The sequence below is a fragment of the Motacilla alba genome, chromosome 5 (assembly GCF_015832195.1).
Source record: "Motacilla alba alba isolate MOTALB_02 chromosome 5, Motacilla_alba_V1.0_pri, whole genome shotgun sequence".
Taxonomy (NCBI): domain Eukaryota; kingdom Metazoa; phylum Chordata; class Aves; order Passeriformes; family Motacillidae; genus Motacilla; species Motacilla alba.
In genome coordinates, this window is record NC_052020.1 from 51561346 (window position 1) to 51698961 (window position 137616).

The 137616-nt window shown below is 45.2% G+C and overlaps 1 protein-coding gene across 2 annotated transcripts; it reads left to right on the forward strand.

The window, feature by feature from the left end:
- Positions 1–18916: 18916 nt before the first annotated feature.
- Positions 18917–101200, forward strand: RCOR1 (REST corepressor 1). 2 transcript variants are annotated; one of them, XM_038137589.1, is made up of 13 exons: positions 18917–19051; positions 19368–19547; positions 19643–19702; positions 59920–60003; positions 77431–77483; positions 81492–81653; positions 84272–84390; positions 87771–87849; positions 92386–92580; positions 93571–93648; positions 93814–93871; positions 94415–94644; positions 96777–101200. In XM_038137589.1, the coding sequence occupies exons 1-13, from the start codon at positions 19003–19005 to the stop codon at positions 96816–96818; spliced, it is 1389 nt and encodes a 462-aa protein (XP_037993517.1). In that variant the 5' UTR covers positions 18917–19002; the 3' UTR covers positions 96819–101200. The 2 variants fall into 2 exon arrangements, with proteins under 2 accessions (XP_037993517.1, XP_037993518.1); XM_038137590.1 differs by lacking the exon at positions 18917–19051 and having other exon boundaries at positions 19305–19547; positions 96777–97113.
- The last annotated feature ends 36416 nt before the right edge of the window (positions 101201–137616 follow it).

The window sequence follows — 137616 nt, forward strand, 5'->3', positions numbered from 1 at the left end:
AAGGACTGTGCTGAACTGCAGTGATTTGGTGGCCCTTTGTTGGTGTTCACCAGCACTGGATCTGGCAGCTGGCAGGCAGTGAGAGCACTTGCATGTCCTTTTGCCTGCTGTCACCAACTCATGCTCCCTGTGCTTGTGCTGCCTCACTCTCTGGCAAAGACACAGGTCTCTGTATATGAAGATATGTATGTGTATATATATATATTTATCATAATGTGTGACAGAAGCAAGATTAGGTTTACCTTTGGGTATCTGTGGTTTTTCTGGCACTGTGATAATTTGACCTCTCCCAGCTCTGCAAGGAGAGGAAGCTGACTGAGCGTTTATTACATTTGTAGATTACGTACGCCCATCTACAGCATATGTTTACAACAAATTTATAGACCCCTATAAAGGGGCTAACAGGCATTATATTTAATTAATGTGGCAGAAATTATATCATTGTAATAACTGCCTGGCCTTTGGAGGTAAAACTTAGTGCCAGGGATTCCCAGATGAATCATCTCTGATAAGAACCAGAAATGACATAGGCCATATATTGTATGGTGAATTTGTTTGGATTGGTACCTTTAGGGTATTCAGCCTTGCCAAGTCTCTGTGGTGCTGACACAGTTTATTACACATTTTCATTTATTAAGAGATTATTTGACTGCAGTTTGTTGTTTTATTGTACAGCAGGTGATAATTTTACACTAAATTAACTGTAACATCTCTGTTAGGAACAGGCCGAAGAGGCTTCTTGCTATGATGCTAAATACTAAGTAATGGCTTTTATTCATCAAGGGAGTAATTTACTGCCATGTGCAAGGCTTGAATAAGACTTTCCACTTACCTGTTATTACTCTGTGCATGTTCAGGTTAGGGTTAATGGTCTTGTGCCAACACAGGCTCCCTCTTAAAAACAGATATCTCTGCTAAAATTTCACACTTTTCTACTTTCAGATTTGACTAAAAAATGATTTGAGGTTACGAAATCTACACACAGGCAGAGAAATGACTACTGAGGTCTGGAGATGGGTGATGCTTGTTATGTGAGTCCATGAGCTGGGATTTTAGCATCAGAAGAGGTTACAGATGGGCAGGCAAGAAGTGAAAGCTCCTTGCACAGTTTGACTCTTCAGTAAAATAAGAAGATGTTGTTTCCACCCCTGGCTTAAATATTTGTTATTTCAACCAAATAAATAATTCAACCAGAAAATAATTTTCAAACCCTTTATGAAAACAAAGGAAAAAATAAGGAACAATAACCATGCCTCTATTTCCCCACAGAAATTAATAACTTTTGAAGGAAAAATATTTATTCAAAGCCCTTTTTTTTTCCCATTTAAAATAGATTACAGATGAATATAATTTGCCTATCCCTTAATGAAATCCATTATACCAGACTAGTTTCATAGTCTGTCTCACACAGATACCATTGAGTTAAGCTTTGTGCTGGGAGATGGGAATTCCACACCAAATTGAATTGGAGACTGAAGCAGGAACAATTATGGCTGCAAATTATTAAAGCTTTGCTATATTGGAAATTCACAGCGTGCTTATAGCAGTAACTTACTATTTAGAAGAACCATACTACAAAGCTAAAAAACAGAGGAAAAAATCAGAACCATATTGCTTTGATCACAAGTCCATGTTTAAAGAAACCAATCATTGGCAAAATAATCCCCTTCCCAACTGCGCCGTGGATTAGCTTTGGTTAATGCTAACACTGCCTTTATACGGAGCACATCAAGGGAAAAATTATCAAATAAAATCTGGGGCTGCCGAAGTAATTCACAGTAAATAATGTGCTGGAGGGAAGCCCCTGACACACACGCTCACTCACTCTTGCTCTCACTCAGGAGTTTTCTGAGGCAGTTCTGCCTCTGAGTGCAGGGTGAGTGACAACTTCCGAGCGGGCGGCTCTGAGTCACACACATCTGCTCTGAGTGGACAAGCACATCGAGTGTTATATTTCCAGCTACTGAAAGGATGATCAGAGCTCCTAAATTAGCTGTCCACTGTGAAGTTTTTTATGATTAGTTATTCCAAGTTGTCTTCTGGGGAATATTTTCTGGGCCTTCTTTTAAAATTTGCTGCTCAGATTGCTCTGCAGCAAGCTTGTTAGCAGGAGTGCTCATGGAGAGTTGCTCCCAGAGCAATGCACATCCATATGCTGAGGATATGAAATAATATTCCTAACTCCTTTTTTGCAGTATTCCCCAGATCTACTAAATGGGTATGCCTCTTTTATTTATTTGGGGGTGTTACTGATTTTAGATGAGGGAATGTGAGACTATATAAATGGATGTTGTCTTGTTGCCTTTTGGGAATGACATTTGATTTCCACCCCCCTTCCCCAATTTTTTTGGAGTCTCTGTTTTCTGCAAAGGGAACGTACAGAAAATTTCAAGCTCATCCTTAATGTGGGATTTGTTGTTGTTTTGGTTTTTTGGTGGTTTTTTTTGTTGTTTTTTGGTTGTTTTATTTTAAGAGCTGGAACAATACCAGCCTACGAAACAAAACTCTGAATTAAACTTTGAATTAAGTGTTGGTGAGGGGGAGGCTCTACCCATGCATCCCAGCTTAGGTGTGAACATTTGAGGAAAAAACCTGCACATTTGAGAGTGGAGGAGGTGCATGGCACTCTATGGACACCACGGGCACAGCTGCATATAAGGGGCACTTGAGAATGAATCTTTTGCTGGACAGCTACAAAAGCTGCTGCTCCCAAAGCCAGCAATGCAAAAAAAGATGGGCAAATCTGGGAATAAATTGAGATTCAGACAAATCTTTTGTGTATATTCAACACATTTTTTGGGAGCATAGGTGAGATTTTAAATGCATTCAATCCTTCAGAGGGAGTTTCAGTCACTGTGTTTTTAGAGGGATGTGGTCTTCTGCCTGTCCTGCGTCAGCACTAGCCCAGTGCTGTCCATCCCTGTGGATTTTAGGCAGCATACACAGCTCAGTGTGAGCTTGTCAAGCCCTGAGAGATCCCTGAGTGAGGGCTGTTCCACAAGGACCCATGGAGATTACAAATCCCGTTGTGTTCAGGTAGGATTGCAAACACTGAGGTGAGCTGGCATGAGTGACATGAACATCAACCAGATCATGCCTATTTTTAACATCCAGCAGAATTATTAGAACCAGTACTGTTATCATCTCTAGGGCTAAACCCCCCCTAAAAGGAGAAGGTATTGTGGGACACCCCACAAAGTGATGCTTGGAGGTTACACCACAGTATATGCTATTGCCTTACAGTTCTATCCATCTACCATCCCTGTGGCCTGTTCAAACAACTGTAAGTAAAAGCTGAGCTGCTGATAACCACTTTACAAATGAAAACCTTGATTTTATTTGATGGTGTAAGACTTGTGAAGAAAATGAGGGAAGAACATAGAACAGAATAAATTTTATTAGTCGAGTAGATGTGGCAGAATAATTACAGTTTCTGGGAGAGTGTGGAGAACAGTGTAAGAAGGCTGGAAAAGAAACAGCAGCTTAAAATGTGATTGTCTGTTTGGGGTGATAGTAAAGTCAAAAGTGCCATTTCCAGTCTAAAATCCCTATATCCAATACTAAAGAGCATTAGAGCCTAAATAAGGATTTGAATACAAATGTCTTCAACTCCAGCTCACCACAAAATTAAAGGATCTGTTCCAGGAAATACAGTGTCTGCATGAAGAGACACCCCCCCCCACATACCCCCCCCCAGATCTCTGCCTTTGAAGCTTAAGTTTTAATTTGGGATTAAAAAAAAAAAAAAAGTTGCACAGGTCCCTGCAGGAATCTGACACAGTATCCTGGAAGAGATCCTGTGCTGCTGAGGGCTTGAGCAGAGCAGGACTGGGGGTCTTGCCACTTGCCTGCCATGGAGAAGGAACATTGCCCATGGTGATGCTGCTGATGCAAGAGTGATTCAGCTGTGAACATGGAGAGAAATGCTGAATATGAGAGAGAAGCAGGGAATCCAGGGCAGGCAGGATGGCACACAGGCTGGCTGAGTCCTGCTGATGCTGGTTTTAAACCAAACACACATGGTTTGAATTAAGGCTGGCCTCCCTCTGTCCAAATGCATTGCAGATTATGGATGATGTGGGTTTTGCATGGGTAATTTTTTCTTTTTCATCTCAGTATAAGGCAGCCCAGGAGACACCATCATGTATGATGTGAGCATTTTTCTTGTGCTCTGTGTTTGATTTAATCAAAAGAGCTTTCTTAGCAGCCTGGATACACTGGGTGACCACTTCTACTATTCTCAGCATTTTGCAACATGATTATTTTACCAGTCCTCTTTTATGTGCAGGCTTGAGTGCACTCAGAAGCATCAGGCACAGTTCATTGATTTAGGGTCATCTGATCTGGGATAAAATAAGGCAGTGGGCAGCTTTTACCATTGTGTCTTCACCTCCTGGTGTAGACAGGGCTGGAAGCAGGGCTGCCTTCAGCAGGAGCCCACGGGTGCCCGTGTCAAACAAGACCCCTCAGTGCTGCAGCGCTGTGTCCCAGCAGCAGCAGTGGCAGTCCCTGGATGCAGGACATTCCTTAGCTAGACTGCTGGGAGCTGAGGCTGGCCCACGATTCCAGTGGTGTCTCACTGTCATGGTTTGTGGCCTCTCTGGTGTCACATACCCAGCAGCACCAGGAGGCTGTGCCTCAGGGTGACAGTGGGGATTTGCTGCCCTGCCTCACAGATGCTCTGCCAGCTGCCCAGTTGCTCTGCAAGCAATCCTGAGATTGAGGTTTGTTTTTATTTATTCCATCACATAAAATATTCAAATTTGGAAAAAAAAAACCCTAAACCAACCCACACCAACATCAGGAAAGCCCCCATTACCCAAAGGTGTTTCCAGAGAAGGATATTTCCCATTTGCTCCTGCTGGGCAGGGTTGCTGTCCCTTTGTCCTGTGGTGAAGTGCTTTCCATTTTGAGGTCTGATATTCTAGGGTCAGACCTGGATGCAGGAGCCTGTCCAAATTAGGGGCCTGCTAAGCCTGGCTCATGGACCACTTGCAAGCCCCCTCCAAAGTGAGTATATGCAAATTCACTGATTGTATTCCATGCCTTTCTGGAGCTTGTTGTGCAACTCAAGATTGGTTTCTGAGTCATCCCGCTTTGAGTCCCAAGTCCTGCAGGGAGATGTGCCAGTATGAGCCATGTTAGTGAAAAGATCGAGTAAAGGGGTCGGTGACTTCATTTCAGCCAGTGGGAGGATTTGTGCAATGCAGCTCAGCTTGGGCTCTGGGGACAAGGAACCTTTGGTGAGGGGCAGCTGAGAGCAGACAAGGGTTAATTTTTTCACCTGAAAAGCTGCATTTTCCTGAAGAGGGGAGAGCCTCTGAATCTCTCCTGTGAGCTCTGGAAAACATTTTGAAAATTTTTTTCTTCTTCAAATAAAGAATTCATTAAGTTTTCTGTTCCTCTGAGTCCCTGTGCTTCCTATTCCCAGAGGCATAATATTGAGCCTAATCACCAACTTGAACAACTGAGGCCTTTATTTTGGTGTAAAGCTGCATGAAAAAAGAAAGTCCCCTGTGTATGCAGCTGTAACACTTGCATAATTTTAAGAAATATGGAGAAACTCACGACTGATTTCCAAATCTGCGTCTTCCTTTTTCCTATAATGAGTGTGATGCATAATTTACACAGGCAAGAAAATGTAGGAAGCTGATTATTTTTTTTCTTTGTGTTTATTTTCATTCAGTTACAGAAGGGCTGGAACTGCAGAAAGCTGAGATAAGAGCCCTACCCCTTCCTTGGTGCCGTGAGCACCAGATGAAGGATGAAGAGGAACTCAAGGTACAACCACCAGGACTTAGTTGGGTCTTTCCAGCAGTTATCAAAAACAAATATGTCTCGTCTGTTTCCTGTCTTGAAAAGGAGGAGCATGAGAGCTGTGGAGTGAAATACTCAGTGAATTTGGGAGCAGTTACAGCCTCAGCCACTGAGATACCTGGCCACACCCACAGCTCTGGCAATAAAATGCTGACTACAAGGAATATTATAAAAATTCCTCCCTGGATGCCACAGACATGTCGATGGTTTTGCATATGTTGAAAACTCCCTGGCTAATGACATATTTCCTCTTTGGGCTGACTCATGAGCTGCTTCTCCTTGTTGCTATGAAAGTTGGAAGCACTTCAATGCTGTGTGCTGCAAGAACATTTCATGAAAGGAGAGGAAAATCTCAGTATTACTTCTGGATTCACAGATTTGACCCTTTCACTTTTGCAGTCGGTGAGCTCTGCCACTTTGACATTTATTAAATAGCTTGTTAGTGGCAGAAGGAATGGCAATAAAATTTGTGTGTATAATTTAAAGCAAACAATCTCCACTCTTAATCCGGCCTTCAAGGCCTGGAGTAAACAACCGCGTTTCAAGGGAACGCTGCTGAGAAAAGGAAAGGTCTGGTGGGCGCTACTTGCTTTTAAGCATTGAGACAAAGTGTTTAACAGCCTAAAAGCCCTAAGCCCTGCTTGTTCTGGGGAGATAACAGCTCCATTAATTAGATGATCAAATATTACTTTATTGGTAAATTCTTGCATTGGCCTGGAATGGCTTGTTATGAGATATGTAACTTGCTTATGAGATATGTAACTCAATTCTTTTGATCATTTATTATATTCTGTAATATAATATAGGTTATTTAATGTAATTGCCACAATTCTCTAATTTAAGTAATATTTTCATCAATGTTTTGTGTTGATTATGACCTGGACCAGGGTATTTATCTGTGCTGATTTTCAGCAGCTCTCAGGGAAAAAAATAAAAGGTCTTTTCATGATGTGCAAGATTGACAGAATGTGAAACGTTGTTTTCTGTCCCTCAGCGGGACAGGTGAGACTCGTGGGTTTGTGTACATGAGCTCAGTTTGAGTTAGCACCAGCACATGAGCAGAGGGAAATGCGAGAGAAAAGAGGCCGGATAAAGCCCTAAGGGCTGCTGACACAGAGACCAGGAGCCGACCTGGCTCCACTGCATCTGACTCCTGAGCAGGGCAGTCTATATGGAGATGGACACACCTTCCTCTGTGTCTGTTTGCCCTGGTGCACTGGAGGTCAAACCACCTATGAGCTGCTGATGGCCAGAGGTTACAGCCTCGGGGCTTAAGGGAAACTAAAATCACTGTTAATTCACCTTGAAAAGTGGGCTGTAGGCAGAGTGCTCAGGGCTGTAACAAGAGCCAGGGTGCGGAGCTGGGGGCACACACAGTTGCAGAGTTCTGCCAGCAGAAGTCACTTGGCCCTCGAGCCAGCACCAGGCTGTCTTGCAGGGACGTGGGCTGCACAGACTGGAATCGCTAGTGGATTTAAATCAGTCCCAGCATTTCACAACCTCTCCCTGCAGCTCCCTATGCAGGGCCCCTATACATTTGTATACCATACAGCTCCTTCACAGACTGCAGTACTTGTAACACATAATATACATGTTTATCTCAAAGCAGGATAGACACCAATTAACACTGCTCGTTAATGAGGGCACAATCAACTTGCATAACCTTGAACCACTGAATGCACACAGTGATGTATGAATGAGAGGTTAACTGCAGATGACAGCTCATTTCTTTTTGCTCTTCTGCCCAGAACATCCTGCCAATACACACATTATAAATAACATGTTCTCGTGATGGTAATGGGGGGGCATTTCAGAACCAAGCATTGCTTTTTTTTTAGGAGTGATTACATGACATTAGGGGGTTCAGCTTTAATACCATCTGTTACCTTGGCTGCTGGGATCAGCTGTTTCCGCTGCAGGATCTTCACTGCTGGTACCCTTGACCACAGCCCAGTTCTCCGTTTGGAATTAGAGAGTTAAATGTGAAACAAATTCACATAAAACCTACAGAAAAGGGCAAGTTGCATTTTTGATGTGCCTGAGACACCGGTGCCCATGTGACTCACAGTTCACGACTCGCAGAGCAGTGTCATTCGTAATTCGTGTGAGCGCTCACTTGCTCACCCACACCCCCGTGTTCTATCCTGCTTTTCCATGCACAGCACTCAGCCAGCCACACAGCCCAGCTAGCAGCACGCTGTCTCTGCTCTCACACGCTGCCACACCAGCGTTCCTTCTGTGGGGAATAGATTTACTTGCTGTAAGGAGCCATCTAGTGAGGGTTTACTGCACATAAAATTAAAGTAACTGCTTCTTTACTGTTTGCCGGCAATACTGAAAGAAAACACGCTTATTTCTTCCCCTCTTCCCCCCCACCACGTTCTCCTTGCCACACTTAAGGTGCAGCAAAAGCAAACGTCTTGAGCAGGTGAGGCTGTGCAGGACGGGACGCTGATTCCCCTGTGTCCCTGTACAAAGCACGGGAGCACATGTGCTCCGTGTGCTCACCCTGGCTCCGCTCTGCTCTCTCACATGTGCTCACCCTGGCTCCGCTCTGCTCTCCGGGGACCCTACTGAGCCAGCACAGTCCCCAAGGACCTGCCCTGGGCGCTGGCAAGAGCGCAAGCCAAGAGTGTGGGTGGAGAGCACAGGGAAGGGCCGGGCTCGGCAGAAAGGGAAGGCCGTAAACCCGGTCCCGCTGCAGAGCCAGCCGGGGAAGTGCCCGTGGTCACGCAGGCAGCGATGGCATAGCTGGGAGCTTAATTTAATTGGCAGAAGGCTGAGCCAGAGCCTCCTTCAGCACACAGATAAAAGAGAGCAGCGTTCGAATGGTGGGCACTTCTTGTGAGTTGGCTTTTTAGGTTTGTTTCGTTCTTTCAAGAATGATGAGCTCGTGCAGATGGAGATGTGAGAGTGGAGTTGAGAGTGTCTGTGCGCTGCAGAAAGCTGAAGTTACTGCTCCTGGAGCATCAAAAGCACAGCTACAGTGCAAATTCATATTGACAGGAACTGTGCAGTCCGCAAAGGGACTAAGCACGCCGAGTTAAATATTAAGCCCTCACTCAGGGAAATGACAGCAGCTTTGCCACGGGTTAGAAGTAAGGTTTTGTGTTGTGCTCTGAAATTTTCCCCAGTGAGCGCGGCTGGGTGCAGGGACAGGGCGGAGGGGCAGCACCGCCTGTTTCAGGTGTGCGGGAACAGGCTCTAGACTGAAACTTAGCAGGCACTGGGGTCTCCATGGAGGTGTGCCCATGGAGGTGTGCCCAGGTGCTCCACAGCAGGCCATGTGCTGGAGCCTCCATCGTGACAGTCACTGAGGGGGCTCCTCTGGTGCCTGCCAGCCTCCTGGGAGGGAGTTTGCAAGCAGGCGAGCAGCTGCACAGCACTTGGAGCAGCCTCATGCTGTGCTGGCACTGGAGTAATCCTCCCCATCTCCTGCCGGCCTGTTTGCAGCACTGGCTCTTAGCAGGCAGCTCTTCTGCTCCTCGATAGCTCAGCTCTTGCTCTCCCAACGTTGTTCTCAGCTCAGTTCCCTTAGGCACAACTGGCCAGCCCTCAATGGGAGAGCTCCAGCTCCGTGGAACACTGGAGGAAAGAGACACTGAGACGTTTGACACTGTGATACACAGTAAACAGGACAGTCATTTTTCATAGCTACGATGCATATCAGGATAGGCAAAGTAATCCAACTTTTATAAACAAGCCTGTATTCTACAAGACCCAGACACTCTCTCATGCACAAGAAAATGCCCTGAATTATGAATGTCTGCCATTTTACAATAACTATCCCTTGCTTTTAATTTTTTCCTTGAAAATGCAATCAATTATTATATTTTCTTTTTTTTTCTTTTTTTTTTTTTTTTTTTTTTTTTTACAGTGAGAAAATCCCCATTTTTAGTTGGTGGAAATTATTTGACTACATCAATGATTAATAGGTTTAATGTAATAGCTGCAACGGAAATTTAGAAAGCAAACAAGCCAAACAGAGCTGAATGGATTTGGTATAATGATTTCATTAGGGATTTTTAAAAGTTTGCTTTATACTTGCAGTTTGTTGTCAGAAAGAATTGGCTGAATTCAGTCAAAATGGTTTGTTCTTTGTCTGTCCGTGGTCACCATAGCTACCATTTCAATCTGTTAACATATGTGGTATTATTTTGTTCCTTTCTCTTAAACTCTGTTCACAGATGCTGTCAAGATTTCCCTTTGTACATATCTGATCAGTTCATGCCAGGTTTGGCTCCGTGCCTTGCCAGGGGAGAGCCTCTACCATCAGGACATCAGGTGGTTCAGCACTCAGTGCAGCAATGGAGACAGGATTAGAAGCTGGGCTGGGGATGGCTCCTACCCCACAAAGGCACGGGATCTGTGAGAAATACCTTGGGAAGACATTGTCAGAGGTGTACCTTTTTCTGGAGAGGTGGGTATTGCCTGGATGTGCTGTGGCAGCTCCTTGGCTGCCATAAATCAGTATAAATGCATTCGTTTTAGTGGAGGTGTTGTGTCTGCTGGTAGTCAGGCCCTGTGATGTTGCTCATTACACAGGTTTTGGGTAAGGCGCCAACAGATGAAGGGAGGCACGGCTACAACATTTTAAATAAATAAGTAATAAGGCTGTACAGCCTCTGTTCTTTCGCTTTTTCCAGTCTTAGAAAAGGTTCAGGTTGCCACTGAGGATGTAGGTATATCCACTCTGTGCTATGGAGGGGATTGGAATATTTAGTGGAGATCAGATTATCCACATTGCGCATTTTAATTGGCATTGAGTGAGGAAAAGAAATCAGGTTTCTCTGTTGCTGAATGTGAAGGTGATTGAGATGGCTTCATTTTCTTTCCAGCTGTGAAGCAGGCAGGTGAATATATTGATGTATGGATGAAGTACAGTTTATAGTGAAGCTGTAAGAGAAATCAGTCTGGAAAACACACAATTTCCTTTCAACAAAGCACTCACAGCAGAGAGTAAAGTTAAGGTGAGTCTGTATATTTATATTTTTAAGAGCATAAAAGCATTTGTTTAAAGCTCTGTGGCTCTGATTTTTCAGAGCCACTGAGCACCCTGCTCTCTGGTTTCTTTTAACTGGAGATGTAGGTTTTCAGCATTTCTGGCAGGCAGGCCCCCTTTACTAATGCCTGCAGAGAGTAGCTGGAGAAAGTGTGAGAAACATTATTGTAATGAGGGGCTAATTCTGCCTCTCCTTCCTGCCTCAGTGCAGATGAAAGAGCGCCTGCAAGTCCTGTTATGTGCACAGGAAAAGGGAATTCTGATTACTGGCTCTGGCTCCCCAGGGGCAGGGATGATCTCCTAGCACAACTCACAGTAAGTCACATCTGCATTTCCAGTATAAGGCCCCTTTTTAAGGACTCCTAGTTTAGCTATAAAAATTCACTTAGCATGCATGAATAGAAACCAAATTGACAAGATAGACCATAACTGCTCTGAAAGGGCCATTAGTTCCTGTCGTATGAAAAATCCACATTTTTAAAAAGCAAGTATTATTCACATTTGCACAACAGGCTGTAACTGTTCCTTCTAAGTCATTATAGACTGTATGGAAATAATAATTTTCAAAATCACTATTGATACCACAGGCACAGAAACAGCAGGAGACAGATGCCTTTGCTTGATAGTAATCCAGAGCCTTCCAGTGCCACTGAACAGGTCGGGATCAGTTTAAATCTTTGATTTACACCAATGTAACTGAGAAGAGGAAGACCACAGAATAAAGATTTGATCTGATATCTGAGTTTGGTGCAAGGTTTCTGGTGTCGTCAGAGGAATCCCAGAGGGCCAGTGGCTCTAAGAGGGTACCAATGAAAGACCATCCATCTCCTGTGCTCAGTGCTGCTGGGCAGGGGAAATGAATCTGTATTTGGTGTGTTCCATGTTTAATAAGGGGAAAGCTTGAGGCAGATAGGAATGTAGCTTTTATTTGTTTTGTTGTTTGTTTTTTTTTAAATTGTGATTTTAAGAGGTACTAGGTCATGGCTTTTTAGAAAATTGTTTCTTTTGGCTCATGATTAGCACCTCACTTGACACCAAACAGAGGTTCCGCTGATTTTTTAAAATTTCTTTCCTGGGTTTTCATGTGTTGAGGGTTTTCTTTAGACAAATACCAGTAAGGAACTAACCTGTTTTTCTCTCTCCTCCCTCTGAGATCACTAGCATTTGACATTTGCAGATTATATTTAGGCTGAATGAAGAGAAAGTGTACAATCAAAAGCTGGCACTAGAGTCCTTTTGAGCTGTGCTGCCTTAGGGATGTGTTCACAGAAGCTGGGCCTGAGCCTTCCACTGGTTTTACAACAAAGGGAATTTCCGGAGATTTCAGCAGAGCAATCCCCACATACGTCAGAAGGACTTGAATAAGATGATTTTCTTCACTCTCACGTGCATGTATGGACATACCAACCTGTACATTCTTACTCTGTTACAACAGTTTGCTTGGACCTATGAGTTTTGAAGGAAGTTTCAGATTAATTCTAATAGTTCCCTTTCCCCTGGGAATGGCAGTGCTCAAAGGCCCTGTAGGACAGCCCTGGCTGCATTTTCCTAGGATCCCCTGTGTCATGGGATGAGATTGGCTGAGTTGAGGGAGCTGTGTTGGCAGAAAGCCAATGCAGGGATTTTTTGGTATGATTTCAGGAGTAAGCAGCTGCTTCTCAGCTGGACTTCTCTTCCCCATTGCTGGGATTACCAGGATAGCAGCAAGACAGCAAGACACATGGAGGACTCCCAGGGAGGCAGGAGACCACCTGGCTGAGGCACTTTGCTGTGCTCAGAGCCCTGGGCACCAGCACCTCCGTGGGAGGGTGCAGGAAGGGGCTGCCTGACATGGTGCAAAGGTGGGACACCTCTCTCTGGGCAGTCTTTTCTTCTCCCACCGTGCACTGCAGTGACATGGGCCACTGGAAAGCTGCCACCATGGAGGGGCTGGCATAGAGGAGTTTTCCTGCTGGATCTGGGTGGTGTTTCTCATAGTTCTCATAGTTCTCATCCTTGACATAGCAGAGTCCTTCAAAGGTAATGCCACAGTACTGCACGAGCTCACTCAATTAAAAAAAAAAAAAAAAAGTAAGGAAAAAAAAAAGTTGATTTAAACACTGAAATGGAAGGGATTGTATTCATTGCAAAGCTCTTACAATGGGTATCTGCTGTTAAACCTCAATCCTTGTCCCACTAGGTCTTGCAACAGAGCGTTCTCCGAAGGAATTGTGTGCATTTCTTGTTCAAAATCTCCTGTGAGAAGAATCATGTTATTTGACTCTCAGACACCCTAAAAATGATGGCAGCTGTCCCCTGCAATTCCATCTCCCTTCTCAGACTAGCACTGCTCACTGGCTGCCCCAGAGACAAGTGAAATGGAAGTCTATAAAAAGAGAGTGGTATATTCCCAGGTTAAGTGCTGTGTTAACTGCAATCATCCCTACGATTAAGTGGCTCCCTAAAAGGAAATTTTTTCCCCCATATGTTTTTTTAAGGAGTGATGAATCTCTTCATACAGTGTGTTTCTCATCAGATATGGAGATTAACTTAAACACAGAACTGAGTGAAGCAAACCCATCAGCTGTCTGAGGCTTTCTACTCTGATTTTGCTGCATGCCTCTTCCTCATCCTCAGGGAGGGGAAGGTGCCTGTCCCACCTCACTCAAGGTTTGTTTTTTGGGAGAAGGCACCAGCTATGGAGGGGTTAATACCACCAGAGCCTGTCTCACCTCCCCTCACTGCTGTGATTTCCCATTTTCCTCCTGAGCTCTTCCCCAGGGCTGATCAGAGGTGCAGGATGGGGGACAGAGAGGGGCTGCCCGCTCTGGGTGCTGCCTGCCAAGGGTGCCCAGCCCTGGAGCACTGCTGGCTGGGCAGTGGGGGAGCGGAGGGACAACAGGGCTCCTCAACAGCTTCAAGTTTAATTTGCTGAGAGCAGCTCCCAGGAGGAAAGGGAGGTAGTGGAGTCCTGTGAGGGCAACATAAGGTGGCAGGGAAAGCTGTATGCCCCTGCCAAAAAGGAGCCAAAACTCTGCAAAGGGGGTGGTCACAGTAGCATGTACAGATGGGTGACTGCTGTTCCCATCAGCTTCACAAGCTGTGAAATATCTCCTAGCACAAATGCTGAAACAAACCCACTGGGGGCTGCGTCCACGCTTTGCTGGGGACACACAGGGTGTTCTCTGCAGCTCTGCCCACAAGATTGTCGTGTGCTCTCGTCCCACTGCTCTCCCTGGCATCGCCAGCCTCTGCCTGTGCAGGATTTCAGTCTCATCCTCTCCTTCCTCCCAGGGTCATCTCTTAGTGGCTCCCCTCTGGGTCAGCAGAGTTTCCTCAGCTGCAGTGGCTCCCCTGGTCCTGCCATGCTCACCCTGCAGCTGCCAGCAGCCCTTTTCCTGCCTCCCACTGCCGATCCAGCCCCAGCTCTGCACCCTCTCACTCCCACCACAGCTCCCCCCCTCGATTTTTTCCATTGGCCTCCTACTCACAACAGGATATGAGCCATTCTCTCCAGTGGGAAATAAAAGTTTGGATTAAAATTTACTATATAATTCCTTCTCTAAAAGCAACTTTTAGGCTGAAAGGCGCTCCAAGGACAAATTTCCAAAGGCCCACAAGAGATTTCGGGACAGATTTTAAGTCTTTTAGTCACATTAAAATGAAATTAGATTCCCCTTGGGTTTTTTTTCAGCAAAAGGAGGTGCTTTTGAAATTTACACATCATGCCTGTTTATGTCTTTTAGGCGCATAAATGCTTCCAGAGATTTGAGGGTTGAACACCCAAGTCTCCTTGAAACCTAAGAGAGCCTGGCAGCATCTCATGTGCATTCCTTCCAAATTCCAGCCAAAATTGTTGTCAAACTTGGAGCACCAAGTTCTAAAGTAAGAGATAATAAACCCGATTTCCTCTCTGCATTTGCAGGCAGCTTAGCACCAGGGGAAAGAAAACAACCCATAGTGTTGACTCTATAAACATCTTGTTCAAAGGGTAACATTTTCCTGATTAATAGCCTTTCAGTATTAAAAACAGTCAGTCTAGAGCATGATTAATTGTCCTTTTACTACTGGTAACCAGCTATATGTATATACATACATACATACATATATACTTGTGTAAACACACAGGAACGTTCTCACTGGGCTAAGCATTTTTAGTGCATCTGTTTTCAAGGAAAATACATTATGAAGGAGGTGAGAGAGCTGCTCCCTACAACTCCAGCTAATGGGAAGGGTTTTAACTCTCATAACCCTTTGTTGCAAGAGCTAGCAGCCCCGAGGATGCATGTTGCTGTCCTGGGAAAATGCTTGAAACACTCACCTGGCCAGGAAGGAGGCCAAAAAAGAGGCAGAAGACACCCTTCTTTTCATCCAGGGAATAAAAGTTGCTGAGTTGTTTGGCATTCTGGCTGCATTTCTACTTAATCTGTATTTTATTTCTTGGACTCACAGGGTTAATGACAATAAGAAAAGTTTTCATTTAAAAATTGGCAAGGAGAGGTGCTTTTCCCTTAACAAAGAAAAACAAATTTCAAGAAATTTTTTAATAGACAGTCCTGGCTGGTCCAACCTGTTAGGCCACAGTATATGCACAACAGTGACACCATCTTCATAAGGAAGAGACTTTTTTTTCCACTCTTTTTGCTCTAATATCTAAAGAGGTGAGCAGGTTAACCACTACATTACAGTATTGTCCAGAAGTTGCAGCCAAGCTCAGGTGCAAGGAAGATACCATCCCTGCTTTACATAACTGAGTCTGCTGCAGATCATACATGAAATTCCTCTTGAGGAGCCTGAGCAGGACATACAGGTGTGTGCAGTCATGTGTGGGATCCTGGCCTGATGTGTCTAAATGAACTTTTGGTCCAGGTAAACAAGACCCTGTACCTACCAGAAGCTCTCTCAGTGCTCAGAGGGTTTCCTCCCCATCTGTCCCACTTTACAGAACTTAAAAATAATTATCCTCTGGCTCACAGCACTTTTCCAGAGAAAACCTGTTGACAGAGGTTTTCTCCAGAGCAAGTGCTGTGAGCCAGAGGATAATTTTTTGCTCTTTTGGCATTAGAGGCTGCATAAAGTGTATTCACTGTTGCTGCTAAAAAATAAAACACAATTCTGTATTTTCTGCACAGTGTCTGTGTACACACTTGCCTACACTCTTCAAAGAGTTTTCTTCATGGCCAGAAAACAATTTTTCAAAGTTTCCTTCAAGAACAACGCCAAGATCTGTTGTGCTGTTTTGGGACTCTCACAAAAATTCAGGCTTTTAGCTTAAGCATAAAGAAACCAAACACCACTGTTCAGAAAGCAGAAACAAACAGGAAGAATTTTCTCAATGGTTAGAAACAAAAAGCTCCATCAGCATCAGAGATGTTATATTCAGGGCTCATGAATTTCTGCAGAAAAGCTGGAAAATGAAGAGCAGCCCTGCTGTGGATGAAGAGGGTGTTGTTGGCCTGGGACAACAGCTGTGACAGGTGCAAACGGGCTGTGACGGTGACAAGGCTGAGACTTCCTGCTCTGGGGACACACACACACACATGCACAGGGCACACGCACGCAGCCCTTGGCAGCCAAGGGAGAAGGCACGGAGCCGCTGCTGCTCCCGGGCACCTGCTTATCCTCTGCTGGGGCCAAGGAGCAGCCTGGCAGGAGGGCAGGAGGGGCAGAGTGCCCGGCTGACCTGGGGCACGGCTCAGGCAGGGCTGGCATCCCTCGTGGGCCTGCCAAGAGCTGGGGAGCAGGGAATGTGCTGCCTCCCCAGCCCACTGTGACGGGATGGAGCTGCTCAGCCCCACTCCGGGAGGGGCTGCGGGCGGGCTCGGGGCAGGCACACGGCGGCGAAGGGCCGGCAGTAAATGGTGTCTCAACAGTTCAAGTGGGGAAAACTGTGTTATACATAATTGAGATGACTGACTTCAGATTTTAATTCTGGGGCCTAAGTGGGTAATGGCCATGAAGAGAGGAGGAGGGAGGAAGAGGAAGTGAAGGAAGACCAAAATTAGGCCCAGATTTGTGAAACTGTGCACACACGTGTGTCTCAGCCTAAGCTGTACACACGTTTCCAAATGTCATCTGTGGTCTCAGGTTCAAGTTCAGGTTCAGGTTTGTTTCAGCCTAAGTCTTGGGTGAGCCTTTTTTTTTTCCCCTTCAGTAGTGGGACCTTCAAAGCTCATTTTCAAATGAAAGATCAGATGTTCCCTTCCGGCCCTTGCATTTCAGGAGTAGAAATCCTCGAATACAGAGGAGAAGGATAATGAACACTCAGCCATGTTTGCATTCCTGTCTATCATGACAATGTATTCTCTGCTACAGAACTAATACACTTTGCAACGGGAAATATTTGTGGCTGTCAGTGCTGGGGTTTGAGAGCATCACTAATTATTCCCCTAATTTAGAATTGGTATTTTCAAAGAATGTGGGATCTAGAGCCACCATAATAAATTTTAGTTTTGCGAGCTAGAAGAAGTTTTTTTTATCTATATGTACTTATTTTTATGTAGTGAAAATAAGCTTATTTTTTCAGTGGTAAATAACTGGGGTGAAAAAATACTCACAGGTACGTGCACGTGTAAACAAAGGAAACTGACTACATATCAGTATGTACACACAACACACATACCGAGTGAAGATGGGAGATACTGTAAAGACCACAGCATGCTGAAGCAAACTACCACACACCTCAACAAGGTATTTCTTTTCTTAATTTTAATGGAGAAAAATAGTGCTTGAATATTAAGAACCCTTTCCAAACTACTCCCTGAAAGTGAAATAATTTTGATAATCTTAGGCACAAGATAGAGAAGGAAGGGTAAGGCCAGGGCTGGAGACGATGGCTCTCCTCCGGCAGCTCTTTCCCCCTCCCCCTGTGCAAATTCTCTTGGATTAAAATGGCAGAGGGAGGCGGGAGTGGCTGGGGACAGTTTGGCTGATACGAGATAACCGCTGCTAGTCAAATGGCACTTTTAATTGCTCGGGCCAATAAAAAAAAAAAAAAAAAAAAAACCACAAAAAAACCCCAAAAAAACAAAAAAAACCAACTTGCTACAGAACTTAATTTGAATGAAAATAGCAGACACACCCCACAAGCTGCTTTCCATGACCGTGCATTGTGCTGCCCGAGCCTGATGTACAGCTCGAGTCGCAAATAACAGCGTGCGGTCTGGATACACTTTGGTTGCCCATTTTAGCTACGGCGGGGCTGGACGCCCCCTTTTTCCCCCCGCAGTTCTGCCCCACGCCGTGCGGGATTTCCCGACAGGAGCCTCGCGTGCCGAGGGAAGGGAACGCGGCGCCGCCGCCGCTTTTGTTCCCCACCTCGCCCCGCTGCCGGGTCACGCCGGGGAAGGCACGGAGCGTGGGACGCGGCCGCCCCGCCGGGAGGGCTCCGCGCCGGCTCCGCCCGAGGCCGCGTGGGGAGCGGAATCCGCTGCCCGGCCGGGCCCTGAGCGCGGACCCCGGCTCGACACCGGAGGCCGAGGGGGAACCACGGAGTTTTGGGCGGACCCGAGGCGGCGCCCGGGGCGAGGGCGACGGCGGCTCCCTGGGCACCGCGCGGTGCTCCTGATGGGCGGCTCTGCCCCGGGGGCAGCCGGCAGCGCCCTGCTGACGGGGCAGCGCCGCAGACCCGTCCGTGCGGGGCCGCTTCCCGGCCGGCTGCTGCCGCTGCCCCGGCTCTCTCCGAGCCCGGTGCAGTCCCGCACTCTCGGCGCCGCTTCGGTCGGGCCGCCCCCCCTGCTCTCCTCTGGCTTCTCTGGCCGCCGGGACCCCCATCCCCTCGTGGGACTCTCGCCGCTGCTGCCGGCGGGAGCCGTCCCGGGCAGACCGAGCACAGACCCCCAGCCCTGCCGGGCTCGGCTCCCGCGGGCAACTGAGCTTTCCATGGAATCTCATTCAAACTACGCCGTAACCTTCCGCCACGGGGGAGGCGGTGGGGGGGGCAAAGTAGTCCCTCGCCACGCTCCTCCCGGGTCCGAGTTCCCGGCGGGGCTGCGGAACCGGGGCCGAGCCGGGGGAGCGGCCGGGGAGGGGCTCCCCGGTGGGGGGTGCGGCCCCGCCTCCCGCCCGCTCCGCTCGCAGCCGAGGAGCGCGGAGCAGAGGTATCGCTGGGCGGAGAGAGCGCGGAGAGATCGCGGAGCCCGCACACACACGGCCCGCGGTCCGCCTCCACCGCGCCCAGCGAACGGAAGCGCCGGGCCGCCGCGATGGACAGGCGGCGCCGGCCAATGGGCGGGCGGGATGGCCTCCCAAAATGTAGGTTTGGCCAATGGGAAGGGGCAGGAGCGGGGGGAGGCGGGGCTGGCCGCGGGCAGCAGCGCAGGTTGAGCGGAGTCCCAGCGCAGGGCTGGGATGAGCCTCAAAGTTCGGGGCGATCGCGGTGGGGGATGTAGCAGCGCCGCCACCGCCGCACACCGGCCCGGTCCGCCCCGGCTCCCGCCCGCCCTTGGCGCCTCCCACAGCCCCCCCCCCCCGCAGTTTTTAAACTCTGATCTTCTTCCCCCCCCCCCCCCCCCCCCCCCCCCCCCCTTCTTCTCCACACCCCCCCTCCCCTTCCTCCCCTAAATGCCAGCCATGATCGAGAAGGGCCCGGAGGTCTCGGGGAAACGGCGGGGCAGGAACCAGAACGCCGCCGGGGCGAATAATAACAACAACGGCGGCAGCAAAAGTTTATCCGCCGCCCCCAACGGCAACAGCAGCGCGAACTCCTGGGAGGAGGGGAGCTCGGGGTCGTCCAGCGATGAGGAGCACGGTGAGGAGCGGGTGCGGGGTGCGTTTCTTTTGGGGGGTGGTTACAGGGGCCGCTCGGGCCCACGCGGGTAACGCTTCTCCCTCTGCCTCCCTCAGCTGGCGGCGGAATGAGGGTCGGGCCGCAGTACCAGGCGGTGGTCCCTGATTTCGACCCCGGTAAGTCTTTATTATGTTTTAAGGGGGGGGCAACTCCTCCCCCTCATCCAGTGCTTTGGACCCTGGTGCGACCCCTCCCCCCCTCCCCCCCCGGTTCCGCTCGTCGGGTCCAAAAATAATCTCCCCCTAATTCCACTCTCAAACACCCAGAGCAAGAACAAGGACCCCCCCTTCCTCCCCCTTTCCCCAGCGCACACGGTTGATAAAAGAAGTCTCGATGCTTTCCAGAGGGCGCTTTGCAGGCAGGGAGGAACAGGGAAGCTGGCAGGGCTGGAGGAGGCAGGAGATGGCAGTTGGGTGGATTTTTTTTCTTCTTCTTGTTCTTCTTCTTTCTTTCTTTTTCCTTTTTTTTTCTTTTGTTCGGGTTTTTATTTTGTTTGTTTTATTTCTTTCTTTTTTTTTTTGTTCCATCCTCTCATGAACTCGTGTTTCTGTGGGTTCAGTGATAGGGGTGGAACTAGAAGACATCAAGTTATAATTACAATTTTTTTCGAAGGTATTTAGAAGTGACTTAGGTCTGCATTTTAATTTTATCTCTTCTTAAGAAGCTGTTTGCCTCTGTCCTCCAAAAAAAAAATGTTTCACGTTCTGGCTATTCTGCTTCGGTTCTTTGTAAGCTAATTTAAAGTGGTATGGAAGCAAATTTTGAGCAAACAAAGGAATTGGGGCTGTGCTGAAAGGCAGGTGCTGGAAGCACGGTGGTACTGATGTATCTCCGTGTATTGAAAGACAGGCTGTTAACCTCTTTAGTTTGAAATCTAACCTTTTTTTTTTTTTTTTTTTTTTTTTTTTTTTGGGTATTGTTCCTTTGTAAGTGGAGGTTGTAGCTAGTGAAAACCCTCCTTCTGTCTGGAGATCCTAGCGTTTGGAGTTGTCCCTTTGCCCAGCCCAAACTTAATTGAATCCTCCGCACCTCTCGCACTAAAACAAAAAGAATGGTGTGGAAAGCCACAGTGTCTCCTTATCGAATAATCCTGAGAGTTACTGTGTGTGGACTCAGGAAGAAGATTTATCGTGGGTCATCCTCAGACCGTGCGTTAATGTTGGATGCCTTTTTTATTATTAAATATATATGTCCGTTCCTAACTGTTACGATCTCAGGGTGGGGGGAGGGCAAAGAGGATTTTTTTTTCCTTAAGTTCACTATTACTTGTATTCATTTACAGAATAATTTTCCCCCACTCCTTCTCCCCTTCGTTTTCTTGACAAAATAAGATACAAGGGAGGTCCATTTCTTGGTTGACCAGGAGGAAAAAGGGGAGGAGGGGGAGGAGGAGGGGGGAGCTGTTAGCTAGGCAGCAGTTGACACTGGTTTTCAATCTGTAGGTCAAACGCAGCGTTTCTGTAGCACACAACGTGCATCACACTGACTTATCAGCCACATATCACAACAATACTTGGGCTTTACGGTCACCCTGGTGAATTATGCTCTTTGAAAAATTCATTTCTTGAGCATAATAGGTGGGGGGGAATAATATTGTGAGCTGCTTCCTCTCTGTTGTGTACTCAGATGTATATTGTTCTGGTTTAAACTTACAGACATACAGTGACCTATACAAAGGTTATTGCTTTCTGTGCTGTGTGGAGTGGAAGGGAGGGGGAAGTGTGTGATCTGAAGAAACAATTTTTTTTTTCTGAGTAATCTGTACCTTAAGATGGGATCAGCAGGTGATTGTATTTGATAATTTACTTTGGGTGAACCTACTATGAGCTTGCTGTACACCATGAGCTCAGTCTTCTGATGACCTGAATGGGCATCAGATCCTTTACTGGCCTCTGGGTGTTTTTTTTCTGTTTCTGAAAAGTAAACCTTTTAGTTATGAAGTTTGGAGTGAACTTTTATCTGCTTGTGTATGGAAGAGTTTGTTTCCTGTGTTATGGAATTACCCAGGAATCATTTTGCAATGCCACGTTGTTGCCTGATTTTTGTCATCTCTGCTTGGTCCTAAAGGCTAAAAGCTACATTAAGTTCATTTGTCATGTCTCTTTTGTTTCCCTCTTTAAGAAAGAAAACCCTAAATAAGCCTAACATGCTGCACTTAGACGTTTTGACTAAAACTGTTAAGTTGTCCTGTCTCGGTGGTAGTGTCAAAAGTTAAATTTATGAAATAGTGTTATCAGAGTGCACAGATGCTGTGTCTGTTTCTCAATAAAAAGTTTTAGTGATTGGTTGACCAAAAGATCCTAAAGCTTGAAAGTTGTTGTTGGGTTGTGGAGGCTTTCACCTTCAAGTTAGGTGGCTGGGAAAATTCAGAGTACGGGTGCTGCTCTGACTGTGACTGAGGGGAAAATCACACAGACCCGGCCTTGTGTGTATTTCTTTTTTTATACTTAATGTTCAGTTATACCTTTGGCTGAGGTATATCTGTAACTGCTTATTCTTACATCAGCATTTTATGTGGGAGTTCCTCTGTCCCCATGCAGAGGGGCAGAGAAAGCATTTCATTTTGTTTCACTTCTCAGCCACGTGGGAGCTGCTGCAAAGAGCAGTGAAATTAGGAAAGCTTTGAAAGATCTGAAATCCTTTTCTGTGCAGCTGCAGGAGAAAAGAGAGCTAGAACAAGGCAGTGGTGGGTTAATCTGGGTATCATGAGTTAAATAGAGGAAAAAACTGCTGCGTGGTATGGTCTGTAGGTAAAGAGAGTGTTCTCAGTGGTTGCCCAAGTTTAGGAAGTGAAGGGAGTTTATCATTTTGTTGGCCTGGGGAAGGGTAGAAAGTTCTTGTCTTTCCCTTGCTTTACTGTGAGGAAAAGGTTAAGGATTGTGCTGCTGCTTTGTTTTTCCTTCATCCTTGAAAGAAAATGACAGTTTCAGAAACCAGAAAATGACAAGTTCACAATCTGAATTAAAATACCTTGGTGTAAGTTTAAAATATTCCTTGTGGCTAAAACTTGCTGTGGCAGTGGCCAAGGAAGGCCTGATGTGATTCTTTGTAGAAATGCTTGTGGCTGGAATCCTCTGTAGGAGGTGGTTCTTACTCACAGTTCCTTTAGTAAGTCTCTTTACAGTGGCAAGGCCTATTTCATCAGCTGGCAGAGCCTGTAGGTTCTTTGCTGAAGTTAATGTTGCCATCCTTTTTACCTATCCCAATCTCCCCATGTTTTGGAAAAGTATGTTCTCACTACGTTGATCCTGCTTCTTTTATTATCTCAAAAACTTACAGCTTTATTATTGTTATTGTACTTACACCTTTATTGTTATTTGTATAATAAGAGTAGCTGTACAGTAGAGGCAAGGCTTTTGCAGAGGCAGTGGGTATTGAACAAGCCAATTCAGCTTGGGAATAGAATAGGTGAAACTTCTTGGGCTGAAAATCCTGTGCCAGAGCTCACTAGACTCAGTAAAACTTGCACTTCACCTATGCTTCATTGTTCAGCCTTGAGTTCACAGATATGATGTGAAAAATTGCACAACTGCTATTGTGTCTGCTATTTCTTCTCTTATTAGAGCTCAGAAGCAATTATTTGCCAGCCCAAAATTCTGTGTGTTAAACAAAGGCTGATATTAGTAGGTCAGCATTTCTTGCGAGTTCTGAAACAGACACGGAAGAGTTTGAAGAGGCAAACTATTATGGTTCTTTTAATCCATACAAATGAAACCCACATGTCCTGTTAATGGAAAAATTCAGTGGAAGGAAACATTGCATATCCTAAAGCTAAATAAAAATCTTTCATATGGGGAAGCACTGATATTGTACTTGACTGTTTTATTTGTTGCTTATTAATTTATGCTATTGGAACACTGAAAATAGGAGGTAGAAAGCATTAGTGAGCACTTTAACACAGCCAGTGAATTTCACTAATGATTAAAGCTTCCATAATTTTGAGGAGTGTCTAATAACTCCCTGAAGAGAACAGTTACTCCCAAATTTTGACTGGTATTGAAGGCAGATGAACTTTTTTTTTTGTCCTTTGTAGCATTACAACTTTAGATTTCCTTAATTTGTTGCAATGGCAGTAAAAATACAAGCCACATCTTGTATCTTTGGACATTGGTTGTGCTGGTCATCTCCAGAAAGCAGCTTCTGGGGCTCTTTCCAATAGAAATAGATGAGGAAAAGCAGGTTTGACTCAACAGCGTCTTGTGGAAATGCAAGTTTGGGATGCATGTCAGCTGTGAAACTTCAGTCCCTTGCTTGCAGAGTTGCTGTCTTCCCAGTTTTTTGGTTTTGTACTGTAACAGTGAAAATGGTGGAAGGAAATGCACCTGTAGTGCTTCCACCCCTCAGTTCAGAAAAGCCTACTGGAAGGTGCTTAGTGCCAGAAAGTCACTAATCCTTGAGGAGTTTGTTCTCTGGTCCACACTGTTAGCTGCACTCTGTGTGCTCCTGCACAAACAGTTGGGATTCCCAGGCCTTCTTTTGTGACTGTTGTTTCAGCATTGCCAAGAAATGAAGGGGGGGAAAAAAAAGAGACCGGACACTTTTTTCACTATAGTGAGAAACCTTATCAGTGTAGTTGTGTCTAAGAGTTTAAAAAAAAAACCCAACCAAGGTAGTCACTGCTGTCATATATCTGGGGTGCCTGATCACTGTGTGGAAGTGGTGGCATGGCCATGTCCTCGGGGAGGAAGCTAATACATCCATCCAACTCTGGCTGTTAAAATGTGCCTACTCTCTGCCTACTTAGATTCAGAGATTGAAAGTATAATATTGGGACAGCCCCTGGGTGTCTGATTCCCCTAGAACTGCTGTATTTCTCTGGTGGTTGTAAAGGCCGTGTTTTATTAGGTTGGAGCATCAGCTGCTTCATGGGGTTCTGAGTAGAGGCACCTATTGACCTGCACTGGCTGGACTGTAACCTTTTAACAAGAGGTTATTTTAAGCCCTTTATGACTTACACTTGACAAATCCAACTTCCAGCCTACTTTTTCTGGTTCCTTCTTTGCAGCTAGTCCTGTGCCTCACAGTCTTAATAGTTTGCAAGTAGTGTGAGTACCCGGTGCGTGTGGAAAAAATGGTGTTTTGCTGAATGGACTCATCAGAAAAGGGATGAGAAAAAGAGTGCTTTTTAGGTGAGACTTTGGGAGCTCCATCTAAGCAAGTGGAAAATTCAAAACCAAACTCCTGAAACTGGAAATACTGGTATGCTGGAGAGCTATCTCATCTCTTGAAATGACTGTGCCTTAAACTCAACAGGCAGGAACTCAGCACAACAGTCCCTTTGGAAAAGAAGGAAGAGTTAAGAGGGTGTTTGATCTAATCAGAAATACCAAACCATCATGTACTAATGCACAGGGTGTTTGGGCTGACAGAGGCTGCCTGGTGTCTCGGTAAACCACACACACCTTGGGTCTTTCGCTGTTGTTTGAGGAGATGTACATCATGCCCCACAAGAGTATGTTTTCAGAATTAGGTGGTGGAAAATTTAGGTACTGGAGAACTTAAACTCTGGTGGGAGAAGAGGAGCTTTTCCCCCTAGTTGTAGTCTGCTCAGTGCCATACTTCCTCATGGGCTATATTTGTCTTGCCCTCCTTCTCAGAGGTCACAGCCTCTGTGAATGTGCTGTAGTGCAGAGCAGATGAAAAGGTCCTCGGCTTCGAGCTGTTCCACCAGAAACTGTTGCCAAACCCTTGGGTTTTTGTTTCAGCACTGCAGGAATTTAGGTACAGTCAGAGGGTCAGATTGGTGTCCAGCAGCCCTGGGGAAGGGGGAAGTTGACTCCTGCTGTCTCCTTAGTGGGCTGGCAACTCTGCTGGTGTGTGGGTGAGCCTGTCTCATCTTTTTCTGTCAGTGGTATGTACTGCTGGTCCAACCTCCAGGGCAGAGAAGGCTGCAGTCCTGCTACTACAGAGTGAAGCTGACTTGCACATGCTGACAATTTAGCTTATCCTCTGTAGCTAAAATCCACCCTGGGGAAAAAGGTGAGCAGTGCTCATGTTGGAAACTTTGTCATCATCCATACCTCTGGTACCTCAGCAGGAGTACAGCTGTTGATTTGGTGCCGTATCTTTGCCACCTGTGGGCTGCTTGCCTGAGGAGAGGCTGGTTTTGAGCCCACGTTGCCCAATAGTCAGCTTTCACCCAGCCTGTTCACTCGTCCTGTGAAGGGGTGCAGAGTCTCTCGAGGTGAGCACAGCTCCCACTCAAACATGTTTCGAGGCATGGCTTTGGAGCTTTCTCATTATTCAAACAGCACCGAGAACATCCTTCTCAAACCTTAATGCCGTTGTAAACAAACAGATCTCAGTGTAGCCAAAGCCTGTGGCTTCCTTCCCTGCCTGGCACATGCAGTGTTTGTATGGGGAGGTAATAGCTGTCTCATGTACTGACAAATGTATTAATGGCTGGACTGGAATTAATACTAGGTAGAGTGACTGCTTTGTTCTTCATAGCTGGTTCCTGCTGCTTAATGAGGTGCTCTTAAAACTCTTGTTTTCAGTCCTAGTTAGGTCTGTGACTTGGCCAAGTGAAGGCTTAGAGCTCCCTGTGATTAGTCATTATAATTAGCTCGGAAATCTTTGCCTCTGTGATCAAGGCGCGCTCTGTAATGCGGCTTACAGTGGGGCTCTAGCCCTGTCACATACCTGCAGAGGAGTATGGATGACAGTGCTCTGCTGAACATATGCATGTATTTAGCTGTGTTGTAACTTTAATGTGCAATTCCTAAGATGTGCCAGGAAGGTAAATCTGAAGTAACTGCCTCCTCAGAAACTTGTGCTTAGTGCTAGTACCTGCTTCCCTCGGACAGGTCAATTTCTGGTTGTGGTTCTGGTTGCCTTACCCATACCAAGTGTAAGGTAAGATTGAGACATGGTGACTAGCAGCTGAGTATAGAGAGCAAATAAAAAATGAGAACTTTGGGCTAGGTAGAGTATGCCCCTTTTCTAGGAAGTCTGTACCTCTTTCTGCACTGGGTGACCTTGTCTTTTGAGCCTTAGGCTTGGCAGTGTAATAAGATGAGCAATCCCACATTAGGTGTTTAAACTTGAAAGAGCAGTTTGAAGTTCAGTTCTTGAAAATACAAAGCTGATTTGTAAGCTAAACTTGATCTTAAAAAGCATTTTTTAAGGAATGCTTGATTAGGTGTCTGTTTCTTTAAAATTTTCAAGCCTTTAATTTATTGTTCCATATGAAAGTTTTGATGACTTTGTGCTTTCTGAAAGTGCAAGAGGATGTGTTCAGCCTTAGTGAAGGCAGTGAAAGTTTCTCCAGCATACTGGAGAATTGGGATGCTTTTGTGCTCCTCACATTGTTTTGAAACGCAGCTGATTGTGATGAGCACTGGCTTTAAGTATTGTAGGTGTCAAACTCAGTAAATTTTCTGTACTTCTCATGTAAGATTTTGGGATTAAACCAGAGAGTTTAACCTACCTTTCCAAGTATCTTCAAAAATTCAGCTTTATGCAGCAGCTTGCTCTTTTAACTTCATAAAGGAAGTATTGGTACATGTTGCCTCTCTGGGGGGAGGAGGCTGCAGTAGTATGATAAAATTACAAAAATCCCCTCTCGTGAAGCAATTCTAGTCTACTCTCCTCCCTTCAGCCCTGTCCCTCTATCGTGCAGGTATGTTTAGGGGACGTCAGTAGGGTCTCATAGGTATTCTGTGTGTGTGTGTGTGACCAGATGTGTCTCTGGAAAAATATCCCCGCCCTTTTAGGGGCAGGAGTTTAAGGTTGTGAGTTTTTGCCCTTAAAGTTGTTTAATCTTTCTTGCCCTCTCCCCTAACTCTGTGCTCTTCACCTGGATGGATTTCACAAATACTAACTTGAGAGAGCTTGCTTTTGCAGTGCAGTTGTCTTATTGGGGGAGTCTAGCCACGTGCCTGTCTATTGCAGCTTTTCAGTTCTGCTCTCTGTAGGTATCTGGGATAACCTGCCATGATAGCTTGTGCATATACTTTCAGATGACTGGATGTTTTATCAGGTTGGTTTATCAGGTTTTACTTCATAGAGAGACTTTGATTTGAAAGTTTGGTATTGAGAATAATTACTAGCGTACATGACCTTGAATTGGTGTCCTTCTCGACTTTGTAACCCTAATGTGAAAGCACAACATAGCAAATGTGTAATCGTGGTTGTGGCTTCTGGGTTCAGAAATCCCTAAGGAATTTGGATAAACAAGGCTTGCATGCAGGGGTACAGTGACTGTTGGTCCCTGGAGAGGGTACAGAGAGATTCTAGTTCTACACGGGGCTTGGGGATGGATAAAGACTAAGAAAAACCTCCCTTGAGTAGGAAATCACCTTCTGTCTGGAAGAACTGAGTTGACAGGACTGGGAAGATTTGGTCCATGTAACAGGATTGTTTTTGTAGCAGTTCTTTACATGCAGCTTGCATTGAAATGCAAGGAGTTTTTTTCTCTTTCCTCTGACTTCCCACCTTCTTTGGGTGTTTAACTCATCAGTAACATTAGTTTGAGTTTGGGTCCTGTGTAAATGGTGATGGGGGGATTTTTTTCTCCTCCCACCCTGTGTTGAGAGCCCACTGCCCCATGTAGCAGGCGCTGTTGGCTGGAGTTGTGCACAGTTCTGCATTTAGGTTGTTAACAGCTGTGTGAGAAGCTAAAAGCGTTGCATCTGAACCCAAGCTTTTTTGTTCTAAAGAATGTAAAATGTTCAGTGATACCAGTGTGTGCATCCGTTCCTTTGGCTGACATCTCTCCATCCTTAGGAGGGAGCTGTTGTAGGTGCTTCTGGGAGGAGTAAAGAACTGTGAAGGCAGGCAGGCATACCAGGTGTAGCATTTGTACTTTCTCAGTATTGTTTTCTGTCTGGGAATCTTAAAGATGTCCCTCCTGGGACCCTTGTGCTGATTTGTGCAGCTGCTACCACACTGTTCATGACAGTAGCCATGGGAACACAAGTAGGATGATACAAGTTTAAAACTCTAACTTGTTGCTAGGCAGACCCAGCTCAGTGTGTGGATTAAGTAGTCTTAACAGCAACAAAAAAAACCCCACTCCAGATATTCTGCCACTTCTGTGGGGGAAGATAACTGGGCTTACCCCTAACTTTGGGTCTTTGTTTAGGCTGGCAGAATGAATCCAGCCCCAGAAGAGTCCCCTGACACCAGGCAGCCTTGGGGGAAACCCCTCTTTTACATCTGAATCATGTAGGTGGTGGCTGGGGGGGGTGGCAGTTTCAGCAGGTAGGTTTTGACACAGCCTTTTGTGAAAAACCAAGTGCTGTGAAGTAAAGCCATGTGCCTCCCAATGCAAAACCTTTGTGCCACTCAGTCTAAAAGTTTTAGCCTGCATTAAAATAGGTACTGCTACAAGTGACATACAGTCTAAACAAAGGTCATGGGCTTAAAATATCACAAGATCACTTTTAAACTCTGGCTGTAAAAAATTAAAATTACGACTAAGGCAAGGTAAACACCTTCAAAAATTGCACTGCTTTTGCACACTGCACACATAGATGCTCTGTGTGCTGCATGTGCTGCTTTAAACCTGTTGATAAGTTGTTCTGTCCCAAGCTTGTGTTTTGGCATATTATGTTCAAGAAACAAGGGCAGCCTGTTTCCTCAAGTTATTTTCGTTGTCAACGTGTGACAAAGGATGTATGGCACATTATGGGGCCCAGAGGGAACTGGGGACCCAAACTTTCAGAGAGTGATAGCCCCTATATGCTACTTGAGGGCTGAGCTCCAGCATTCCTTTGTCCCTGCAGCTGTTGGCTTCCTCTATCACAGCAGTAATTAGTTATGCTCTGGCCACTGGTTTAAATGGATCTTTTTTATTTTATAAGCATTTGCTCTGAAGTAACTGTCATTCCTCTTGGAATAAGGCCATTTATAGAGATGCTCCCAATTACCACCTGCTCTTTTTCTTTCTGAGCAAAATACACTCTTACCTAATTTAACCTCCCACGGCAATTGCTTTGAAGTTGTTTTCTCATTGCATCTTGGCTCACTGCTATGCCTTTTCTTACTGACCACCCTAACAAACTGCAGTCGTCCTTGTTTGTCCTTTCATAAATTACCTGCTTCTGGGAGGTAATCTAGGAGGGAGCCTATCTGCTTGGTTTGCCCCAAACACTTCTGTAGTCAAGTCTTACAAGAAAAGATTTCTTTCCTTTAGTATGTGTCAGCCCTTTTTTTTTTTGTTTCCTAAGTGCTATTTGTGGTTCTCCAACTTTCATTAGAGTTTTACTACAGTTTACAGATTCTCTCCACCCGCTTACTGACCCAGCCCTGCTTGGATTTCTGTGCTCTTCTCTGTGCTCCTGAGTTCTCTTTCTTGGTACTTTGTTCATCCAGGAGAGACGGCCAGGTCTGATCTTCATTGTAGTTGTGTTGTTCCCTCAGGCTGGAAAAAAGTGGTCATGATTTTTACTTTATTATAATTTTGCTCTATAAGACAGGAAAATATACCAGAAATCTGTCCCTTAACCTCTTTTATATCTTGCATGCCTCTCTAGACATAGTATCTGCCTGCTTTTCAAGCATTTGTGTAGCAGTGACGTTTTTGCCTTTTCAGGCTCCTTAAGGCTTTTGTTTCATCACAGAAGAATTTCTGCCTCAACTTCTCCTGTGGAAGCCACTTGTTCTTGCAGGAGCAAATGCTACTCCCCGCTTTAGCTGGTGGAGTATTTGTCACTTTGGCCAGTCATGTCACTCTTCTGAACTGCTGGTGCTATGAGCAAACAGGTGTGTGAGAAGGTGAGAGAGCTGATCTTTGCTTCAGCCAGGCCTGCCCTGGGAACTGGCTGAGTGCTTGTCTGGAGCCTTTAGCTGGCCCCTGCCTGCTGAGCACTGAGAGTGAATTGCTGAGAGTAGCTCTGAAGTCTGTCCTATGAACTTGGAGGCAGAGGGGGGGTCTCCTTGCCTGTTCTGTGAATAAAGCAAACCTTGAGGTTGCTGGCTGACTCAAATCTTTAAGCAGCGAGGACACGCGAGAGCTTTTCTCTTGGCTGTAGTCTCAGGCTCAGGCTCATCGTTGTGTGTGCTGGGGGGGAGGCTTGGAGGGTACAGCTGGATCTCATCTGAAGTTCTCATCACCTCTCTTCTCCTGTTCAGCTTTATGCAAGTATCAGATAACTTGGAAGAGAGGCTTGCTGGTGGGAACTTGGTGGTGGAAGGATGATTTTTCAGAGCCGTCCTCTGGATTTCAGCCCAAGAGCTGAGTTGCTTGGCAGATCATTTCTTCCTGTGTGTACTGGCTCTGAGAAGTGGGTCTGCTCTCTGGGAAACTGCTGCATTGTGCTCTAGCTCTTTCTATATTTTGGGTGGCTTTTTAGTCCTCTTGGTTTGGTTTTTAAGACAGTTTTTCCCGAAGATTTGCCTGGGATTGTGAGTGCATGGGATCAGTTTCTTTTCTTGGGCAGTTTCAGGTGAAGCAGCAAGCTGTCCACCACACACAAGTCAGGTGCAGTCCTTGTGGTGCAAACAGGGCAGGCACAAATCCAGCCATTCTGCCAGCAGGCTGAAAATTTGGCAAGGGTTTAGGAGTGTATTTGTAGATTTGGGTGAAAAATTACTTTTTCTACTGGAGCAGATGCAGAGATTATTGGAGTTGGGAGGTCTTGCAGTTTTGGAGATGTGGTGCAGCTAGTGACTAGGAAACATCAATGTACTGGTGCAGAGTGGAGATGGCGATCTTAAACTGACCACTGCTGGTTTGAAAGGATGGATGGAGTTTGAGAAAACATTTATAAATGCTAAAGCTGCTTAAAGTGTGTGTGTGAGTAGTTATGTTAGGCAGATTCATGTTGTTTATTGTACTCATCTTGCTGAAGTTATTTTGAAGGATGGAGGAAAAATAAAGGCAGAACCTCTTGAAACCCCTAATAATATTTTTAGAGATCATAAAAGCAAATAAATGAGCTTTTGGAAAGTTAGACCTAGATGCAGTCTTTGTTGCTCAGACACTTGCTGGGCAAGGGTCTGTTTGATGCCCTCTTACCTGAACCCTTGTGAAGGAGGCTCTGGGAGCCCACGCTGGCTCCTCTTGGAGCAGCCATCTCCAGCTCCGTTTGGTGGAATGCTGTCCTGTCTGCTTATCGCTCGCTCCGCTGTGTTGCCCACAGCAGTACCTCTGTAGCAGCAGCCACATCCTTCAGCTGGAGAGAAGGAAACCACTGGGTGCAGGAGTGTTGCTTGTGAAATGATTTCAGTGTCTGCTGGGCGAGGGGTGCGAGATGTGATGGGGTAGGAGAAATCGTTTGTATATTCATATAGGCAGTGGATTTAATTCATGCAGCCAGGACTTGGACGAAGCTTAGAGCAGGTGCACACCCAGAGCTTCCTTAAGTTGGATAGATGCCTGCTGAAATGTTTGTCAAACACGAGAATAAAAGGGAAAAGGTTGTATTTAACCTTTTTTTTTTTTTTTTGATGATGCATTTTAAAAATAGCTTATGTTTCTAAAGTCAGCAGCAGTTACAACCAGGGTTTGAAAAATGGACTTGGCACTTGCAAGCCACAGTGGGAAACACCTGTGCTGCAATATGCCCTGCAGCAGGAAGGGCTACCAGGGTCGGGTGCTGCTTGCTTACCCTGGTGCTTGCTGGCTCTTGCAGCAGTGTTCTCCTTGTGTGCTGGGATTGTCTTTGCACTCTTACTGCTGCTCTGCTCCTAGTTGTTCATCAGTAGATATAATTTGGCTTGATATCTGTATTTCACTGCTGTAAAAGTGATTCTCAGCCTCTGGAGTAGAAGAGAATGAGTCTAGTTACTCTTGGCTCAGTTTTACCCCGGTAAAACTACGGCATGCAGTTGAGGCACTGAAGCTGCATCCAAACTAAGGAAGACACTACTGCACTAATGTGCTAATTTTATACTCTTACTTGGCAGGTTGCCTTTGTAATCAAAGGGCTGGAAATTTTTCAGTTTGAACAAAATGTTCTAAGTAGCTGTGCTCTAGGTGGAAACAGATTTGATATGGGATACTGCCTTCAAAAGAAATCCATCTTTCCATATCTTCCTGGGCATAATCGTTCTAACTAAAATTCACTTCTGTGCCTAAGTGAAGCTGTGGCCAAGATCTGAGTAAGGCTTACCTCTGGAGTTTCCTTTGCAGAGGTGTATTTCATCAATCTTTGCATATCATGGGAATGGAGGGCAGGGGATGTTTTCAGGAAGTACCTGGAAACTTTAGGAATGACAGTTGTAGTGAATTTTGGCAAAACAATTCTATTGCAAGTCATTTTTCTCCCTGTTTGATTAATAACTGTTGTATGGGCTTGGAGGAGAACTTGGTCAAAATATAAAAGCATTTTTAACCAAGTTTGAAAGAGAACATCCTGGTGAGTTGTACAGTCCCCAGCACATAGAGATTATGTAGTAGGGAGTAAATACCTGATTCTCATCAATAGTATAAAAGTAATTAAAAGCATATTTTGATGCTCTTGGGTTTTTTGCCCTTTGTTGTAGGGTATCAGTGACCACTGACTCGAGAACGTATGTATCCAAGTTTACCTTTTCCAACAAAAATGTCCACAAGAACAGCAATCACAGAGCAGTCACATATTTCTAAAGTGGTTTGAAATGAAATGCTAACTCAAAGGCCGTGTTTGTGTTACTGTAAAGCTTAAAACAAATGGCAGAATTGCTTTCAGGCTGTATGAAATGTGTCTTTCTGTTGCCTTTGATTTTTTTTTTTAAAGTAACTTCCAGTGTTCATGAATCTCATACAGAAATTTCAATTCACTGTTTTCTAATGAGCCTAAAATTTCTCCTCCTGCAATACTGTAATGAGAGCTGACTGCTAAACTTCATTGCTTTGAGTTTGAGATGAAACAAAACTCTGTGTGCCATATGTTAAAAGGACAAGCTGACTTGACAACAACAATGTGTTTTATCTTCTGCATTTTGGCAAGATTTTGTAGTCCTGGAGGGCAACTGTAGGGAGAGAGAAGTCGGTGAAGATTCAAGAATGATATGAGAAGGACTTGTGAGGTCAGCAGAGCTGGAAACTGAAGTGTCTAAGATGGGAGGTGGGTAATAAAAAGAAGGAGGAAAACCAAGATCAGCTGGAAAGTGATACTGGGCAGAATAGAAATTCAAAAATCTCACGTTTTTAGTGTCCTCTTCTGAAGATACTTGGCTATACTTCCTGTTGTTTTGTGATTTGGTAGATTAAACACAGTTTTCAGTTCAGGTGAGTGCAAATCCACTTTCCTAAACTTCAGAGAAGATGGCCTTGAATTGAATTTTTGATATCGGAAGACCGCCACGGCTAGTGGGGTGGTGCTAGAAGGGAAGCTACATTTATGACGATCTTGAACTAGCCAGAGGCTACTGTCTGATGGCCTGAAACCTCCACATTGAGCTGAGCTTCTGCTTCTGCCTGCAGCAGGTCTTCTTGTCTGTGTTAGAGGCTTATGTACGTGGCTGGGTACTGCTCTGGCATCCTGAGCAAATAGGCAGCTTGCCTGGTGATGGAGAGCCAGGCCTGTCCTTGCTTTCTCTCCTCCCAGGCAAGGGGACCTGTGTCTTTCTCTGCTCACATGCCCTCTGCCACACCTGCAGCTGCTCTGGCCATTCAGCTGGAGGTCTTCGTTGCTGTGACTTCTGTTTTACCTTTTCCAGAAGCAGTGTGCTTAGAAGTTGAGGACTTACGTAGTGGGGTACATGTTGTGTTTGGCACCTGCTGTTGTTGCTGTCACTTGTGATTTCCCGTGACCATCAGCAAAGTGTGATGTCCTCCACAGCACTATTTATGTGGCCCTGCTGTGCTGGGCTTGGTCACCATGGAGCTCACGACTTGCTTGCCATAGCCTGTGAAAAGGTGTGTGAGGGATTGCAACTGTGTGTTTCTGCTGCCCTGCCAGTGTATTTTACTCTCCTGTTGGTTGTCCTGCCTGTCCTTTGAAGCCGGGCAGCCTCCCTTTGTACTGCTGTCAGGGCATGGGCACCTCATGTATGATTACCTGGATTGTGGCAGGCTGCTGGAAGTGTGAGTGAGCCAGATGAACTGCTGGCTCCGGGGAATGTGTGCCCGAGCCAGATGCAGGAAGAGCCAAACACTGTCAGTCACCATGCAGGCCAGCTCTTGGCACAGTATTCAGCTGAGTAAAGTTGCAGGACATGTGCTTTGCAGGCTCTTGAGTCTGGATTCAGCTCTGAGTGCATTTTCTGAAGTCTTGTTACTTCTGTTCAGGCTTGAGTTTTACAGTAGAGGTCCTTTTCTTCCACCTCTGTGTTTTACTCCGTGTAAGTTCTCGGCTAAATACATGTTTGGGTTAAGGAGCCCTTACAGCTTTCTCTCTTTCCACCTCTAACCTCCCATCTTTACAGACATCTTGCTTCATCCCTGAGCAGCACAAATCAATGTAACTTTTTTGGTGATACGATGGAAATATTTGGTGGAAATATTGTTATTATCCACATTTCTGGACCTCTAAGAGTCTGGGACAGGCCTTGTCTAACTCAGATCTTGTGAGTCATGTCAGTTCCTGTTCCTTGTGCTATTTGACAGATCTGCCCCTTCTGGAAAACAAGCAATCAGTCATTTGTGCACTGTCCCCATGGCACATGTTCAGACCAGGACCCTCCTTTGCCATTTTGCCATTGGGGTGTCCTTGATGCAGCAGGTGGTCGCTCTGGTGTGAATTTCATCAGATGTGCCCAGAACCCTGTTCAATGAGAGCAGGCACTTAATGCCATTGCTATACAGGTATGAGACAGGCATGAGACCCCTGTTGTACTTGGATTTTGGTACAGTTACACCCTGTTGTTTCACAGATGCATTCATGTCACACAGCTGTAGGATGACAAAGCTTTCCTTGTCAAAACAGATGTTTAAGTGGCTATTTAACTTGCATTGTAGTGAGCTACCTCCATGCAACTACAGCTGAGTGGAGTAGGACCATGGGCTAGCCCTGAGGGAAGCGGTGGGAATAATGCCTCCAAATGGCCATAAATAAATAGTCTTTGGTCGTGGCCAAGCACAGCTAGAGTGTTAGTGAAACAAGGGAGAGAATGAAGTAATGATCCTGGACAGAGCCTGGAATGAACTGGACAGGAGAAGCTGTCAGCACACCAAAAATGGCCCTTCTGTATAGATGTCTGACTAATTGGCAGTGATGGGGGAAAGCGCACGTAGGATGCTGGGATGTGAGACAAGCCTCTCGAGGGCTCTTGGGCACATCTGACCACTGCCAGTGGCTTGACTGATAAGTGAAGCTGACTGATGGGTTCCTTCCAGGGCTTAGATGTGTAGGAGCAAGAGGTGGGCAGTGGCAAGGGAAGAAGAATAACCTGTTCCCTTCTTTCAGTCATTTGGATTGTCAGAGTATAAGCTTGTGCTGGGATTGGGGAAAATAAATGCTCTTGCCTGCAGCATTTATGGCTCTTGGTACTTACTTCAGTCCACATAGAGGAGCTTGGGACATTTGTGTGCCACAGGAAAAGTAGGAACTGTTCCTATTCAGGACAGAATTTTCCGAGTACAGTTAATCTGGGTAGGAAGATGAGTAATTAGCACCTCTCCTCTGCATGTGTGTTCTCCACAGCTAAGCATTCATCAGGTTCTTAAGTTTTGCACTCTCTTAGCCTCCACCTGGGTCACCGTTCTTTGTACAATGGAGGTTGGACTTGAATGAATGAGAAATCATTTGGGAAGTGAGCCAGTGTGGTATACAGATAATGTGATGGTGTTTCTTCCTCTTCCTCCTCCTTTTGGCCCAGTGCTTTAAAACCTTGTTCTGAAAAAATATCCTCCAGTTGATTTTTCAAATGGGACAACAAACAAGTCTTCCCTTAATAAGAGAAGGTAAACTTTGTTTTGAGTACTCTGCCCTGCAGCAAAGAACACTGCCATCTGAAAGTAAGAGGTGGTGGCAGGGAGAGCACTCCAAGAAGAGCTTGGTTTCATTAAGCAAAGTCACCTGCAATCCTGACACGTGAGACTCATTGCCACTTGGTGGAAATGATGACAGGTGTTTCACCATAGGAAACTCATTGCTTGACTTCCAGTGTGACCTTGGGCAGAAAGCTGAACTTTTTAGCTTTCTCCGTTTTATGTTAAAACCACCTGTGTTGTTTAGTATGGGGATGAGAGTGGAGTGGACAAATGTGTGTGAATGTAGAAACATCAGAGAAGAAAACAGCAGCCTGGGAAGAGTTTGTACTTCATGAGGCAGGGCTGGAATTCCCCATCTGATTTGGTGACAAGTAAGATGGGAAGAGAAGATGCCAGTGTTTGTGGTCTGTCTGAAGAACAGAACTGATGCATCTGAGGTCTGGTCCGACCACAACAGACTTAATTCACGTTCTGGAGGTAGAACAGAAAGAATTGTTCCTTTATAATCTGTCTTCCAAAAGTCAGAAGTGTTTCTGGCTGCAGGCTAACTAAGGTGCAGTAACTATTCCACTGTGGATTCCTTATGGAGACAGTGTGCTTTGTCTGGCTTTATTGCTAAGCAAAGCAGGTGCAGCCAGTGCTTGGCTTGCCTGCCTACCTCTGGGAGGAGCCTGCATTTGTGCACTGGGCGAGAGGGAGAGATGTCTCTAACAGGGGAAGCAGAGGCTAAATTTACACATTTCTCCTTCAGGCTGCCCCTGCCTGTAATGGAGTGATGAGGGACCAGATTTCCTGCACTGTCCAGTGCTGCTCATGTATGGGCACATTTCTCTGGGTTACCTTAACTTCGCAGTTCATGGTGCTGCCTCTTTTGCTTGTTCACGAGAAAAAAACTGCTCCCAGGGACCTCTGAAGTTGGGGGAGTTCTCTGGTGCTGCTTTGGTGTTGTCTCTCTTTCTGAATGTCACTTCTGTGGGTGCAGCCTGGCATCGTAGAGCAGTCACAACCCTGGAGCCAGGGTGTTTCACAAATTAAGGAGAAACCCTCTTACCCCTTACACAAAAGTTTTGGTGGGTGTTTCTTGACAATTTGTGTTCCATGTTTTTTGTTTGTGAAAGTCACAGAAAAGGGTTTCTGAAAATCTGGAGACCTGTGCCCTGAAAATCTGTGAGGGGAATACAAGGTACCAGAGAAGGCAGGGAAACTCTTCAGGTAAGTGTTCTGGCAGACTGGATTCAAGCAAGTGCCTAAAGCCCAGAATTTCCAGCACTCAAAGGCCTGATTTACTGCAAAAGCTGGAAAAGGAATGGAAAAGGAATGTCAAGTGATGCTAATAGAAGAATGTTCAGTTCTTCCAGATTTCTGTCTAGCTGCTTGCCTAAATAAACACCCTCTGCATCAGTCACACCGTTTATTGTCTTATGCCTCTGAGCTATGCTGATTTTCCCCACGATGGTTTAAACAGGAAATTAATTCAGAACCTTCATTGAGTGACAACTACAGAACTATCCCCTACAAAGTGATGAGAGGACAGCTGGTCTACAGAGACACCACAGCATTTGTCACTCGGCCATGTGCAGGGTAGCCAGAGGGTGCTGGGTGCGTGCCATGTTCATCAGAAGTCCTTGGTAGCGCATCTCAGGTTTGTTCCAGCCCACTCTGTGCAAGGTGTGTCTGCACAACACGCCTGTTACTTGCAAACTTTAACAGAACTCGTGTTCAGTTGGCTCTTGGAAGGGAAAGATTAAAAGCAGGTCCTGAATGTGTCTGCTGTGGTCTGTGAAAACCGCGGTCTATTGGATAGTGAAATTATCTTCCTGGGTTCAGTTATAATGGAGCCTTAGGGCATCCTGAGGGGAATAAGCTCTTGTTACTCTGATGCAGAAGCATAATTTAAGGAGGCCCCTCTCAGGGTTCAAGGCCTCCTGGTGACCTACTTTACCATGAGGAGATGCTGTCGTGACATGGACAAGCAGGAGTGCTCCAAGGCTATGACCAATTACATCAGGCAGTAGTTTGACGTGTGTTCTGACAGATGGGCGTGCAGGTGAGCCAAGAAGAGGGCAAGAGGTCAGAGTAGCTGGAACAGCTTCTCCTAGATCCTGTAGCCAAGCAGACATTGTCCTAATCAGTACCTTGTGGGAATGGCTTGCGGAGAGAAGAATGGAACAAACACTGGCTCATCAACCTGCTCGCTAGTATGCACCTAAGGGTTCTGGCAAATGTATTTCTGTAAGGTGCATTCCTAGTTATGCAGGGCATTTAGTGTATCAGACAGATTGGTCTGCAGCTGTTCCTTGGTTATCTGAAGACTTTTTACAGGGTGTGTTTAGCATGCTAACAAAAGTTATGCATCCATCTAGTGACAAATTATTCCTGGAAACTTGCTTTTGAATTGTCAGAGTGTGAACACTGGTGGGCTCAGCAGCAAGTCTGAAGTGTGTTGTGCTGGCTTGGTCCCTGCTTAGCACAGTGTGTGCAGAGGATCCCGGATGGAGCCTCCGGGTGCAGGAGCAGTAGCTGGAAGTCTGGCTGCCTGCTGCTTGCATCTTCTCCACTCCGTGAAATTCTGTGCTTTTAAGTGAATGATCTTTCTCAGTAATTGGTCTAGGGCCTTGGAAGAGAGAGGTGTGCAGCACCATGTTCTGCTGTAGAGATGCTTACAGGGAAGCAGGGAGCAATGTTGCTGGTATTTTGAGAGCAGTCCTTGAGGCACATCATTCTTAAGTGACACTGTGACTGATTCTGTCACCATGCAAAAGTCTTTCCTCATGGCTTTATCAATTACAGCTTTAAAAATGTTTGGAGTCACTGGCTGTGTGCGTGCTTGTGATGGTGGGATACGCTGTTAGTTCATTGAGGTAGAGGTATGGGTCATGTGCTGGCAATCAGAAGTCCCCCATGTAGGTGCTGTGTGACCAGTAAACCACACCCTTCTCCAGCAGAACTTGCTGGGAGGTGATTCACTATAACTGTACAAAGCACAGCTCTGCCAATATGGCAGGGTACGTAATGGGAACGCTCCGGGGATGCTTTTGTACTTAACTGCTATGGAGTGAATCCATGAACTTGAGAGTGTAAATGCCATGACCCAGAGCCCAGCTAGGTCAGTGGAACAAGTCCCTGTGGGTTGGAGGACTGCAGTCTGGGCCTTGTATTGCCATTTATCCTCTTTTTCCAATTTATGATGTGAAAGAATTGTGGTTTTTATCCCCATCCTATCATTTTTATGTAGCTAGTTTTAATCCATAGTATTGTCTTATCCTATCACCTGTGATTCTCCACAATCCTAAGCTGGCAAGAGACTTGATTAAAGCTTAGTGATATGTTAAAATGTTTTTTAGTAGTCTAAGAGCTTTTATGATGATAACAAAAGGATTCCTAGAACCTAAATGTCATGTCTTCATTTGTTTAGTTTTTTGCTTCAATAGCAAAATAGCAGATCTTTTTCAGGCAGCTCACCTGGTGTGGAGGTAAGGCTGTTCTGAACTTTTCAGAATCATTTCTGCCCACTTGCCTCCCAAAGGTGTTCTGCACTTGGAACTGCAGAGTGGCAGTGCCTGGTTGGAATAAACTGATGTTTCTTCAGGCACATGGAAGGATGGACAGGGGAAGCAGGGGAGGAGAACTGTACCTGAAACTCCAAAGGCAGAGATAGTCTCCTTTGTTATGACTAGTACCTTGCTCTTCTTTCTACTTCATTACTTCATTACTTTTTTGCTAATTCTTTTGCCTGTGCATTAGTTTTTGAAATAGTGCTAGAAAAGGAGAGGCATAGATGCAGTTTCCTCTATTCTGAAGTCTTAACAGGGATAGATCATTAGCTTCTCTGTAACTAACTTATCACCCTTAACTACTGCTCTTTGTTCCTGGATTTTCCAGAAGATCTTGCTGACTTGCATCAAAACAGGAAGTCTGCAATGCTGTAAATAACTGGGTGGTTCAGTCTGATTTTTTTCCATCTGACACTTTACCGGACAGAGTTAAATTCCTTTTCCATCAGTCATCCTGAGCTAGGGCTAGACTTTCTCTTGGCATATAATAATTTATCAAGTTCATTATGGAGAAATATGGGATTTGAGGGAGGGTGGGATTGGTCCTGCCTTGTCCTTCTGTTGTACTTTGGCAGTATTCCCTCCAAAGATACCATATGTAAAGACATTGCAGAATGTCAGAGCATCTTTGGACTCAGCCTGAAGGTTGCTGTCTGTTTTAACCTGATTGTAGGAAAGGAAGGTAGAGTTCAGCAGCCTCTGAGGAGCACACCCAAAGGACACAGAGGATTTTGGCTTACTGGTGAAGTTCTGCTGCTGAATTGATACAATCATGCCAGTATAACCATGGAGCGACCTCCCTGCAGTGCTAGAGTGGGAATAATGTGATGAGGCTCCTTTTTCACCAGTAACTGCTCAGTTTAACTTGCTCTCCTGTATGTGTACAAAGATTTGAGTTATGTCATAACTGTCCTAGCTTGGCTTAGCAGGTAAGTTAACTGTACTCTGCAGTGAGATTGCTGTGTGTAAGAATTTCATGAACTCCTGTTGGTAACTCAGATATATGGGCATCATTGTCCTGCTCTATTCTTGTAGTAGGTTAAGTAAAGCTTGAGCTGTGTAGCACATCCCTGGCTACAGATCTGCATGTGGTTCTAACTCTTGGTCTATACTAGAAAGCTTTTCCTGTGTGAGCTGAACTAGGCTGTGAATTTAATCTGTTGTAGTTAAGGCTTTATAACCCTTACAGAGGAAGTCCAGTCACTTTTGAATAGCTTGCTTTTGTCTTCCTTCCTTTTCCTTTCCTATGGGCTCTCCTATGTAGAAGGGAGTTTTGTGAAACCTTAAATAATATTTGAGAAGCTGTGGACTCTCCTAGGTAGTCAAGGCTTCTCATTTCTTACTAGACTCCATTCTGAGGCGGTGAGTCCAAGGACACCTTTCTTTTGTCTGGCTGGAGTGAATGGTTTTTGGTTTTGCTTTGCCCCCTCTGGCCAGGAGCCATTTTATGATATGTGGGTCCCTGGAAAGGCCTTTGTCTGAAGCAAAAGCAACAAAGCTTCCAAGAGACTTGCCTAGTTCCCAGTTAACTGGCCTGACCCTGGTGTCTGCTCTCATTAGCACTGGAACCAGATATGCAACTACTGGTGGTGTCTGTACTGGAAAAATTAGACATAACTGGGGATGTGACCTCAAAGCACAATAGCTCTCCTGCAGGATCCCATCTTTTTTTTGTTGTTTTTTTTCCTTTCACCTCAGAAAAGACATTTTTGTAGTTGAGTCTACTGTGGAAGTTGTTCTTCAGCAGACACAGTGATCCGCCTGTGTTGGTGGCTGTTAACAGTGGGTGATTCATTCTTTGGGTGTGATGGATCCTGTGGCCACCAGGAGGTAATGGGAATTGACTTTCTGTGGTCTTCTCACTTTGAACTGCATTGGGAGAAATTCCCCCAAGATCACTCCTTGCCTGGCTGGTGGAAGTGCAGGAATTCTTTTTGCCCTGGAGTGTGGAATGTCCTGATCATGGCCCTTAGGCTTTCTAGCCCTCTGCATGTACCTCTGCAAAGTGCTGAGTATCATCCGTGTTGAAGGCAGGAGCAAATTGAGGCACTGAGGTAAAATGACTTACTTCTGCTCCAGGGAACAAAACATGGTTTTCCAATAGCATCCTACTTCCATGCTCAATCACTTTCTATGGTAGTCAGAAATAAATCCATTTTAATACAGCTTTTTCTTCAGAACTGCACTGCATAAGCATTCTAGCAGGTGATCTAAGCTTTTGTTGTAGTGCTGCTTCAGAGGAGAAAACATGGGGCTTCTGGCCACAAAGCAACTTAGCAGGGTAGGTCTTCATGAATCAGTAATGAAATGCTGAGAGTCCCATTCCAAGGATCAGATCTTTTAGGTCTGTGAGAAGAAAATAATACCCTTGGGTTCATTGTTTGTTTTAATAAATGAATAAAATGGTTTTATGGGTGTCTTGTGAACTCTGGGCTCAAAGTCAGAAGGTCAGACTAACACATATCCTTATAACTGGAAGACACCAAGGACTGATTAATGGATTGTGGCATTGTGTTTCATGAAGGCCAGATACTTCTCTAGGCAAGATTCAGTACATGAAATACCTCTTAATCTCAGTGGAAAAGTCATGGATGTTACGTACTTCATGTGAGGACCTGACAGGGAAAGAGAGTAATTTATAAGCTCCGAGTCCACTTTCCTCTCACCATGTCCATTGTGGAAAAATCAGAAGACATACTCTTGAGATATATTTAGGATTAAAAGTGAAAAGCTTTAAATGGAAATTACTTCTGAAATTAAGTTATTCAGAATATTTTCTGTCACTAATGAATTTGAATGTATGTTTCATTTAAAAAAAAGAAAATTGGTACATAAGAATTTAATTAGTGATAACACGGGATCAGATTTACTTTTTGTCCTTGATGTTTTCATGTCACAATGAAGGACGCTTCCATGCGGACTGGGATGTTGTACTCGTTTCTTTATGTTTGCATTATGACACTAGGTCTTTATTTATGTACCATTTCAGAGCCCCCAGGATATTTAACCTTCTGTTTGAGTTAACAATATTGATACTTCCTATTTCTGACACTTTTCATCCCTCCTTTGTCTCATTTTAGAGATTCACCAACTGGCAACAAATACATTTATTACTGCAGTGTGCTGTGATGTTCAAGTCTCACCTTTGAACAGTGACAAATGTACCCTGTATTAAAGAGCTTTATTTGAAAGCATACCTCGTAGAAATTTATAAGCTAACTCAAATAAGCATGACATGTTTCTCATTCGTAAATGAGACAGTGAAGTTCCAAGTTCTTACAGCTGACTCCTTTAAAAACTTCTGGGAAAGGTAGAAAGAAAAAAATAGTTTTCACTCCCCATGTTTCCAAACTTCCAGAAATAATTACACCTCTAGATGACACATGAGGGGAACAAGACTGATTGTCTTTACATCATGATGTAAGGAGACAGCGCGTGCCCAAACCATTCCTTCTATCCTCTATGTGTGTACATTGTTCTGCCAGAATTTAGGTGGCTAGAAAAGTTCCACTTTCAGATCACAAGTGCTACTTTTAGTGGCAGTGCTGAGAATGTTACTGAAATATCAGCCAAACGAAAGAAATGGGAGGAACGAGGGAATCTCACAATGTTTTTTAGCAACAGCAGAAGTGGTAGGAATGTGCCATAGTTTCAAGAGTTTTATGCACGACAGCCAAGAAGCCTGGAAGATTGTTAGGACAGCTAAATGGCAAAACTAGGGAGGATAATTGCTGCTTCTATTAAAAAAAAAAAAAAAAAAGGATTTCTTCCCCTTGTGGCAAGGTTTTAGTGGCCAAAATTGATGGTTCTGTAGGAGCGGCAGAGGAATTGCATCTGGAAGCACAAAAATCTGCTTTCCTACTGGTATTGGTAGCACGTCCTTGGCTGATACAATTGAACTGAGTCCTCTGTTCAGGAAGGTGCCAGCATCACAGGGCACAGTTGGACGTGACAGATCATAAACTTGACGAGGGAGCAACAACTGACCACCCAGCACGTGTGCACTGGGCAGTATTCTGTCGGGAGATGGCTGTGAGAGACAAATGTTTACATTTTGTTTCTACATACCGAGCCTGGTGTGTTTCCTGTGCCTTTTGTCTCTGCCCTGCTCCTGCAGGGGAAATGTTTCCTTGCAGGGGGGTGAGCAGCAGAGCAAAGGCATGGTGCCCTTGCCTTACACAGAGCCTGAGCTGCAGGGCACTCGCTGAGCCTGCTGCCACATGATGTTCAGCTTTAGGGATTGAGAAGCAAAGTAGAAGCTTGTTGTGAAATCTTTAACTTTTCGGTAGCATGAACTGAGCAAAGTGGGGCTTGGTGAAAAAAAGTGTGGTTCCTCTGTTCCTGTAGACATTGGGACTTCAGCAGGGCTCTGCTCTCGGTTAGGCTGCAAGGGAGGGGAGGCTGCATCATGAGTCAGTGTCAGATGGAAACAAGTTTTCAACCTTGCCGACTCTGCACAGAAAGAACTGTTCAAGGGCAGTAAGCCAGGGATGTGGAAACTGGTGCTCTGGTGTCATCTTTCCTAGAAATTGCTGCAGAGTTCTCTAGTGGAGATAGCACTGATATTTAAACAAACTGTGTAAAAGGGAGCGTAGTTTTTTTGGTGTGCTGTTCTAGTCAAGGGAGGAAGGACTCTCAAACAGAGTCCAGGAATCTTACTAGACATTGCTTAATTATCACTCCTTTTTCTTGTGCAGGAATAACTTAAAACCTGCTCTCCCAGGATCTGTGCTAGTCTCATGTGACTCTTCTGCATACTGACGGGGTAGTTGCATAAGGAGCTGCTGAGGTTGTCAGGGGACATGCCAGGGTTCTGGGACTTGTTGAACTGTTCTTGGACTGATCGTGTCTTTTGATAAACCTGTTCATACATGCGGTCAAACTGTTGTGTCTAGGGGCAGGGGAGTGAGGTGGAGGGAAGAAGGAGAAACAGAAGCTTTTTGGAGGGGACTCTGTTTGCAGATTTAGACCAAACTCAGCAGCAACAGACGTCTAAACTCTCCTGCATGTAAGCTGATGCCTCTGGTTCAGGACAGCATCAGATGCAGTGGGACTGTCCTGTTCTGCAAGTCTGGAACAGCTGGCAGTGGACCTGGAACACCGCTATGAGAAAGTGGTTTTTTATGGAGTGTTGTAAGCAGCTTTCTTCTGTCTTTGTCTGTGGGGGCAGGGAAACAAGCAAGGCCCAGCTGTCAGCAGTTTGGCAGTCTGAGGTACTGTGCCGAAGGTGGTTACAGGTCTAAGACTGTTGTTGTTGGGACTGTTTTTCTGGAGGCCATGTGAGTTGATCAAGCATCTGCCATACCAGCCTGGATACCTGTTCTGGTACCTGTGATAATCATGACCTGGAAGAAAAGAATATCCTGTATTTCTTGGGAATTGTGAGGGGTTTTTCTGTCTCTCTACTTTGTGCCAACAATCTTGCAAGCATTACTGGTGTTCAGGCCTTGCTGGAGCAGAAACACTTGTGTTTGAGTCTTATGTAATATAGAAAGTGTCTGTATGTATACAAACACCGTATATATGGTGTTTGAGTCTTATGTAATGTACTTCTAATATACCAGAAAAAATATCTGGGTGCACCGATCTAGCATTCAGCTGCTGAAAAAACTTAGACCATGTTCCTGCTAATGATGGTGAAGATGGTATATGTCTCGGGCTTCAAGGAATCCCATTTCCCTGCTGATCCTGTGTCTTGCACAGCAGCACCTGTTGTATTTTCTCCTGCAGAAAGCTCCCACAGCTGTTGGAGGATAGGGGAGAGCTGTCTGTGGAGGTGTGGGAGGGTGAGCATGTCAGTGTTGCAGCTGGATGCCCTCATGCAGCAGTGGAGGTGTAGGAAGTGTTAACAAGAGTGGGTTTGGAGTCTTGCATTTGGGGCCAGTACAGCCATGCAGTGCCTTCTGTGGGCATCACTTGGGTGGGATCTTAGGAACAAGTAGAGGAAGATGTTCTTGTTGTTCTGCTCAGTAAAAGCATGCTGCAGAAATCTGGCATAGGAAAAGAGCTTTAGTTGTTTTGTTTGGTGAAGCTGGTTACTCTTGAGTATTTTTAACTGAAGCTTGGTATTTTTTACAGGCTGTGGGCTCTTCCACCTTTGCTGTTGTATATTCAGGCTAGGCATTAGTAATTATACCAAGAGTCACTGCCAGTATCATAAATATCTGACTACAAATAGCTTGTTAGAATGTCAGACCGGTCTGAGGCTCTCAGCAGGGTCCCTGGCCATGCTAACAAGTATTGGTTTAATGTGTGCAAAGCTCTTGCCGAGGGGTTGTGTGTGTGCAAGGGGGGAGGTGAGGTAGAAGGAAGAGCAGAAGTATGTAGAACCAATGTACCCTGAATTATTTTGATACTTGTTCTTGCTTTTCAACATAGATATAACTGGACTTGCACCAATTTGAGTGGTGGCACAGAGCACACAAGACTTTCAAATGCACAGGGTTGCAGCAGTACCTGCAGCTCCCGGTCACAGATCAGAGCTCAGCTGAACTAAGAATAGAGGTTGCTACAACCTGTTTCATGGTACCTGTTCTTGTAGTCTGTTCTTTAAAGTATTTTATTGAAATAGCAACCTGTGAAAATCCAGATGTCAGGGAAAATGGTCATCTTTCAGTAAAAGCAATAAGTAGTGCTGGGAAAGTTACAGAGAAAATGCAGGCCAGGACAGAAGTGAAGAGGACACAGCTCTTCTGCTGAGGAATATAGAAGTGTCTCAAAATGCTTGGCAGAGCCCCTTGCTACAGGTAAATTATATGTATTTGCTGGCCTGTCTTGTCTTGTAGTTTTGACAGTCTGCTTTCTTCTCTGGTGCCAGTGTGTCTCAGCTTTTCTGTGCTCCAGCCTGCCTATGCACCTGTATGGCTGCTGTGTTCTCAAAGATGCTCTGCAGACTTTTTTCCCCCTTTGAAGACCCAGCAACCTTAGCATGGTTTAGCTTCTCAGTCTCTAGTAACTCTAAATACTGGCCCTCCCCTGAGGCTCTCTGTCCTCTTTATGTCCCTGCGTGTTTTGTTTCCCTTGCTGCCTTGTTCTTGTTGCTGCACTTTTTTTTTTAACTTCTGCATTCATGTGTACAAGCCCCATTAAGCACTTCTGTACAAGCTGGGGGGAGCTGATGCTGGGATTTGAAGCAAACTGGTGGCAGAACAAGGAACTGCTTTGGGTCACTGATGCTCAGAAGGTGTTAATATGGAGTCTGTTCCAGTGGCCAGGGTGGTAACACTGAAGGTAGGAGGACAGGAACAATTGCTTAATGCCTCTTTAGGTGTCTGGGGGGTTAATACGGTGCAGTGTGGAGAGTCACTGGTTGCTTTTGTGGAGTTATCCAGTAGTCACTGGGTGAAGCAAATGAACTGGGAAGCCACACTGAATTTGTTGAGAGCAGTGTGGGGCAGCATAAGTGATGTGCAAGGAGGCACGTCTGTATTCCTGTTGAACAGCTGCTAGGGGATGGCCACCACTTTTTTTGCTGCTGTTGCTTTTTCCATTCTCTGATTTGTGGAACGGGAAAACAAGACCTCTGGGTTCTTAACATATGCAGGGACGATCTGGTTGCTTTCATCATGATGATGGTTTTTGGAAGAAAAGGCGAGAGAGGTGATTTTGGCCTGACCATAAATTATGCCTAAAAGATATTCCCCACCCTCCAAATTGGAGAAAACAAGAATTTTCAGCCTCAATAAAGAAGCCTTTATGTGCTGAATAGGATCTCACTCCTCGGATTGGAAAGACTAATGGCCCCGAACACAGTAAAATGAAGTTAATTTTGTAGCTCTGTGTGTGCTGTGCTGCAGTGTGCGAGCGACATGCTCTGGCCCAGGTGAGTGCTGTGCGAACCCTTCCTCTGCCTCCTTCCCCTCCCGGGCCGGTGCCAAGCCGGGCTCCTCCCTCAGCTCTCCACCGAACCGCACTCGGCTCCTTCCAGCAGCGTCCTGGCTCCTCAGTTTATCTGCACTGCCAGCCTGGCATTCCGCGGGCTTCTCCTTATCTGCCTGGCCTCGCCGTCCCCTTTGTACTTGCTTCCTCCTGGCGATGCTGAGGAAGGAGGCTGCCTCTCCCCTTCCCCCGTCTGTCTCCTGGCTGCTGAGGCTTTCCCAGCCCTCTCCCCCGTCTCCTGCTGCTTCTCGGCTCTTTGTGTGAGCTCTGCTCCCGATGCTCACCACGTGGTGGCTGCGTTTGAGAGCCCGTAGGGCCCTGCGCCTGCAAACTTCTGTGCTCTTTGTTAAGCAGGGTGGGGAAGGGGATCGTGCCGGTTCGCTTTTCCCTGCAGCGTCTGAGCAGAAAGCCACGAGCTTTTCTGCAGGCTGCCCCGAGTGCCGTGGGCCTCTTCTCCGTGTTCACCTCCGGGCTCGTGTCCCGATTGATTTCTTTGTAAATATGCTGTGGTATGCAAATGCTGGCACTGCAGAAGGAGCGTTTGTAATCCTAAAGCAGAGGCAGCTCAGGAAAATCCGGCGTCTTTGCAGAGCTCTGCCCCTGTTTTGTTCCTCTGGGCTGCAAGTGTTCTTGCCGCTGCTTAATGCCGAGAGCCTGTGTCTCCAGGGCTTGGCTCACTGTTCCTTGGCACCTTTTAGGATCAGCTAGGTTCAGCACGAAGTGGGAATCTGCAGAGCGAGTGCAAGGCAATGCTTGGTGTGCAGCAGTGATGGATTGCTTAGCCTCTCCTCTTATCATACGGCGTTCTTGCTCTGATTATTAATGTAGATGCAGGACAAACTAGTTCTGAGATTCTTTGAAGGTGGGAGAAGAAGAGAAACCAGATAAGTTGTTTTGGATAGTCTTTTACTAAAAGTTGAATGTTAAAAGCAGGATGCCATGATTGTTAGCTATGTTTTAATTATAGTCAGTAACGCGCCTCTGAGTTTGGCAGAAATGGGGGAAAAGCAAACTAACTTGTGAAATCTGTTGGAAAATTGTGATCCGGGAGCCGCCTGCATTTCAAGGGCATGTTAAATCTGACTTCGTGTTTTTGGGTATGAATATTATCCTTACAGCACCCTGTGGAGGTGGGCCCCATGCAGACAAAAGGAGAGGGACTGTCTGTACCTTGGGGAGCTTGTGGGCTAATGAATGCACCAGTCATCTCCGAGGAGAGCTGGAAGCAGACTTGAGTTTTCAAGATCTGCTTTGAAATATCACACATGTGTTATTTGTGGGTCCCTATTTGATTTCAGAGTTTCTGAGAGTGGGGTGATGAGGGAGGATGAGCCACAGTTAGGGCTCTTATATGGGGTTGGGGAAACCTCACTCAGCCTCTGCGAGCCTGGCAGTCAGCGCTTTGCGTGTGTGTGTGTGTGTGTGTGTTGATAAAAGCTCTCATCTGCTGGTAGGGTGCTGTGAGGATAAGGACCTGGAAGAGTGTCACGGACGGGGGTGAGAGGAGGATATGCAACTGTCACAGACGTTTAGAAGTCGGATTTGTGTGGGTTAAACTGGGCATGCTCGCAGCCTGTTGATTGCAGTTGCACACCACATCGTGCATGACTCAGTGCTGGGTGGGATTTGATGTATAAGCTTCTTGTGTGCTGGCATTGGCCTGAGGACAGGTATCTGTTTCTGGAGGTGGCTGTGTTGGGAGAGGACGCCGTGTCCCCTTTACAGAGGCTGCTATCTCCAGAGCTCTGCCAGCCAGCCCACCTCTGTGAAACCAGCTTTGGGTAGAAATGGGGTAGTTTAGGTGACTTCAGCACAGAGGTGAGGCCTCTCCTGGGCATGCTGGTAAGGGCTTGATTCTGCTGCTCTTGGAGGACACTGCCTCCATCCCCTTGATGGAGGTGCCATGGTGGTGCTGCCTTCCTTGGTGGATGTCCATCCTGTTCAAAGCACTCAGCTGAGTTTGGAAGATGTGATGTTGTGTGATGGATTTTCCTGCTTGTGGCCTTGAAAAGTGTTGGTGTTTGACCCAGGTTTGAAAGAATAATAATGTGACAAACCTTTACCATCTCTGAGAGCTGACTGTGCTTGATTCGTTTGACTGTGTAAAATTATTTGGTACTGTAAGAGCAGAGTAACATGGAATTTCTCTCTCAGTTGCCCTTTTGGGTGGACTCTTGTCTGGATGCAGACATGAGTATGTCCTATCTGCTTGTCCTTCACTGTACTGTCTTGCCAAGCAGTAACGTATGCTCAGCAGCCTTACTTTTTAAACCATTGAGAATAGCTGGTCGTTAGTTTTTAAAAATTTATTCTGATCTCCTGAGGTGTGGGGTGAGGATGAGAGGTGCCCACAGCCCATACTCTTTGGAGACTGGGTTCTAGTTAATCAGATCTGTTGCTGACTGTCATCCTGGCAAGGTTTTTGGAAGTGGAAAAAAACAAACCAGTCACTCTGTTCATCAAGAACTACATTTTATGTCCCTGGTGCTTCCTTACCATTTGTTACTTCCACTAATCAGTTTAAGCTATCTGAAAAGAAGGCCGTCGTGAACTTTTGATGGGTGGGAAGGGAAGAGGTATTGCTAAAAATACCGAAAAGTAGTTTGTGCTTAGTGAACACTTGAGACTTTTAGTGTCTTCTTGCATTGGGCAATAGAAACAGGCCAGCTGGTTCTTAATGTGTGGGAAAGATGAGTAAAATGCTGCCTGTTTGGGTTGCCAGGGAATGGAGAAGGGTGGCCTGAGCTGAGGAATGGGAACTACTTGAATGGGTGGTCTAGGCAGCACTGCTGTTTAACAGGAAAGGGAATAGGGGAAGATGTAAAGTCTGAAAAACTTTTCTGTTGGCTTCTTGCTCCTTGTGCCACTTTTCCTGGGGGAAGAAGCCTTGGGAGGAAGCCAAGGGTGTCCTGCACCTCGGGATTGGAGAGGAGTCACTCTGCACTTGTCCCTCTCCAAATAAAGCAACACTTGTGTATTCCCCATTTCAAATTAGGTATCTTGTTATTTCTCTGTCTCACCTTATTTTTACTACTAACAGCTGGATTGTCCTCTTGTCAGAAAACTGTGTGTGAATGGGAGGAGGGGGCATCGGGGGGAGGGAGTGTGGGCATCTGCTGAATGGAGGGACTGGGCAACGTGTTCAGTCTTGTGACAGGTGGCACTTGCTCTGTGCTAACTAATATTGAGGGGGAGGGTAGGGTGGAACAACCCTTAACTGTCTGTGCACAGTGGTGTTCTCTAAACTGCCCATAACTGTTTGTACACCAGTGGTCTTTAAATTTGGTATTGCCTTTCCAGATAAAGATCTTAGTAGACAGTGGTTTTGTCATCAACTCAATGGTAATAATGGAAAGGCAAGTGTATTGTTAAAAGCTGTTGTGAAAGCATCTGAGAACAAAATAACACCTCGTTATGGCATGTTTTATAAATCCTGTGTTGTACCCTCTCTTCGAACACTGCGTACAGTTCTGGTTGTGTCCCAATCCCATCCCTCCCCCATGTGTACATGCTGCTTAGAGCTGTAAGATAACTAAAGTACAGGAATTGTTCTTGTTTCCCATCTCCACATGAGGGAGAAGCAGAAAAGCCTGGACTGTCTCTCTTGGAAAGCAGATGACTGAGAATAGGGTAGTAGAAGATCTGTGAAACAGCAAGAGGCACAAACGAGTTGAACAGGGCGCAGTTATTCTCTGCTTCTCATAAGGCAGGAAATGGGGCCACCAAATGAAATGACTGGGTAGCAGCTTCAGAGTAGAGAAGGGAGTGTGTGCATGGGCTTTCTTTGTTCTCCTTCAGACAACAAACATATAATTAAATTGAAGCACTCTGCCACAGGATGTTGTAGATGCCAAAATTACAAATGGGTTCAAAAAGGATTAGTCTATTTGATGGATTTTTTTTTTTTTTATTCCCTCCTTCCATGAAGGGCCATTAAATCCAGTGATGCAGATACAGTAGCAGGCTCAGGAAGTCTCTCTGCTGGTCCTGGTCTTGTTATTCCTAAGTGCTGCCTGTGAATAATGGGCAGGACTGGCCCAAGCAGCTGCTCTTATTCTTAAGGGAGCACAACAGAGGACCAGCGTCAGTGGGTGGGAAGAGCTGAGGGCTAGCTTAGTAAAGAATTGGGAGGCTGTGTGAATGTGGAGCTGTGCATGTAGGAGTTGCTGATTGTCAAAGATCAGGGGAGGCAGCAGAATCAAGATCTGTGATGGAAAGAGAGGATTTGTTTGCCTTATCTTTGCTTCCTCATCAATAGGTTCCTTGGCTTCAAATAGATTTAGCAGTGTTTAGATGTTTGTCAGCAGCACAAGACCTAGCACTTGAGGAAACTGCTGTGTTATTGTTGTTCCTTTTCTGTGTATTAAATCTGTATGTGGATCTTTACTTGCGTGCATGTAAGGCATTCCTGTGTAACTTTTTGGTCACCTGAGTGAGACTGGAAGGGGAATAGTGTGGAAGGTAAAAAAGGAAGGAAGGAAAGAAGTGTTGTCTCGTTGGGTCAGTGTTGGGGAGAACAGAAGCCGTGGAGCAGGGAGAAGTGTGGATGGGAGGGCAGGTGAGCCTCATCAGCTCAGTGTGACACGTGTGCTGCAGGCTTTGGCTTTGTTCTGGTTGCTGTTTTCTGGCTGTGCATTCAGGATTGCTGTGGTATAGTTAGCAGCTGTCCTCCTTAAAAAAAAAAAAAAAAAGAAAAAGTGGATGGTGTTTTTAAAAGGTTTGCAAGAGATGTCTGATAAAATCTTGATCAAATGTGCTTTTTCTGTCCTCCTTATTTTATACTTCAAAAAAACCCTAACCCTTTCACGTTTCAGTACAAAACCCCAGCCATGTCTAGACAAAAGCCCGTTGTGATTAGCAGAGGTGTGCTGCTCAGTGCTGAGCATGTGCAGGGGTGTATTCATGCTCCTGGTGGGGTAATGTGCTTCCTGCTCGTGGATGGATTGCAGGGCTTATATGTGCACAACTCGCTGAAGAGCTCAGGTTGGAATTGTATGGGTGTAGAAAATTTTGCACACTTAAAGCACATATTGAAAGGCTGTTTGCTTGTATAGTTATTCAGACCTCATCTATGGTTGCACATTGGTGCCACCTGCTTGCAGGAGAGAATGAGTGGACTCATATTATTCAAGAAGAAAATACAAGGCAAGGCCTCAACATCTGTTCTGGCTTTATTGTTCGGTCTGGCCTGGGCTGTGGGCAAAATGTAGGCCACAGCTTTTGCATTACTGCTGGCTCTGAAACTGGAAAGGCATCTTGAATCAGATGTGTTCCTAAAAGGTTTAAAAATAATAATACAAAGAAGCAAAGTTTAAACTTAGGATGGATTGAACTTGATTACTTTAGAGAAAAGGCAACTATTGCTGTCTGTGCTTTTTCTCATTTTCTCTTACAGTTCTTCTAATGGTAATAATTTTTATCACTGCAAAGTGACCTTTGTAATCATTGCTGGGTGATTAATCTTTAACTGGGTAATTTTTAAAGCAATATTTTGCTCACAGTTGTAATATGATACTGTGGGGTTTTGTAGCACAGCACCTACAGTCATTTTGAGGCAATAATGCTCTTCACCCCATGTTTCCAGTGCTGCTGCTCTGTATAGAAACCCAAATAGTTGCTTTTGTTTCCCTAGGCAGATACAAAAATGCCCTCAGAACTTTATTTGCATATAGATTATAGTGCCAGCCGGGTGTAGTCATGTATAGGAAGAGCTAACTGCTGCTTCATTTATAGCTTTTTAATTAAAAAATGCTTCTCAGCTTGCAGGATTCCAGTTCTGTTTCATTTAATGCTGCTATAGTCTGTTCAGTGATGGTATTTCTATGAAGTACCAGCTGCTATGACTAGGCAGTCCTTGGAAAACACGAATGAAAGGGGATCACAAGCATGATCTGCTGACTCAGGGAGCAGTCACATGCAGAAGGAAGTGGAGATGAGCAGCAAAGTTCTTCAAATGTCTTTGAGTTGCTGCTTGGGACATCGGTGCCAGTAGTGGGGAAGGAAGGTGGAAAAAGCTTTTCTTCTGACTCTGAATTTTGTTTGAATTCTCTTGTGTCATATAGGTGTTGTGCTATTGTACCACAGCTGTGCATTTAAAATTGCACTGTGAGCCTGAGTAATACCAGTGAACCCATAAGAGAGAATTTTCTTGTACTGTGGGAGCCTGTGCCTCCCTTGTCTTATTTTGTTTAACAGCTATCATGGGTACTGTAAACAGGGAATTTTACACTATGCAATAAATTTAATTTCTGCATTGATAAAGAAAATGCAGGGTTGGGAATGGAAGCACTTGTTTAATCTCACTTTGCTAGAAGTAAATACATTAGACTTGATCCAAAACTGCTTTAAGAAGCATTCAGCAGCTAAGTTATTGTATGGCAGCTCCAGCTCTTCCAGACAATAAAAGCATCTATTCACCTTTGAATATTACACAATGCATGTTTTATATATAATGCTCAGGGTGGCATATTAAAAGGAAGAGGTATTTCTTACACTTTCTTTTAAAATCTGCAATGTGTGATTTTAAAAATGAGTTAGTACCAGCTGGGGGAGATCAGCAAGTGCTGTTAGTAAAGCAGTAGCTTTCGCAGGTGGCAATCTTGCCATCCTTTACCTTGGGTATTTCAGTTGTTGTGTAACCTGTACTAACTTCATGGAAGACTTTGTTTAGATCTGGATCTATATTCTTACCTGTTATTTTGCAAAAGATCAGTACCTGAAGAATTCCCTGTAGTTTTATGGCAAGTGCTTTTAAACTTTGGTTTAAACCTCATGTTTGCTTTCCAGAGAAGGTACAGAAGTAGGAATTTGTATCCAGCACCTGACTGTGGACCTACTCTTCTGAGTTACCTTATTCTAAATAACAGAAGCAGCTGACTAGAGCAGGGTCCCACTCTTCATGGTGTGTGTTGTCACATTGTCATGTGTTACTGTGCTTTGCTTTGAAATCCAGAGGGTTTCAGTAGCTCTGAAATGCCTTGTGCAAACAGCAACATCAAAACATCAGAGACTGCTGAGAGGGTTATGGAGAAGGAAAAATGCTGGAGGCATCCTGCCCAAGCCTCACTTTGACTTGGGCAAGATGCAACTAGGAGCAAAATGTGTCTTGACATCTGCAGGAGGTGAGTATCATTTCTCCAGGGGGTCAGTACAGGAGTCAAGAGGAAATGTAAAGCTCCTGAATGGCTCACAGCTGTGGCTGGATCATGCAGCATCCTTGGGGAGAGCTGTGAGATGGAGCAGGTCCCTCAAGTGCAGGATCTCGAGTGGGAGCTGGCACTGCTGCCTCGCGCAGGAGCAAAATAACAGATGACAGAGTGATTGGTGGCTCTTTGAGAGGCCTCTGCTCCTACTGAGTTTATTCTGGCATGTTTGTTCTCTAACTTGGAGAAGAAAAATGAAATGTGATGTGTCAGGCTGGAGCTGCTCAGTGCTGGGCTCCTGCTTGCAGGCAGTGTTTTGCCTTCCTGCACACTCCTTGTGTATGGTGTCCATTCCACCCGTGGTCCTTAAGATGGTTTAAACTGGTGCTGTGGGTGAGGGAGGTGTCCTGGCTGTCCCTGCTTCCTTACTCTTCTTCTTGTCTCTAAATATATGTGGTAGAAATCCAGGAGCTGGTATTGAGTTAAAGCTAATAGCTTTTTTGTTGGGTTACTTTTATTTTTTTAAAGCTCAGGTAGATCCCCTGCTTTGGTTTGTCAAGTAGATGGTGGAAGGGGAAACAATGCTGTTTTGCAGTGGTGCTCTTGAAGCTTCTGATTATTTCCTTCTGATGCCACTTGAATGCCACTTTCCTTCCATGGCTAACTTGAAACTGGGGAGGGGTCAGAAGAACAGGGAAGGTACTCTCTGACCTGTAGGGAGGACTTGATGTATGTGCACTGGTACAATGACCTTTGGTAGTTCCTGTTTGGAGACATCCCTGTTTCCCTTTCCCTAGCAGATGTCCTGGATTGACAGCTCGTGGGTAGAGGTGAGGAGAGCCTCAGCTGCAGTGGATCAGGGTTCCAAATCTTGCAGTGTGCTGCTCTTGCATGTGCCAGGCCTGGCCTGTGCGTTAGCTCAGGGAGCCCCCAGGGATGGAGAGCCTTAGTCTTTGGGTAGAAGTGATGGGAAATTAAGGGGCCATGTTGTTTCTCTCCTTTGCAAACCAAGGTATTTCTGCACACTGGTTTTGAGACGTGTCCTCACAGCTCTAGGGGGGGAAAAAACCCAACCCCCCCACAACACTTTAGAATAATATTGATATATGTGTCTTCTGCTCTGCTTCATTTCCTCCCTTCCACAGTAGAACTTTTTGGGCTTGTGCAGTAAACTACATCTGTAAAATGGGACAAACTTTTAAAATAACATTTTCTTCTCAAAGTGAATTTCAAGCTGGATTGGTTCTCTTCTGAGTTTTCATGTATAGTCTGTGGAGTAGGGTTATATTCTAGCGGTGAGAAAAGAGAGAGATATGGTAATTGCTGTGGAAAAAGCAACATGATACTGTGCCTGGTTGGGGCTGCACTTCTCTGCCTGGGTAAAGGCACTGGAAGTTTGCATTCCCTGCGAATTCTGATAGTGGAACAAAATTTAGGGCGTGCTGCTTGTAGTAGAAGGTTTTCCTCTTGGAGGAAGCAACCATGATTCCTGACAGACTTGGGACAAATGGGAAAGCTAGCAGTGAGAAAGTGATTACAGTGTCTTCGCTCCCACAACAACTGTGACACAGAGCTAATGGCTGTGGCAGAGACTGTACAAATATCTGGTGGGTAGCTAGATGAAAGTGCAGGATTACCTGAAATGTCAGATCTTCTTGTCTTCCACTGTACAGTTCTCTAAATGCAGGTTGCACTGCTTTAACTGCAATTGCTTAAACAAGCAAACCTCATTGATCCTAAATTGATCTGTTCTCCTAAAAAAAGAGTAACCCTTGTCCTTCTTATGTGGCTATTTTTACATGAAATATGCAACAGATTAAATTGAATTATCTTTACAGCTTTATCACTGAAGTGCAGAGTGTCAGAATTCGTCCTGGTAGTCGTTGTTCAGAAGCAGGGGACAGTGCTGGTGAGCATTGCAGCTGTGCTTGGAATGGTGCTATAAAGGGATGTAACAGCCCCTCTGCTCTGAGGCCCCTCTTCTGCTCTCGTGGCTGTCGCTGTGAAGCGGTTGTTTCATTTCAGTGTGCTTCCAAATTCTGAGCAAGCTCTTAGCTTTTCATTGGTACATCGTGCAGCAAGAGCAAGAGTACTTACGCTGAGTATATTTGTGGTGGGGCCAGCACTGTTCTGGAAGAATGCCTGTCATGTCTGCCTTACATATGAGGCACAGTAAATGTGGGGCTGTGGGCTTGAGAAAGGGTGCTGGGGAGGATGTGGTGCCAGAAGGTGAAGGACCTGACCCGGCAAGCATCTTGGAATGTAGGGAGGGAGAATCAGCCTTTATGGATGTTTGAGGAGCACCCCACTCCCATCTTTCTATATGTATTGGCCTTTAGGTGCTTCTGCCCTTGGCAGAAAAGCATGAGTTTCAGCATGACCCCACTGTGTGCCTTGGACTGGCCTCTACAGCTGTGAAGGAACGAGGCCCAAGGGTGGATAGGTGTGGGCTTCGGTGAAGAGGTGCAGCAGGGGACAAGTTGCAGGAACACTGGAGGTGCTGCTTCACACCCCTTCATGAGCCCAGTGTAGCTTGGCTGGTTGGTGCTACAGAGGGGCTGGAGAGAGGAAGACACTGGGCTGTGGGAATTGGGTGGAAGGGGGTCCTGAGGGTGTCATGAAGCCCAGCATCTGCAGGCACCTCTGTGTGTGATGCTCAGGGAGGGAATGGAATGCCTGGCTGGAAGGAGGTGGCTCCTAACCTGAGGCATTTCCTTGGCAGAGGGAGTTCCTGGGTACCTGCTGTGGAGCTGTGGTGCAGCATGAGGAACACATTTCACCACCCTGCTTTTGGGTGCCATGAGGTCCTGCAGCACCTCCCCACCCTGGGTATCACCTCCTAGGGCTGGTTCAGGTCATAGTCTGGAAGGGCTGTGGGGCTCCCTCTGCAGTGCCTCAAAGCCTAACTTGGGGTTTTAACCAGGGGAGGTAAAACTTCACCCAACTTACTGTGGGTGAGCTGAGCTAATGGAGCACTGCTCCTGACAGGGCAGCTGGGCTGTGGTGTGCACGTGATGTGTCCCAGAGCAGAGGAGGTTCAGACTGCTAAACTGGGAGAAAGCTTTCCTTTTCCTGATTTAGGTGGGTTCTCTGCTAAAGGCAGGCTGACATTGCCTGGTGTCACACCTCACTTGGCAGTGTTTGGGCATCAGGCTCCTGAGCTGCAGTGGGTACTGGGAATGTGTTGGGATTTGGATGGAAGTGTTTAAATTCATGGAGACTTGACTGGTGATTGCTGTCTTTGAGTATTTTTATGGGATAAGAATGTGCTTTTCAGTGTAGGTTAAAGTAAGGAGAAAGACTTTTTACTCTTCTGTTCTATGAACCCCATGTTAGACTTCAGTAGAACACGCCATCCTGGAGAAGGAGACTGAAGAGAAAAATTTGATAAAGGGGAGGCGTAGGGTTGACTCCTTTGCATTCCAGCCTAGACTTGAAATGAGGAAGAAGGTAAAATTTAACGCCAAATGTTTCAAGACTTGTAATTTTAATTTCAGACACTCTTTGTGTTCTGTGTCTGGTCTTCACCTCCCATCTCTTGCCAACAGAGGATGTTGTCTCTTCTCACTCCTTTTTTTTTGCCTAGTGTAGAAAGTAATGAACATGCAGAGCATGCAAAATATCTTGTATGCAGAGTTGCTCACCACCCTAAAACAATGTGAAGCCTTCCCAAAAATCTGAGTGAAAGATAATCATGGCATCTATCATGAAAGAAACCTGCTAGTTCAGTGTAAATATGTTGCTGACAGGTGGTTATTTTTAATACGTGCTATCTGTACTTTAATGTTAAAATATTTTTGTCATCTAAACCCTGACTGTTCTTAGCTTAGCAGATTTCAGGTTAAAAACAGCGGTGAAACCATGAGTGTTCATAGCACTGTAATGTAATTTTATGTTACTAGATCTTTTCTGACCTGTTTTAATGCATCATGAAGTGGTGGTTATATGTCTAATTGCACAGCACAGAGAAAATAGCATTGTGTTGAAATACTGCATAAAACTTGAGTGTTATGTGGCATTTTGTAGTGGAAATAGTACTGTAGGTACTCATTCATAACAAGATTTGCAAGTTTCTCTCTGCCAGGGCAGGTGGTTGGGCTGGCTGTGTGTGTGCTGACTCAAAGGAGGGAGTTCCTTCTTTCTCTTCTCATCCTCTTCCTCCTCCTCCTCTTTTGACTGCTTGTGACTGAACATCATCAGAATTGACGAGAGCTTGCTCTTGAAACATACCTTAGTTTGAAGTTGCTTTTTGGAACCACCTCCAGCTGTGGATCTTCACTTGAGACTTTCAGAGCTCTCCTGCCAGCCAGGCGTTAAGCTGGTTAAAAGCAGACTTGTTGTCTGAGTGTGGGTTCATGGCTCAGTGTGGGTCTGAATGCATTTGGATTTCTCTGGAGCAATTGAGACTGGCACCTGATGGTGATCTGAGGGACCCCGTGTCACCTGGGTGGGCATTCCTGATTGTATGGGGCATGGAGGCCAGAAGGGCTGCTGGGACAGCACAGGAGGTGCTCAGAAGCAGTGGGGGAGGTTTTATGCATGTGCCTACCCTGAAGGGTTAATCTATTTGCACTCTGCAGTCTCAAGAAGTCCAGGGCTTGGAGCCTGGTGCCTGAGCTGAGCCTAGCTCCTCCCTTTTTCATTTAATGATGGCTGGAAGAAAAATAATCAAGTGTGCTGGAAGAGAAACATTAATTAACTTTTAATTTAGATCTAACGTATGCTGCTTAGTGTACTGCATGAGAGAGTGCGGTATCTGTCATGTTATATAGAGGGTGATGCATTGAAGAAACAAGGAAAAGCCTCAGGTCTGAATGGGAAGATGGGGTTTTAACTCTGTGGATGGGGTTTTGTATCTTGATTAAAAGTTGAAGATGTGATAAGTCGCTTTTGTATCCATTTTGCATCTGAAATTACTTTCTCTGTAACTTGGTTTGTATCTGTTTTCTCCTAAGCTAAACTTGCAAGGCGAAGTCAGGAGAGAGAGAATCTCGGCATGCTGGTCTGGTCACCTAACCAGAATCTGTCTGAAGCAAAATGTAAGTCTCTTCCACTACTTTTATTCCCTTCTTTCCTTGCACGTATCACTTCAAGAATGCAAAGTTGCCACTTTTGCTAGAGAGCTTATGTCTGTGACCTTTCCATTATGAATTAAAATTAATTTGAAAAAAGAAAAGCCTATAAAGCAATCCCCAGATGATCTTTGTTCTCCACTGGGCAGCTGCTCAGTGTCAAATCCATGGGGGCAGGTAAAGCAAGAGAAATGTGACAAACATCATTCCATGGTATGAATTCTTTAAGCTACTCATCTGCAGACCTACACAATTGGTTCTTTTTTTGTGTTTTGTTTTGTTTTGTTTTTGTTTGTTTTTTTTTGTTTGTTTTTTTTTGTTGTTTTTTGTTGTTTGTTTGGTGGTTTTTTTTTGTTTTGCTGTTGGCGCTGTAGAAGACAACCAGAACAGGGGAGAGCAAAATGAAAAGTGCTTGTGGGTGGGGGGGTTCGGGAAATATTTGGTGATTAGTAGTACCTTTTCCTCCACAAAGACAAATCCACATCTGGAGCCCATGGAGGTTTTAAATTCCAGAACAATTGCAGTGCCTTGCAAGTCCACGTGAGGGCAATTAACAGCGCTCTGTGTGTGTCTGGGAAAAAGTCTCAGTGCTGCTGCCAGATGGCAGAACTAGTGTTTGAAAGGCTTGTCTAGCTACAGTTCTCCTCATGAATAAGTAGGACTCCTTGATTAAAGGGCTGCTGTTTGAATGCAGTAACTAAACCTAAGCGGTTTTGGGGGAGGGAGCTGAAAAAAGCTTATTTTGACTTTGTGCTTATGCCTTGGTTTTTTTATTTATTTTATCCTTTCTGATTTCGGGGGGCTGAGAATGAGAATCATGCATTCCTGTTCCTCTGCAGTTTTTGTGGTGGCACTATTAAGTGAATACCTGATTTTCCTGTAGACACAAGGCCTGGGATGCATGATAAGGCACATGTGAAGATGTGGTGGCATTTGCAAATTAAGGCAGCAGAGACTGTGCATCAGCTGGCTCTGTCATGAAGGATCTGTGCTCTGCCCTGGGGCATTTGTTCCACTGAGCAAGTTACCCCTTAAGTTACAGAACGATGATGGTACTGATCTGCTGATAAAAGGGGCTTTGCAAGGATCATGTTTGCCTTCTCTCCTTGTCTGCTCCCTGCTGGCTATTGGATGCTGAAATAAATAAGACTGATGAGGAGAGGGATATATTTGACAGTTATTTACGACTAGAAACCTCTTAAAAGGTATAGCAGCAAGAAATAGTTGCCACCACCAAAAGGAGTGAATGTTCATGGGTTGTCTGTGACACAGGATTTCTGTAGCTGCCTCTCAAGTCTGAATGTCTTCTGAATCTCAGCTCAGCTTTGGAACCTTTAACTCCTGCCTGATAGGAAACTGGTTTCTTGAAGAGGGAAGACAGAATGGAAGAGAAAAAGGAGGAATTGAGTAAAATAATCCTTAACTGAATATTCTGTGGTAATTGGCACAGAAATATACTCACAGAGCCTAGAGAGGATATAATATCTGCTAAGAAGATGTCATGAACATAAGAGGTAATTAAAAAAGTAGTTTGACACTGATAAATAAAAACTAGGTGACAGATGTCTGTTAGTACAGTAAAAGAGTTGGGGAAAACAATGTGAATATAAGACAAGGGCTAGAATGAATTTCTCAAAATACCGAATATTTTAGTAAGAGTATAAGACTCACTAGTGAGTTCACCTTCCAAAAGAAGTACAGCAGAAAAATAGTAAAATTAATTTGGAGTTTGGGGAAGTGAAGTATGAGGTTAGTGCACCATACATGGCACAAAAAATACCTCCCAGGTGCCTGTTTAATACAGAGGGATGGAGTTAAGAAATTAGGTATCTAGTAGTAGTAAAAATCCAAAGGAGCATTGTGAGAGGTGGCTGAGGGGACTTCGGGGTGGCAGATGGGAAGAGGGCAGCTGTGCAGGGAATGAGAGAACAGGGTGGGGGCTGGTTGGTCATAGCTTTGTTTTGTGTTGATCTGAGCTGATCCTTTTGAAAGGAATCAGGTATTCCTGTCTCTGTCTGGCATTTCTTAACAATGAACTGTGAAAAACAAATACTGCTGAAGGTAGGAGCTTTTGTTTTTTTAAAAAACTAAAAATTGATTGATTGGTAGAAATAAGTTTATTGCTCTAATGTATTCAAGAGAGCTGTTAGGCACTGATTGCATGAGAGCCTGATTCCCTTCCTTGCAAAGGATGGGAACTTCCTCCAAAACACCAGTACTCTGCAATGGCTGTAGAGCACTTACTGAATGTATCACAAGCAGAGTTCTTAATCTGCTTCATGGTTTATGATCAAAGAACATCAGGAGACAGGAGGTCTCTCCAGTGTCTCTCAAGTTCACTGACAAGTCTTGGCGTCATTGATAGTGAATCCGAATTAAATGACATCCAGGGGGATGTGTGAGAGGACTGATGATGATCAGCATTTCCATCAGTGATGTGGGAATTGATAGGGAATCGTGGATGAGCCTGCAGACTGACAGGATGGTAAATAAAATTAATGCTACCGACAGTCTTGTAGAGTGCTTTGGGTCTTTTCCTTGCTTGGACTGCTGCCAATGCAATGGGCTCTTAATGACCCAACTGCCGGGTTGTGAATCTCAGTACTGAGATCTCTGGCTTTCTACATCAAGCCTGGGGTTTGGAAGGAAATGCCTTAGAGAGCAATCTTGGGGAAACAGTAGGCAGGTAATTCAGCAAAGCTTCCCAGTGTCCTGCTTGACCCAGAAGATGATGTGGGTGTAATGAGTGAGGTAGTCACTGGAACAGTTTGCTGCCTTTCCACCCAGCCGCATTCAGCAGAATGAACCTTGCCTTTAGTGTTTAAAAACTGAGAAAAGGGTGGAGACAGGAGCTGTTGGAACAATTTGGAAACAGAAGCTGAAGCAAACTCCATCTGTTTAGCTTACTGAAAAGAGACTGAAAGGGGCCTATTGTCAATTATTCTCTCAAAGAGAAATTTTGACATAATAAGAGACGCACATAATACAAATAGATGGCTGCAAAATAAGCCCACACAGACTGAAATGTCCGAGTGTGTGAAGGTTTTTTTTGAGATTGACTACTGGAAGTTATCCAGGGAAGTGATGAATTCTTGTATTTTTTGATGCCTTTTTAAACAGTGGATTTTTGTGATGTATTATCCTTGGTGGGGGAGATCATTCCTTGGCAATATGAAATTGCAAGTGGAAGGAGTCCTCCTGTGGTCTCCAGGAGGTTGGTGTAGCTCCTTGGGCTGTCCATTGGTGAGTCCCAGCTAGCACATCCATTTCATTGCTGCTCCTCAGGCTGAAGTGTGGGTGAACAAATCCTTCCAGTTCAGCACACATTGGTACCTGTGATTACTTTTGTTTGTACTCCAAAGCCTTGAATCCATCCCGTGCCTGAGAATCACAGAGCTCTTCTCTGTTCCTGTGGCTGGGGCTCAGCAAGAGGATGGAAGCAGCACATGTTAGCTCTTCCTCATTGTAGGTCTCGTGAGCAGGAGAGTTCTGTGCAATCAGTGGAACTTGTGCAACCCACCCTTGTTAAAGGGGAATCTGTGCTAAAAAACACTGAGCCGGTCTGTGACAATGCTCAGAGCAGTGCACCTGAAGGGTTTGGCAGAGGGCTAGCTAAACTGTTGGAGGTTGTGGGAAGGTCTCCTGTAAGCTGCTGAAATGAATCCCAGATAGACCAGTGTGTCAGCTGAGACCTGGTGGATATCTGCATACCTGGATAGCTGCATGCTCCAGGCTCACACAGTTAGTTAAAAGCTTGTTTGGGATCCATGCACCCTGTGTGCTGAAGAAATGTTTTTATCACACTGGAGAAACCTTTTACCTGGCTGTCATGAAGTGATGGATGTATTAGAGAACATGAAAGTGAAAGTATGTGTTGGCATATTGCTGTTTTTTTTTTTTTATACTCTGCCTTGCTAACCATTAATCCTGGGTACAAACCACTTACTGCCTTGCCCATATTAGTACCAAAGTTGAATGCTGCCAGCATGGTCCATATCTACTGCCAGACTTCTGCCTTTGAGGGGTCACTTACATAGCAGTGCCACCATAGATGTCACAAAGTTAGCCCAAAACTAGAAGTTTGTCCTATCTCTTTTGAAGATGAAAGAAAGAAATGTCACTATGCAGTAGGTGAACATTTGGACTTAAAATAACTGCTCCCCTTCTAGTTCTGCTCCAAATACCCTGTGCTGTGGCTGGGTCACACCTCTCACAAAGAGCTTGCTCTCAAAGTGAGACTCCCGAGAAGCTCTCTGGACTTGGTGCCATGGAGGGCAGCTGTTCTGGCTGTGCTGGGACTCTGTCATAGAGGGTGGGGAAGGACACAGGAGGAAGAATGATGCCTTGAGCAAGGTGACATTGAGGAGCAGGAACAGCTAGGTGGAAGACAGGCATCTGCTCTCTTGGAGTGGCACGTGGTGAAGGAGGAGGGGAAATAGTGAAAAATGCATTGTAACGATGCTGTGGAAACCCTGCACGGAATCGAGCTGGGCCAGCATGAAGCTATTAATAAAACAGCAGTGTCTCTCTCTCTGTGCCAAGCACACCAGTGAGTGGAACCAAAAAAATGACTTTGGGCTGGTGTAGAAATGAGCAAGTGTTGGCATGCAGCAGCTGCCCAGGAGTGAGGCGTGGACACTGGGCGAGAGGGTAGGATGTGGTTGTTGCTTTTATGCATCTGCAGTTCAGAGGTGCGCTACAAGAAGAAAAGATGTATTGTTTTGCTAGTGATAAGCTCTGCTTTGAAACTAATTTTTCATCTCTCTGCTAGATGGGAGTTTTGTTTTCTCTCTGATATCTTGGTGGGTATCTCCAGTGGATTTACAGTTTATGGGGTGTCACTGAGCAGGCAAACACTGTTCTGATACCTGTGGGACACTGGATCATGGATGGCAATTGGATCTTCTGGTCTTGCAGTGCTGCTTCTGTTTGACTTGATGGCTAATTGGCATTGCCAACTTCAACATTCACCAGTCCCTTTCTGTGTTATCCTGTGGCATCTCCTCTTTTGAGACTGCGACTGGCTCCCTGCTTTACATTATGCCTGCCTTGGTGCACATGGGGGGATTTCAGACATCTTCCTTCCCTCTGTGGAGGGGAAATAGAAAGACCCAGGGGACATGGGGACAGAGAAGTGCCAGAATTAGGTGAAACAGCTGAGTGCCCCAACATCCTCCTAATGTGCCTGGCCACACCCTGTGGCTGAGGGAAAGGGAGCAGTCCCTAAATGTGCTGCAAAACCTGATGCTGGGAAGGCAGTAATGTGCCAGCTGAGGCTCTGATGGAGGAAGAAGTGCTGGTTGCTATGGTTACTAAAGATATTAACCCTGTGGTGTTTGGATGGGCAAGGTTTAGTTAACTGTGCCACAGGCTGGGTAACTGTTTGGGAGCGTGTGATGCTCTGCCCCAAGAAGTTATGAGTTGGCATTCAGGATTTGAAAAGCCCATGTCCCAACCACATTTTTGAGTATGCCCTGGTCCTTAGTGTGTCAGCTGCCTTCTTAGGGTGCCAAGTGAGGTTTGGTACCTCTTCTCTGTTGTGACAGTGAATGCCAGAATTTCTGAGGGCAGGTTGCAGGTTTAAGTGGCCAGAGTCTGTCTCTAGCTTTAGTTCAAGGATTAATTTTTGCATAAAATGGGCTCTGAATTACTCTAGTTTTTCTTCCAAAGAGAATGTTGAGCAATCTAGGGAATCTATTTTGTCTGTTCTCTAATTTGAAATGACTATCAGAATAAAGAACGTGAAAATGTTTCCTAAGGTTTACTGCATGTGTCTGGTCATGATTTGTGTAGCTGGTCTCTGTTTTCAGTGTACATCTGACCCATAGCTGTTTTAAGAAGAGCTTATGTTTGGACATAGCCTTTTCTCTTTGGCTTACTTATTTTGTCCTGTGAATTCTGTGAACATGTGACTCTGTCACTATCGTCATTAGCTCTCATTTTCCATGGGGTGTAGAGTGCAATAAATAGATATGAGCAGAAAACCACAAATGGGAGAGTGTAGACTGGGGAAAGTGCTGATCTTAAAATCTCCCTTTTAGAAAATAAAGCCCCTATTTACAGGATGCATTTAAAATGGAAGGGAATATTGCTTCAGGGATATTTGAGAGCCACATCCTCCTCGGCACACAGGCACCCTTCCTCAGGCAGCAGCAGTGAGGCAGAGGATATAGTCTTGTATGTATCAGAAAAGCTGTTAAGTCCCTCCTCTCCATCATGCCCTAATCAGGGTCCTTGAAACAGTTGAAATTGTTGTTTTATTTTGAATCCACTCTCCCCTCCATCCTCTATTGTGACCTGGTTTGTGACACTCCACAAAAGGTTGTGTTGATGCTCAGTAAAAGTGCAGCTACCTTGGCCAGGGATGGGAGAGTAGGAGCTGCTTGGGCTTTGCTACCAGAGGGAAAAAAGTATTGTTGAGCTCTCAGCTGAGATTATACTTGGGGTTTTTTTGTAGTTGGCTGAGGGCTCTGGGAGGTTGTGGAGGAAGATGTATATGTATTGTGCTTCTGTTTTGGGATTTTTCTGCTTGTTTGTGTCCAAGCTTTTACTTGCTGAGGTGTTGATTTCCTTTTTTTTTTGGTAGTAGTAAAAGCATGAGTACTGAAAAAAGAGCTGCTAGGTCTCTAAGGGGTGGACTTCAGGAGTTGTGATTGTCTCCTGAAGGTACATATTGACCTTTTGTTGCTCAAGTAAAGGTGGCAAAAAAATCTGAACTTAGGTTTGTGCTGTTTGTGTGTGCTCCTTACCTAGAAATAGCAGTTTGTTATCTGTCCTAGTGACAGCAAAAAGGATTAATGTAGAAGCCAAATTGGGTTTATGTTTATCCCTAATCCAAATTTCATATTATGCAGCGAACCTGGCAGCTGTGAAGCTTGGATGTAAATACAGTAGCTGAAGAATGCATTTCCATGAATTCAGAAATGAAAGAATTAGTGTTTAATTTAAGGTCCTGCTTGAATTTAGCTGTAGAAGTAAAATAAATGAATAATATAAAATAGAAATAGAATAGAAATAATATAAATGTCATGGCCACTTTTCCCAGCAGCTGCAGTCACTGCACTTCAGAAAATGCTCCAAAGACAAAGATGAAGGAATGCAATTTTTAGTTTTAACAAAGGCAACTTTTGATGCTTATAGTAGCAATGTTATGAATAGCAAAAAGAAGATAACCAAGATTCAAAGGCTGTGGGTGTACCCCTGAAACGGCTGAGTTGCCTCAAACTTAGCTGCAGTTTCCCCTTTGTTTGTCATCTGCTGTGCTAGTTGCTGTTGCAGCTCTGTGTGGAAATCTCAGAGCAGTTCTTTCATCATCATTGCTGCAGGTTGATATATCTGCATCCTGAATGCATATTTAAATTAAGATGAATTTTTAACCCCTTTCACAGTAGTGGAGTCAGGAAAGCAATTTAGTTTGAGAGAACTAGGGTGCATATTTGGATGGATTGTAACAAAGGTACCCTAGATTGTGTTGTTGTGGTTTGTTTTGTTGTTTGGTTTAGTGTTGTTCCCCCCCCCCCCCCCCCCCCCAAAGCCCACAAAAAACCCCAAAAAAAAAGCCTGAAGAAGAGAATGTGTTGGGAGATTATCCAGGAAAAGGATGTCTTATCTAAGGTAGCTGTGTTTTCCTGGAGGAATTATTGCTGCTGTGCTGGGAGGGGGGAGGCAGTCACCAGTTTCTTCATGTGCCTTGTTCTCTCCTGCCACCTGTTAGTTCCTGCTTTTCCCTGCAGTGTGATCCAGGCCTTCTCTGAGCGTGTCAGGCTGACCCACTTTGAGGATGCCGGCTGCCGCTGCTGTGGATCCAAGCCGTGCTGGCGCTCGGAGGAAGCTTTTTCCTAAGAGAAGTTTAGAGACAGGATGACGTGGATGTAATGGAGTGATGATGGCTGTGTTAAGAGTTACCTGGCAGTGAGCCTTGGTCTGAAATTCATTTGGGAGCAGCCTTAGCCAGCCTGATCGGCGCTGTGTGAGTTGTAGGACCAGTATGACGAGAACGAGGAGCTGCAACTGCTTCACGCTGCTTGGCCCAGCCCTGGGACTGAGTGTGCTCCAGTCCTGCTGGGAATGGCAGGCTTGGGGTATTTCAGAGGGCTGCGTTGTTTTTTCTGGTCTCTTTTGTAGCTGTGAGCAGAAAATAGGAAGGGTCAGAGAACTGAGAGTGACTTTCTATGTTCTTTTTTAAAAAAATTTTTCCTTAGATCAAAGTTAGTCGGCAAGTACGTGTTTATAGGTATGTGATGGAAGCTGTGCGCAGGAGGAGCTCTTGTGGGAGATGTCTTCATGGAGGAATGCTTGAGGAGGTCGTAGCACTAACAGCTTGCTATGATGAGTTCATGTGTTGCCAAGTGTGACCTTTACAGACCTGCTAGTGCAGGAGACAAAGCAGCTTGGCTTTCTCCAGGACGTGTGCCAGAGCTTCCCTCATCGTTACGTGTTTGCTGTGGCATCATTTGCTCTAATTAGGAACCACTCCTACTAATTAATTTTCCTGTACTCTTTGCACTCTACCTTAAGTTATTTCCCTGTTCATGTGCTTCTTGTGCAGGTTCAAATTGTGGTGGGGTTGTAGTGAATTTTTTAGCACTGCAAGCATTAGTGGTAATATAAATACATAATAACTTCTCAGTAAGGGCTGGGTTTCTAACTCCTGACTAAAACCATGGTAACCCACTGCTGAAATTCCCCGGTCTATTTAGTAACATTGATTTATCATAGGCTTTTCCACAGAGTGTCTTAGGGTCAGCCTTGAGGGCTGAGAGCCTGCATGTAATCCAAGGTTCAGCATGTGCTGTATGAATCTGTAACCTGATTTTTTTCTAAATCAACTTAATTTGGCAGTATTTTATTACCTTAATATCCATCAACATAACACTACTGCTTTGGTTTAGAGGCTACTGTAGGGATGATGTCATTCAAGATCTGGCTGTGGAACCTTGCTGTCTTTCTGCATGGACTTGTTGAAGAGGTCAGACACAGCTTTGCACCTCTTCTGCTTCTAAGCCTATAGGAAGTAGACAAGTGCAAGAATGGATGCACTAAATGTTAGTGTCTCCCAAAGGCTGACCTGTCTGTAGTGGGGTGATCCACATCTGCTGAGGGCAGCAACTGTGTGACTCAGACTTGTCTCCTTCCTCTTGCTGACTGCTGGCTTGCCTGATGCTTCCTTTCTGCCCAAGTGGCATCCCTCAAGGAGGTAGCCAGGGGACAAATTGATCATTTCTTTTGCTTTTGTGTCCAATATAAAGGGAATCAGCGTGGCTTCTCCTTTCTTGTCACAGGCCTTATTATCAGTAACAATAATAATGAGCTGTAATTTAACCTGATGGCTATTCTACTCCTGCATACCCCTTGTGCATGTTCCCTCATGCTGCACAAAGACCCTGTGTTGTGGGGAAGTGGAGTTACACATGCTGTTTAGGAAGCCTGGCTCTGATACAGGGCTTTCATTAGTCTGCATTCCTCCAGCAGCAGAGAATGTAATAGTTTTGGTTTTTAGGAGCTTTCAAAATCTCTTTGAGGTCGGAAAATGGACCTTGTGGAAGGTTTTATCCTCTTTAGAGTGTTTTCAGTCTGGATATTCCTTGGTGGCTTCTGAAGCTGGTTGGCAGCAGGTTGCTCAATGAAGCTTTATAGTATTCCTGCTGACTGTTTTGCAGACCAAGAATTTCAATGTATAAAGCATGATGTGGCTGAAGAGCTGAGAATTTTCCTAGGCAGGGTACTGAAACCTTGTATTGGATTGCTGGTCACCTGACACTGTGGCCTCCCATACTGATTCTGTCATTAGTGTGTGTCAGATTGGTGTGGTGGTGGTGTTTTTTGGGTTTGTTTGTTTGTTTGTTTTTCAAATTAGCAAATACGGCTTTTGGAAAGCATTCACTGGATCAGGCATTCTCAAGGAGTGAGCATGATAATTTCTATACAAAAATCTGTGCAAAGGAATTTCTTCTAACCCAAGTTAGAATCCCCTGCACTGAACAATATTATTATTATTTTTTTTAATAATCTACCTCTTGCCACAACTGTATTGATAATGCTCAAGTTGCTACTTGAGTTGCTTGGGTGTGTTGCTGCCTGTAGTAAAGTGTAAAATCCTAGGCTGTGACCTCCCAGTAGAGTGATCTCAAGCCAAAGTTTGACAGCAGAATAAATCTGGCTTTAGGGCTTCTCGGACTGAATTGAGAGCACTGTACTGAATAATGCAAAGAGCTATTCTGCCATAAACTCATTTTGTTCTTTAGGTGTTTTCTGTATGCATTTATCCTGTCTGTAACTTGTCTTTCTGTCTTGGAAGGTTATACATGGGAAAGAATGTTTTCTCCCTGCCAGAAGCTAATGTGTGCTGGGTTTCTGTTCTCACATGGGTTTTAAACCCAATATCAGTTGTTCTGATAATTACAGTTAGTACAGTACAGCGTCTGTGTCTGATTTAGGATCAGGCTTGCAGTGCTAAATGATAGCCATGCTCAAATTTCGTATGGTCACAGTTTAGGTCCCATGGTTATCTCATTTGGCTCTTCCTCTTCTGCACTAGGTCCCAAACACAGTATTTCCTATTTTTTTACTGCCCTGTCAGATCTCTCTCATCCTTTTCTGTAGCGCATCTGGCAACATCTGGGTTCGTGGTACCCAGGGCTCTGTAGATATTTAAACCTGTGCCATCCCTCCAGTAAAGTGGTGTTCAGCTGGCTATGGCAAACTGTGCTAAAGTTAACTAATTTGCTATGGCTGAGCAAATTTCTGACTGCAGGTTGAATGTGATGGATGTATATGAAGCATCTTTTTTCCCAGAGGATCCTCTGTGGATGTCCTGAGGTTTCAACTTTGAACTTGTCATTGGGTGCAGGCCATGCAAAGAGCAGTATTAAATATAATAAAAAAGGAGGTAGCAAATACGGTGTTTCTTTTTAGTTTATTGGTGTGCACTGCTTGGGGACTCATTGCCTTTGTGTGACAAAGGAAACTCTCAGAAGGTATTAGGGTTTTTAAAGGGATAAATCTCCCAGCAGCTAGGCACTCCATTTTTTTCCTTGATTTCTTCTCTCTCATGCTGCAGTTTCTGTGCTCCAGGTGTGGTTATGTGAACAGCTTATTCCTCACCAGTGCAAGTTTTACGTAGACCTGTTCCTACCTGCCTGCTCATCCCTGCCACGGTGCTGTGCTGGGGCAAGGAATGAGTCGCACTTTCGGCCTGAGCCAGTCTCATTCCTTGCTGAAACCAGGAGGGCTCATCTCTTTTCAGGCTTGTGCAACCTCCCAACAAAAGGGATTTTTATACAGTACATAACCCTATAAAGCCTCTGTGAGTAGCTTTCAGCTTTGGTAGTGGTCAGTGCCTTGAGTGGCCGCAGAGCTGGTACAGGACAAAGGGACAGCCTGTTGGGGGTAGGGCTGGTGACAGGACAGTCCAGGACTGCCCCTCCTGGGAGGCCGGAGCATCTCCATACTGCCAGCCACCACTCAGTGCTTGTATGCCTTTAACTGCATGCTTGGGTGAGGAAACTGATGTGCTGGGAAAGAGGTTTTGGGTGGCACAGTTTGCCAGTCTGGTTCCCTGGGATTCCAGGTGGGTGCTTGTGCTCACAAGTGGAAAGAGGTGGATGGAGGATAGGAGTGCTTAGTCTGGTCCTGCTGCCATAGGAGACTTCTGATGCACTGGCACCCTGTGGTCCTTGGTATATCATCCTTGGTACAAGGATGTGGTCCTTGGTACAAGGGATGATATACAAGTAAAATCTGAGCAACGGGGTGAGTGAGTGGGAGGTTGATAGATACTGTGGAGTCCCATGACTCGAGTTACCTTGCCCTCCTGCAGCATATTTTCTCTTGGTCCTGTTCAAGTAAGCTTCTCCAGGTAAGGGGTAAGTTTTCCTTTGCCTTACAGTTGCATCCGGACTTTATCCTCAACTGCTGCTGATGCAGTGGAGTTGAAGCCCAAATCCTCTTGTGCCTTCGGTTGCATGAAGAGGTTTTTATGTAGCCTTTGTGTCTGCGTAACTAGCACTCTCTGTTCCTAGAAACGGTGTTAAAGGAGGCTGTGTGCCCAGGTGGGTCAGCACAGGACACAAAACACCTCTGTGCTCTGTCTCCCTCTCTTCTCCTGCCTATTACATCACATCTTACCAAGAAGAGGAAATAGCTTGTCCAAGGCGTGAGAACCTTTTGAATAGAAGCATAGAATAATTAAGGTTAGAACGACCTCTAAGATCACGTGGGCTTTAGTTTAATTCAAGTGATTTTGTTCAGGATCTTTGCCTGCTTCCCCTGCTTCCAGTTGCAGCTAACTTTAGTGAGACAGTTGGGCAGGCTGGCGTGCTTTTGGCCGCTTCCTCTCCCGCGCTGGGACCACGAGGTGGCAGGAGTGTTCCACCGGAGCCGCCGGGCAGCGGGGCGGCAATGCAGCTGCTCGTTTGGATAGGCGAGGCGAAAACTGTGCTCGGTTGTTTGCGTACCGTCATAATTGTGTTTTGGAATTTGGAAAAGTTTCACGTGTCTACATGTCCTTATTTTCTTTATATAGTAGAGATTTATTTTGGGTCTTGACTGTCTCTTTTTTTTTTATTTTCTTTCATTTCTTTTCCTATTCTCAGGGGAGATGGTGGGGAGGGAAAGATGTATAGCAACATCCAGAATTCCTTGCAGGTTCCAGCATTGATCAAACCCTGTGAAGCACATTACTGAGGCTGCAAAGGATGCTGCTTTTGTCCTCATTTCACCCTCTTCTGCCAGGGTATTGCATCACGTAATATGCAAAGTGTTCAGAGCTCCTGCAGTACCCTAGTAATAGGGGTGAACTGAGGTTGCAGCAACAGCTCTACCTCTGCATTCCTGTTGCTTTCTATAGGCTTTAGCACACTCGCTCATGCTGCAAACCTGCCTTGGGGTCACTGAGTCTGCTGAACACAATGTGATTCTTGTGGGGTTATTGACAAGCAGTTTGGGTGGGTGGGGAATTCTCCAGAAAGATCCACTCAGAGAGATCGAAATGTGATCAAATGGTGATGAGGGGAGTCATTCTTTTCAGGCATTTCTCTTTTCACAGTTCTCCTGCCTTCCTGAAATAAATGCTCATGTTTTACGTCTCAATTCACTGTTCAAGGATGTGGGACTGAAAATCAGCAATGCAGTTGTTTGCTCTTTTTCCTCCTTCCCTGTGTCAGCCAAGAGGTTCCTCTTTCTTTTGTCTCTGGTGAGGAATTTTTGCAGGGAGGTGAGTTAGCAAAAGGCAGGTCTTTATGAGAAAGCTGGCTGGGAACAAGAACACAAAATTCAGGGGGTTAAGGGCACCGTTTTGGTCAAGCTCCCCTCTCTAGAGGGCAGGAGAGTGGAAACATCTTTCTGTGCTTCTTTTGCCACTCCCTTCCGTTTCCCTTACCTCTTTGGCTGTCTTAGTGCTACACCCAGGGTCCTTCAGTCATCTCTTATTCGGGAGATGTCTTTTAGCATCTGAGCCCTCTGTGCCCCTCTTTGCTGGTGACAGTGTGTATGTGAGGCTCTGTTCCCTTTGCATCCCTGCCTTTTGTGCATGACTGGCTGTAGGAAGGGCTTCTTTGGGCCAGTGCTCACTCCATTTTGGGTGTAGGGTGGACAGAGTGATCCTGCTCACCCCAACACAGCTAAAATGCACATAAGACAAGAAATGTAGCCAAGTAGGTGAAGAAGTACATTTTATGGTTCTCTTCTCTGTCCCTCCCCTCATCTGGTTTCTAGTAGCAACAAGAGCCTTCACAGGAGCAATGCATCTCCTGTCACACAACTGTCTCTATTCAAGTTTCATTGTATTTTTGGCCTGGTCTGTGTTGAAATATCTTTCTGGTGTAGGGAAATGAGTTAGATGGGAGGTGAGGATACTCTTACCTCCCCTGTTCAGGAAAAAGTTATGTTGGTAGGTAGAGTAGCTTGGTGGTGTATTTTATTCTGGGGGAAGTGAGCTGGGATAGCTCTGCTGGTCTTGCTTGTTCTCTTCTGGAAAGCAGCTCAGAGCTGTGCTGGCAAGCTGTCTCTTCTGGTGTAAGCAGGGATCTGCCCCAGGCTCCTCTGGCTCTGAACTGTGATGTCTGAACAGATTGCTGGGTTACACACTGAGCATGACTGGATGCCACTGAAACGCAACGGGCAGAGTTTCACGTGCCCGCTGCCGTGTGCTTGCTAGAGCTGAGGAGGGAAAGCAGGGATGGAAGAGGACACTTCTTTATCTGGTGTGGCATGTAAAGCATTGAGCTTGTGGCAATTCCAAGCCCTACTGGTATGGTAGACTAAAGAGATCCGGTGACTCAGCTGGTGCCATGCTCTTCCTTGCTTACTTCATATGGAGGGGGAAGGTAAAGAAAGAGTAATCGGAAGGATTGCTCAAGGGACTGTCATTCCTCTCGGGTGCAAGCATCAGAGCAAGTGAGCTCACAATTAGCCGAGAAATGACAAGCAGGAGGGTCAGTAAGCAGGCAGGAAACAAGCCAAGAGGAGAGCACGGTGGTGTACTCCTTGTCTGTCCTTCACCCACAAATCTTTTAGTGTTTAGGAGTACTACTGCTGTGTGCTCGTGGTCAGTTTACTGCCTTATTGCCTTTTTCTTAGTCTTCTTTTCTCTTCCTCCACTGTAACAATGAGATATAATACTGAGGCGTTACAGAACCTACTGTGACAGTAAAAGCATCTTTTCCTGAAAGCTTGCTTTCATGTTGTCTAGTCACTCATAATCTACTGTTTGGCTCAGTGTTGTATTGCCTTGTTTGAAGAGAAATCCTATTGATATGTGAGGACCTTGCTAATATTCTTGCTTAGTTAGGAGAGAAAATGCTGTAATGATTTTTTGGGGAGCAAGTATGTTTTCATTACTTAACAACATCAGGCATAAGAAAGATAATACGCTGGAAAGGAAAACGACCTCATCTCTTCTCTGTATATATTAAAGGATTAGATGCTGAAGTCAAGTGAGGAGCTGTAGATCTTTCCATGGTGAAAGCAAGGTAGTTAATGCAGTAGTACTTAGCATTCAGGAGCTTAATTCAGCCTTGGACTTGAGAGAATTCAGCTCCTTTCCCTCCTCCTTCCTTCATGTCCTCCTTCGACAAAATATAGAACACTGCATGTGCAATACCTGTTTTTTAAGGAAGCAGAGAGCATTTAGCTGAACTACAGAGAAATGCTGCATGTAGGGTTTCCTGGCAGCCTTTATTCTTGACGTGGTTTTGTAACTCTGGAAGCATCTGAAGTTGCTGTTCTGCCCCCATCCTACTGATGTTCCCTACCCCGTTGGGCATGTGGAGGGGAAGGGATGGTGTGTATATGAGGCAGTTCCCTTCTCTGTCCCTGTTTACCCTGTATGTCTCTTCTGGATCATGTTCTCTGCTTGTGATGTGGTTTTGCAAGTTGTTTTTTTTTTCCCTGTGGTGAAGCTGATTTTCAGGGTGCATCATACTTAGGCATTGGTAACCCTCAGGATGTTCTATTAGGCAATGCAACAAATTCAGCCTAGGAGCTTGGTCATTGTCCCAAGCACCTCCACTGCCTTTGCAACTCTTTTGTTTCCCTTGTGCAAAAAAAGGTAGTTCACAAGAAGGGATGGTTTTCATCCCAGTTCAACGTGGTTCTTAGAAATAATTTGTTGATTTACAGAGACAGACGTGTTTGTGTTGTAGCAGTGCAAATGAATGGTTGTGGCTAGACCTTTTTCCAGCAGGCTAATAAAACTTTTTATTGAATGGATCTAGAACACGGAGCAATGAACGGGTTTGTCAGCCTGTTGGGAGTTGCCATGGTGTGCAGGTGGGAGCCTGGAAGGACAAGAACCTCATGGAATGTCCTTGCTAACATGGAACTGTGCTTATGTTATAGCATGCTCTTCTGCCACAGCATATGGCTGTACTCATATTCTCATGTACTTTTGCAGGGCACTTAACAAGTCCCTCTTTTCCAACACCTTTTTGTGAAAATTAACAGAACGTTTTTGTACTTTTCAGATGAAGGTCTGTGATTTCTATCACATGTCATATTGACTAGTCTAAAGATGGATGTCTACTTTAAGTACCTAGATATAAATTCTTATTATTAGTGACAAGTTGAAAATAAGAGGCTGCTGCTCTCCTGCTGTGTGTTTTCTGATTTATCTTTTCTGTTTTCCCAGTGCCTTTTGAGCTTATAGCTTAGTTTAATAAGCTGAAGGAATAATTGAGGACTGTCCTAGCTTGAGGGAAAAGCTTAAAGAATACTATGCTATTCCATAAGAGTGTTCATAAAGCTAGAAAATAGGCAAGAAGCACATTTGAGGTCCAGACTGTGGGAAATGTGGCTTCCTTAGCTGCAGAGTGCACAGAACCATTTCCTTGCTGTGCATGCTCTCCGTGAGTCTGGTGCTCAGCACTGTAACTTGCTTTCATTCCTCCCTGGGTATCTGTAGTAAAAGAAGGGGGAATGATTTTTGAGTTCATTGCTGTGTGACTCATTGTGAAGCCTAATTTTTGCATAAAGATGAAAACTTTGGCTGTGTGTATCAGGTTTAGGTGAGGGTGCTACTAGCGTGTTGTTGGGGACTGTACAGGCAACCAGTGCTTCTAGCATCTTCAAACCTCTATGTGAAGCAGGAGTCTCACCTTTTAGATTATTTTTTTTTTGTTTTCAAGGGTGTTACTATCATTTCAGTGTGGTTAATAATGATCAGACACAAGGGCACAGACTTTACCACTGCTACTAACTTTGATCCATTCCTCTCAAATGGGTGCTGTTGGACAATAATGTGGGCTCAGTCACTCTGGGTGAAGACATTTGGTTTAGTCCCATCTATACAAAATATAACTTCCCAGTGCATGTTCACATTGTAAAGATTGAAATCTCATGGGTTGTAATGATACAAGAGTGTGGGGTTTGGTCCAAGATAAAAATTGATGAGACCTAAAAATTGAAAAAATTTACCAAAGTATCTGCGGTGGTCATGCAACAGCAGGATTCTGGCAGTATTGAAAGGTATAGATTGTGTCTGGGGTTGTTTTTCCTTAAGAAAACAACTACTTTGGGGCTCTTAAAAAAATCACCACCAACCAACCAATAAAAAACCCACCACAAAACGAACACACACCCCAAAAAGCAGCTGACACAGTCATGTCTACAGGTTTGATGAAGAAATTCTGAAATACCATAGGCTATGTTTCAGAAGTAGTGGGACTGGATTGGATATCATGGACCATTTAGGCTTAAGGAAAATATGTAGTTTGTCTGGTGGCTTGTTTTCCTTACATTTCCTTCTGTTCCTGAATTATTGGAAACAGTAGCTGTTCATGAGCTGTTCTCTGTGGAGGGCTGAAGTCAGAGCTGCAGATCTGGGTTTTAGACTGTGAAAGGAAAGGGGAGATGAGATCATTATATGAAATGCACTTACATCTTCTCTTTGTTTTTCAGTGGATGAATATATTGCCATTGCTAAAGAGAAGCATGGATACAATATGGAGCAGGTAACAAACCTTTGAATACTTTATTTTAAAATATTTTTCAGCAAGTATTCAAACATGACTTAAAGTGACTGCCTATAACTGCTTCTTTCTTTCTGTACCTTGTATGTTTTCTCCTCTACTGCTTGTCCCAAAACTGACTGTGCCTAATAGTAGCCTGTACTCTGTGGATACAGAGTTTACCCCTAGTTGTACATCAAGAGTCAAAAGAAAAAAAAACAAAACCATTATCATTTCTAATGGAGTCTGGCCATGAGTATTATACTTCCTCTGGTGACTGCTTCTTGAGTACTTTCAGACCCCCTAAACAATGTTAAAAAGATTGGCTTATCTTTGGACAGCTGCCTGATTGCATTGCAGTTTCCAGCTGACTGCTCCGTCTCTGCTTCATGGATGTCTTGCCAGTTATTAATGAGCTATTGAGCCATCATGTGCTTTTCTGAGGCAAACTGATACCCACAGTTATTTACCTTAAAACTGTGCTGCAAATCATTTTGCATTTCACAGATGAGCACCTTGGCTGTCAGTGGAGTAGACAGGGGATGACTTTGCCAGTGGCCACTGACCTTAGCCATTACCTGTAACCTAGGGCTGGAAGTCCTGGTCTGAGGAACAGACCTCTTCTTTATTCCCTGTGGTCTAGGATTGTGTACTAATCTTTCCTGTGTTAACTGACAATGATTTCAAAACTTGCTGGGGAGATGAGTAGATCTGTGCCTGGGAAACTTTTCTGAGTTCTGTGGAGTTTCCTCATGCACTCATACTTGCTCGGAAAGGGAAGGCAGGGAATCTCACGACTTAGTGTATTGGCAAATCACATACTGTCTCTACAAGCACAAAAACCTGAAAGTTTATGAAATTGTTCAGACGGAGGCGTTGAGCATAGAAACAAATGGTTTGGATGGGAAAGGGCTTCCATGTAAATTACTCAGCTGTCATCCTTGAGTCAGACTTTCGGTGGTTGATACTCATGCTCAAAAAGACTTCTTGCTGAACAAGAGCACTGAAGTTGAGATAGCCAGAAAATTCCTGGCAAAACCAGGAATGATCATGCTTGATAATTGTCATTTCTAAGAGCAGAAAACAGCAATAAAATGAACGTGAAGGCATCAAAAGGCCGTGAACTTAAAATGAAAATAAAGATGGTAACTCTATTCAGCTGATACTGGTATACCCTAGTATTGATTATTGTGGATAACATTTTCCAAGAGATGGTCTTGGAATAGTAGAAACGGGTTTCATTATTTTAGTGGAGAAGCGTTGTTTGGAAAGTAAAGACTGATACAGAAGACTGATGAAAATGAAGCTTGTGATTAAAAAAAACTCACTGAATTCTTGTGGTTTGAAAAACTTAAATTTAGCTAACAGAGATTTGCATTAATTTTAATGTTGAAAATGTAGACCTCCCACTCATTCCTTTGAGTCGTCTTCTCCATTTTTCTCTCCCCCTCTGTGTACAGAAGTTTCATGACTTGCCACATCAGAGCGTAAAGTGACTGAGTCCCTGCTCCTAAAAATTTTCTCATTCCTCTGTAGCACTCTCACATAATACTCTGGAGTTAAACATGTTTTGCCATGTCCTTTGGGATTTCCTAGAGAGCTGTGCTAGGCATTTTCAGGAAATAACTGGAGAGGATCTCGCTTGTGTTGCTCTGGAAGGCACACATTCATTTTATATTACAGGGACAAGTGTCAGGGCTTTCAAATCAGGATGATTATTTGTGTCACCAAGGGAAACTCTGCCTTCAGCAGGTATCATCAGAGTTGCTGTTGGCTGAGTAACTGGACAAGCTGATACAGACTCCCTGGAAGCCAGTAAAAGCTCACATTAGCAATTGGCCACTGTCTCTGGGCTTTGCTGGCCAAGGCAGCCCTCTCCTACACGAGCGTTCCCCTGACAGCTGGTCACTTTGCTCCTCTGTCCAGGTGGCTTGGCTAGCAGTCATCATATAGAGATTGCCTTTTTTCCACCTGTGCCCACTGCCCTAAGCATCCCTTTAAAGGCTGAGTTGTGCCAGTCTGCTGAAGGGGTTGGGAGCTGCTGGCAGGGTCCTGGGCCGTGTGCCGGCTGGTGCTGCTCTGCTCAGCAGGGTTCCTGTCCAGCTGCCCGATCCGTGCCAGCCCAGCTCCCATCCCTGTCCTTTCACTCCCCTTGCCCATGGCTCAGTGCCCTGTTGTTGGCTCTGCTGCTGTTGGATCATGGCTGGAGGCTCAGGACTGTGCTGGTGGGAGTCCCTGCAGCCTGGCCAGCCCCAGGGCAGGCAAAGGGCAGGCTCCCCACAGGCCAGTGAGCTCTGGCAGGGCAGGCACTTCAGCTGTGGGTTGTTGTGCTGTGCTGTAGTAGTCACAGACTTTTAGAAGCACCACAGTAAATCTGGCTGTGACCTGGCCTTTCCTGCTAGCCTTTGTCAGACACCCTGGGACAAAGGAGCCTGGAAAGGCCCTGTGCTCACCTGTGTATGAGTGCAGAGTTCTTCCAGGGCAGGTGAAAGATGAATACTGATCTCCTCTTAAACAAGCTTATAAGGAAAATCTTTTTGTTTACCGGTTGCTTTATATAAGCAGCTCTTCCCTCAGTCCTCACTAACACCTCAGTGCTGTTTAGTGCTACCTTGCCCTCCCAAAATGTCTCACTCCTTGTTTATCCCTTCCTTCCTCATAGGGATGTGAGGTAGATCACATATTTGAAGCTGAATGAGATTGTCAGGGGAGAGGAAACTCAGTCCTTCATGACTGCAGAATAGTTTCTTTGCGCCATCCTTGCCAGAATGGCTGTGTGGCTTCTGTGGCATCTCGAGTGGCTGTGCTACAACTGAGATTACTACTCGTTCTGCATGGTGAAAGAAGGGAGGAGAAGGTGTCCAGGCAGCACTGAGAGTCCAGTAGGATCTGGGCAAGATCTTGGATAACACTAACATTTATATGCATACTGTCTGCAGAATCTCGGGTGTGAGATCCCATAAAGGAACTACTTTTTTGCATAGCAAAGTAATGGGGAAACCCCGATTTTGGAGGGATTTTGTAACACTGGGCAGCCAGGGTGAAACTAAGAGGTAAGGGTAACTATGGCTGTGAAACCTGAGCTGAGTTTGCATATGATGAGATGGTTACTCTTATGTTTTACTCAGCATGTTAGGGATTGTTTTCACTTCACAGCAATTGTGAAAGGCTGTTTTTTAGCTCTGCATAGTCAGGCCTTCCCAAAATGACTTGCAGTGTTTGCTGGCATGCCAGAGGTAGTGTTGTGTCATAACACACAGGGGCTGTGGAGCCCTGGGAGAGGGGGGCTGTGCATGGGTGTCTCAGAGACAGCAGAAGGGGAAGGGTTTGCAGGTGGTGAAACGCAGCACAGGCACTTTGTCTTTGGAACTGAGAACCAGAGACTGCAACAGCAAAATGAGGTCTCTCTCAAGGGAACAAAAGAGCAGCCCCCCCAGAATGTGTGAGATTTATTCTTCCTTTGGGTCAGAGACTTTTTAGCACCAAGTCAAGGTGATGCATGTTCTCTGCCTTACCTTCTTCCAGTTCTTGTTTCATTCTCCTCTCTTTTCCAGTTCCCCCTCAGAAAGAACCCCATAAACAATTATAAAAACCCCCAGTCAAAGAAACCATCCTTCTGATTTCCAGGAAATGGAGTCCAGCACTGGAAAGAAGTTGCCTTTTGTCCAGTCTTTTTTAGGTAGACTTCCCAAGCCTTTGCTCAGCTTATCTGTGCATACCATGATCAGTAAAGCTGAAGTAATTTCTTAAGTTTTTTCTCCCACCTTTCTGTTGCTAATCTTTTATGACATGATGACCTGTGTGGTTTTGATAAACTTCGAGCTGGTCTTCACAGGCTAGTGGGGGGGCAGATTCCAGGTTTCTTGCACTCATAAAAGCATCTGATGTAGATGAGAATTAAAATTATGTCTAATGTATTGCCTGAGAAAAATGTCATAGCTCTCCCTTTTCATTTTCCAGTAATGTTTCTTTTGATTACAGTTGTCACCTTGGTATCTGTGTTATTTCCAGGCTCTTGGGATGCTGTTTTGGCACAAGCACAACATCGAGAAGTCTTTGGCAGATTTGCCAAACTTTACTCCATTCCCAGATGAGTGGACAGTGGAAGACAAGGTCTTGTTTGAACAGGCCTTCAGTTTCCATGGGAAAACCTTTCACAGGATCCAGCAGATGGTAAGTGGTGTCGCAGGAGTGGGAAAGCAGAACAGACTGTCGTCTTCAGTGCTGTTTGTGCTGAATGTGTGTCTAATGCTCTTGAGAGAGAACAAGCCAAAAGGGATGTTAGAGGGAAAATGATACCATGAATAGAAAGAAACAATATTATTCCCAGAGTCTCTGTAGAAGTGTTTTCCTGAAGTGCTTTACTGGTTCGGGATAAACTATGACTGTGATTTTTTTTTTTTTTTTAATTTTTTTTTTTTTTTTTTGTTGGAAATTACAGTTTTCAGTCCCCTGTGTGCTGTGGTAGTTTTTGTCTCGGCTGGAGTTCAGGCATGGTCTGTACACATATGCCCACACATATGCAGTAAAGATCATCTCTGTGCAAAGTTGATATCCTTTCATACAGTCTGATTTTTAGGAATTAATTTTATTGAATGATGAAGTCTGTGCTTAATGTGATTTGGGACTGTCAGCGGATGCTGTGATGGAGGTTTATACATCCTTGCAAGCTTCAGTCTTTTGCTTTAGGTTGGTAATGATACGGTTTTAAATGTATGATTGAAAACTTCAGGGGTAGGTTTCTGCCTGAAAGGAAAGTGCTAGGGAGTGTGCAGTTTTCTTTTGAAAGAGGGAGAGGAGGATGGGTTGTAAAAATTTTTATTAATTGTATCTTGAGAGTGTCTTCAAGTGGTTCATCACCTGGGTGGGAACTAGACGTTGTTCTTTGCTCTCCTTCAGTAAAGTAGCCTCTTGAGTGTTCCAGCAGGACCCAGTTCCACTGTTAGTGACCCTTTGAAGTGAGCCTAGGCTGTTGCAGTCTGTACAGCCTCTTTAAAGTACATGTGACACAGGTCTCTATTGCTGATCCTGCTGAAAAGCAAAAGGTGACTTGCTTTCCAAGGATGGAGGTCCCTTTTCAAAAGGATGGCAGAAGGAGGCTTGTTTTCATCATGTCTTCCTTGATGTTCCTAGTCCTTCACTGACATTCATTTCCAAATGTTCTTGGAGTCCTAGAATCTCCCCTTCCCTTGGGTCAGGTGATGGAACTGTTGAAGAGTGGAGCTGCTTTATTCCTGTGTTCTTATATAGGAGGAAAAATAGGGCAGGGGAATGTCCTGGGGAAAAAAGAGAACATAAAGCCCGTCCTGTTGGTTGGTTAACTGCCAAAGCAAGAAATTCTCAATTTGCTTTATGTGCAGAAGCATGGCTCTCTGTCCCTGAGTGAAGTGCATTCCAATACAGGGATGCCAAGCTCATGCACTGTTCCCTAGGTAGTGATATTTTTTTACTGTTGCTCCCAGGAAAGTGATTCTGCATGAAAGGAATTAAATGGCATGAAGCTTTGTGTTTAGCAGGGGACAGGAATCAATGGCTCAGGAGCATGTTAGTTGTTAGTTTTTAGATGCTGCCCCATTAGCACCCCTGCAGATTGGAACTGAGGGGAGAAATCTCCAAAGCCAGAGAATGAAAGACAGGTTACATTATTTACCAGAGTTGGTTCTGATATTTTGGCACTCTTAGTACAGGTTTATAGCCAAGTGGATGTTTGTCATGAACAGCCTTGTCCTTGAGTTGGTTCTGTGGAACTCTTTTTAATTTCAGAACACCAGCCTGTTGCATGGCTGTTGGCAACACAGCATTGACTTAGCACCTGTGCTTTGCCAGGTGGATGTCTGCCTGTGTGCAGCTGTGGGCCAGAGTGGAAGTGCTGGTGTGATCTGTTGTTGGAACCTAAAGTCAGTCTGCAGTTTGAGAACCAGGCTTCTCTCAGGTGAAGACTTAAACTGCAATGTTTGAGTGAAAGAGATCTGGCTCTTGCTCACAGTTTTGTTTTCCTCCCCACCTGCTCTGCCCTTCATACTGAATCAGATACTTAAGTGACACATGTTTTATTCATAAGAAAAGACTGGACTTCCACCTTTTAAAAGTCTTGTGTAAGCGTATCCATGTAGAGTGCCTCAAAGGTAGAGAATTTTTCTTAATGTAGTTTTCTGCTTTTTGGAGGCAGACTTTTCTTTCTTAGCTACAGGGTACTGGCATTTGTGTAAGAGGACCAAAAAAAAAAGTGTTTTCCTGTACCCTCAGTTCACCATACAGCAATGTTTCACCTTTTGAAAATATCCTTTGTTGAGACCTTTGAATAGACTTTGTCCTGTGAATGGTGTGAATAAACCCATTTAACCAAACATCAAAGATATGCTTGGGATGTTTGCAATTCAGCAGTTTCTGTGATTGTTTACATGTGTCTGTGTTGGCTTTTAGGTCTGTTCTGGCTTTAAAACGACAGTTTTAAAGCCTCAGTTTCTGAGGCTGTCATCTCAGTTTCAAGGCCTCATTTCAGATTTGCTCTTGCTGTGTTCCCCTATTCTGGAGGGAACCAGCTGCTTGACTGGTGAGTGGAAGCTTGCTGAGATACTCTTTAGAGATCTTGATGTCCTGAATAGTAGGCACTAACCTGAAATGCTCCCCCATAGATCATTTTTGGAAAGGTTGCAGAACTGCCTTGCTTGAGCCTTTGAGAGACTCCAATGTCAAGAGATCAGATGTGTGGAAAAACACACCAATTGTATGTGAACTTCTGGGAATACTTTACATACAAACATATAAAAGGATACATGTTTAATTTACAGCTTCCTGACAAATCAATAGCCAGCCTGGTGAAATTTTACTACTCCTGGAAGAAGACAAGGACTAAAACTAGTGTGATGGACCGTCATGCTCGTAAGCAAAAAAGGGAACGTGAGGAAAGGTAGGTTTGCAAGCAGAAGGGTCGTGTACTGCACACACTGATTTCTTTAGTCTGTCCCAGAAATTCCTGTCAGCTTGTAAGAAACCAGATGTAGGATTTTCCCCAAAATATTTCCCGGTACCACACCTTTCCCCACCCCTCTTCCCTGCTATGTTTTGCTTTGCTTAAAGCCAAAAGGCAGTTGGCAGTTAGCTGTGTTCCCTTTTTTGACACTGCAATTCCTGATTGCCCTCCAGTGCACTGGTTACTGTCCCACCGTTCTAGAACTTCTGCTCTGATACCACTTGAGGGTTGGGAAATTGAAATTAAAGCTGTTTACAATCTGATTGGCACTGTTGTTAGCAGAGCCAGAAAGGCTGATAAGCAGGGCAGTAAAAGGAATTAATGAAAGGGCTGAAATCTGCCTTTATTTCCTCCACGTGATGCTCAGCAGAGTGAGAACGTGCACCTGCAACAGGAAACAGGCTGCAGTGCAGGAGCCCTCTCAGCCTGTGCCTGTACACCCGTAGACCCTTCCTCTCCTGCCTCTTAGAAAACTGACCAAGAAAAGGCTGCCAGGCCAAGCTCTGTTTTCTGAGATTGATGAAGTTAAGGCTCTGATTTCGAGTGACTGAGAAGAGGGTAGCACAGGGGAACTTAAGATGAGCTCTCTGGCTGAGCTGTTCCAGGGAGTGCTGGGTGCTTTGGCATTTGGGTGAGACTGGTGGTGTTCAGGAGGTCTTTAGACACTGATTTAGCAGATGAGCTTGGCTCATGCCTTTTCTGCAAGCTCACCCTCCTGGATACCCCTGCAAGCCCTTGAAGGTAGGTCAGCAGTGTAAGCATCTGTACAGTTACTGTCACTTGGTGACTTCACCTAGTTCTGGAGCTGAAAGAGCCTCAGAAATGCAGAGGTTTCAGGTGACTGTGGCAAAAACAACCACTCTGAACAGCAGCAACTCCAAGTGCTTGATGCAGGTGCTTTCTCAACCTGCTCTAAAATGCAATTAATGTCTTTGCAAACCAGACTTGAAGTGTGCCTGCCTTTGGAAGACTTCTGGCATAATTGGGCAAAATTCTGCAAATGCCTTTCCCCTCAGAGGGATTGTTGCATTTCTCAGTTGGCTGTTTGCTGGCTCCACTGCATGTGAGCAAGTCTTGTTTGGGAAGGGGGGGAAGAAATGTGTTTCTAGGGTTGAGCTGTACCAATGACTCACTCAACCTCTCCCATCTCTCTGTTAGGTCAGCAATACTTGCTTAGCAGGCAGGGCTAGGGAGAATGCTGACAGCCAGCTTGTCCAGTATTTGGTTGGCTTTCTTTGACCTGAGTCTCTTTTTCCGTTCTGTTCCTTTCTCTTCTCTGCAAAGACTGTCTATTTTTCTGCTTCCCATCCTGGTTGTTGGGGCTTTTTGTTTGTTTAGTTTTTCAGCTTTCCTACTCAGTTATTGATGGGGGAGGAAAATCTTTTATATGGAGTACGTGTTTGTCTTGCACCATGTAGTTTAAGGTCTTTTAATAGTCATCTCTTTTTGTTCTGTGCTCGAATAAAATTACTGGAATTTAGAAATACACCTCTCAGTACCTGTTTGCTAGGAAAAGTAGCACCTCAGACCATCTGGTGAACGGGAAAGAACTGTATGGGCTGCTGTGTGCTCTAATTTTGTAACCTTTGAGGAAGACAGCTGGATTGGAAATGCTTAACTTGATTTACATCTGCAGGAAGCTAAGCACCAGGCTGTCAGCTTGATGTTTGATTTCTGTTCTTCCCCTTTTTATTATGTAAAATAGTCAAACCCCTGCACCCTCAAAGGGTTTGTCAGTGCAGCCATGCAGGGTGTGGAATCCACTCTGGGTGAGTTTAGGGTGCCTGGATTTTCAGGTTGTACTGTGCCATTCAGTGTTGGCAGACCTTAAAAAGTGTTCTTTGGTTATGGCCATGAGTGTCTACAACTGCAGAAATGATGGACTGGGCTTTAATTCAGCTCATGTCCAGGGCACTTGCTAAAATACAAGAGCGAACTATCAGCACAGCAAAGACAGTTGTGAAAAGGCTGAAATCTGAACTTAGGTGAGAGCACAAAGAAGTTCTTTTGGAGATGGGGTTAAGAGAAGAGGCAGTCTGAGGTACCTCACTCAAATACCTCTATATCCCTTTTGTGGCTAAGCAGGGAAATTCCCCAACCCCTCAGATTGCCACTAACACAGCTCTCAGTGCATTTGGGACCAAGTTTTCAGCACCTATTCTTAGTTGTATGTGAGGGACTTTGGGTGTGCAGCTCTGGGAGGGGATGCTTGGGAGTGGATTCCCTGGAATCATCATTACCCAGACTAAATGTCTTGTGAATCAGCTGGTGAGCCAGGTGGCTTAGGAGAGCAGAAGTGGCTTGTACAAGTGCCTGCTCTTGTGGAGAAGGATGGCAGCCCCATTCCTCCTTAGGATGTGGCTGCAGCAGGGACAGGGCACGTGAGAGCTGATGCCACAGCCAAGCTCAGCAGCACGAGCTGTGCCTGCTGGCTCCTGCTCCCTGTGAGCACAGCCATGCCCTGCCCTGGAGCTGTGACATATCTGCAGCAGCTGGTGCTCCTCAGCACAGGCTATGAAGTTTGATATGACAAAATAGGTTTATTTTTTTGATTAATAAAAATGCTTTGATTACATCAGCTTATTTCTTCTGTTTCTGGGCATCATATCAAATGGACAATGCAATTTACCTTGGTTGTGTACAGTACAAAAATTCTAAATAATGAAAACGCATTTGATTTAATGTCTGATTAAAATTCCACCTAAGCCAGAGTGGACAGGTGTGCCAAGGTCACTTTCAATATGGCCTCAATTTCATGCCTATTATTTCTCTGTAACTGATAAAGTCTTTTTCTTTTCCAGGGGAGAATAAAATGTGAGGCTGTCACTGACAAAAAAAAAAAAACAAACAAGCATTTTTTGTGCTTGTTCTTGAGGGAGTTCATCTTGTGCATTTCTGTTTTGCTAAATATTAAGGAGTTGTATGAAATCTGTGTTTTAGCTACTTGCTGTATTTTAAAGTCTTTCTTTCTGCCTCAGTTTGCCTAAAGTAAAAATACTTAGTGTCCCATGTTCTTTGAAAGATAACTTGTGGAATTAATTTCATGTCTCTTGCCTTCATCTGTGTAGATTTCTTTTGCTTAAGTACACTGCTGAGAAGTGTTCCTGTATGCACTATCCTCAGAATTAAGAATTTATTGACTTAAGCTGATACCAAATAAAATCAACACCAGCCTCCCAAAAAACCCACATCCTGAGAATAAAACTAAGGAAAGCTTTTGGGCTTGCTGTGGCATTCATGCTTTTGTTTTAGCATGCTGTTTATAGAAAAAGAGAGCCTCACAAACTAATACAGTACTGTTTGCTTTTGTCTTCCAGTGAGGATGAAATGGAGGAAGCAAATGGAAATAACCCTATTGACATTGAAGTTGAACAAAACAAGGAGAGCAAAAAGGAGGTATAATTCTGTTTCTTACTCCTGTACAAATGAAAGTGTTTATTTACTAGCTACTTCATGACAGTATCTCATTTTCTTTAGTACTTTGTCTAGTTGTCAAACAAGAAAAGAATTGTCTTCAGAATTATTCTTAGATCAAGACAAGTATAGATAAAGAAGTTGTTATGGATAGAGCTGGGAAAATTTAACATTTCACCATCCCGTGCTAATGTACTATGTGATTGTTTCCAGTCTCTTTTATCTTCTCTTTGTCTGTGTTAGCTTAAACAACCCTCAGTGGTTTAAATCAACTTAACTGCATGGAGATGGAGCAGAAGCACGTCCCCCTATGGAGATGGCTTGGTGGAGGGGGAATCCATCCTTTTGTTCTAGGTAGACTAGCACAAGTGCATTTATGTACATGTTATACTCTAAGGTACATTCCTGATGTATTGAAATCCCCAGCAATACTTGTCACTTCACTAGCACCAGGATTGCAGCTGTATTGGTGAAAAGTAAAGGAGAAAGCTTTTGTGACTAGTTAATTTTGTCTGGCAGGGTGACCTTAACCTGTTGTTACATCAGCTCAAAATGTAGTACTTGTGTTTCACTTCAAGTACTTCATTTTCTGGGGGCATAGAGTTCTGGATGAAAATAGCTGCACAAATACAACAGTTCTGAAAACCCAGCCTGCAATGCCCTACAGGAGATCATACACTTCATCTCTGTGTTTATAACCTGCTGGTTACCTGTTACTAAATAAAAACACCTTGTTCAGCAGCAGTGTGGGTTGTATGTATGAGTTACAGGAAGATGTTTAAGACCTTCTTTCTTTGAAATTAACTCCCTTTCCTGGTTTCTTCTAGCATGATTTCTCTCCCAATCTCTTTTTCCCAGTCATTCTATTTAATTTCTCAAATTTTTAAAGGTTATATTTAGGAAAAACCCACTAGAAGTATTTAAAAACATGATCCCACACAGTCAAAAAAAAGTCCCAGAGTAACGGTTTTGTCAGTCACTCTCAGTGAGATTAATTCCTCCAACAAATAATTTTGAATGGAAATAACTGAAAAATCACAACATTCCCATCTGCTCTTCACCCACGTGAGGGTGCTCTCTAGACTTTCCAGGAATGTTTTGCTGTTGTTTCCACTGAAGGAACCAGCATCCTTGATGTCTTCCTAGGGACAGAGTGGATGTGAAGCCATTTGTATTAATCCTTACAAGGAACTGAGTTCTCAGAAGCCTCAGCAACACTCAGACAGGAAGGGTTCTCACTTGGCTAAGTTGCAGCTGTGTGCTTGCAGCTCTGTAGTGTTTTGTCAATAATATTATTGTCTCATTTCCCATTATTTTAATGAATTTACAGTTTAGATTTTTCTGTAAGCTCTTCAAAAGCTTGCATCTGTAAAAGAACTCCCTTCAGCCCCCTTTATTATATCTTCCTTCTCAGCCAATGCTGACATGTCCTGAACTTGCTGCAGAAGAGGGAAAGATATTTCTTCACCAACTTGGCTGCATCTCTTTTAAGGCCAAACCAGATCAGATGTCTGGTTTAGACAGTTACCATCAAGACATTTTTGCAGAAAATCTTAGTGTGGGAGGAGGCTTTGTGCCCTCCTTGTCACACTGGTACAGGCCATGGCACTCAAACCAGTCTGAAACTCATGCAGTGTATGCTGTCTGGCTGTGTGTGCCGTGGCAGCCTTGTGGGGACTTTCAGGACAGGGATTGTGCTGGAGGACAAAATGGAGCTGGCAGCCTTCATAGCCTGTTCAGAGTTCAGCTGTGGTTGTTTAGTCTGGAGAGGAGGAGTCTCGGGGGAGGCCTCTGTCACTCTCTGCAGCTACGTGAAAGGAGGTTGTAGCAAGGTGGAGGTTGGTCTCTTCTCCCAGGCATCCAGGGACACGATGAGAGAAAATGCCCTTAAGAGGGGGGTTCAGGTTGGACATGCAGAAGAATTTTTTCACTGAAAGGGTGGTCAAGCACTGGAATGGGCTGCCTGCAAACATAGCAGAGTCACCATCCCTGGAGGTGTTCAGGAAATGACTGGACATGGCAGTTAGTGCTGTGGTTTAGTTGACAAGTGTTCTGTCAAAGGTTGGACTCCGTGATCTTGGAGGTCTTCTCCAACTTTAAAATCAGAATCACTGAATCTTTTGAGTACCTGAACTTAGGGCTTATTGAAATACCTTGAGAGAGAGAGCACAGGTAACCAGGAGGGGATAAGTTTGTCCTTGATCATTGGGTTTCTTTATTGATGTGGTCAGACGTGCCGGGGCTGTGATGTGCTGGCAGCCCAGGACTCTGTAAGGAACCTCCCTGTCCCAAATCTGCAGCGATGGTTTTTTCAGCTCTGAGACCTGTTGGTTGCTCTCTGACTTACCCAGTAGTACTGGCATTTCTCACAGTGTCTGAAATCTTTCATCTGTTTCCTCTTTTGAGGATCATTGGAAGAAGAATCCTTTCTTACTTTTTTTTTTTTTTAAATTTAATTGTTAGGGCAACTGTTTGGATTTCCTTGCATAATGACTCCATAATACTGAGGTCATGGCTTAGACCTGCTTCCTTTGTATCTTCCTTGTTCCTGGAAGTGCCTCCAACTTCATGCTCTGTGTTTATATAGCTTGAGATAGCTTTATCTTCTTTTTATGCAGTGAAATCTGAGGAAGGGGACATTGTATTAAGGGGTCTGTAAGACTGAAGTGCACTGGATAGCAGTGGCAATATCTAAATAAACAGGAGCACTGCTAAATCCCTTCTAAATCCCTGCATTCTAATTCTCTCTGGTTTTCAAAAATTGGTTTAATTCTCAAGAGAAATGTGTGTGGTCAGGAAAGAAGAGTTTCCAGGACAGACTAGATGTTCCAATTTTTGCTGGGGCCTAGAGGCATTTGGAGCTGTCAAAAATTGTTCTGCTGGAGCTCTGGTTCTTGTCTGCAACACAAAAGAGCTTTGCATTTTTTGAACTGTGTAAAACAGTAATTTGAAACTGCTTTCATTTTTCTTTAATGTTGAAGCTTCTGGGATGTTTGCACTGCAGGCATTGCCTGTTGGTCCACAGACAGGCTGAACCTGTAGTGAGGCATTGCTGCGTGGTCCTGGGAAGTAGTGTATGTAGATGAAATATGAGTGGATCTGAAATGTCTATCCATGCTGAATAATTTACCTGGCTCAGTTATCAAAGTGCTCCCTTCTGAAGCAGAGAGCAGAGCTTGCTTCACTTGTTCATAGCTCAGCCAGTCTGGTTTCTCCTGCTCACCACTCCTATGCAAAGAGACCTAGGGGTAACTCCTGCAATGGCAAGAGTTACCTCTTGCCTCTGGGCTTGCCCTAGGCACTAGATCTCATGGAATACTTTGCACCAATGGATGGAAGAAAAAGGTTGAGAGCAGGCAACTGTCCACATTGCTGCTGCTGCTGTGGGGCTCTGGCCCCATGAGGAGGGTGGAAGCTTTTATCTGTGGCAGCTGTGCTGGAGTCCTTTGGGAGTCAGAACCTCATACTTACTTGGGGGTTGGTGCTCAGCTTCATGTGGTTTCAAATGCAAACATTCAGTGCTAATGGGCAAATGCCACAAACTGTGTAGAAACTGCATGTAGCAGCCAATTAGGAGGAAAACAATAGCACCAAGTGAAGCCAATGTGTTTAAAGCTTGCAGTGATCAAGCAGAGGATTCGCATGTACTACCTCCCCTCTGCTTTTTCTCTCCTTGCCACCCTTCTGTTCTGTGTTCTTGGCCAGGTTCCAGTCACTGGGTAAAAAATCTTAGGTATCGTTGATTCTTGAGTATAACTTCTGGAAGAAATGGTTTAGCTATCTTAGAATCAACTGTGCTCTTGAAGGATCTGTAGTAAGTGTCCTGGCTAATCTGCCTGTCTTGGCTTTAGACATAAAGGATAAAAATAGGAAGTGCTCTGTGAAATACTCCTTTTTCAAAAAAAAGACTTGAAGTTTATTTTAGGTAAAACTGCACCATTTTTATGGAACAAAACAGTTGATATACAAGTCCTATGCAAGAAAACCTGGCTTCCAAGAAATGGTGTAACAATCTAAGAATTACCCTGTTGTCACCTCACTCCTTTATCCTTTGCCTTTAAATAAATTTGGTTTATTCCTTCCTTTGTCTGTCAGGTAGTAAAACAATTCTCCGTAAACTGTTTTAGTTATGTTCTTTCTGTCTCCACACTTCAGTTTGTTTCCTTCTGGTGGTGTATTCAGATCTGATGATGAAAACAAGAAGAGTTTTGGAGGTTTGAAAATAACTAGATCATTTAATAAATGCAAAACTGGGTATCTGTCTCCCAAAATGAGAATGGGCAGAGAAGGCAATCACAGTATCTCTGTAAACACTGAAAGTTCTAAAGGAAAGGAGAAATTTGTATAAGACAGTTGGTATGACATGCCACTTAAAGCAAAAATGTCCTCCTGTCTGCGTACTGGCATTGTTGTTCTCCAGCCTTTGATGGCTAAAAATCAGAGTCACAGAAGGGTTTGAGCTGGAAGGGATCTCTAAAGATATTTAGTTTTGTAAAATGACTGACTGCTGTTTGCCAGGTGCCACCTGCTGAAACTGTCCCTCAGGTGAAGAAGGAGAAGCACAGTACACAGGCCAAGAACAGAGCAAAGAGGAAACCTCCCAAAGGAATGTTCCTTTCCCAGGAAGATGTGGAGGCTGTTTCTGCCAACGCAACAGCTGCCACCACTGTACTCAGACAACTGGACATGGAGTTAGTCTCAATCAAACGCCAGGTACGAACGGGATCCTGCAGGAGTAACTGCTGAGTTTGCTGGTTGTGCCTGTTCAGTCTGCAAAGCTGGCAGGAGTTTGTAGCTTGGCAGTGATGATGCACAGTGCTACATGCCTTAGTTGACAAGCTGCTGTCCTTGTGCTCTGAAGGCAGCTCTGGGTTTTGCATCTCGTAGGTTTTAGTTCTGTGGGCAAGCCTACTTTCGACCTGAAGTAAAACAAGGAAAAGCTCATAGCAGGGGCTTGAAGGAACATCTCTTGGCACCTAGCTTTTCTTGCAGTTCAGAATTCCTTCTACAGTTTTAACTGTAACTTTCCTCAGGTGACATTGGCTTCAGCAGTATGCAATTTCCATTTGCAGCAGCTCTTTCCTTTGCCTTTTCACGTGACACTTTCAGAAGTTGCAGATATGTTTGGCTTAGTCTTTCTAGACAGGTATCATATAGACTCCCTATGTACCTTTTGCTTACCTGATGGATCTGCCTTTTGAACAAATGTTTTTTCAACTATCTCTTGAGTAAATACAGGTTTGCTACATGAGTTTGTTGCCTAGATCTGAGCATTTTGCTGTTTCTAAAGCAGAGATCTGTCTCAAGCTCTTTATTAAACTTAATAGAATTGATATTTTGGCCTGAAGCCTTTTTTCTTGGCACTCTGGGAGAAGCTGAACTCTTTAGCAGTCTTTGATTCATTACTTGCTGCGGATGGGTTTGTCTTCTTATGCTGGGCTTTGTACAGACCTGGAAGTTGGGGCAGTTCTTGCTACAAATAACTTGTAGACAGTGGAGAATAAATTAAATGGGATCTCCCGATTTGCCAGCTGCTCCTGCTGTACATTATTCCAATATAGCAAACTTTCTTTTTGGAAAAGGCAGGCTGTGAGAAAAACTGGAAGGCTGAACTTGTGAGGTTCCTGCCAAGGCTGCTGGAAAAAGGCTTGTCCAAAGATTTTTTTTTTAATCCTTCTTAAAGGGATGAAACTTTCTTTTCAGATTCAGAATATCAAACAGACAAACAGCGCGCTCAAAGAAAAGCTTGAAGGTGGTATAGAACAATACAGGCTTCCAGAGGTGAGATCATTTTCTGACCTTTATTAATTGTGAAGATAAATGCTAATCATATACTTTGACTAACAGTTAATTCCTTGTTGCACTTTTGAGAGGTTTTTATGAGCTCAGATACAAGTGAAAGTGTATAAATGAAGTTACCTAATTTTTGTTGCTGCTGTTGTCTAGGTTGTCCAGAAATTTAATGCACGTTGGACCACAGATGAGCAGCTTCTTGCTGTACAAGGTATGGCACTACAACCTTATTTGTACTTCAGTTGTTGATAGTCAAAACCCTGGTGCATTTTAGAGCTGAGTTTCTCTTCAGAAGGCAAGGAAGAAGGACTTTGACTCTGCCATGTACTAATGCCTGAAGAATGTATTTGAACAGGGAAACCATATTCCCCCTTCCCCTCCCTGGGCAATATAAATGGCATCATATGAGTGTTGGCCAATAGTGTCAGCTTGTCCAAGCTTTCAGAAAGTGAAACTCAGCTGGAGCCACTGCTGTCATCTTTGTCTATGTAACTTTTCATGCAGTACAGGCAGATTTAAACAGGACTTGCACATTTGACTCTACCCATCTTTTACTACACCTCTGTTCTGTTCTCCAGGGCTGGTTTAAACTGTGTCTCTTTTCCCAGCTTAGACTTTTTTTTTATTCTGGATTAATCTGAAGAAGGTTTGAAATCTTGACAGAAGTTCAGCTTTGGATCTTTATGCTGTGACTTGAGCCTGATTTGTGGTCTTTATGGAAATAACACACTGCTGTTGTTTTTGTTACTTTTAGCAATCAGGAAATATGGCCGAGACTTTCAGGCAATCTCTGATGTAATTGGAAACAAATCTGTGGTGCAAGTGAAAAACTTTTTTGTAAATTATCGACGTCGTTTCAACATAGATGAAGTCCTACAGGAGTGGGAGGCAGAGCACGGCAAAGAGGAGACAAATGGAACCAATAGCCAGAAGCCTGTAAAATCTCCTGATAATTCCACTAAAATGTCTGAAGAGGAAGATGAGGTAAATCAAATTTGAAAGTCACATCAAATTCCCAGTCTGAGCTCAGTTCAAATAGATGGGTGTGTGTATGTACATATATAGTCTTTGCAAGAGCCATTTTTGTCCATCTTCAATCAGTGCGTATTTCACTTCATCTGGATATACAAATGTGGAATTGGGAGATCCAGGCTTGTATGAAAATGGAAGGAGAACAGTAAATTTGCAGCTCTCTGACAGTATGTGTATCTCATCAGAACACAGATGTTTTAATACCTCTTTCTGCTGAAACCTCATGCATCTTTATCTCACTTGGATTTTTTCCCTGCATTCAGTTCTCCCAGCTCTTCCAGGTTTGGCTTTGTGGGACCATAGAGTCTTCTGAGCCAAAGCTTGCTCTTTCATTTTTAGTGAGTGGTTTCACTGGAATGAAGGGAAGAAAGCTATAAGCAACATGAGTGCGTGGAACTTCACTCTGGAGTTACCTAAAGGCAAAATTTCCTTAAGTTTACAGCTGTTTCTGTAAAGGCAAATTTTAGGAACAGCCTCTTCTTGATGGAGGTTCAGAGAGTTAACACTTTTCCAAAGGCCATGTAGGTTTGAAATGAACAAAGAGACTGTAGGATGTTTAAGTATGGAAATTAGCTACAAAAGTTTAGTATTAACAATAAAGATTGATTCTTAGTCTTGTACCAGAAAACCATGGTAGAGGTTTGTGTGTTAAAAAGTTTGATTAAGGACTCCCTTTGGCCTAATTTATAAGACAACTTGGTGAAAAAACTGTGCATTGTAAATGCAAGCACAGTCAACAGTAAGGCAAATTTTGGTTGAGCATGGAGTGAAGACTTCTCAGTGTGCTCTGTATTTTTGTTGCTCTGATTAGGGCTGGATCACTTGGACATTCATTGTCCTTCAGACATTCAAAAAGCAGAACTTCACTGCTTCACAAAACCTAATAACATGGAATTCAAAGATGCATATATATGGGAACCAAGTCCAAAGGTATGACAGATGGACAAAGCCAAACTCAGAACACTTGCCTTCACAGGTGTGTGTGAGTGAAATTGCCCATTCTTTCAGAACTGAGAGATGGAGCAAAGCAGCATTGGTGCTAGTACATAGCCACCAATGAAAGATACGTGGCTCTTGTCACTGTCTTTTCCTGTGTCTTGTATAATTATATGTTGGTAATGCAGAGCTTTTCTTCTCTGAGCCCTCTGAGATTCTTCCTAGCTTCAAATACACCCTTGCTTCTGAAAGCTGAGGTCAAAAGGGAGTCTTACTTGACACAGGGAAACAATGGCTTGAGCAGGAGCTGGAGTGGGCTGATGTGGCCAGGTGGGTGGATACTGGAGCAGTGAGGATCCCAAATGAGTTGGGAGAGTGGAGGCATGACAGCAAGGTCTGGTAAAATTACTACTAGAGCAGCAGTTGAGATCCTCCGATTAGTGATGGAAGGTGCCCACTCTGGAACAGACCAGATGCTCAGAGGTGGGAACCAGACCAAAAGAAGCTGTGAATGTGGTGCTCCTGCCTTCAGAGGTGGCATAAGCAAAGTGTTGACTGGGTGTCTGTCTCAGTGGTTCTGGGGCCAAGGTGAAACATCACTGGGGTTATGACACAAGTGACCTGCATGGGCAGGGAGAGGGTTCCTGGTCCCTCCTTGTGCAATGCTGCATGGCTGGTGCCTGCTCTTGGGGGCACTGGGACAGGCAGTGTCTGGTCAAGTCAGGTGGACTCAGCAGTAGCCAGAAGACTTTGCTGGCCTAACACTGAAATCCCTTGGGTGCTTTCTTCCCTGGCATGCCTTGGCTGTCTGACCACTGGCCTTGTGAAAGGTTCATCGGACTTCTGAGGGCTTTGGGCTTTGCCATAGCAAGTGGCCATAGTTCCTTTTATTTGAAGGGGTGAGGTGAGGCTGCTGGTTATAAAGCAGCATCAACTCTAGTCTTAATTCCTGTGCGTTTAGATTCCCAACAGCAAGTCCCAGTGTGCCTCAGAACAGGGAAGGCTGTTGGAATTCCTCCCACGTGGCAGGGTTGTATGTTTTTTCACTGTCAGTACCATAGATTTGGGCTGAAGTTTGGAGAGGCTAGAAAGCCTATGTGTTTTCATTTTACACTAAAGAGCTGCTTTTTCTCTCCCCTTCCCTCCAGGCTACTTCTGTTCTTGATGTCAGATATGCATCTGCTTCGTGAGAAGGTGCTGTAGCCTAGAACAATTTGTGTTGACTACTGTGTTATCCAGGATATCAGGTATTAGCAAACCTCAGACAGCCATCTGCATCATATCTGTGGACAAGCAGCTATTACCAAAAAAAAGGCAAACGCTTCCAGTCCTGTGCTACATCTGCCTTAATCTCCCCTCATTCCTCCATACTGCCTCCACTTTCTTTCAAAAGCACCCAGGTAGCTCAGCTCTCCATTTCACCAACGTCATGCTTAAGCATGGGGACTTCTAGAACCAGTAACACCTGTCTATAAATTTTGACCAACCTGCAAAACAAGGAGCTCCTTAGCAGCCCCACAGTAACTCTACACACTAGGGGTTCTTATAACACTTGGTCCATAGGGTATAAGTATGTATTGCTGCATGGCCTTGTGGTCTCCGCTTCCTGTGTATTCTTACGATGACACTATGATTAGTGAGCTTTCTATAAAGGAGGGGCCTGTGCACATGCCAGCCGTGGCAGGTTTGTTCTGCAGTGACAGGACATGTTAGCAAGCAATCATGATTAATGCAACGTGATAGGAAATGTTATTTCTAAGGTTTGGTCAGTCCAAGGTTGTAGATGTAACTCATTACACTTCTGGTTTGTGCAATTCTTTCCACTGTATTTGTGTGTTCTTGCTTCATAGAAAGCTCCCTAATTGAGCATTTTATTCCTGTATATTTTAATGGCTTTTATTTAGTGCAAAAGGGAATACTTAACCTGAAACTGTTTGATACGCTATTTAACCCCTGGCATTCAGCATTTGCATTGTAACTTGTTAAGTGAGTGCTACACAACTTTCTTTTTCCTGATCCTCTGTGGGATTAAGTCAAAACAACTTTCTCTGGTGCCTCTCCTTTTGGGGAATATGTGCCTTTTTGCATTTGGCTACCATAGATCACTTTCTGTCCCAGTGTCTCGTTCCTCTTCAGAGCGCTGTTTGCCAAAGACATCAAACTGCTTCTTCCACTGGAAGTTTGGATGAAGGTTGGAGCACAAAATTCAACCTTCAAGAGTTTTTGGTTTCTTGCAAGTGTAATGGAGAAGAACCGGGTTAATTTTCATTGGCCATTTTAACCCTTCTGAAGCACACATCGCTTTCATGTTCTGAACCAAAATATGCAATTTAAAATCTAAGAGGTGCTTTTCCAAATATTTGGTGCATGCAGCTTTCAAAATCCCAGCCCTGTGCTCGGATGGCCCGTGCTGTGGCCTGTCTAGCTGGCTTGAACTGGAACTGTTCTTGCAAGTCCCATGGGAGGACGTTGCACCTTGAACAAGGTGGTTGCTGACTGCCGAGCAGACAGTGTCCAGGGGAGCTAGAAGCAGCAGTATTACTTCTTGTCCAGTGGAAAGCTGCAGAATAACACTACTCACAAAGCATTTAAAAATGGTTAATTTAATGATGTTGGAAGAAACCACCAGGTGTCTTTGCAGGTGGAGAAAAGGACCTCTCTTGCCTCTCTTCCTTTACAGAGGATTCAAGCCAAGATGGCACACAGTGATGTACAGCACCAGCCTTTCTTACACATCTTGAAACGAGCTAGACCGTGGCCTGGCCTGCAGCTGAGGTTGGTGGAGCTCGGGGCCGGGCCCTGGACTTGGTGCTGAGGTTTGGCTGCTGGGCTGTGCCGTGCTGTGTGCTGTGGTGGCTCTGCTCTCTGTACCCGAGCAGGGCGGGCTAATGCCAGCTGGGCAACAGAGCTGCCTCTGGCACCTCCTGCACTGTGGTCACAGCCCCAGGAAAGGCAGGGGGATGTGGCCTCTTGTAGCACTGAGGTGTGGTCTTAGCCTTGGGCCGTGTGTGAGGAAAGTAATTCCATGTCAGAAACTGGGCAGCAACACACAGGCACAGCACAGGTAGAGATATCCTAGGGCAGGTTAGAGTGTGGAGCCCCAAAAGGGCCCTTTCAGCCACTTGGCAGCTGTTTCTGAGCAGTTCCATTCTTGTAGCTCTAGAGAGATCCTCCGAGGGGATGGGAGGATGGAAGGGAGCTCTTCCCTGTCCTCTGTATTGCCTAGCTGCTGCTGTGAAGTGGCAGCTCTGGTGGCTCAAATGTTCCTTCAGACCAGTGCCAGTTGGAGCTGGGAGTCTCTCGTGGGAAGGAATGCTAGGTGTCAGCCAGTGTGAATTAGGAATAAAGACCGGGCAAATAGCACTGTGAATCCATTTGACAGTTGTGGTGTAAAGCAATGCTGCTCTTTAGAAACACTCTAGTATTAAATATTGAACCTCCTGCTGGTACCAATGCGTGGAGACAGGTCCTCCCCAGTGTGGGAGTGGCGTGGGAGCTTGCATCCCAGCTGGGGGAGCTCATCAGGAGAGGCTTCTGCTGGAGACTTAGGTACCTGTGAGGACTTCTCATTGTTTTTTTGCCCTCAAATCTGTCCATCTTATCAGAAAAGTTGTGTTTTGGCTTCATCCCCATGGGGTAGGGGGAAACGTGTATCATTTGTGATATTAGGAAGAAAAAAGTTGTTGAATTATTTTTCAGTTTACTGCTATCTTATTGTAGTTGATACATGCAATATAATAGCACTGTATTTTAAACGTTTAGTTTTTTACATTCTCTTGAACTATGTTTTTAAATGCGATAAAATCATTTTAGCTTTTGAAATGGTTTGACCTTGTTTAGGTGAAGACCCTCTTTTTCTTTTGTTAAATGGGTCAAGCATTAGATACATCAACTGGTTGCATTCTGACTAGAAGGGTCCACAAAGATAACTGCATAAAATATGAATATTCACTTAAATTTTGTTTCTTAAACTATCGATGTGAATGTCATAATTATATATATTTTGTGGAAAATGGGAAATTATTTCTCCTGAGTATAAGTTATTGTGCAAAATATGGTATCGTTAAAGAAAATGATAGTTTAAGTTTTAGTTTTAGAAATCTTAAAGATATAAAAGTGTATTGCATATGCATAAACAAATTTCATTTGTTCTATTTAATTTTTATGTAGTTGTGTAAAGTGCTAGGTAACTTCTTTTTTCACTTATCCATTAAAACAACCTTGTTACTTGAATATTCGTGTTTAACTGGTTTGAAACAGTGATCAATTTTTGTAATATAATCTTATAACCAAGGGAAAAAAATACACGCCTCAGTTGTGCTTAACAGTAAAGCAACAATGTACAATCAGATGCTTAAGACCATAGTAGCCATGCCTGGTAGTGCAACCACAATGGTTGTGTCTCGAGATATTTAATACCAATGGGGATAATGGTTTCTTAATATATTTTTACAAGTTTGCAACCAGGAAGACCCCATAAATATCTACTAGAACACTTTTTTAATAGGTAAAATAAGAGTCAAACTCTTACTCTCGTAAAGCAATGTCCTGACAAGCATTTTTCTTTCCTGTACAAATACATCAAAAACATTATGTATTAAAATATGCTCATTGTCACTTTAAATTTCAGTTTTTATTCTATGAATTCGCTAATATGCTGTTGGTATTCTTGCACACCAAATATGAGCCAAACAGTGCATTACACTAACTTGATCACTGGATTTGTGAACAAAAATCTCCCAGTCAATGAAATGCAAAAATATCATAGGAGATTTTTTTTTGCTAATGCATTTATTTTTCAAATTGGTATGAATTTGTACAAAGCCCATTCAGCAATGAATGGGCTGATATTTTACAAAAAAAAAAAAAGAGAAAAATTATTTTATTAGCTCCAGCTTGTCTTCAGTAAGTCAAAATCTAGTGATCTTGTGCAATGCCCCTAAAGCAAATACTTTCTGCCACTCCCTGGATTAATGCAGCTTTTCCTGTTGATAGTAAAGCACAATTGCAGTGAAAGTTACAGTTCAGAAGATGGAAGGTCAGTATAGTCTATGCATGTTGTATAATAATGAGTGTTTACATTCATATTCTCCTAAAATAAAATTTATACTGGAGTGTATAGTATTCCATTATGTAGATTTTATCAATTTTGTTAACTGCTTATAGATTGCTTAAAAGAAGTTTTTTCAAGATTTTAAAAGATGTATAAGGTTAAGTTTGCAAATATAATGGAAATGCTGTATAGCTTTTGAAGTGATGAAATACTCGTTGGGATTTTAAAGAAAGTATGTTGTAATAATGCTGTTGTAAGTAATATTTTAAATGTCTTTTTTGCCTGTTTTCTATTATTCAGCACACTTACTGTGATGAATGTTCATAGCATTATAAAATTGCTTAGCCACTGAAAAGTAACATTTGGTTTTGGATTATTTTACTGTATGAGGAATTATAGTGGGGTAAATTCCTTTGTGAAATTCTACATAATTCGTTTTTCTATGATTTCCAATGTTTGCTGACATCAAATAAAAATTTTTCAAGCCATTGATGTAATAAAATATGTAGTAAAATGTTATTGATGTAAAATGTGGTTCTGATGTGTAACTGACCCCCTGCCTTTCAGATTTTGGTCAGGAGATACAAAAAGGGTTTTCCCCTCCCTGCCAGTGTCATCCCTCAGATAAGGAGGACCTGAAGAATGAACTGCTGCCTCTTAGCTTCACGTACCAAGCACTTGCCTGTGCAAGTTAACAAGATTGTCGTCTTTCACATGAAAGAAACACATTTAAATACATAGGAAAAGGCATCACTTGCCCTCAAAGCTCAGCAGTGTGCAGTGCTGCTGTGGATGATGCTCAGAAGGGCAGGAAATTTTGCCCCTTGGAGTTTTCACAAGATCATGTTTTCTGTTTTGACGTGCTGGAGCGCTGCTGAGCGCTAAACACAGAAGCACAGACAGGACTTTGTGGGGCTGTTTGGGGGAAAGTGCTTTGAGCAGTTTTCCCAGCAGTGCTCTGGGAGCCCAGGGTCAGCACAGGACAGGTGACAAGAAGTTCTGTGCTTTGCTCGTGTGTGTTAAAGGCAACAGCAGGACGCTGGTGGTTCCCAGTTCTGCAGCCTATGGATGGCAGGAATTAGTCATGCATTTCTATATTGTAAAGCAAAGTGGTAGGGAGGGAGACTGATTTGGGGTTTTGGAAGAACAAGCAGCATTTTTGAGAGCTGAGGGTGTTTCCTTACTGGAAAGCATTCCTTGTAATTTTCCTGCTGCTAGAGAATAGGTACCAATATTGTAAGGTAGCAATCTGCTTTCTTAGGGGAATTATTTGACTCCAAGCACTTAAATCTTCAATACAAACCAGCCTTTCTTGCCCATGTGTCCCCCAACTCCAAAGTAAAACAAAGAGAAACAATAAAAAGGAAGGACCTTCCTTTCAATCAGGAAGCATTAAAAGGTGAGGAAATGGGGACTTCTGCTAGAACACGGAGTCTAAAAGCAAAGAAAAGTAGTGATAATGCCACTGGTTTTGGAAATACAGGTGATGTACCTGTGCCTGGAAATGGTATGTGTTTGTAAATGGGAATGCAGTGATGAATTAATGCTGTATTATAGCCTGTCCTGCGTAAAAAAATGGAATCTGAACATGGTGGCACCGAGCACTTCTCCCTTAGAGTAGGAGCTGCCTTGCAGGATGTGGCACAAGCTGGAGTTCAGGCTGAAAGGGAAGAGTTCACTCTTGGTGCTGCTAAGTGTGCCAAGATCTTAATATGATCTCCTACTATCAACTTTATGAAGTAACACTATAAACCTGGATTTAATTTCATAAACCATCTTCCAGTCTGAAAGATGCAGACTAACGTTTGAGAGAGAAAACCAAGTATCAAACCTATTATTCACCTCTAAAGCATGCTCTGGTTCAGCCACCCAAATAGCCTTTGAAATAGTTAGAGCAAATGTAATTTCTGGTCATGCTTCTAGTAAACAGTCAAGAAAATGTATACGTACAAACAAAATCAAACAAAAACATTTCTGCAAAGGTCTGCTGAGAGTGGTGGAGAAATTGTTTTCTTTTGCTGCAGAAGAACTAAGGAGGAATCACTGTAAAATTTTATGGGAACAAAGTTTCTAGGGTTATCAAGAAGGGAATTATTGAGGACAGTAGTGTAGAGGAGATCTGAACTTTGATAGATGGAGAAATCATCTGGAAGTTTCCCCTGCTGAAAGGGGAGAAGTTTGTATGGAGGAAGGCTGCAGCCTAGCCTAACAAGGGGGCACCAAAGGGCAGGATTATCTGATTTGGGTAAAAACATTGACCAGGTAAGGAGTTCACACTGGGCAGATCAGGAAATGGGAGTCAGGTCACGCTGACATCTTGTTTGTAGCTGGAGACAAGGGTGAGGGAGAGGTGAGCTGTTTGTTCTGATTCTGGATGTGTTCTTCGTGTTCATGAAGGTAGTTTGCAACAGGAGGTGTGTGGAATGATGGCAATAAAATGTGAAGTGGGAGATGCTTTTTCCCTCTCTGCACACTTTGGGGGCACAGACCTAATGTGTCTGACATGTAGTGTGTGAGACCGTGGCTTTGCAAGACCTTTTGAAATGGAAGATGAGACTGTGTGTGACAAAACTAAGCTGATTTCTATTAGAAAAAGATGAATAGGAGATCTCGGCAGCTGCAGACTTCTTGATGCTGCCTTGTGTATTCAAGGTTTAGAATAAGACACAATGGAAAGTGAATTAATGAATTAGAAGAATGGGTGCAGTGGGTTTGCCAGAGATCCACGTGTGCCTGATTAGTCTATGGCACGGTGCAGGATTCATCAGTGGATAAGGATATCACTGCCTGAGCTCGCTGTCCAGAGTCCCTTAGAGAGAAATAAGCTTTTCTAGGGTATAATTAATTTAATCCTAAATTAGATGTTGAAAACTGATCTAATGTATTACATCCTGAAAGCGCTTATTCCCTTCCTTATTATAGATCAAGGTAGAGCCTAGGGCTCTGTCTTTGATGTGGGAGCTGGCCGTTAACCACGCTGGTGCCATGGCTGCCTGGGCTTAACCCAAGAGGGGACAAGGACTTGGATCCCTCACTGCAGTGGTGGGCATTGTGCTTGGAGCTGGACAAAGAAATGTTGATGCCTCATACCAATGCTTCGGAAAGTTCCTCTGGGGTATTGTGTTCTTGACACAAGATACAGTGGGGAATCTGGGATGGTTGGAAACTTCTGGAGCTTCGAGACAAGTACGTCCTCAAGATCCCAGGTTTTCGTTGCTTGTTGGAATTTGCCTCTGATTACAGAACTAGCTCCTCAGTGGCTTGAAACCTTGTAAATGCTCTGTAAATTTAGCTTTATTGTGTGGGGAACCCCACTGGGCCAAATTTCAATTCCTTTGAGCCCTGTATCCCACCTCTCTTGAAGGGACAGCTCAGGTAAGAAGCATCCTGTGAAGCAGTATCACTAATGCTGAAAATGTTATAATGGTATCTTTTCTACCATGTTTAGCCTTTCCAGTACAATTTTAGGGGCAGCTTTTCTAATGACAAAAGTAACTTTGTGTCTCTTATCAATATGCTGTGCTGTCAATGCTCCCAAAAAATAAATTAAAACCAACTATTAATAAACCAAACCCAAAAGCAGTCAATTGGATGTTCTCCTTTAAGCTAATTCCCTTTTGCTGCGTGACTGGTTCTCCCCCTTGTACGGTCAAGTCTCACTGGCACAAATATTCTGAGAAGATAACTTTTAAGCTTAAACAAATTATCCTTTAAAAGTATTTGTATAAAGATTTCAGTTTCTGCAATTAATCAGGGGAGGCCGTGGGTTCAGCGCCGTGCTGTGCTGGGGAAGCAAACAATACCCTGTGCCTGTGCTCCATCACAAGCAGCCTCTCGCTTTGACTTTCAATGAGTGACCCAGAACCACTGTGGGATTTAGCAGCAGAAAATAATTTAAGAGAACTGTTCCATGCACACAGGGAAGATAAACTAGTCAAGCAATTTGTTATGAACAATGCCTTTAGCCCAAGGCATGGATGGATAACTTCTCTTCCTTGCAGTTTTATTTTAGTGCATTGTTAGCAGTGAGTGCTGGGATCTGCCAGGACTCCAGATTTGTGGTTCAGCATTCAGTGTCAAGAAAAAAGATCATAATAAATATCAACTGACTTGTATCTTCTCTTCCCTCAAATGTGCACTGCCTAGGGCCTCCAGAATGAGAAATACACTGAGTCGTCTTCTGCCAGCCTGGCTCTCAAGGTGCAGAGAAAATATCTTAGAATAAGAAGAGAAAATTTGATTTTGTGTGTGTGTGTATGTATGTGTGGGTATATGTATATATACAAATAACCTATGGCTCCCTAACTTCTGCTGGATTTCCCAAGGTATTTTTGTATTTATGCTTTAAACCATAAGCCAAATTAGGGGGGTGTAGCCCTTGCTATAGGCATTAAAAAATAGGGAGCCTAATCCAAACTTTGTTAGGTGCATTTACACAGTCTGCAGGGAGAGTTGGATCAGGTGGATAGTAGATAACTTCATAATGTTAGAGCAAATGCAGTTTTAAATTATTACCTTGCAGCCTCTCATTAGGTGTGGGTCAGGCAGAAACTTGACAAGGATGTGCCTTGCTAATGAGGGGTTGTGTTGGTGTGCTTTGAGGAGGAGCAAGCTTCAGCAATGCTTTATTGACTCAAGAGAGCATCCAGCTCCTCCAATGGCTTCCTGGTTAGTTGGTGGACTTGTTTGTTGGAGAACACAGAGCAGGGAATTATGTTGCATTCATGAAACATCTTCCTTTTCACTTTGTCCACTGGAGATGGTAATTTCATGGATTGAACTGGGTAATCTCAAGGATTTCACTAGTAACTGTACTAACAAGAGGGCAGTGAATGTGGTCCAGTTTTCCATCCTTGTGCAATATTTTGCTTCTGTTATGAAAAGAAAAAGTCATGTGTAAAATGATGCGAAGAGGGTGTTTGTGATTTTTGTTGCTGTTCTTGCATTTGGCATCAAAGATTGCTATAAAGCAGTGGAATCATCTCTGGTTTTTTTGCAAAGGTGTGTTTTTTCATTTAGTAACTCAGTTTTGTTTCTGCAGCCTCCTGGGATGGGGAGGTCACAGTGCTGTATAAATGAAAGCTGAGTAATTGAGATGGTTTTCAATGTTTTTACATTTTACTAAAAAGTTAAATGTTTACTTAATGGCCTGTAAACCCTCAGGAGAATATGTCTTTGTTTAAAAATTCAGAACCTGCTAAAGGCTTCAAACAACTGCTGGTTGCTTGGGGGGACTCAGAGCATTGCTGCGAGTTGCTAACACGCTCATGGAGGTGGAGCAAAACTATAATTGCTGCTAATTCTGCCAAGCCTAAGGCAAGGTTAACTCATCTGTGAGCTGACATCTGCAGATGGGCAGCGTTAGGATGTGTCCTTCCCATGGATTAGTCCTAGAATAATGGCCAGTTAGGGCTGGCATTGCCAGCCTGTGGGTGTTTGGGAGGTAAAACCTTTAGCTAGAGCAGTTATGTAGCTAAGGAAGAGACATTCCTAATCCTTGTGGTACATGGCCACCAAAAGCCCCAGAGATGTCATTATAAGCAGTGTGATCAAGCAGGGTGTTGTAAAAGAGGTTTGTCATGGATCTTGTCTAATAGCAAAGGCTTATTTTTGGTTGGTGTAAGACAAGCCCCATGAAAAGTCAATGCTGGTGGGAAGGGGCTGACCTGAGCTGCTTGTCCCTGTTGGAGGAACATCACAGGCTGAGCTTGTGTGGCAGACTGGAGGAATGGGTCCTTAGCTGCATGGGGGAGGCTTCTGGAGAGATGTCAGCATGGACTTGCTCTGTGAAGGCTGCAGTTCTCTGACACTAGAAGGTATTGCCCTTGGTGTTGGCTTGCTCCTTGGCAGTGATGGTATTTTTAGCAGGTTTTTCTGGAAACTCCTAACCAGGCATAATCAAAGCACAGAGTAAAGTTAGAGAGCACATGAAGAATGTCTTGATACTATAGACATCAACAAGATTGCTGGGCTGTGCTCCAGCTGCAGATTAGCGTGGGTGTCTAGAAATCAACAGAAGGTACCTGGAACCTACGCTGGGAGCAGTGGAAGCCCCATCGCAGTCTGTGGGGGAGTTTGGGCTTGGGACTGCTGCCATGATCCTCTCTCGAAGGCCATTCCTGAGTAATGGATGAAAAGTTTGAGTTGTTTTCCCTGCTGAGTCTGGCTGCACATCACAAGTTCCCTTTTTTTCACGACAGCCTTTTATAGCAGGTTGTTCTCCTAGAATAGCTGGAGCTTTGGAGAACAGTGTCCACATTTCTTCAGTGTGTGACTGTTTTGTTCTAAATGAGTTGTTTTGCAGGCAGACCCCCAAGGGCCACTTGCCTGGGTGACTTTAGCTTGGCTTGGTTTATTTTTTTGTATACTAATTATTCCTTTGAGATTCACTTGATTTCTGTTCAGCTGTTTAGGTGTCTCAGATGAGAAGACAAAGTAACATGTCATTTAAGTAAATTAGTATGTGAAAACTGTGTCCTGAAGTGTTTGATTAATGCTCACAGAAGCCTTTGGAAGCCATGTGTTTATGACTGGAAGCTGGGCAGTGTGTGCAGACTGCTGTCTTAAATAGCTCCTGCAGTAGAACGAGGGAAGAAACTGTCAGCCCTACAGGAGGAAGGGGCATGGATGTGTCCTTGCATTTCCTCTGCACTCCTTCCTGGCCCCCCTTATGAGGAGGCCTTCCGTGTGGGAAGCTTGGCATAAGTCTGCATTACTCTGGCCATTCAAAGCTACTGAAGTCTGCTGGCAAAAAATCCACCTCTTGTCCAGTGGTGAGGCTGAGGCTGCGATGGCTGGAATGGTGGGGGGCTGGAGGGAGGGCGTGCATGTCCTTGGGGGATGGAAAGGAGGCACCGAGTGTAGGCTGTGCCCCTGGAGCAGGGAGCAGCTTGGAGCCCTGAACTCAATTTTTGCAGGAGATGTTTTTTTTGCCAGGGAGGGTGAACAGGTGGATGCTTCAGCCCAAGCTGTGTGGTCGGGCTAGAAATCAGCTCTTAACCAAGTCCTGGAAATGAGGCAGCAACGGGAATTAATCATTAGCAGAGCTGAGTGACAGATGTGCCACATTCTTTATTGCTGTGAAACTCTGAGTTTGGTCGTGTTTGTACAGAAACTCTTTCTCAACAGCCTGTGTTCAATGCAGGAGTGGCAGGTGGCACCTCCAGCCTGTACTTTGCCAGAGTCGGCAAAGCTCTGAGGAGGCAGGGATGGGGAAGATGTTCCCAGTGGCCCTGGAAAGTGATTAATCTTGTCAGATGACAGCCTAAGCAATACCTATTCCAAAGAATTGGGGACTGTTTCAATAACTTATGAATCACTAATGATTTATTTGGGGGATTTTTCTGAAAAAAAAAGTCTAGATGAATATAATTTGAAGGGGAGGCATAAGCTGTGCTGGGATGCATGAAGGACCCACCTGTCTAGTGATGAATGATCAAGTGGGATGACTTCTTGTAGGTTTTGAAGGCTGGAAACCAAGGAGTGGGGTTCTAAACATGCAGCTGCCTTCACGTGTAACATGGCAGGTTGCAGGTGTTGGATGCCAGCCCGACATGCCCAGCTGAGGGCAGAGGGTCCCACAAAGCAGGTCCCCATTTGCCCAGGTCAGCAGAGGGAGCAGATGGTGCACGTGGAGAATGTGTTTGGCATTTGGTACCTGAGTGAAGAGTGCTGTCCTGCGCCCAGCACTGCTGGTATTTACCTCAAAGACTTCACCCAGCCTGCCAGGCCAAGTGGTGCTGTTCTCTTTGGGAGGAGATGTCTCAGGTGTACAGGACATCTGTACAGGCAATTGTGGGAGCTTGCCCTAATTATGCCTGTCTCCCCTTTCCTCTCCCACAGACTTCAGCAGCTCCCATCAGGTATGGAATGCCAATTTATTCATAATAGCATCCGCTTGATGGGACTGTTTCCACGGCCTTTATCATATCAGTGTGCTTCCAGAACATCAGCTCTGTCACACCTGTAATTTATTCTCAAGCTGTAACGTAGCTCTTGGAATGATGCCCAGGTTTGACTTCAAGCAATGATGAATTCACAAGGTCCCTAAGCAAGTAGCTTCAATTTTAAGTTACCTTTGCTGCCTTAATTTGCCCAGCATCTTTTTTGTTTTCTACTTAGCATATTTCATTGCACTGCCTTCTGCCAGGTTAAAAACACTGATCAGCCACTTCTTCCCAGCCTGCTACTTGTAAATGAGGGGGCAGCTACCCCCAGTGTTATTTTGGATAAAGCAAGTAGTGTGGGTTTGCTGCTGCTCTCCTTGAAAGGAGGACTTTACAGAATTTAAATGTCCTCCACACAGACTCGTGGTGTTTGGCACTGGTGACCTGCAGAGGTGGATCTCCCTTCTCCTGTGTTTCCTGGAATGAGTTATCAGACAGGCAGGTTACTGGCTGTAACCAGTTCCCTGGTTCCTGTGTCATGGCTGCATTGAAGATGCTCTGGAAGTCAAGAAATCCATTTAACCCAGTCCAAGGTTTCTTCTTCCCAAAAGGTGATTTCCTGTCTTTGTGTTCATCCTCGTGCATCGGCCACAGCTTGCTCGGGAAATAACTGTGTGGCTGCTTTGTCTCTTTGAGGAGCTCAGCCAGAGCCCTCCTCCTGTGTGACGGAGGATGCTGAGTGCAGAGAGTGATTAAATGTTTGCCTAGCAAGTCGAGCAGCGTGTTTAGCTGCCTGGAGGAAATGCAGGCTTGTGGGACTTGAGCTAAGCTCATTCATTTTCTGATCCCTGAACTAATCTAAATGAAAAAATGAAATACAAAATGAGAGCAGTTCTGCAATCTCTGCAACTCTGCCTCTAATTGGCAAAGTCCAGGCAAGGCTCCAGGTGTTCCTGAGAAAAGAACAACGCGATTTTCTCGGGAGGCCTGGGGGGCACCAGGATCTCAAGGCAAAACCAACCCAGGGGCAGGGAGGTGGATGGAGGCTCCTCTGGGAGGGGCATGGGGTTGGCTCCAGTGGCTTAGTGAGCCAGGAGTGTCACCTCTTCCTGCAGCAAGGGGCTTTCTAGATGTCACCTTTCACTGAGAGACACAGCTCCCAGGTCTGCATTCCCTGTGGTGCTCTCCTGTGCCTCCTCTCTGCTGCCATAGGGAGAGGTGGGGAAGTGGTTTGCTGATGAAGGAGCTTCACTGGCATGGCAGGCAGGTCTGCTTCCATGTTTAACTCATCATCTTGCTCCTTCTACCCTGTTTATCTCTGGTAGTCACATGCTGCAAGTTCAATCCAAAAACAGGGGGAGACGAGTTATTCACACCCAGGAGAAGGAAGCGTGGACCCTCGCTCTGGGGTCTTGTCAGCAAACACTGAGCATGGCCAGGGATAAATTAGTCAGAGCCCCTGGGTCAGCAATCTTCCTGTTGGGCAGGAAATGCCAGCCCCAGAAGTGTCATGTTAAGGACACTTGTTGGTGTGTAGGAACTGGCAGCACAAAAGCAAACATGGTGCTAAACTGCTCACAAATCTTACTCCAACCATGGGGTCCCTTGGGGTCCAGCTCAAGACAAGTGCCTCTGGGTGAAATGGGAAAAGGGCAGTGGGATGTTCTGTTCCCCTTGGAAGTGGCTGATGATTCTGGGTTGAGCTTTTCTAAAGGTGATTTTCCACCCAGAGATGATGGCATTCAAATCTCTCCTGCACCTAAGTTAAGGACAGCATCTCCAGCATCTGAAATAATGGGAAAGCTCTGGGATGTGTGAAAGAGGCTAGAGGAAGGACAAAGACAACTGCTGAAATTGCCTCCCTCTAACGCAGTGCTGGCAGTGTTTCACCCACTGGGTTAGGAGCAGTGATTATGGAGATACTTGCTGGTGACCGAGTGGGATTTATCGGAGTCAGCCAGCTGCCGTTCATCAGCAATGGAGAAAAATTCTGTGCTGTGCTGGGAGAGGAATTTGCAAACCCCAGTACAAAATGAGTAATAAGGGTAAATCAATTGGAGATGCACTGTGCTTTTCCTGGGAACGGCAGAGTGAGCAGCACAGCGTTTAGTTCAATTGGGAGCATTAGATAAAATGCTGCATTTCATGTGTAGGCATTTACTGGTCTTTCTTCATTTTTAGAAACACTGTTGGCTTTTGTAATCATGCTTCATTTTGGTATGGCAGCAGTATTGTTGGGAAGAGATATGGTGCAGATGCTGAGTTTCTTCTTGCGTGCTGTCCCCATGTTTCTCCAGGTCTTGGGGAGAACTGGAGCCAAAGACCTGCCCAATTTACTGCAGCCCAGTTGGTTTACTCGAGGACAAGCTGCTGCGGCCATGGTGGGAGCCTCCTGCACGTGCCTTTGATCAGTCACTTTAGGGACATGCCCCCCTTGCTCTGTAAGCCCCCAGGCCTCTGCTTCCTGCAGGGAAAGATCAAGTTCACCTTTTCCCCAGGCCTGTCCCTTCAGCTTCAGCCAGTTTCTCCCTGTGGCTCCTGTGACAAGCCCACAAGTGTTAGAGCTCTCTCCCAGATATGCCGCCCTTGGAGCTGTGCACACACCAGGTGCTTGCAGGGTCACAGGGAGCGTTCTCCAAGCAGGACAACCTCTCGAGTGCTGTATTACAGCTGCCTTTATAGTGGGTTGGAAAAGTAAAGCCTTCCCTCTTGCTTTCCAGGAGTCACCGGTGTCCTTTCCCAGTGACCCTCGGTCGCCATGGTACAGAAGGGAGACCTGGCACAGGGAAGGTGGCCTTCCTTTACCAGGAGATGGATTAAAATGATGCTTGGGTTTGTTTGTTTTTTTTTTTCCCTCTAACAGAGAACTGTAATTAAATGTCTCTTTCCTTAATGTCTCCTATGGTAATTTGAGACAACTTATTAAAGGCTCGATGGCTGTTCCTGCTGCAGAGCTCTGCCGCCTCCTGCCCAGCACCCCGAGCAAGGTCAGGGGTCTGGTGTGTGATGCTGCACTGATACACAGCGAGATGTGACTCTTGCTTTAATAACCTACTTCTCAGTAGGTAGCTGGGACCTGTGAACTCCCAAAGGAGGCCTTTATTGTATTTTTTTCAAGAGATATTCCCTGAAATAGAGGAATGAGATGAATACCATATTTCTCTGTTACTGTTTTTAAAGAGGAAGGGTAAGCCATTGAAAATATCTCTCATGCTTTTCTCAGTCAATGCTCAGGCATGTTGATGGGATGGACCAAAAGAGAAGCTTTCTTCAGTGAAGCAGTGCTGCTCAGTAGGAAATTTCCTATATGAAAACCTCCCCAAGTAAGGGCAGGAACACAGAGATTAAGTGCCAACGTGAAGCTTCAGTTGTGGAAAGGAAAATAAATGACAGCTCTGAGGAGAAAATAAGACGTAATTCAGCATGCTTTAGCATGCATACTCTGCTAGGACTTCCAGCACTCAATCAGACTTCCTATCCTTTGAAAAAATGAAACACTGCAGTCAATTAAAAATAAAATAATCCCATGTGGATGAGTTCATATGACTAGGCTGGTTTTTTTAAATGTTTACTTCATGTGCTTACACTAATTGAAATGCTAGTTATATTGAATGAGTCTTTAAAAATGCCCTGGCTTCACTATATCCCAGCAAATGTCACAAGGAAAAGCATATTTAATTATAGCCTGCTTCAGGAAAAAAAAAATCAAGATTAAATTAATACTAATGTCTGTTTGAAAAATATAATAAATGTTAGACTAGGTGAGGAAGCATGAACAATCATCTGCAGCCTTACAGGATACTGCTTTTGCAAATTCATGGAAAATTAATACCCATTAGCATCTTGAGTCCTTTACAGAGGAATTTGAGCAGAAGTTGTAGCTGTTCTCCTGCCCTGCTGGCAGTGCCCTGGGTGGCTGGTGTGTGCTGCAGGCAATGCCTGCCCGGGGTTACCTGAGCCTTCCTCCTGACCAGGTGGAAGGAAGGTTGGATGCTGTGCTGTTATCCTGCTCTGGGAGGCAGGGACCTGACCAGTCCTGCTGAGCCAGGACTCATCAGCCTGCAGCAGCAGCACCGAGTCAGTGTGGGACAGGGGGTGCAGGGGGGGTTTAAATCTCCATGAGAGGGGAGGCTGAAGGTTACGTGTGGCCCTTGGCCATCAGGAACACAAATTTGTTCCCTTTGCAAGCGCCAGAGCAATAAAACATACTGGAAGAGCCATCCCAGAATGCCTGCCAGCCCTCAGATGAGTTTATACAGAAGCTGATGTGTAGCCAAAGGGGGAGGACTTTCACTGCCATTAGCAGATGTTGGTGGCTGCCACTCTAAGAATGAGCTCAGCTGTAAATCAGTTTTTCTACCTCTGCAGGATTATTTTTTCTTTCTATAGTTCTCGCTGTGCTCAGAGCAGCATCAAATTCTTCTCCATCACCCTCTCCCTTCTCCATTCTTTCTTGTGCCTCTGCCAGGGGCTAAAAATTCCTGGTTTCCAAACATGAACATCAAGCTTGCAGCAGCCCCTGAAGTCGCAGTGCTCTGGATGCAGAGGAGGCACCGGAGACCCAGAGGAGCTGCAGCCCCAGGGCCAGTGCTGGGTCCCCTGGGACCAGCCTGCTTTCCCCTGCAGGGAGCTGCGATGGAGCTCAGGCACAGGGCTGGAGGTGCCCAGCTGTGGGTGCTCCACAGGCAGTGTGTGTAGGAGGAGGGGGACATTGCCTGACTGGAATAATGACTTGGATGCATCTCGCAGTGTATGAGATAAATCTAAAAAAATCCTCCTGCCAGCTGAAGAAAGGCATCTTCTGCCTGTCCCTGGCTGCAGGCTCAAGCTGTTCCCAAAACTGCCCTGGCTGGGTTGCTCTGGCACACTGCAGTTCAGCCCCACTGTTTGGAGGGACAGAAGGACAGACTTGCATTGAGCAAGCAATTCAGCAGGTTGTTCTCAGGGCTGGCCTCCTCACCCTTGTGCACCCTGGGTGTCCCTGTGCTGCCCCCTCCGTGCCCTTCCAGGTGCCACGAGCCTGGCTAGCCTCGCTCTCCAGCCCAGAGAACCTCTCCCTTGTCCTCTCCCTTGTCCCTGGAGGACCCTGATCAGGGTTTCCTGCTCTCTTACAAACCTGGCCCCGCTGGTAATCCCTTCAGAGGAGGGTGGAATTGCCCCCCAGCACACAGAATAACACCTCAGAATACATTTCCGTGCTGGTCTGGGACGGCAGGCATTGCTTCCCTTGAGGTAGATAAGCTGGAGATCCCAGACTGAGCCAAATCACTCTGGGCTCAGAGGATTTTATTCACAATAATTTCCCCTTCCCGGAACAATTTAACTTGTAACAGACGAGCTGGGCTTTGTTGATCTGTTGTTTCCATAGCTGTTCTGCTGTGACTGGCAGATAGGCTTTCGACACATGGTTACTGTTTTGTAATCTTTAATCACGCTATTTTGGGATGTTAAGGACAATGATCCAAAATCAATATATATATATTTTCCCAGAATAAGCAGGCCTTTGCCAGCCTTGGCCTGTGAATCTGGCTTCCTCCTGTATGTTCAGAAACATTAGCTTAAGTTTTCTTTTATTCTGTCTCTTTTTCATTTTACTTTAGAGGTATTTCTTTGTGTATTGCCTTTACCTGCTGCAGGGAGTTGGGCTTTCATTTTGGTGGTTTTTTTTCCCTTGTTTGGTTCTGCTTCTCTTTATTTTTTCTCTGCAAGCTCCTGTACAGTGATAGGAAATTTTCTTCAGTTAGATGAGATGAATCCCATCCTGGTTTCAGATGATGGTGACCAACTCATGTGTAGACCATGTCATTCATGTGACCAACCTATGTTTACCTGTGTTGTAAAGCCTCCCTTTTGATTTGATGAAGAAAAATACCCTCTTCTAGGACACAACTCATGCTCTCCTAAGTTAGATCTCTAAACTAGGTGAGCTGAAATGCATCCCAAAGGTGTCTGCTCTCCTCCTTGACCCATGAGGGATGCTGGACAGCCAGTGCAGACTGTTTCCATCCAAGCTGGGGGAGAGGAGTCCAGGTGCTGAAGCTTAAGATGTTTTCAGCTCAGGGATAGAAACTTGCTACTTGAAACAAACTGCTCAACATTTTGTTTTCCTCGGACCTCTAGCTTGCCTCTGCCTATGACAGAAATTATTTCCACCTGTGCTGGCTGAGTTCAGCAATGAGCTCGATCACATTTTCTTTCCAGCCCTTGCACTGAGCCTCTCCCACTCACAGAAGTCCAGGTGAGAAGAGACCCTCACGCTGGTGTTTCACTCGCTGAGAGCCTTGAATCTGGAGAGATCCCTGCAGGTGGCTCCCCTCCTCCCCTCTGTGCTGGGGCCACCTGCTCCTGGTGGCTCTGGGGCTGCTGCCAAGCTCCATTTCTGTGGGTCTGCACTGGGCTCTTGTCAGCGCAGCAGAGCTGCAGAAGCCCGCGTGTACTTTCACCCTTTCTGCAAAGACACTGGGCTTTGCAAATCTTCTCTTGGGTCTTGCAGTTCTGGTTCTGCACCAGTCCCTGGTGCTGGGATGTGTTCACTCAGTCCACCACGGGTTTCTGGACTTGCAGCTGTGATTCTCAGCAACAGTGAATCCTTCCTGGGCTTTTTTCAGCAGGGTCTTTTCCAGTCTGGTGTCCCTGACAGCCCTTATAACCGACTGTTAAACTAGGCATTTCAGAATACTGAGTTAGATGTAAATCTTCGATCTTAGACCTCAGCAATTTCTGTCTTTATATGAGAGTGATATCCCTCCAATATTTTTGTGAGACTGCAGTGTTCTCTTTCTTTTTTAGTGTCACCTAATTACCAGCTCTTCCCACTTAGCTGTAGACTATTGAGCAAGACTAATCTTTTTGACTGTGAAAAATTATATTTGTTTTAGAGCCATGCTTTGCTTGTCTTCCTTTTGAGCATGTCTTCATAAAAATAAAATCTTGCATGAGCTTTTATTGATGGTATTTCTGGTGCTGGGCACCTTCCTGTCTCTTATTTTCCCAATTCCTTCAGACAAGAGACAAGTGTTATAATCCATTATTTAATTTCATATCTCATTTCTCCTTTACTCCTGTCAGTTTTTGATTCCCTGTGCTCTCAAAGCTCCATGAGCCTGTGGGTAATTTCCCTGCAGGAAAGGCAAGGAACAAATTTTTTTTGGAGGAAAAGCAGTGATTTTAGTAAGTGCCAATGCCTTGGCCTTTCCTAGAGCATTGAATTTTGCAGCCATAATACATCAGTGATGCAAATCCTGCCTGCACATCTCCCTGAATTGTCCTACACTGCAGCACAGTGCTGCTAATGCAGCACTGGCCCTGGGACAGCAGGTGAGGCTGTGGCATCCTGAGATATTTGGGTGCTTGAGAAGACCAGAAGATTGCTCTTGACCCAGGAAGCTCAGCCCCAGCTCTGTGTTCAGAAATAAAGGCACGCTGCTGTTCTGCACCCATTCTTACCTGGCCAGCTGCAAACAACAAACCCTGTGGTGGTTGGTGTGTGTCTTTCCTCCTGGATGATTGCTGTGAGCTGCCCAGATGGGAATGCAGTGATTCAAGCCTGCAGCTGGATCCTCTGCTGTACAAGACCCTGGAATGACAAATGAAGCTTTCAGGAACAGGTACAGTGAAAATCCAGAGCTGCCACAGAATGTTTTGTGTACATGCTGTTTCCCTGCCTGATTGCCCTTCGTGGCTTATGATGCTTTTTCTTCCCCTCCCCTGTTATGTGCAGTGAAAAAATGGCTTATTCTGAGCATTTGAACTGATGGTTGCAGCCCTCCTAATCCACAGGAAAGAGAGGCTGTAATATTTATTAGTCTGTCAATAAGGATTGCCTGAAGAGGGAAAAAAGGAGGTCTGAAATACAAACACAGAAAACAAACAACATATATATAGCTGACACATATTCCTCACAAATAAGCAAAGAGGAAGGAAACTGGTGTGTCCACGGTGTAGAAATGAACTGCAACAGTGAAAGCAAGAGGAACATTATCACCTAAACCCTCACAAAAACTGCAAATCAACGTTTTTCTGAGCTGAGCCACTATAAAAGAGGCACCTCTGCATTCAATTTCTAAATTAATTTGTGTAAAAGCAAAAAACCCCAACCAACCCCAACCCACACATGCCAAAACCCTGACAAATATCCAGCCAGCTCCTGTTCCTGTTGCAGTGGGGATCATTGCTAATTTTTCTGTAGAATGACTTGGTGCCAGACTGTTATCCTGATGCTTTGCACTTGGGCTAGAAATGTCCTGCAGCTCCTTCCTTCCTCTCTCCCCTCCCCACCCCATGATTGATTGTTCAACATCCTGAAACGGAACAGAAGGCATCAGGCAAAGGGATCATCCTTGTGATGCCAGAGACAAGGTCATGGATGCATCAGCTGCATGCATCAACATGCAGGCATTTCTGCATGTTTGTTAGCAACAAATTTGGTTTGTTGGTGGCTGCAGGTTGGATTAATGCCGAGTGCTGTGCTGCATAAGCAGCATGGATAAAGTGAGGGGTTTCCAGTGAGCATTTAATGAAAGAATTTCTTGCACTAAGCTGAATCTGAAGAGTATTTTCTCACTGTGCCATAGTGAAACAGTGGGAATGAAGGACATAGGTAGCCAATCACTGTGAATGTCATTTGACTTTAAACATGTTTTGACTCTTGAGCAAGTGATGGAAGCAGAGCAGGGGGTGATGATGTGAGCAGAGATGCCAGCTTGGCAGGGGAGAGCTGTGCGTCCAAACACAGCTGGACAGAGGGATGGACCATGTGCGCCCACGAGGGACTCACAGACCTGGCATCAAAGCTCAGGCTTTGTTCCAGTGATCCAGCCAAAGGCTGTCCTCTGCCCCCATGGACATCTGCTGGCAGTTTCCAAATCTGACCCCACCCAGACAGCTGGGTGACTCTGGGGACTGGAGAGGGGAAAGCTGTGGGGGGAAATGAAGTGCAGAGATTGGGGAGCAGTCTTGGTGGGGAGCTGATGATCCTTGCCTGAGAGAGAGCACAGCTTGGATCACTGCTGGGAGCTTCAAATGCCAGAGGCTGAATCCACTGGCTTTGGTAGGAACCATGGGTGAGTCCATGATCAAGGAGAGAGGAGAAAGAAAACAGCAGGAAAGCGGTAGGGGAGGAATGAAAGTGATAAAAGGAGAAAACACTGAATAGAAAGCAAAGCAGAAGGAAGATCCTGCCTCTCCACAGTCCTTCTGGTGCAGCTCTTCCCCTGGCTGTGGCCACACTCTCAGCTTGGTGTGCCAGGGTGGCTGTGGCTGCCTCTGCTCAGCAGTGACAGCTGGGTGCTGTTGGCCACATGAGAGAACACAGCATTTCTTGAGTGGTAAAACAGAAAATGAGAACGTTACATGGGTTTTAGGTTTTTTTGGAGTCAAGTTACAGACCCAGCCTGGCGACCTTGGGCCTGGCAGGTGGCTGGTTCCTTGTGACAGTGTCATGCCCAGAAGAGCACCTCAAGCTCCTGCAAGCACAGGGCTCCAGGTCTAGCTCCCTAAATTGACCTACTACTTGTAATTTGAACATCCCAAGTTGAGATCCCATTAGGCAGGTGTCTTGGGTCTGACTGAGGCAGAGCTCACAGCCCTCACAGTGCTAAGATTTGCATTGGTAGCTGGATGGGTGTTGATGACAGCAGCCCAGTGTTCTGGCTACTGCTGAGCAGCAGTGTCCTTAGTGTCCTTCTGACATTCCTTCTCCCACCAAAGGGAATGGCAGTGGGCAAGATCCTGGGAGGGGACACAACCAGCCAGCTGACCCACATTAGCCAAAGGGATGGATATTCCATACTTTAAGATGTCAGCTCAGAGATATAAACTAAGGGAGAGAGGAGGAAGGGGGGGATTTCAATGAGTTTTATTTCAGTGAGTTTTCAGTGTTTGCCTTCCAGAGGAACCATTATGTGTGCTGATTCCCGCTTCCCAGGAAGTGTCTGAACATCACTGCTGATGGGATGTACAGACTGACCTTTTTCCTCTTCAGCTCTTGCAGGCACAGATCTCCACCTGTTTCTTTTTGCTGTAATAAAACTGCCTTATCTCACCCTGCTGGTCATTCTCCATCGTTGTCTCTCCCCTCTCCCAGTGGCAAAGGGAGTGATAGAGCGACTGAGTAGGCACCTGGCACCCAGCCAGGGTCAACCTGCCACAGCAGGTATCCCCCCACTGTCCCCTGGAACACTCTGCAGGAGCCAGCCCAGTGGCATCAGCCCCCAGCCTGCTCACTGGCTCTTTGCTAAGGGAGTCACAGGGGCTGCATGAAACAATCTCAGCCACAGGGCTTTTGGCTGGGACTTGTGTTGCTCACTGTTGCCAAAGAGAGGGACTTCACCACCGGAGTGAGCAGAGGGGAGAGCAGGGCACAGTGCTCTGCAGGTCCTGAGCACATTGGGCTAGCTGGAGGCACTGAGGTCTCCTGTCTCTAGCTCCTGGACAGCTTGGCAGGGTGCAGGACAGCCCCATGCCACCCAGTGATCCACAGCCTATTGCAGAGCACAGTGCAGAGTGCTCTTGCCTGGGTCTAGCCTTTGCAGGGCATGAAAAATGGGTTCTTTAAGGGAACTGCTCCCCAGTTTCATCCAGCCCATCTTTGGGTACAAATAAGGAATGTACCTTCCTTGCCCATAGGATAGATGGAGTTCTACAGGTGCAGCTATAGCAGGTGTCCCTGCTCTCCTGAAGGAGTGTGGGACAGGGTCTCTGGCTTGTTTTACAAGATCATGAAGTCAGTTTTACACAGAAAGGCAATTGTGTGCAAAGAGCAAGCGCCACCACTGCATCTGTAAACACTGCCTGCCTGCAGTGGGAGAGATTGTAGGTGGTGGGAAAGGAAAGTGAGACTCTTACTATCTGTGAGCCTGAAATGCATAACAGGAATAGTGGGTTCTCCCTCCTGCCCCACCTCCCCACATCTATACTCAATTTTAGCTGAGCCACTGTTTGGTTTTGTGTATCTGTAACTTCTGGAGTGCTCTTTTCCTCTGCATGTGCAGCAGAAGTTGTGAGTGATTTGAAGCAAGGCAGGCCATGAGTGAAATACCAAAGCTCGAGCTGACTACATTTCTTTTGGGTGTCTTTTGCTTCTCAGTTCTGGACCAGCAGCCAACTGTGACTGGGGTTCCAGATAAGCAGCTACAGACAACCAGCCATGGCAGGCAGCCTCCCCTGCCTGCTGCAGCTCTGGGAGCAGATGGTCCCAGCAAACACATTTAATAACTGCACATCTTTAGGGTGCAGTGATCCAAGGCACTCTCAACGCAGGTCAGGAAGGAATCCCTTGTCTTTCATTACTGTCTGCAGCCCTGGTGATGACTGTGGACGTTTTTAGCCTGGATGGCTGTGTTGCTGCACTGTGCGTGATGCCATGTAACTCACAAGTAGCAATCAACCTGAGCTGCCTAATTCATTAGCTGAAGTCATTAGTTTCCTTAGTTTTTAAGCTATTATGCTGACAGCTTTTAGAGGGAAGTTTCAATTCTGCTCTAGCTAACCAGAAAAGGCTTCATTTTGTTTATCCTGAGGTTGGGGGATGATTTTGTTTTCTTTCATAGAAGATTTATCTCCTCATTTTTAGGTATACTCACAGGAAATTAAAAAAAAAAAAAAAAGAGCATAGTGAAAGGTGGCAGACCTGTTTTCTGCTGAGATTTGGGTAGTGCTGGGAAGTAGTGAGGGATGGAGATGCCAAGAAAGGCAGTGGCAGGGGTGAGGGTGAGGAGGTCATGGAGTGGTGGGACATGGAGTGGGTCATGGAGTGGTGGGACAGAGCTGGGCAACGGCCTGGGCAGGAGGAGGTGGCAAAAGGGAAATGTGACATGTCCTAAGGGTCACCATGTGATATTTAGAAAGTAAAGGATGTATTTAAGCAGCTTGCAGACAAAAGGCAAGCATGTAAATCTGCCTGAGGACAGAAAAACAACCATCCTACTCCCCTATTTTTGCTAAAGGGGAACAATGTGTGTGCTGAGGCCCCGCAGGCTGGAAAGGTGGCATGCTCTGTTTAAGACCGGAGGTAACTTCATTACAGCTGTTATATTTAGCCTGTCTTATAAAGACTGTTATTTCTATGGAATATTACATAGAAACTGTTACTATGTACAACACAGTAGAAAAATGTGGTTTCTGTCCCACAGAGCTCACAATCTGCCTCTGCAAATTAACTTGGCTGAAAAAGGTTAAATGGCAAGAGGTAGGATATTTGAATCTGTGCATCATCACATGGATGGTGAGCCCAGAGAGGGGAGCAGGTCTAGCTGAGGGACTGTCTGGTGTCCTGGTGTAGCTCTGAGATGGCGCAGGCTCCCAAGGAGCAGAGCTGGACTGAGGCCAGGCAGAGAGGGACAGTTTTACACTGAAACAGAGGAGACTTGGGGTAAGAGTGAGACAGACCAGCTCTGCTCCAGCTTTGATGACATTTTCAGATATTGACTGAGATTAAACTCCCGCCTGCCTGGATGTTATGGATGTTACCAGTGGCAAACATGGGAACAGGGCCCTCAGAGAGAGCATGGTATCTCTACCCTCAGAGATGTACAAAGCCCAGTTGAGCAACCTACCCTGTCTGACCCTGCCAGGGTGTGCAGGGAGGTCAGAGGGTTAATTGTGAGAAGCATTGCCTTTGAAACTGGCACTGAAACTTGCAGCTAAGCACTCTGCTCCCTAGGGAAGGTGTGCAGCTGCTGCTTCCCCTCACACCTCTGCCCTGCACCCCAGGGATGCCCCAGAGCCCCCTCCCACCTGCCTGGCCTCCACCCAAACATCAGGACATCTCTCCCCAGAGATGGCCTGAAGGTGTGGGAGGGGAGAGCTTCAGGCTCAGGATGGGACAGAGACAGCTCTCAGTGAGCTGCCCTGCAGGGGCTGGGTGTCCTTGAGGAGGGGGAGGCACCGAAGCATCCATCCATCCATCCATCCATCCATCCATCCATCCATCCATCCATCCATCCATCCATCCATCCACCTAAACAGGTGTGAAACAGGAGCTCTGTGCCAGAGAACAGCCTGATGGAGGTAGCTGCCCTCTGGGCTCTCCTCCCCCAGAGAGAGGACTTTGCTGGTAGAAACCACAAGCTCTTGGGAGGTTGCCTGCAGGAGCAGAGCTCTGGGCAGTGCCCATGTGCAGGGCTCAGGTGGTCACTTGCCGCCCACCCATGACCATGAGCCGCCTCTGGGGTTCATGCAGAAAGCCAGTGCTGGGGAAACCCCCTGTGGTAGGACTTGGCTGTGGGTGGCTTGCTTTTGAAAAGCAAGCAAGCATCACCTGGAGGAGTGCCAGACAGCTGTGAGCTGAAGCAGCACCCAGCTCTGCTCACTAGAGAAGGCTGGGTGCCTTCACAGTCTTCCTCATGTCCTGTGGGAGCTGCACCAGAGTCTCACCAGACCCTTGAGGGGGTGTGCAGGCTGCTGTGGTGTTTGCTAAGGGTGGCTTTTGGGAAGCCCTCAGCACTGGCAGCATCAGGGGCTGTGCTTTAGGTCAGCAGAAGTTGCTCCCATCACTCAGCTGAGACGAGGTGAGCTGGAAGAGGCCTCGCTGCTGTTTTGGCAGCTCGGTGCAGGCAGTGGGCGGGCAGGAGCCATTCAAGGTGTCAGGTGGTGGCAAGGAGCAAAGAAAAACTGCAGGGAAATTATTAACCTTGGCTATAAATACTCTGTTAAATTGCCATAAACTGCATGCAGTGGTAGCTTAAGATGTTGCAAACAAATGGTCACTCACTCAAGTCCTCAGCAGAGCTTCTAAACCACAATTAACATAAATATGCTCTACTTCATGAAACCAGAGTTTTATTCTATTGTTTTCTATTCAGAGCAATATTACAATGCTGGAATGTGTCTCAACAGCCTTTTAGCCCTTGCCCATAAAAAAGAATAAGTGTTTTCAGCCATTGCAAGACAGAGCAGCTGCCTGGTCGTGGGTCCCCAGCAGAACCTGAATGCTGGAGAGGAAAACTCCCCCACTGGCAGCACACCTATCCATGAGGTGGTTTCACACCATGCTTGCTGAAAGGAAGAGCTTTGGACAATCACTTGCACTTTGTTTTTCATCTGGGTCATCATGGTACTGCAAAACCTGATGAGAGGTGAGCCAGAGGAGGAAAGCTGGTTAGGAGAGGCTCAGGGATTTATTCCTTGTGGGAGTGGAGCTGTACCCCTGGTGTCAGGGCAGCAGCACATTAAGCTGGCTCTAGTGATAAGTGCATCCAGCAGTGGGAGCTGCCAGGCATTTCTCAGCTGGTAGCCTCAAGTTCTGGGTGACTGGTTTTGTTACCCCTCTCAAAAAATCTTTTTTCCCCCCAAGTGTCCCCTAAAATCAATCAGGTTTTGGTCATTGAGAGCTGGAACATGCTACAGACCAGTACAATTCTCTGGTGGCTTCAGCTTAACTTTGAGTTTTCTGTTTCCCTGCTGCAGACTCTGCTCTCCTAAACAGTAAGTAGAGGGTAGGTCTTTGAAGCATGGAAGTTAAACAGAGACCTCCCCAGACTCAGATTCCCTCTGTGTATTTATGCAGCCCATGACTAGGTGAGCAATATGAGTGGGCAAACTGCTTGGCATCTTTTGTACCAAGAAGCACTTTACTGAGAGGAACCTTCTCCAACTGATTTCTAGCAAGTATCTGTGGGCACCCAGATTTGAGGAGGTCTTGACTGATGTGTGTCAATGCTTGGTTAGCTGGCAGCTCCAGGCTCTGTGTGGAGAAACACCTCATCCTGAAAATGATTGTTTTAATTTCATTCTAGAGGTAGAGGATATTAGAACCCGAAGTCTTAATGGCTCATGATAAAATATGGAATAGCAACTACCCATTACATTTGTTATTGTCTCTTTCTTCCGTAAATCAATATAATTGAATTTCTCCTAACTTCCCCAGTATTGCATGCAGCCGTGTGCAATCACAGGGGACATTGCACAAAGATGAATAAGCACAGTGCTGTTCTAAATGAGCAAAGCACCCAGCAGCCTCTCTCAGAGATTGGTTTTGCAGCACACTCACGTTCTCCTGAGCCGGCCCGACTCTGTCCTGGGGGGAAGACTCCTTTCCCTGCAGCAGCCGGGACTTTCTGCAATATTTAGAAGTAGCATATGGAATTCTCATTGCCAGGAATGTCTGAGTCTCAAGAGTGGATGAGAGCCTCTGCTGAAAAGGCTTTTCATTGTCAGTGAATTGATTCCTAAGTGAAGCTTGTCTCTGCCTCAGTTTCCCAAGTTGTGTGACTTCACCAGCCACCCGGTTTCTCACTTGACTTTCTTAATTTCTTCCCCTTCACCCAGGTTTCCTCGTTTTTTAAAATTAATGTTGTGGCAAACCCAGGTTCTAAGGCCCTTTCTGCTGCTCCTGCTACAGAGCTGGCACATCTCCCCAGCCCCTTCCCTCTCCCTGCCTCTCGTGAGGGCAGAGCCGTGGGATGGCTCTTGCAGGGCCTCCCCTCGCTGCCGCTCGCAGAGCTCCCCACAAGGGCGGCTGCCAGCCCGTTTTACAGAGGGGAAACTGAGGCATGGGGCCGGGCGCCTCGTACAGGACCATCAGGAGGCAAAGGCGCTGCTGGAAGCAGAGCTTCTGTTTCCCGAGCTGTAGGCCTGAGCTCCCGCCTCTGCCAGCGCTTGTGGGGTGCGCGTTACCCACAGTGGGGCTGGGAGGAGGCCGGGATGGCGCAGGAGCTCACCCCGAGCTCCCCCGGCACGGGCAGCCCTGGCTGCAGACCCCGGCTGCTCCTCGCTCCCAGGGAGAGGCCAGGCTTTGTGCTTCACCACTTTTGTTTGCCCCAAGGCTCCCGAGGGGACGCCGGGAGGAAGCAAACAGCATCTTGAACGCTGGGAATTCCCCAAAGGGGTCCGGAGCTGGGAGCTGAAGTGCTGGGGTTTCACTTTCCATCCTGTCTTCACCGCACAGCCGATGGTCTGTGCCTGTCCCTCCCGATCCCGCCGGCAGCCAGCTCGATTCTTCCCATCGGGACAGCACACATCGCCCGTGACAGCAGCAGCTGGGACACCGAGCCGGCTCTCCATCCGGAGCCGCTCTGAGGAGCAGGGCAGATCTCCGGATCGGGAGCGCTGGTGTGCGCTCAGGCGCTGTGAGCCCTTCAGAGCAGCTCTGCCAGGCTGCCTGTCACTGAGCCTGTCCTTTAGTCCCAGCAGCGACAGAGGTGGGACCCCTGCACTTGTGCGCGGCCAGTGATGCTGCTGCCTCCAGGCACTGCTGCACATTGCAATGGACACATCTGCGGCTGGAATGGATTACAGCCAGCGCCGGGGAAGAGGGCTTCCCGGGCTCCTGCTGCCCACCCCGTGCTTTACAGGAGGGCTTTGCTCCCTCAGCAGCCCAGGGTGAGGGGCACAGGCTCTATTTCGGGCTGGCTGCAAAGCTAGCGTACTAGCCTTAGCACGCTTATCAGTCATTAAGCTCCTCCCCCACTAGCAAGAAACCCCCTAAAAATCCCAAACCACCATAAAAATGTGTTGGCAGAATGGGAGCGAGTCATGCAGTGCTATTTGGAAAACACAATCTTGTTTTCAAAATAGATTAATGATGGGTTTGGTGCCGGGGAGTCTGCCCTCCCCAGCCCCCCCTTGGAAGAGCATTGCAGGCAGGTCTGCAGTCCAGCAGTAGAACTTCCTAAAAAATAAATACAAGACTGGCTAATAATAACAGTGCCACTGCTAGTGCTACTAATAGTGTGCTTCTGGCTGGCAAGGTCTGTGCCTTTACAGACTGCTCTGAATGAGAGGAGCCAGGGATGGGGAGGTGACAAGCCCAATTAACTGGGATCCACCCTGGCAGGGGCACTGGTGTCACCTGATGGAAACTTAATGGTGAGGTTAAATGGCTGCCTCACAGACCCAACACAGTTTGTGCTGCTCTGAGCATGAGCTAATTTGTCAATTTTTGAGGCTTTTCCCATTTGTCTTACTAGAGGCCAGGCTCTGCCTTACCCCCATAGAGGCAGACCAGCTGGAAGCGTTGTGAGATCCAGCAGTTAATACAGATAGAAGAGATGGAAAATGCCACTTGGATATGCACTAGGCAGCTTTTTTCCTACTAGGGCTTGTTTGGGGTAAGGGGAGCAGAGGAGATGTTGGGTACATTTATCTGACAGAAATTCACTTTTGCAGATGACCAGCACCTGCACCTGGACAACTTTGCCTTTTGCTGATAGTCTGGTCTAGTTGTCCTGGTAAAACCTCACCACTGCTGCTCTAGCTCCCACCCAAACTATAGAATCACAGAATGGCTTGGGCTGGAAGGGACCTTAAAGACCACCTTTCCAGGTTTCTCTTCCAGGTTTCTCCAGGTTTCTCCAACCTGGGCTTCAGCAAGTCTAGGGCTGGAGCAGCCACAGCTTCTCTGGGTAACCTGTGCAAGTACCTCACCAACCTCACAGTGAAGAATTTCCTCCTAACATCTGATCTAGATCTCTCCCCTTTTAGTTTGAAGTGTTTTATTCTGGCAGAAATAATTGTGGCACGATCTGCGCAGCCTGAGCACAAGTGCTGCTGGGAGGATTGATGCCGTGCCTGGCCATGAAGGATTTCAGCGGCGCTTCTTGGGCGCGCAGGGCAGAGCGGGGCCGGGGGATTGCAGTCACATGCTGCTACTGCAGGGCTGGAGGAGAATTAGTAAAATTTGCTGCAGGATTCCCACACCCTTGCAGCAGAGACTGGCACTGCATCCCGAGGGCCTCTGATTCAGCTCTTTCTCCCCTTGGTCTCGACTGCAAGCACTGTTTTTTTATCAGATGCTATGGACTATAAAGTGATTTTCCTAAAAGCCGCTATTCAGAGCAATTTCCCCCCCACCCGATGCTATTATTTAATGAAATCAATACACAATGTTGTTATATGTTATGTTGTTTGTAAGCTATAAGCTTTCAAGCTAGGAATTGGAACAACATTATTCAAAGCCTTTTCAATTTGCTGTGCCTGCCAACTTAGATGTTGATTGTGGCATTTTGTCCAAATAGCATCAACTTGCTAAACGGTAGTAAGAAATTTAGGTATGTTAACAAGAAGGATTACAGTCTGTCATGAGGATTCACCTGCATGCCAGCAGAGATGTGGCTTCACACACTTTGTTTTTCCTACCTGTTCCTCAGTTTGCTTGCATGCATGTATGGCACAGGCCCCTTCCAGGCACTGTCAGGCTGCACCATGTGCTGACTGCTAAAAGGAGAGCCAAGGTGTGAGCCTGCAGAGGCTCTGGAAGTTGCATCCAGGCTGTGCCAAGCCTCCCTGAGCTCTGTGCTGTGTCTAAGCATCATGATAGAAGCTGTAACACTGTCAGCGTGTCCTCACCCAGGGGAACCCACCTGGGTCACTGCAGCAAGGCTGGACTGTGGCTGCTGCTAAAACAGCCCCTCAGCTTCCCCTTTCTGAGCTTTTTTAGACTGTAATTTTACAGTTGCATTAGTGCAGAGTCCAGAACTGAACTTCTCTCCTTTTTCACAGGCAGGAGGTAGGGGGGCAAATGTTATTGATGAAATAGCTCCAGCCCCCCCCAAGATGTTCCCTGCTCATTAAAGTGGCAGGGCTGCAGCCACGCTGGCCCTTCAGTGCTTTCAGCAGTGCCCCACAGACCGAGCAGCAGCAGCGTTGCAGCTCTCAGTGCCAACGTGGTCTCTTTTCTTGCACAGAGATCATTCAAAGCTTTCCCCTTTGAAACAAAGCCTTTGTAGTCAGATGAGATCTGAGGAGATGGTGTTGGGTTAGGGGCTCAGTGAAGTGAAGAGTGAATGAATTGTCTTGCAGCATACAGCCCACATCTCCCACAGACCCTTTGGACTTGTTTACATGAGATATTTTATCTACGGAGACAGCAGTGCATCCCTCCCCTTCCTGGGCAGACCCAAAACTGTGTGTAAGTGATGGTGGGAGAAAATGAGGCCACGGGAAGGGGGACAGAGGAGATGGATGTTATCAGGGATGCAGTGGTCTGTCCTGCTGTTTTGCCAGTGCTGTTATGCTGGTGGGAGCAGTGGCTTTTCACTCTTCTGTTGCCAGAAAATATCTGTGCTGGCAAATGTCCCAGTGCTGATGCAGTTGTATCACTTGAAAAGGACTTTGCTGGCATTGTTTGCTATCTCTTAAGAGCCAGGCTGAGATATTCCAGCTGAAGGAGGTTGCAATAAGCTGCATTTCCTTAAGGGTGTTTGCTGAGAGGCGTGACCCGTATCTGGGGAAGGTGGGGATGCTCAGGAAGGAAAAGATAACCTTGTAAAAACATGAATCAACCAACCACTTGCAAATTCATATGCATTTCTGCTGCTGAAACAAAAAATGATGATGAGGAAACAAGCCTCAGGTTTTTGGGGTACTCTCCTGCATGCCTTTTGAACCTCTGCTCTTACTGTGAGAGCCAGAAAACTGAAAACAGGAAAGGGGAGCAGTTTTATATTCATGAGAACCACTAAGCCACAGAGACCAAGGCTTTATCAGAGGATCTCTAGGAGGTCCTGTGGTGGTGGTTTGAAGTCTGAATGGGCCACCCCAGGCTTTGCAGGATGTTATTTCTTGTGCGGCAGTGAATGGGAGTCCCTGGTTGTGAATTGTCCCCCTGGTGAATGTGCGCCAGCAGGGAAAAAACAGAGATGAATTAATGCCCACAGAGAGATGTCCCATTTGAGGTCTGTGACACACACTTTGCTGTTCAGCAAATTGTTCAGCACATGGGAAAACTTCCCACCATGAAAGGTCCAGGTGGCACAAGTCCTGCTGTCCTGCCCTCAGCTCTCACAGAGGACCAGAATTTGCAGAAAAGACGTTTGTGATTCACACTAAATGACTACTATGCAAGTGATACTATGTACTCATATTATCGCTCTGTCCCCTTCAGATTTTCGTCTTGTTTGACCAAATGATAAAAAATGTCAAAATTTCAGGGACCTCAGAAATACTGAGCTCCCTAAGTTCTATGAATATGAAGACCTGTTACCACTCCTAACACAGGAAAGGAACAGCAACTCATCTTTCTTTGGGTGTCTGGGAAGAATCAAGCTTCACCTTTAAGATGTTGTTTGTAGAAAACAGAACTCTTTGCTGGACACAGTATTTCTTGATTCTTTGATTGCACTTGTCTGTTTTACTGTATGAATGTCCCAAGCAGGGCTCCATGACACTGAGATTCAAGGTTTATTTAAAGCCCAGAGGCAGGGCAGCCTTTCCCTCTGTGTTGGACCTGGTCATGCCATGGTTCTTTGGGAGGACAGGGATGAACAGGGGAGCAGCTGCTCTTCAGATGTCCCCCATGGATAAACCTTGTAACACAGCCTGGAGATGCTGACCAGCAGTGATGGCCTGGAACAGGAACAATCAGGTGATACAAACCAAGACAGCCCTGAAATTCATCAGAGTGGTTTGGCTGCCTGTGCCAAAACCCAGCACAGTGAGTTCAGAGAGACCCCTGCCTGAACCTGACCCGGACCTGCTAGTTTGTTTGCTTTGTAAGTCTACTGGGAAGAAAGGTAACAACAACGTGAATATGCCTGGAGAAGGATGCTAACGAAGTCAAATTTGGATGATGATGGATTGGTAGAAAGAGGAGTGGTGATTGGCTGTAATTTCTCTCCTGAATTTTGGAAGAATAAGTGGGTGAGGGAGCTTTAGACACTGCTCATGGCAAGGTTCCAGAATACTTCAGGATTGTGCTCAAAGCCTGAGTTTGTGCTGCTGGTGTAAACCAGTGTGGGAACTGACGTGGTTTTGCTGGTGCTGGTGGTGCTCAGCAGGTATTTCAGGGCTGTGATATGAGAGTGAGGCAGGGCAGGGCTGGGTGTCACACAGACGCACACTGCTGGCATGGAGGGGACATGCCTCTGGGGCTTACGGGGCTGGCACGGCTGCTGCAGCATCAGCTGGTTACTGAATCACAGGGTCCAGGCTTGGGAGAGGATTTTTGAAATCCATCTGCCTGCCATCAGTGACCCCAAACAGCAGCACTGCTGGGGGATAGTCCTTTCTTCATGACCAGATGATCACAAGGTGTTCCGAGTCCCTCTGTCACTGGTACCATGACAAAAACCTGGTCCCAAGCTCTCTCAGTTATGAGGTCTCTATGGACTTTAGAACCTATTTCTGATCTGCTTCAGCCACCCATGTGTAGCACCTGGCAATTGCTTCCATTTGGAGCAACGTCTGAGCTGGAATGGTCCAGAGCATGCCCTGCATGGGTGGAGTGCTCCCCTGTGTGCTGGGGAGCGTTGATGCAGGCGCTGAGACAGAACTCACTGCTCTTGTTGCTTCAGGACACAAAGGCAAGAGGAGCCAAGCCCAGGTTGTTAAGACGTCACCAAATCACAGAGTGGAACAAAAGGAAAGGCTTATCCTGAGGATCCTAGCAAAGGCAGCCCCCCAAGCATGGGGTGTTACTCCACCACAGGGTTTCGCCCAAACAAAAGGGACCCATTTCTTTTCCATCACTGAAATCAATTAAAAATAAACAAATAAAAAAGATATGCAGGTATTTTTTGCATTGGAACTTTAAAGCAAGGAAGAAAACTCCTCCATTCAAAAAACAAATCCAGACACAATTCCCAAGGTGGGAGTTACAATAGAAGCTATTTTCCTTTAGTAACATTCACAGCAGAATTGCCTTTATTGCAGTGTAATGGTCATGGCACACAGTGCATTGGCACAAATGACACAGTTTAGACAGAAATAAAACTTGTATTCTGAATGTCTTTTAAAGTCATCCTGCTTTTGTGCCATCTCCTGCTTTACTTATAGGAAGAAGAAAAACACCCCCAGCTCAATGACCAGGGGTATACCTGCATTCAGTGAGAAATCCCCATTACATAGAGACAAGACTCTGACCCCCAGCAAAGACTGGCAGCCTTTGCTAATGATGGAAGGATGTTTCCAGTTTCAGCATCACACTGCTTGTACTCAAAATAATTAAAAGGTCTCTATTTTTCTTGTGTATTCACTGGATAGATTTGACCACATCCACTGTCTAATTGGTTTTGCTGCTACTTTCATGTAAAATCAGCCAATTTTTTTGCCCTTGTAGCTCTGTGTAGATATTTTCTAGAGCAAGAAGGAAGCCCAAAAGGCAACTGCAGCTGTATATCCAGAAAAGCACGCAGTGGAGAGGAAAAGGCCAGGTGTAGCACATGGAACTGTCTGCATTTTCTGCCACAATCCCAACACCAGGCTGAAAATATCCCATGGCATTTACAAGCATTTTAAAACAAATGGAAAAAAACCCACAACGTGAAGATTTTCTTGCCTGTGTTCAGACTCCTGTCAGTTCAGAAAACTGCATATTCATGCTATTCATGCTAATTATTATTCCTGAAACAAAACCCACATAGCACAATGTTGGGAATTCTTTTTTTTTTCTTTGGAAAGTCTTTTGTGGTGAGCATTGTGTTTGCCTCTACAACACATTTTTCCTTTTGTTTTCATGTTGTTTCATAACTCCTACCAAAAAAAAAAATCCAACCCAAAACAAATTAACCCAACCAAATCAAAAACCTCCTCCAAAAGCCCCAAAAACTTTTGATTGATAACTTAGCACAAATCCCTACTTCTTTCAACACTATTTTTCACAGTACAAATGATATGCACGGCTCATCCACTGGTGCAGCCCTGCAGCTTGAAAGGTGTTGGCTGTATTATCTCACTTAGATAATTATGTAGGCACTGGTGAACATCACTTTGAAACAGTCAATAAAGTAAGGTGAAAACCTGAATTATCTTTGTTTTCACACATTTTGGAAGGCTGATAGAAAACTCAAGCAGCAACACTGAGAGGAGCATTGTACGTGCACATTTAGCTGTGAAGAGTTGCCTCAGCTCAGCTCAGTGGAGCCCACAGGAGCAGTTATGAGGCCAGATGTTTTTCTCATTCATTAAACATGCTGGCCAGCATGTAATTATGAGCAGAAAAATGCTGGGATTGCTGGAGATACAAGACCTCTTTGTGATGTGAGCTCTGGTTTTACACCTGATCCTGCTGTGTGCAAGTGCTGCAGGGCTGCCCAGTTGGACCTGGGGGGTGTGAGCTGGAAATAAACCCCAAATCCAAGGCACAACTGCACACACCTGTCAGTCCCCAGGAGAAAGGGTGAATTTCTGGTCCCACTGGACCTGGTAGGAGTCTGCTCATCAACTTCAGTGTGCTTTACTTTGACTGTCTGGTTGTTTGGCTCCAAACTCCACATTTTTGTGTCTTGAGCAAAAAGAGTGTTCCTGCAGCTGTTGGTAGTAATAAGTCTCTTCAAATCAGTCACCGGGGAAGAGCTTCACTCATTTGTACAGACAAAGCCAATGTAATGCAGGGATGTCAAAAAGCAGCCATGGCTGGCACCTGCAGGGAGGCTGAAAAAGTCGATTCAGGATGACTTTAGAGCTGCAGCTCTATATTGACTTCCAAAGAGTCTTTCCTGCATGTGAATGGTGGGGTTTAGCCAGGAAAATGCTAGAGCCAGCTAAAGGAAAATGCACTTATAGGTGATGATTATAGATAAGGAGTGTCTCTCAGGATACCCCTTGCTTTCTGCTCCAGCCCAGAGGAGTTGTTTAGACTGGAAAGCAAGCAGCATGTGGTGTAAGACATGTTCTTAAACTTCAATTTTCTTTTAAAGGCGGCCAATTGTGACACTTCATAGAGATGCCGCAAGATCTGTAGATGCGTTTGGTCGGTTGCGGGGGTTTTTTTGTATTGCTTTGGTTTGTTTTATTTCCCCCCCTCCCCTCCCCAAGGGTGAATTTTATTTTTCTTGGAACAATTGAGTTTGGTAGCTTTCTAAGGAAATTAAGCCCAGACATTTTTTCTGCACTTTTGAATGGTAATTAAACTAATGCTGCTGGCACTGTGAGGGCTGCTGCTGAGTCAAAGGACAGCAAAGGTTCCTGTGCTTGCCAGCAATGCTCCCTCTGGGATCAGTCTGGCTTGGCAAAGAGGATTCCATGTGGCCCTATATATTTTTATGTATACCTGTACATATCTATATCTATCTCTATATATCTATATATCTATATCTATTCTTGTGTATGTGTATACCTATAGGAAGACAGGAGTTTTTAAAAACAAAGACCTAAACTCAAGGAAATGAACCACTTACCGAGTCACAATGGGCTCTGCTCATTCAGAAACATTTAAATTTAAAAATACTTCTGTTGTTTAAAACAAATATTTCCCATGAGATCAAGATTCAGAAGGATTCTCTCAATAGACTGTGTATTTTTTAGGAGTGTGGAGGGGATGGAAGGTGAGGTTAAGTTATCAGAAGCATCAACAATACAATATATGAGCATTGCAGTGAGTATTTCAAGAGTGGATTGAATTTTTTGCTGGGTTCATGCCTTGGTGAACCATTTTCACTGGTGCTATGATGAAAACCTGCCCTTCTGCCCATATTTTGAATGTGGAACAGAAAGAGCTCTGAGCGTTTCTTGTCAATAAGGATGAATTCTGGGATGGGAACGGGGAATTTTTCCTAGTACATGATGTACAAGGGAAGAGGCAATTAGTTTACTAGCTTTGTGCACTTTGACCCTTTTACACACACTAAGTTGTTTGATGGTAGTTTGAGGATAGTATTAGGATCATCTGTTAGTCAGATTTCAAGTTAATTAACCAGCCAATCTGCTCACACTGGAAGGGGCTCGTGTATGATTATGAGTCACCCAGTTGGGTAACTGATATTTGTTTATTTTTAGGCAGACTGTGAGGCACCCAGACACTATGGCAATGGGTTCCAGATCAGTACTTTAAATATATGAAATATACTGGTGATTTGGACCTTGCAGATGAGAGGAGTGTCTGCTTTCTCACAACCTCTCCCTTTGTAGAAGATGAGGTCACGCTCATCACATGAAGACAAATTCCTTATCCTAAGTATAGTTAAGGCTCATTCCTGAAATATACAGAAAGCATTATTTTGGGATGGATCTGTATGTACTCTTGAACCAAGCAGTCCTTGGTAGGCCCTGAATTTCTCAGTGAAAGAGTTGGTCTTACCTGTGTAATTGTATCAAATTGTGCGGTGCTGCATTAATAGCATTCCAATTTTTTGGTGCTTTGGACCTTTATTCTTGAAACGTGGTGCTGAAAGTGTGGGTCCATGAAAGTATGAGAGGTTGGCAGAAGTGAGGCAAAGAAAGTACAGTGGGATTTGGGAGCAGAGGTGGGGCTCTCAGGTACCATTGAGACAAGCTGCCCGCCTCTGGAGGTGATCACACTCTATAATCCCTTTAATGAATGCATCTAACTCCTTTCCCTACTTAATTAGGTTCCTGTCCTTTCCCACCCCAGAGCCACCAGCTTCTCACTGCCACCTTAAACGGATTTGTGGCCAGCTCAGACCCATTTGTTCTTGTGCCAATGCTGACTTTCCTTCAGTAGCTTTTCTTATAGGGCACATCCCAATTAGTTTTGTCAAGGACAGGACGAAAATTTTTCTTGTCCGCATTTCTGCATGAGGAATTTGGAAACAGCAGAAAGGCTTTGTCTAATAAGGACTTTTCCAGGGGCTGGTGCCTCCCCCTCAAGAGGAGTAAGTGCTTTTCTTAGTTTCACTTTCCTTTCCTCAGCTTTTGCCTCCTCCATCCTTTTTTCTATCTCATATTTCTCCCACTGGCCTCCTGTTTTGTTTTGTGTGGCACCTGGCGTGTGCATTCCCTGTCCCTTCTGTCCCTTTGCTGGGGGTGGGCGATGGGCTCAGACACAAGCCCTGCCGTCTCTGGGGTGAGGCAGCTGCCCATCTCCTCTGTGTGGAAGGGCAGTAGTGGAGAGAAAAGTGACACATGCTTCATGGCATGATGCTTGCTTTTGGTTCTGGGGAAAGCGTGGGGTGGGGGGACATCAACACCACCTATTCCTCTGCAGAAGTGACTTTGGACCGTGCAGAATGACAGGAGGAAAGATAGACTGAGTGAAATGGAGACCTGGCAGCTTGTTCACATTGCTGGAGACCATGAGTCCCAAACATTTATCTGTGGATGTGAGACATGGAGCATTAATTAAACTGTGTAAACAACCATTTATTCATTCTTACTCTGTAGCCTGGTGCAGAGAAAAATTAAATGCTGAGAATTAAGTATCTTTCTGGAAAAGTGTAATTTTTATAAGAATTGCATTAAGCAAAGAGTTGACTTAATTTAGAATTTCCCTTTTGTGTATTTATGTCTTAATATTATATTTTTAACATTGTTTTTGTTTAGTGTATTTTGTGTAAGTAGTCACTTAATTAGCAATGACTTTATTTAACTATTACAAAGATGATTTCCGTATTTTATTAGTATTTGTTTTAGCATTGTAACTACATAAGCACCATCTTCTCTTCAGTTTCCAGATGGAAACAGCTGCATTTTCATTTTCCTGAAATGAGTTCTTTTAGGATATTTCCTTTAGGTTATTTTGTTCTATACATTTCATATTTGCCATATTTCTGTATTTCATATTTCTATACATTTCATCTGCACTGAAATTTAATGAGTTTTCCTTATAACAGTTTCCAGTGCAATGGTCCTGCAGCATCACGATTCTGGTAAATGCAGTGAGGAGAGGAGACTTTTACATAAACTCTTTCTATGTTGTGGTTGCAATAGGATTTGAAGGAAAATTTTGATAATTATGATGAAATTAAAGTGAGGTGATATTGTGCACGATTTCAGACTCTGAGACACCTTCTCACAGCGGTTTCACCCCAGCTGGTGGTGGCATGGAATCACAGGAAGGAGGTTGACTGGGTGACTGGTAAGGGGTTTGCTGTGAGCCATGGAGGCCTGGCAAGGGCAGTGGGATGGGAGTAGTCTTCTGGCTCCTGGCTCGAGCCAGCAGCACACGTCTCATGCTATTACAACACCCAATTAAATCAGCAGTGCTTTAATAGACAATTTAAAAATATCAGGCATAGCAAAACAAACCTGGGGATGACAGAAACGGTGTTGTTTTTGGAGGTGGCAGAGAACAGAACATCCTGTTATTGGAAACACTACACATCCAGGAGGAAAGCTGCTCCTTTGCAGTGTCCCAGCTTCCCCAAACACTGCTCAAGCAGTGCTGGCCCCTGGAAACCCATGTGCCAATGTTTGTAGAAGCATGGGCTTCCCAGCTCTCCCAGGGATATTCCATCTATCTGTCACCTAAATAAAAATTCCTCTTGCAATTCTTTCATGTGAAGGCTAAAAAGATTTGGTAATAACTCAAGAAACAAGTGATTTAGATAGAGAAAAAGAAGGGCTTTTAGTGACCCACAAGCAGTCATTCATTTTGAATGTTAGTGGCACACACCATGCCTAAGCCTTGCCTTGTAATCTGTTTTTTAGCTGATGACCAAGAAGTAGGTAGCTGTCATGTTTTCCACCTTGTCAGCTGCAGCTCTGGGCTGGGTTTGGCCACTGATGTGTGAGAAAAGACCACTTCAGGTTGTGTTGATGCTTGAGTAGTTTGAAAACATGCTGATGACTCCTTATTTAATAAAGGAATGGGCCAGCCCTCACTGCAAAATCCTGAATATCCCGAATACAGAACAGTATTAAATAATTTCCCCAAAGTAGCTTTCCAAAGTTAAGATGCAGATAAGCCTGCCTGAGGGGTAAGAAGTGAAGAGACTTTAAGTGGATATATCCATGGAAGAGCAAGAAATGGACAGAAAGGGACTGGTGTCTTTCTGTGAGTGTTGGCATTGAACTCCCAGAATCACAGGCTCCATCTCTGGGGGCTTGGGGAGAATCTAGAAGGACCAATACATATACTTTAGTCCCTAGGTAACTTTGATTTAATTCTTGGACTCTGCACTTCGAAAAATATGCATTTAAAAAGTATTAAGTAATGGTTTCGTTTTGTCAAGGACTACTGGTTCAGTTCTTGGGCTGGTGTGCTCCTTGCCCACCTCTGCTCCTCAGCTTTAACAGTCCTTCAGCTCTGAGGCACCTCTTGGAGCAATAGCCGGGGTTTTACAAAAAATGATGGTCCCAAAGCCAAGCAAAGACCTAGCTGACTCATGAAAATTTACAGGGAGTGGGGGCAAATGTCTGTTTAGCTCTGTTTCAGTTCTGTTGGCATAAAGTTCAGATGTATAAAATGTCCTGGAGGATCAGTCCTTTGGGTGACTCCATGCAGGTGTGTCACTGAGTGCTGCAGAAAGCCTGTCTGGTTTTCTTTGCTCCTGCCCCTTCTCCCCCACCAGCCCCAGCACCATCCCCCATTGTCAGCTGCCTCACCTGGACACTGAGCCCTGCTCAGACTCCCCTGTCCACCTGGGGAGGTGTTTTAATCCTCCTTCCTTCACAGGAAAGAGGCAAAAGTGCAATAAAAATCAAATCTCTTCACTGGAGCCTGGGCAAATATTCAACTCGCAGGCCTCTGCAGGTTATTTTTGTTTAATAAAATGCAGCAGAGGAGGATTTCTCAGGAGACTTTCTGCTTCACTCCATACTGCAGGGTCAATATTTTAACAACTTATTTTTCCTTGCATTTGTACTCTTAGAGTAAGTGTTTGTGCTGGGATGGCTGAGGTGGGACTGACACCACTGGAATGCAGGGAGAGAGGAGTTAGCAGCTGTGACCCTCAGCCTATCATGCAAAACCACCATGAACAAAATGCCCCAAACACAGGCTCCAGCCATGGGCAGTGGGGACTTTCTTGGGTGCTTCTAAATGCAGCAGTTGTAAGAGTCCACAACATTAAATTATAGCAGAACTAACTGTGGTTGAATAGAGAGAGGTGAAAATGTGAAAATCAACAGATGTAAGGTATTTGGGGTTACCCAGGGCTGAACTCAGTCTCTCCAAAAGATTTTTTTAAAAAACAAAATGAATGAAATTATTAAAAAAACCACAGAATGGACTCAGGGTTCTGTAGATTCACATGGCAAACTAAGAGGTCATTAATAAGGGCTAAATAATGAGTGAGTGAGGTTTCTGCCCATATTGGCCTTGCAGTGGGCACTAGGTGAAGTAAACATTTCTGGGGGAGTAGTTACTCTCAGGTCTGCCCTGCCCAAGCATTTCTCAAACCCCAGAAACAACTAAATTATTAAAATGGGTGTAATCTATTTCATCTTAGAAAAGTTATGTAGTTAGGGAAATTGAAGGAAAGGATCCAGCCAATA

Bases quoted from the DNA above. Each gene is read 5' to 3' on its own strand.
- RCOR1 (XM_038137589.1), top strand. From the start codon at position 19,003: ATGGACAGGCGGCGCCGGCCAATGGGCGGGCGGGATGGCCTCCCAAAA. The intron at 19,703-59,919 runs GTAAGTCTTTAT...TTTTCTCCTAAG, and splicing joins GGTCCCTGATTTCGACCCCG to CTAAACTTGCAAGGCGAAGT. The intron at 94,645-96,776 runs GTAAATCAAATT...CCTTCCCTCCAG, and splicing joins TGTCTGAAGAGGAAGATGAG to GCTACTTCTGTTCTTGATGT.